General features: G+C 40.5%; 3 protein-coding genes and 2 long non-coding RNA genes across 9 annotated transcripts; 2 read left to right on the top strand and 3 right to left on the bottom strand.

Annotated features, from left to right (window-relative positions):
* Positions 1–8729: 8729 nt before the first annotated feature.
* Positions 8730–14108, top strand: LOC131308124 (cation/H(+) antiporter 15). The gene is made up of 4 exons (XM_058334946.1): positions 8730–9267; positions 10218–11213; positions 11484–12146; positions 13324–14108. The coding sequence occupies exons 1-4, from the start codon at positions 9052–9054 to the stop codon at positions 13939–13941; spliced, it is 2493 nt and encodes an 830-aa protein (XP_058190929.1). The 5' UTR covers positions 8730–9051; the 3' UTR covers positions 13942–14108.
* A 37402-nt stretch (positions 14109–51510) lies between these two features.
* LOC131308123 (uncharacterized) lies at positions 51511–99207 on the bottom strand. 4 transcript variants are annotated; one of them, XM_058334941.1, is made up of 12 exons: positions 98813–99207; positions 85757–85875; positions 85428–85534; positions 85203–85290; positions 58159–59191; positions 58035–58089; positions 57835–57916; positions 57585–57665; positions 54683–54787; positions 54531–54580; positions 52065–52179; positions 51511–51784 (listed from the first exon to the last, which is right to left on the bottom strand). In XM_058334941.1, exons 1-12 carry the CDS (start codon positions 98949–98951, stop codon positions 51701–51703), a joined length of 2058 nt encoding a protein of 685 aa, XP_058190924.1. In that variant the 5' UTR covers positions 98952–99207; the 3' UTR covers positions 51511–51700. The 4 variants fall into 4 exon arrangements, with proteins under 4 accessions (XP_058190924.1, XP_058190925.1, XP_058190926.1 ...); XM_058334942.1 differs by lacking the exon at positions 57585–57665 and having other exon boundaries at positions 98813–99163; XM_058334943.1 differs by lacking the exon at positions 85757–85875 and having other exon boundaries at positions 98813–99159.
* Positions 99208–99767: 560 nt separating this feature from the next.
* On the bottom strand, positions 99768–104723 carry LOC131308122 (uncharacterized). 2 transcript variants are annotated; one of them, XM_058334938.1, is made up of 3 exons: positions 101611–104723; positions 100706–101509; positions 99768–100626 (listed from the first exon to the last, which is right to left on the bottom strand). In XM_058334938.1, the coding sequence occupies exons 1-3, from the start codon at positions 101665–101667 to the stop codon at positions 100435–100437; spliced, it is 1053 nt and encodes a 350-aa protein (XP_058190921.1). In that variant the 5' UTR covers positions 101668–104723; the 3' UTR covers positions 99768–100434. The 2 variants fall into 2 exon arrangements, with proteins under 2 accessions (XP_058190921.1, XP_058190922.1); XM_058334939.1 differs by having other exon boundaries at positions 100706–104723.
* Positions 104724–105883: 1160 nt separating this feature from the next.
* Positions 105884–106792, bottom strand: LOC131308121 (uncharacterized). The gene is made up of 3 exons (XR_009194319.1): positions 106286–106792; positions 106125–106196; positions 105884–106001 (listed from the first exon to the last, which is right to left on the bottom strand). It is a non-coding gene; the product is annotated as an uncharacterized LOC131308121 (long non-coding RNA).
* A 367-nt stretch (positions 106793–107159) lies between these two features.
* On the top strand, positions 107160–108740 carry LOC131308120 (uncharacterized). The gene is made up of 2 exons (XR_009194318.1): positions 107160–108176; positions 108522–108740. It is a non-coding gene; the product is annotated as an uncharacterized LOC131308120 (long non-coding RNA).
* Positions 108741–144179: the final 35439 nt, after the last annotated feature.

Below are 144179 nucleotides of genomic sequence, written 5' to 3'. Positions count from 1 at the left end.
TAATGTATCAAGAGATAGCGCCTATTTTTTTCTCTTCAGAGCCAAAAGGCGTCACACCAACAGATAATCAAACACATTCATAATGCAAGCAACATGTAGTAGTGAAGACAAAAATCAAGTATTAGATCAATAGACCAATGCAAAACCAAATAACCACAACAACCATAAAGACATGAAAGCGAATCAAATGTGCGGGCCAAAGAGGCCCAGGGAAATGTCTAGATAAGACTAAACAGTGGGGTGCTCAAGTATACAATTCAACTGTGCGTGCCAAGATGCCAATGCAACTGCCTAAACTACACATCAAGCAACCATGTGATTGTGGTGACATGCAAACAAGTGTTTTGAGACATCTTAACTTTCGCGTACTCAAGCTATTGCTTCTCCTACACCATAAGATGGCAACAAACTCTATACTAGCCAAATGGCTATGACAAAGAAGATGATGAGATCCAAGAGATTTGAAAATTTGCAACACTCTAGCAATGCTGCTAACACACTATATGGCCAAGGGACCTTCTAGCTACACTCCTCATAAAATGGGAAACCCATGTTATCTTCGTGAAAATTTGAAAAATAAGTAATTGTGCTTATATTGTTGTGTCAAAAATGCTTAGGATAAAATCAATTTTGAAAATTTCTCCTTGAGGATTTCAAAACCACATCATTTTACCTACATGATTCACATTCAAACCACTCAGTTGTCAAGAGACGCAAAACTGTTCCACGAACTTATGGCCCTAGCGAGTTTACTGCTTTAAGGTGAATTGACAACTTTGAGTTGGATTGATAAATGAGCACTACGCGCCTCATAGGAGATTATGTGCTTCTAAAAAGGGGAATGCAGTTGTGCCCCTTTGCTTCATACCACCTTTCCTTGTCCATACCTTCCAATTGGTTATGCCCCTAGTATCTAGGACCTTGTTGCTAATTTGCGTTCTTCAATCCGAGAGGACTTTATTATGGACCATATTGTAGGTTAGGGTGTTGGCTTAAGAAATAAAGGGATATAATAGCTCAAACCTACTTTCTACTCATGCTTGCGTTCCAAAAGCAAGCATCCATCTAATCGCTCTATTTTGTATGAGAGGGAGATGTTTCTTCAAAATGCCCCCTGTTTTTTGATTGGAAGCGATGATGTTTTTCTTTTCTTCTTTCAAAACCCCCTTGTGTGACGGGATGCTTACTTTCCATTTTGTAGTCATCTCTCATAGCATTTTTATCTACCCCAGTGGGGGGATGGCTGTCTAGTAGGCTTTATTTGAAAGAAACTATTCAGAGGCTCAATGTGGCTAGCAAGGGATAAGTGTTTACATAGAGAAATGATGGCCTTTCTTCATTTTGAATCACGTAACAGAGCAACTAGAATCCTAACCAAGAGATTAAGAGGCTTTGATGTTTTACCAAGTGGTTCTTCAAAATTGAGGACAAGTCTTGAGACTCAAAGTGGGTGCATGGAAGCATGGCTAAATTTCATCATTTTTTTTATGCTCTAACTTTTGCCTAGACCGCCTTTGAGGGATTTCAATCTAGCGAGCTCATTTTTTTTCCTTTCTATCTTCAACAACATGTTTCACCTATGAGTGGCTCCATGAGAGCACACAAATGTTTTCAACTCCCCCTCAACTCAACATGAATGACATGGGTCATAACTCATTCTTTGCATTTGACAACTTGAGTGATTTATGATGTGTTTCAAGCAATATCATGAGATCACTTTGAAACCCTTGAGGATTGTTTTCAACACTTAATGTTATCATGAGTATTCTATGGCAGCAAATTAGCACAAGAGAAAACATTTTCAAAAATGTGGCCGACACTAAGGTGCCTACGTATCTCTAAAGAGAATCAGGTCATTCGTAGTTCATGTCTAAGGAGATTCATATTCCGGGAGAGATTCCCATTTCATGTTGAGTGCAAAGAGTTGGTTCAAAACCATGATGAATAAAATGACTTTAATTTCAAGAGAAAATAAACTCAAGACTTAAATTCCTAAAATGAGAACAAACTCGAGACTACCCTAGAAAGAAGCAAATAAGGGCCAAAAGAAAGGCCCAAAGATTAGCTAATTGAAACTCATAAAAAAAACTGACTCAAAACACATGACAGAAGTTGGCTGCCGCTTCTCGATCATCTAGCTTGGTTGGATCAACTATCCCTTGATCGATGAGATCCTGGACTGCATTCTTGAGAGCCTCACATTGTTCAATGGAATGACCAATCACTTGGTGATACTTGCAATACTCCTCACCCTTCTGTGCAAGATTACTAGAAAATTTTGGTTGCAATGGTTTCAGATCGCCTGCTGCTTCTAAGATGTGGAACACATCTTCTAACTTCATTCCAAGAGGAACAAATTCCCTCTTACGCTTGTGATGAGATCTCACCATATTAATACCAATATCATTGTTGGTATTTGTGCTTGTTTCTACCTTGTGGTTGACTTCTCCATTGTCGAGTAATCATTGATAAAGGCCGTCTTCAACTTGCAAGCTAGTAGCATAGAGGCACTTAAAAGTAGAAATTGCTTGAGAATACATGTGCCTCAGGAACTGTGGCTGTAAATTTTTTACTACCATTCTGACTTGGTCTTCTTTTGAGGGAAGAGTTTTTATCTGTGCGGCTTTCTTTCTCCACCTAGTAAGAAAATTGGCAAAGCTCTCATTTGGCTTTTGTTTGAGCATCTCCAAATCTCGAGTGGTTACCTCAATTTGGACATTATAGGCATATTGATTGATGAAAGCATTGGCAATTTCTTACCACCCCTTGTGCTTGGTGAAGTCCAAAGTGAGAAACTAGTCGAGAGCACTGCCTGTGAGAGTCCTTTGAAAAAGTTGGGCAATGAGTTCATCATTCAGGCCCATAGGTTTCAAGGTGTTGATGATATGGTGGACATGGCTGGTTGGATTGCCGGTGCCATTGAACTTCTCAATATCAGGCATCTTGAACTTATCTGGCAATTTGCATTTGGGAAAAGGCAGAGTCCATCAAAATCAAGGATTTGATCTCCTCGTGAGCGCCAAGGCAGCTTTGATGTCCTTGACTTGTTGAGCAAGCTCATGATTTTCCATTATGATCATGGCGCTATCAACTTCTGAGGGAAAGGGCTTCTGAGATATCGGCGGCCACAACTGTCATAGCTAAGTCCAAACGTAAATCTGAGAGAAGCAAAAGCCTAATTACATTCATGTTGAGACATCCCAAATCAAGTGATTGTGCAGTGTGTACCAACGCCTATTGCCCCCTAATATGATGACCCATGTACCATGTATGCAACCAAGTGATTGATCAAAGTACTAGTACTATGAAGTGATGTGATCCGGTTGTAATGCGATACAGCAAACAATCATGCGATAATTATGCAATCAAGTGATCATATATACAATGTACCATGCAAGATAAAAGATTGATGAAACCCCCACTTTTTCTTTTTTCTTTATAAGAACAAAGAAAGACAGAAATTTATGAAAACCTAAAGAATAAGGAAAGATTTTTTTCTTTTGAAAAGATCCTAGCAAAGATTAAAAGAGAAAGAAATAAAAAGAAAGATTCTTCTTCTTCTTCTTTTTTTTTTTTTGAAAGGATCCTAGCAAGAAAGAAAGAAATAAAACCTAGAGAAAAAAGAAGACTTTTGTTTTTTTGTTTTTTCAGAACTCCTAATAGTATAGGACTGTGGCAACCTTTCACAAGTCAAAACTTATCTCAAAGAGAGACAGAGTTATGCATGGACTATTCTTTATCTCAAGAGAGATAGACTTCATCACAAACTCTTAATAAAATGGGCATGAATTCATCTTCTACAGCAATTAAAAATCTATGGAGTGATAATCATTGAATCAAACAAGAGTTTGAGATATAATGCAACACATAGTCCTAACCTGCTTGGGATTTCCTATCCTAGTTTGGAAAGAGTTCTATGGCTTTCTACAATAAGGTTTCGGGTAGTCTCAAAGGGTGCTCCGTTAGGAGTTTGCTGGAACCCCTAACATAGCCCGTGACATGCCCAGGATATTAGGTGAACTCAACGTGGGTTGCCCACTTGATGCATATGAAAAAGAATTAAATAAAGCAAAGATTAATTCCATGTTGAACTTTCTGGTTAGGGTTCTTAAATCCCCAGCGGAGTCGCCAAAAACTATAGACACCTCCCAAATGGGGTATCGCCATACAGATTGATCACGCTTGTTTGGTTCCACTTCATAAACTAAGATCGTGGATATTCCCATGGCTAGGAACATCGCCACACGATAACGGTTATCATCAAAATAGAGTCGCCTCCTAGTTTATTAAAACTAGGAAAAATAGATAGAGATTCCGGGTACGAGAGCCAAGAGTACAATAAGGGGAAGGTGTTAGGTACCCATCTTTGCCCAGTCGTGAGACTGACCCATAATCGTTCGACATACAATGTATATTTGCTTTATTTAATTCTAACACATAATCTGGTTTTTAGCCTTTAACAGTTGATAAGGTGAGCCAGTATGATAATTGAAAGCATGCATCAGAATAAGCAGAAAACAAATATGTCCCAGCAAATAGATCCCTCGGCCGGTGAATTGATGTCACGGCCGAGGAATCCCACTGGATCAATGTATCGGCCGAAGGATTGATTCCACAGCCGATGTTCTTCCTCACACCAGAACAAAGAGTTAATCAGGAATTAAAATAATACGATTAAAGTATAAAAACAGAAGATGAATCAAACCATAGGCCCCTGGGCCTCACCACCTTGATCCCTCAGTGCTTGATTGCTTAGGATTGAGGGTGATTGACTGATCTTCTTCTCGAAACCCTAGGATTAGGGTTTGTACTTCAGGGTTTGATTGCTTGGGATGCAGCTGCTCACAAAGGTTTAGGGCTTTTGTAGTGAGGATATGAGAGATAATTTCTACAGAGCTTGGAGCTATGAGATGGAGGAATTGAATGTTAATTTTGGAACCCTAAAGCCTCTTTATATTGGCATGGGATGACTCACTCCGGCCAATCAAATGGCGTAAATCAATAAGGTAGTATAGGGTTAGAAGATCTCTACTCGAATCTCTTTTCGTAACCCTGAAGAATCGAAAAAAGGCTACTAGGGTTTTGGTGCGTTGATCAAACGACTGACAGAACACTCCAGAGTTCTGGAAAAAGACGATCTGGCAGTCGAGGAATGGATCTAGCGGCTGAGGAATGGATTTGGCGGCCGAGGAATAGATCTGGCGGCCGAGGAATGGATCTGGTGGCCGAAGAATGGATCTTACGGCTGATAGATGTATTTTCCTAGGATGCTGTATTTCTGTCTGAAAGGTTGTTTGGTTTTGAATCGGGTCCTCTAAGTGGCTAAAAGTATTCACCAAAAGTCTATGGGTTTATGAGAAGTCAATCAGCAATCACTCTATCCATTCATCATCAGGATGGTCCCCAATGTGGGACTTGAAATAATTGTTAGGCCAAATTGGGGTGTCTATACCCTCCACCTAAGTCAGTCTAGATTGTACAAAGGCAGATATAAAAATTAAAGGAGCTTAGAGGGTTTCTCCGTAGAGAGAGTCTCCTACCTCAATAGGTAGAATCCTATTAGGATTAGGTCGCTTGGACTTAGAGGTGTGGATTAGTTTGGAACCTATGGAGTCCAATAGTTGTACCTCTCCTGGTTTCCTTAGGAATTTGGATTCCCATCCCATGGCATTTGGAGTGTTTGGAGTTATCCCATTGGAGATTGGGGCGGTGTAGGAGAGTCTTGACACGCCTAGGAATCCTAATTGGAATGTATATCCTGCGATACATAGTAATTGGGTGTAGCTGAGTGCTTTTAGTCTGAGTAGACCAGTTATTCGAGTTGGTTATTGACCGAGCTGAGCAGGTCTGGTCAGTGGTTGATTTTATACTTATCAATGAGTCTATGTATTTTTTCCTCCAACTCTCGGTTGGATGATTTTTGTTGTATTTTTCTTTCTTTTGGCAGCTAACCATCTTTGTGCTTTCTGCCTCCCCTCAATGTATCCTTGTCGAATTTTAATACAAGTTTGTTTCTCCGTTCAAAAAAAAAAAAGTATCGATAGATTGTTTCTTGATTAAGACTCCTCCAAGAAATGTTTCAAAACCTATATTTTTTTCTGCCTATCCATTAATTTAGCACGCCCTAATTACTTTTAATTTGACACGAGACAGAAGAATGAGACAAAATTGAAGAATATCCACCACCCCACTTCCAATGGAGAAACAATATGTACGTACTGTTTAAATTATACAGTTTAGCATCATATACATTACATATACGTAAGATATTAATGAAGATAATAGAACATGTGTTCGAATATAACAACTAACTATGGCTGTTTGCGGTTCGGTTTTGGACGGATTGGTTCGGTTCCTAGGCGGATTTGCATCCGCCAAATTGTTGTAATCTCCATCCGCAACCGTCCGTGAGTGTTTCATGGTTCGGTCGGTTTGGTTTGCGGTTTAGGTGGTTCGGCTTGGTCGGTTTGGGCAGATTTGAAATAGCCTAAAAGCTTCCAAAACTTTGTATCTGTAAAAATGTTACATTAGTCAAGTAACTTTTTTTTTAAATAAAGCAACGTTCATATCTGCTCTAAAAAGCTCTTTGAAACTCAAAAATCAGAGAGCAAAACACACACATTCATACTTACCTCATCCATCACCCGTCCGTAAGCATTGTTTGATCGGATCGGTTTGGATGTGGTTTGGGCGGATTTAAGCCTGTAATTTATTTTTTATAAATATCAAAAATTTAAAAAGTATAGTTGTACATTAAAACATCATACCACTCCGTATTGCCCCAAGACTAGCCAATAATTTTTCATATTGACATAAAATTGAAATTTCTATGTCAATAACAAACAGAATGGTATATGGAGTACTGTCGAATTAACCAGTACTATTTTGGTGGGGTTAATAGTTTATTGTGAAGGGCTTAACTCTTTCTCACATTTTTTTATTTTTTACTTTGGGCGGATTGGGCGTTTTGAGCTGATTGGGCGGATTCAATCCGCATCCGATCCGCTCGCGGCAGATTGTTGTTTTTTCCATCCGCATCCATCCGTCACTACAAGAAAAATTGCATTGGGTGACGAATGAATATCGTCACAAATTGCTTGTTTTTTGTCACAAATAATATAGGTGACGAAAAAAAATTTGTCGACTAAAGGTTGTCGAGGATTCCTATCTGGTGACGAAATCTATTTTTCGTCACCTATAGTGTCTTTTGATGACAAAATATTTCGTCATCAAAAAGTGAATAATTTGTGACGAAAGTTTTTTCCTCACTTATTGTGTTTTTTGACGACGAAATTTTTTGTCATAATTTATTCCTTTTGGCAACGAAAAAATTCGTCACTGATGAGTCTCATCGGTGACGAAAATTTTCGTTGCAAAAGACATTTTCATATGGGAAAAAAATCCTTCTTTCTTACTCTTGCTGGGTTTCGAACCCGAGTCTCTTGAGTTTTTTGCACAAGTTCTAACCAACTGCACCACACACACTTTTCAATAAATATTTGAAATATCTAATATATAACATATATGTTTAACATAAAAATATATTTCAAATGTAATTTTGAACCTTTAAACATTAAAATTAGTAATTTTGATAAACATGAAAGTTGTAGGCAATTGAGTTATTGTTCAAACCCAATTTGAATTATCTCAATCGGAGTTTTTAGTAAAGAGTTATGTTCGAAATACATTTAGTGACAAAGCGCAATACATAAATTTCGTCACGAAAGGTACCCATTTGATGACGAAATATATTTTTCGTCGCTGAAAGCGTTAAAATGGTGACGAAATTATTTTTTGTCACCAAAGTTAAGCATTTGGTGACAAAAAAAATATTTCGTTACTAAATTGGTCTCATTTAGCGACGAAATATTTTTTTTTGTCACCAAATGATTATCTTTGGCGACAAAAAATAATTTCGTCACCTTTTTTTAAGCTTTTGGTGACGAAAAATGTATTTCGTCTCCAAATGGGTACTTTTGGTGACGAAAATATTTTTTTCGTCGCTAAACAGGTATAATTGGTGACAAAATTATTTCGTAACGGAAGTTGTCAAAACGATGACGAATTTATTTTTTCGTCGCCAAATATACTCATTTAGTAACAAAATTAAATTTCGTCGCCACTTTTTCGTCACCAATTTTCATTTTTCTTGTAGTGCGTCACATACCTCGATTTGTTCGTGGACGGATCGATTTGGGCGGATTGGTCGGTTTCGGCAGTTCGGTTGATCCACTTGGCACTGGGCAGCCCTAATTAACACCACATGTCCAATATATGATGAGAAAGATTCGATTATATATTCCTAATCAACATCACTTATCTGTGTGAATTTATATATTTATTTTTGATAGTGCAGGGTGTCCCAGGCCCAGCTTATGTACACCTCAGACTAATCCCTATAGCTCCTCCCAAAGCTATTTCACACGCTTAAAACCTGAGACCTTGGGATAGACAACACCTAAGTCCCAGGGCAAAACCACTTGACCAACCCCTTGTGGTTTGTGTGCGTAAATTATCAAAGAATGGCAATGCAACTCGTCTTAATTATGACCCAGCCGTACGAATTTAGCTCCTATTTTAGATCATGTTAACTAGCAGGGTTTTTTTCGTAATCAGAGAAACTAGTACCAGCTTTTATGTGGTGCTTAACTACTTGTTACCAAAAATAGAAATCATTCTTTGGTTATGCATAGACCACAGAAGAAAGAACGCACCCAGATGGGTCGGAGAACCACCTAAACTAAACTAAACTAACCAAACTCCCTCTTCCCCCTCCTCCATTCCAGATTAACCAAGAAAAATAATACAATTACACTAACTGAAAATAAACTAAAAAGATGACCCGCAAAAATCATTATCCTGCTAATCAACATTTCTCCCCTTTCGCTTCTGCAATTTTGCTGGCAAGTAAAGCAACAGTTTGCTTCTTCTCAATCCCCCTCTAGTGATGGTATCATTGGTGATGGTTGTGGAGGTGGCCAACGAAGTCTAGTTATATAACAAGAGGTGGTTCCGTTGGTGGGGTTGTAGTTGAGTCGCAGTGGTGGAAAAATGGATCAGGTTACGGTGGCGAACAAATCAGATAGTTCAGTAGTGTGTTATGCACCGACGATGATAACAACAAATGGGATATGGCAGGGTGACAATCCTCTCAACTATTCCCTACCTTTGTTCATCTTGCAATTGACATTGGTGGTCGTCACCACTCGTATGCTCGTTTTTATTTTGAAACCCCTCCGCCAGCCTCGTGTTATCGCTGAAATCCTAGTAAGTTTTTCCCGTTTCGTTTTTTCCCCCTTTCTCCTCGTGCAATTGACAATGCCAAATGGCCATTCCAATGCCCTTAAAACTGTGAGTATGAAATGACGGATCATGTCAGATGAGAAAACCTACAGATCAAGAAAAAATGAAATGAAATTTTCTCGTAGAAAGAAGCCAGTATGAAGCATCCATCATAAGATCAGTCTATCATTAACTAGTCGTACGTAGTTAGAATATAAAACCTGATTACAAAATTTGGCCAAAAGAAATTGTGGAAAATTTAGGAAGGTAATGACTATAGAAAGGCAAACAATCAAAACTTTTGACATTTGAAGGCTAGCCCGAGTGCAACGATAAGGTTCCCTTGGTGTGACTTGGTAGTTGGTAGTCATGGGCTTCAGCCACGAAAAAGCTAGCCTCTCCAACTGGGGTTAAGGCTACATATATAATACCCTTCCCCAGACCCTGCATTAACCAGAGCCTCGTAAAATTGGTAGCCCTCTTCTGATAATTATATTTTCGAAGTACGTACCACATATGGTGCCAATATCACAAACTTTTGGGAACCTAGATACTAATTTATGTAGAGGTTTTGAAGTGAGAAAAAATAAGAATGATAAATTGTACCGGGACACAAGCTGATCTAGGTTGAATTACGAATTCCTAGTCCCAAACTAGGGATAATTAAATAGGTTTTTCTCAACGATATGATAGGCGTAATGCCACCTGGTGCTTTTTCTCACCTCATTTTTATTTCTTCATTACTAGACCCAATATGGTTCGATGTCGTTTCATAAACAGGCAAGAGCTAAGAATAGAAAATTTTAGTTTTTGATTCACTAAACGATATTCTTTGATGAATCCCCATGATCAAATGGAGTGTCCATGCAAATAATAATATGTGTTTTTTTTGCAAATAATCATTCAACTAAAAACTCATTGTGGTTTTCTCACAGGGTGGTGTGATTTTAGGCCCCTCTGTACTGGGCCAAAGCAAAGCTTTTGCAAACACCATTTTCCCTCTAAGAAGTGTCATGGTCCTAGAAACAATGGCAAACGTTGGCCTCCTATATTTCCTTTTCCTGGTCGGAGTAGAAATGGACCTTGCCGTAATCCGCCGAATTGGCAAAAAAGCCCTGGCCATGGCTGTTGCTGGCATGATCCTTCCTTTCATCATTGGAGTCTCCTTCTCCTTCATCTTGCATCCAAAACACCAAGGTGGAAGCCAAGGCACTTTCATCCTCTTCCTCGGCGTTGCCCTATCCGTCACTGCATTCCCGGTGCTTGCCCGCATCTTAGCCGAGCTCAAGCTCCTCAGCTCCGAACTAGGCCGGATTGCCATGTCATCAGCCCTAATAAATGATGTGTGCGCTTGGATTCTCTTGGCCTTCGCCATTGCCTTAGCAGAAAATGACACCACTACCCTTGCTTCCCTCTGGGTCATCCTCTCTAGTATCGCTTTCGTCGTTTTCTGCATTTTCATCATCCGCCCACTTGTCTCCTGGATGATAAAACGGACCCCAGAAGGGGAAGCGATCAGTGAATTCTATATTTGTCTGATTCTTACTGGGGTAATGATTGCTGGGTTTGTTACGGATGCAATAGGGACACATTCTGTTTTTGGGGCTTTTGTGTTCGGTCTAGTTATCCCTAATGGGCCGCTTGGTGTCACTCTCATTGAGAAGCTTGAGGACTTTGTGTCCGGGCTTTTGCTGCCTCTGTTTTTTGCCATGAGTGGGCTAAAGACCAATATATTGGCAATCACAGGTGCTATGACATGGATATCCTTAATAATTGTCATTGTCCTTGCCTGTGCTGGCAAAGTTGCTGGGACTCTCCTCGTGGCTTTATATTATCAGATGCCGTTTTATGAAGGAGTTACACTAGGTTTATTAATGAATACCAAAGGACTTGTTGAGATGATTGTGCTTAACGTCGGTAAAGACCAAAAGGTATGCTCTTTCTTCTTATCCTCTCCAAAAGGGAAACAATAGATATTAAGTTTTCAAAATTAACGCTCAGAATGCAGTGCTAGTTAGTACTCAATTCACGCGATCACACTCAAAGGTAAATGCATTGCTCTCACACTGCATTATGAAACTACTGGTGGGGTTGACAATATACTTCACATAGTGGGTTGTTCAATCATCTAGTGGAGAGAAGCTCAATCTAAACTTGTTTGTGAGTGACATTTCTTCCCTCTTGTGTATAACACTGTACAGGTGCTAGATGACAAGTCATTCGCAATAATGGTAATTGTCGCTGTGGTCATGACTGCAATCATCACCCCAATCGTGACTACAATTTACAAACCAGCTCGCAGATTTGTTCCCTACAACCGCCGCTCAATCCAGCGATCCAAACCCGATGCAGAACTTCGAGTTCTGGTCTGCATCCACACCCCTCGAAACGTCCCCACAATTATTAACCTCCTTGAAGCCTCCCACCCCACCAAGAAATCCCCTATTTGTATATACATCCTCCACCTCGTCGAGCTCACGGGCCGGGCCTCCGCCATGCTTATTGTCCACAGCACAAGAAAGTCTGGCCGTCCTGCCCTGAACCGGACCCAAGCCCAGTCCGACCATATAATCAACGCTTTTGAGAATTTCGAGCAGCATGTGGCTTGTGTATCTGTTCAACCCCTCACTGCCATCTCTCCTTACTCCACCATGCACGAAGATATTTGCAGTGTGGCCGAGGACAAACGAGTGGCATTCATTATCATACCTTTTCACAAACAACAAACGGTTGATGGAGGAATGGAAGCAACAAACCCAGCATTTCGAACCATAAACCAGAATGCATTGGCTAATGCTCCTTGCTCTGTAGGGATTTTGGTCGATAGAGGACTAAACGGGTCAACTCGGTTGGCTACCAATCAGGTTTTCTTTCATTCTTTCTCTTTGGTAATTGAGCACATAGTAACTGAAAAGTAAAAAAAATGTATTGAACAAGCTATTCATGACAAAGACATGTCAGCCTAAAAGAAAACTCTAACTATGGGGTTGTCAATCAAGATTATCTCACCTCTCCTAAGCCTCTGGTTTGGCTACTAGGTTCACCTGACCTACACAGGGAACACATTACTACAGGTCAATCTCGCCGATCAACCACCAAAATGACCCTCCAACGAGCAAGTCAGAATATGTAGAAAGAGAAGGAAAGTACTAGAGTTTTGGGTGGAGAAGAGTGTGTCCCACGTTAGGGTTCCATCCTTTCCTTTATATAGAGCAACTTGCGCTCCTCCCCAAGTTTACTCATGTGCCTAGCACGCTTCGGTAACTGCCTCAGCCCACGTCACACCTAACGTCATAGATAAGATAGTTATCTATTATGAGCACCAGTTGACACCCATATGAGTCCTTAATTATCCTGCTCCACATCCACTTTAGGTGACGTGATATCCGTCACTCTAGATTAGGCAATAACGAGCACATGGGTTAGCAGGAATGGAGAGGATGGCCGAGCCATCGTGTCCGAACAACATGGTCAAACCACAAAAAGGAGGTCAATCTTAGTATGAGTTGGCCGAACCATAATGTTCAAACCATAGAGAGACATCAACCTCAATATGAGTTGGCCGAACCATAATATCCGAACCATACAGAGGAGCGTCGACCTTAGTATGAATTAGTCGAACCATAATGTCCGAACCAAAGAGAGTGTCAATCCTTAGAATGAGTTGGCCATTCGAATCTGCATGTTTGAACTCCATTTGTGCCGAACGGAGCCCGACCAAACCTACCAACCCAGTCAATGCCTCGATCAGATCAGACAAAATCGAGGGGTTTAACCCAGCCTTGAGCTAAATGTAGTGATCGTTGGCCGCACTAGCATATTCGGCCCACTACACTAACAACCCAAAGAGGCTAGAGACAAACACACCACTCAATGCAAACTGAAGAGGAGAAGAAAACACATCATCTTCTTCTTAGACAAGGTTTAAGGCAAGATCTTTTAGGCATGATGCAGAGGCTAACAACTCTCTCTCTCTCTCTCTTAAATTTATGACTTTTGTTTTCTCAATGAGCTCCTTCTTATTTGCCCATTGCAAATCAGGTGTCGCACCACGTTGGAGTTTTATTCTTTGGGGGCCCTGACGACAGGGAGGCATTATCGTATGCGTGGCGGATGTCCCAGCATCCCGGCATTAATCTCACCGTAATGAGGTTTGTTCCCGGCGATGACGCAATTGTGGAGCCCAACAGTGAACCCAATGACCCAAGGATACTAACAGTGGTGACAGACAGTGATAGAGAGAAACAATTAGATGAAGATTACGTTAACGAATTTAGGGTAAGAACAGTGAACGATGATTCAGTTATGTACACACAGAAGGTAGTGAATAACGGAGAGGACACGGTGGCGGCCATACGGTCTATTGGCACCGGACACGATTTATTCATAGTCGGGAGAGGTCAAGGGATGATATCTCCGCTCACGGCAGGGTTGACAGACTGGAGTGAGTGCCCCGAATTGGGGGCAATTGGGGATTTGCTGGCATCGGCAGATTTTGCGGCCACCGTGTCGGTTTTGGTGGTGCAACAATATGTTGGGATGGGGCCGATCGGGGATGGGCTAGGAATGCCAGACAGCCCAACCGAGTACAACAATTTTAGCGTCCAGGTGAACCAACGGACGCCACAACCGAGGGGGCAGATAGTGTTCAACCCATAACCTGAAAGTGCATTTGGAGAGCGACATTGGTGATAACATGTTTCATTGATGGTCTAAAAGAAGGTCAAACAGAAAACAACTGGGATTTGTTAATGGCTATTTTCTGTGTAGCCAGATGTTACGTACATTTTTTTTATTTTTATTTTATGCTTTGGAATATTATAAAAACTAAACAGAAACGAGTTTGCGCAACATAAGTGCAAGCATAAGAGATTACAGTTTCAGCAAATAAAGAACTTTTCTTTTTTAACAAATGTGAAAAGTGTTAGTAATTTATTTAAATCAATGGATATTTGTAATCTTAACGTGGGAAGATTAATAAGTAATTAATAACATGGAGCTCGAAATATAATTGAGATAAGGACGGGAGTCAATTACAATTCTGTAGTGAGTTGAATTGTAATTTGTGTGATAAGAAATAGAATCCTAGTGGAATTAAGATTTCTTATTTACACAAGGAGCCCAAATTTATTTCTTCTTAGGTCCCTGCCCTAACCCTATAAATATACCGCTTCATTCTCTAGGTCGATGACATATTTTTGAGAGATCAAAAAAGTGTGCTGTGAGAGAGAACAACAATCACGTAGGGTTTTCACAAACAGGTACGTGATTCGAGGTATAAGGGAATATGACAGAAGATCGTAAGGTACGGTCGAGCAGTAATCGTGGCATACAGCAAGATGTCCTGTAACAAGTTCAGTCAGCGTTCGTGACGCGAGAGTTGTGGTAAAACCCTAATTCCGCCTTGTAGGATTTTTTGCAATTTTTGTTATCTAATATGTACGCTTTATTAATGGGTCCTGGGAATCGTTTCCCAATAGTGGTATGCAGGCTGTAATCACACGTATGGATTAAATAAGCCATGTTGTCCGTAGGTTATAGAAGGTAGAACATAGAACTGTGCTAACCATTATTTTATAGCGTTCTTACCCAGCTATTATGGTCACATGATTTTTTGTTCATTTTGTATGATTGGATTCCACGATAATTTTTTCGTGGTTATTGTTATTTGTTGGGTACCACAATTATTTTTCGTTATTGTAATAATTAACGTAGCATGTGTTATTTATTGGGTGCCATAATTATTTTTTGTGGTTGTAATAATAACGTAGTATGTGAATTCCAATGGAGGTATAAGATCAATATATGTATGGTTCTTCGATTGTAATAGCATTTGACAGTTATTCGGAGATCGAAAATGATAGATACAGAAGATACAAGTTGTTTGGCTCGCAACAGATTTTTTTCAGATTCGTAGAGTCTGATTGCAGGGCTATTTCGACCCAGTAAACAATGGAATTAGTAAATCTGTTCTTCATGAAAGTTGTAGATAATTGAATTTCGAATCCAAACCAATTTGAATCACTGTAATCGGAGGTTAGATGAGGAAGATATGGCCAAAATACTGAAGGTTGTGCAGTTTACGCGGGAATATATCAAATCCGAATTTTCTTGCTGAAGCACAGTTGGATTTTGGTTTCCTTGATTGATTAAAAGTATCTAAGCCTTCCACACAAGTATGGCTGAAGGAGTTTAAGTTATGAAAGGATTCCTTATTGCTTAAGGATTTTCAAGCTATGGAAAGATTGCTTCTCATTTAAGGATTTCAAGTTATGGAAGATTTCCTTGTTCTTCAAGGATTGCATCTTTGACCATAATAGCTGGATTCTTTTATCCTGTGTTTTCTTATTAATTGTATTTCCATATTGTTTGCATATGTGATGGTTTATCATATTAGGACAACATGGTAATATTTGGCCTTTGACCTAGATCACATTTTTTGCAAACTCGAAAATTTGATAACCCTCACAAATTTTTAAATAACTAAGTGGGAGAGGGAATTTATTTTGGATAAATCCCATGGTCTCCATTCCTAGTTTGTAGATGATATAATTAATTTTGTGTGCTGGTTTCAAAACCTTCCTCCCTATTGGACAAAATTAATTGTGGCATCATCGGTACAAACTTTCTAAAGGGATAGCTCTAAGATAATTGTTGTGTGGGTCACTTCTCCATCTGATATGGTTCATAACGGAACAATAGGTCTAAAAGCTAGGTAATGGTATACACTTAGCTAAATAATAATATCCTCTCTATCTAAGTCACTGTTATTATTTATAGGACCGAAACAATATTGGCTATTTAATTTTGTTTGGCATAGTATAGTGTCTAGATAGTAAAATTAAAAGGTTGTATCTATCTACACAAATGATGAAGAATAGACGACCTTCCCATTGAGGCATGCTCTTCACTATGTGTAGGGTTGCCAATGTTTTTCTTTTAACATGTGGTTGAGGGAACCAATATTAAAATAAAATTCAAGTTTTATTGCCCTTCATAATTGTTATGTGATTCTCAGATTCAAAAATGGATTCTTTCAATTATTCTCAATGCAAATAAATTTACTGGAAAGGATTATACTAACTGAAAAAAGAATTTGGATATTGTGTTAACTGCTGAAGGGCACAAATTTGTATTGTCTAAGGTGTGCCCTCATAGACCTGATGAGAATGCTACATAACAGAAAGCAAAATTTTATAAAAATTGGTGAGTATCACCCATGTTAAAGGGACCCTGATTAGGGATCATGTTCTGAAGATGATAGTTCTTCTTAATGAACTAGAGATCCTTGGAGCTAAAATTAATGGAGAAACCCAGATCAATTTCGTTCTTAACTCACTGAAGTTTGAGAGTTTTAAGTAGTTTCACCTGAATTATTCTATGAATAAAATGCATTTAATTTTGGCAAAATTTCTTAAGGAACTACATGTAGTTGAGGGTCTTGTGGGTGTGAAAAAACCATCTGTATTAGTGGCAGAAAAGGATTCTACTTCTAAGTCGAAATGCAAGAAGAAGCAGAACAAGTCTTAGAAGAAGGTTGTGGAGCCAGTTAGAGCACTTCAAGGTGGAGTGAAAAAGTCTAAGGACAAGTGTTTTCACTGCAAGCAGCAAGAACACTAGAAGAAGGAATGTCTATTCTATCTCAATAAAGTGAATAATCAATATAGATCTTTTCGCTAGTTGTTGAATCATGTTTAGTGGTGTTATCTACCAGTACCTGGTGTGTAGATACGGGAGCCACTAATTATGTTTGCAATTTGTTGCATGGGTTCTAGGAAACTAGAAGACTTAGTGATGGAGAGATTTATCTGCACATGGGTAATGCTACAAGAGCGGCAGCAATTGTAGTAGGAAATGTTATTTTAAATTTTAGTAATGTAGGGGGCCGAAATATCCGAAGGATCACAAGGTCCAGAAAGGGGGAATGAAGGTTCACACGCTGTTTGACCCGCCATCTAAGCTATCTCAGTTCACCTGTAAATAAGTTTGGGCTTCGGCCAAATAAGCCAATATTTATCCGAAGGATAGACGGAACCACGAGTACTTCACCGAACGTCATAAGCTGTATCCGAACATACGACACTTGAGTTTGCTCGGGGGTCTCACCAAACGCAGGGGTAAGAACATCCACTTGTTCAGATAAGTTTTTTTTCGGTAAGGACACCAAACGCTCGGATAATTTCGTATGGCGGAAGTGGGTCCCGCCGAGCACAGACGATTGTGGAACCTTCCATAAATATCTACTGATAAGTAAGCTGTCTTTTCTGATATTCGAAGTGACATCTCTGAACGATGTGACCTCTCTGACATCAACCCATGTGGCTCTGAAAGACTTGGGAAGTGGTGTTCATTAAATGGCCCTGCTACAAGGCGCCAACTGAGCAGAACGTAACACGTGGAAAGTATGACCAACTTGCTCAGCACTCCATCCCCTTTGCCTATAAATAGAGGAGCAACACCACTAAGAAGGGGACTCTGGATTCGGGAACAACAGCATTCTTCTTTCCACCAGCATATTTTTCACTAAACTTCTTCTTCTTCTCTTCTCCACTCACTGACTAGTTCGTCGGAGCTTCTTCCCGAAGGAACAACCCCTTCCGGTTCTGCAGGTACATCAAGACCGGCGTTAGCTCTCACCGCTTCACACACGAAGATAGCTACACAGGAAGGTTCACGAAGAAATCACGCCCCCACAATTGGCGACTCTGCTGGGGAGCAGAATAATCTCTTGGGGTGTTCTTTGTGTTCTTCGTGTTCTTAACCAGTTAAGGTCCAAACAAGATCTTCAAATCAAATTCAGTCTGCTCCTCGTGTTTGAGTTGAACAAATGGCCCAACGCCTCTCACCTCCGGGACCGGAGAATTTCACTCTGGGGCTCGAAGGTTATGGATCTATCAACCTCAAACCCCATCAAGCGGCTAGGACGATTCCATCCGTGGCCCGCCAACTCTCTTTTCCACCTACCGAGTTGGATATCGCCTTGGCCGAACAAAAACGTTAGGCAGCGGTTATTACCATGCTGCAACAACGGCTAGAGGAGCGAGACGGAGGGGTGACTGTAACCCCTGCACACGAGCATCCAGCCGAGCCCAGCCGACCGAAGAAATCCTGCAAACGGGGCAGACCGTCTCGCCTAGCCCAAACAGCCGAACTCGTCGTTCCCGAGCGACGGACTGTCTTTGAGCGTCTTGACCAAGGCGCTCCACGACCTCGGCTGATGAGCATTATTCGTGCTGAGAGTACTCGATCCTCGGCCACGGGCTCAACAGCTGGAACTAACAGAAGAGGCGCGTCCGCCCGAACGCAATATCATTCCGAACGACAAATGAGTCCAAGAAGTGGGAAGAGGCCCGTGGATTTAAACGATCCACCTCGGCACGCACGCAGCAGCAGCAACCGGGAATATTCGGTTCGATCGAGACACGATTCCGAACGCCACGACGGGAGGCACTCGGCAAACTCTAGCAGTCGCCTCCGATCCGAAAGCCGAGGAAACCGTTCGGAGCACGATAATACGATTATCCTGTACGATCAGTTCACAGGCTTGCCGACCATGTATCAACCCGTCGACCCCGCTCTTCAGCCTCGGCATGCTCCTTTGACAGGCTCGAAAGGAGAGGCGCGTGCACCTCCGGTCTTAGCCATTCGGCAACCGAAGGAGAACGAGGAGCATCATCAGCACCATCGGCGGGAGAGAAGAAAGGCTCCAGAGCCGCATACTGTCACTCCTCTCCCTATTGTCCCGCTGATCCCAGCTGAAGATAATTCAAAGCTCGGGAAGGCAAAGGCTTCCCCCTTCGTGGATGCTATTCAACAGGAGCGGCCACCAAACAGGTTCGTCATGCCGAAGCTGAAACGCTACGAGGCGAAGGAGGACGCAGTCGTGTTCGTTTGTCGCTTCAGACAAACCATGAGCCTCCATAACTTCTCTGACACCCTTATGTGCAAGATCTTCCCGCTCACTCTCAGCGAGCCAATTATGCTGTGGTACAATCAATTAAAACCTAAATCAATTTCTTGCTTCAACGAGCTAGAATTAGAGTTTAGCAAACGCTTTATCACCAGTAACATACAACCGAAGACACTATCGATGCTGGTGAACATGCGGAGAGCGGCAGGAGAGACTCTACGGCTATATATCGAGCGTTATTGGAAAGTCTATAATCTCATCCCCGACTGTGATCAGGGCGTCGCGGCTGAATCTTTTATGAACGGGTTGGATCCAACCTCGGCAATGTTCTGTGATCTCTCACGTAATCCGCCAAAAACAATGGGAGAGCTCATGGCCATAATCGAGAAGGATTGCATCCACGAAGAAGCCATGGCCGAGCGGAATACTTCAAAGGTTCCCGAACCTACCAAGACAACAGGGGCGAAGAAACAAGTATCAAACGTTCGCCAGGGGCAAGGAGGCCAGGGCGGCTCAGGCCAAGCAACCAACAAGCCGAGCAACAAGGGTCGACCTCCGCAGCACCCACAGCCGCAGTCATGGCCACAAACGAAGAGGGAGCCACGGCCAGACAAGTACATTACCGAGCATACTGTATTCACCGAACCTATCTATAAACTCCTCAACATCATCGGCAAATTGCCATTCTTTGTTTGGCCAACGGTACTCTTGGGCACCGTCGGTAGCGGACCAGGGATGTGCACGTACCACAAGGAGCGCGGCCACTACACCACACAATGCCCGCCTTTCAAACGGTATCTAGAAGAGCTTACAGCGGCTGGGCACCTGAATCAGTGGATCGACGTTCGGCGAAATCCACTTCCACCACCTCCCCCTCTTATCGGCAATCTTGTAAGCGTTATACAAGGATTGGTTTCCGAAGGAAGGGCGGCCGAGCTTCGCTCAGAAATTGACAGAGCCGTCTCCATTTTATCCATTTGCAACATTGGCGCTTCGGGCAAGCGAAAGTGGGAGGATCAGAGCCTCGACTGTGCTATGACCTTTTCATCCGACGACTTGAAAGGTGTTCAAGTCCCTCATATGGACGCCCTCGTCGTTACTATTGCTATTGAAAAATCAACCGTACAACGAGTATTGATAGACCAAGGAAGCTCGGCGGACGTGATGTTTTGCTCAACATTCCTGAGCCTCGAATTATCTCCCGCTCAGCTTCGGACAGCATCAACTCCCCTTGTTAGCTTCACTGGAGCCCCGGTTTGGCCGCTCGGCTTGATCATTCTTCCTGTGCGGGCGGGATCACGTGTTCTCCAAATTGAATTCGTGGTGGTCGCTTCTCCAAGTCCATACAACGTCATACTCGGCCGAACCTGGTTGCATGAAATGAAGGCAGTCGCTTCTACCTATCACCAGGTGGTTAAATTTATTGGATGGAATGGGCGTCAGGAGAGCCTACGAGGAGACCAAATCCAATCGAAGAAATGCTACATCAGCACTGTAACGAACAAACAGAGCTGTATGGAAGTACAATGCGTGGCCGCCACTCCCACTCCAATGATTGAGGATATTGGAGTGCCAGCCGAACAAAGGTCAGCTGAGGAGCTAATACATTTTTCCATTCCTGGGGGCGAAGGAAGATACTTTTTGATTGGGAGTTCATTGAGCGTAGCCGAGCGTGAGGAGATGTATGACTTTTTGATACGAAACATAGAAGTTTTTGCTTGGACTCCACAAGACATGCCAGGCGTGGACCCATCGTTCGCAATGCATTCATTAAATGTCGATCCGAATAGGCGGCCGGTGGTGCAAAAAGTCCGACGCTCATCAGCCGCTCATACCAAAGCTGTAATAGCCGAAGTGAATCAACTGTTGGAAGCTGGCGTCATTCGGGAAGTGCTATATCCCACCTGGCTTGCCAATCCAGTGGTTGTCCCGAAGAAAAATGGGAAATTAAGGTCATTGGCCATTGGCCAAAACATCAGACAAGCCAAACTTTTCCACCTGGCTGATGTATCAAAGTGCTGCACAGACTCTGATGGAAAAATGGGAAGTGCTATATCCCACCTGGCTTGCCAATTCAATTGGAAATTGTGCTTCGCTGCACAGAATTTCTGAGTTTGGAGGTGATTTTGACTAAGTTCCTTTATTGTGAAAAATCTTGGAAAAATCAGGGATAAACTTTGATATGTTTCTATGATATCTGCAAAATTTCAGACCATGTGGTGGTATAGTCTAGTGTTGGCGGATTTTACAAGTTTGTGTGTTCTGCTGAATTTCGTATTTGCTGCATTGACACGAGAAAAACAGGCATATCTCCTAGCACGTGTATCGGATTTGCGAACCTGTTTTTGATTTGGAAACTAGACTCATAAATTTTTCAAAACATGTAGGGTTTGTACCTTAAAATTTCGTAGGTAAACACAGCTTTTGGTTGGAAGTTGGCTGATCTGCAGAAACTGCAGATTTGTGTTTCTAATTGTGCATCTTCGGACGGTCATAACTTTGTCATTCAAAATCTATTTAGGACAAACTTTATATCAATATTGGTGTACTGGAAGTCTAGTTTCTAATGGTGATGGTTTTATGACCCAAATCTGATCCTATAAAATGCTACAATCATTTAAAGACCAGCTGGTTATAGGATGCCTTGTCATTTTGGGAGTTTTGTTGTGTTTGAACTTCATGTGTGTTTTGGTTTATTTCTAGGTCTATGAGATGGACATACTTGGATTCTTTGGGCATTGTTTAGTTCCTTATAAGCTTTATATTTTTGTGTTGCTCGTTCGTTGAACTCATTACTAATACGATTAAGCGTGTAGCTAGGTAACGAGCTGAGTAATCGGGAGGTGCCAAAACCGTGATTTGGCATACTTCGGTTGACTCACAGGTGAGTGTGTTTGATATCTTATATCTTCAATAAGATGTTAACATGTTGGTTGTGTATCATGCTATGGTTGGTTTAGTTATTGATGTGCATGATTGGTGTATGTTGATTGTACCCGTATAAGGTTTGTGGAGTGAGTCACACCTTGTCGTCGGCTGTGCCATTCTATTTACGGTGAATGGGAGCTTGGTGTGCGTGACACAATACCTTGGGTACATGGGATGTGGCAGACGTGTCACTGCATGTGTTGTGAATATAAATTGTGGATATTTAGTTAGTTGTTTATGTTGAGTTTTATTGGATATATTCTATATCTCACACACTCCTAGTCTTCTTTTAGATTGCCAGATGGCAGGGGTTCGTAGGATGGTCCACTACCGATCAGCGTTTTGGGGTTGGCTTTAAGGTTGTTGTTTGTGTCAGTGGTAGTGAATCGTCTTGTACATATTATCGACTCGTTTTGTAGCAAGGATGTATTACACTTTAGTATGCCAAGTATGTAATGGTATGGGTTTGATGTCGACTCTTTTGTTAATATTAATGTTAAGTCTTCCGCTAGTTTATTCTGAGTTAATTACTATTGTTAAGTTGTTGTTTGGTTGGTGATTTGGGAATGTCACGTGGCCGCGCCGACTCGGGCCCACTATGGGTGTCGTTTTGCGGGGCGGGGTGTGACATCAATGGAAAGTGAAATGATTAAAGGGTTGGCTTTTGAAAGTGACTTGTCAATGCAAAAGAATGAATAAGGCTTCCAAGTAGCCTTTTTTTAGGGTGATATACATGCATATATGTATATATGTACATGTATGTCAAGGTTACTTGTAGGAAGGAGAAAGGAAGTAATGATGGATTATGGGCTACTTGATGTGACAATACATAATCATGGTTGTTTGGAATAACAAACTTGGTTTTAGACGAGTCTATGGTAGTACTATTTCTAGACAATAGGAAGTCTTATTTCTATTACTCAAAGGATAAAAATTCCCCTACAAATTATTATTCAATGGGTAAAGAGGTAATGATGAGAAAAGATATACTTGGAAGAAGTAATGATGGGAAATAAAGTCTTGAAATGACTAGTGATGAAAGTGCTATGATTTCCTAGTCTAGAGTTGAAGAAGTTCAATTATGGTGTAGAAAGGTTCACAAGGTTCAAGGGTTAGGAGAATGTAACTAGGTTTAAAGGGTACTTAAGTTTCTCTAACTAATCGGTTAGGAACTAATTGTACTTGCCAAGTAAGATTTCTAGCTAAGAAATATAATTTAAAGATATTATTTAACTTGCTAGGAAAATATACAAGTGCTTCTACAATCATACTTGTCTTTAGAAAAATGACTAAATTGTCCGGGACGAAAAGATATAATTTTATAAGTCTCAAATATAATTATGACGGATTATTAGAAATTAAAAAGGAATTTTAAAAGGCAAATCCAAGTAAATAAAATAAAAATTCAAATATTTAACGAAATTTTTATTTACCAAAAATCAGGGTGTTACATGAACCCTACAACTACAATGAGGAACTGGAAGATAAAGATGAGAAATTTTGGCAAAAAGCTGTGAAATCTGCATTCCTTAATAGAAATCTGGATGAACGCATCCACATAATGAAACCAGATAGATTCATAGCAAAGGGTCAAGAGCATATGTTTTGCAAGCTTAAGGAGTCTATTCATGGACTCAAGCAAGCATCTAGATCTTGGAACATCTATTTTGATCAAGCAATTAAGTTTTTTTTTTGGTTTTGATCAATGTTCGAATGAGTCATGTGTTTACAAGAAGCGCAACGGAAAAGTGGTGGTGTTCCTGGTACTATATGTAGATGATATTTTGCTAATCAAAAATGATGTGGGAATGTTGTCTTCGGTAAAGGTGTGACTATCTAGCCAGTTCGATATGAAGGATTTGGGAGAAGCCGATCACATCCTTGAGATTAAGCTTATATGAGATCACAAGTATAGGATGTTGGGTTTATCATAAGCTACTTATATCGATGAGATCTGTAATACCTGCCCCGGATATTTTGATATTTCAATTACTTTTAATTGAACTGTGTGTTTTGGGGGTTTAAATTGTAAACAATAGAACTTGTGAGGGTCCTTTGTGTGATTTGTGATTGGAACGTAAGCTAGCAATTGGTCTTGCTTGCACACAATAATATTTCTATAGGTTTACAAATATTTCTCCCCATTCTTATCCCTTGTGTGTAGAGAGAGAGAGAGAGAGAGAGAGTGTAGTGACCCGTCCCAAATATCAATTTATTTTATTTAATGTGGCTGCGTGTAACTATATTTAGTAAGTAATGCATGGATTTTTTTTATATAGACATGCATATACGTGTGTATGTGTGTTTGGTTGATCGGGTATGAGTTGTGTGCTATGGACCGAGTGCGTGGGACCCATATGTGATGGAGTTTTTTTTTTTCCTTATATAAGCTTTTAGAGTTAACTATTATTAAATATTAGCGTATGGGCATTAGTGTAATGACTCAAAACATTATAGAAGATGGAGCAATAGTTTAATTCTTGAAAGGGGCCATAGTGCAATTTTGCACTTTAAAAGGCTGAAGTCAGCAGAGAACTCTCGGGAGTTCTTTGTTTTCCATTTTTTTCCCCTTTCCCCATTCTCTCTCTTCCATTCTCTTAACTCCATACAAGCCCTCATTGTTCAACTCAAAAATTGAAGGCCAAGACTCGCAAATCTCGCAAAAAGGCAAGAAGGAAACGTGATCTACAGACAAAGGGCTACGCATCTATCCGAACAAAATCTCAATCGGTCAAAATTCGAGATTCTTGCATTTTGGGGATTTCTCTTTGAGGTAGGATTTATGTTAACAATAATTCTAGTACCACATACACTTACACACCCAAATACGCACCCACACTCACATGAGTGGTGGATCCGACAAGCCCTAATTTATATGTTTGGAATTGTGTGCTATACATGATTTTTGTGAGGGATTTTGTTGTTATTCATTGTTAGGGTTGATATTTTACTGCTTTTGGCATACTTGGTCTTCATTAGTAATGGGTTCACCTTCTAAGTGATCAAAATTAAAAAATTTTAAGTGATACTAGAACAAGAGCTAGTTTATGCACTCCATGTGTTCGAGGAAATGGAAGTAACTTATATGGGCATAAGTCTATACTAAGTATACTTGTCTCTTTGCATTTAGTAAACTAGTGAAAGAAATTTCGTGATATATGGCTTGGGATACTTGTTGAATACATGTACGTAACAAATGTTTTTATTGTTGAGACTTCATTGAATTTTTGTTCTACATTCATTCATTTGATGAATTTGGGTAAGTTATTCAAGGAAATTTGGTTGATTTTAGTTGATTTGGGCTTTAAGACCAAGTATTTGAGATATTTTGGAATATAATAGTAGTGATTTTGAGTTGGGTCACCGGGGAACTTGGGTCAATTGTGATGCTATCGGTGAAAGTCCGTAAACCTACTTGGGCCAATTGTGATGCTGTCGGTGAAAGTCCGTAAACCTACTTGGGTCAATTATGACGCCGTCGGTAAAAGTCCGTAAACCCACGTGGGATAGTTTGCTTCATCCTTCTAGTTAATAGCCCGTTAAGTGCATGTGCTGGAGACGTCTAGCACGGTTGGTTGGTGATTACATCGGTGAGCAACTCATAATATTATGTCTCGGTGTTGAGTAAATTTGATATTCAATTTGGTTGGCTATTCTATCATGAGCTTTGTTATTTTCCGTATCGACGTTTGTGGGTAATTTCCTTTATTCGGGACTTGATTTGAGTTCGTGGTTTAATAGCATTCTTTTGAGCATTTGAAGGGAAGGGAAAATTGGAAACACTTAATATAATGCATAGATTATTTTTGTTGTGTTGGCTTGACTTTGAATTGAGATTTTATAACTTCATTGTAAATATTGAAGGAGAAGAAAGCATGAAAAACTTTTCGATACTTATAGATAAAAGAGTATATTTTGTGTATCAAGCTTTGCATGTTCATATCTTTTCATTTAGCGTATTTCCTGCACGAGCTGTGGCTCATGTTGTTGCAACCCAAATTTTTCAGGTTTAGAGATGGATCTGAAGGCTTAAGAATCATGTATATGTTCGAGTTCTTTTTTTTTAAGAACTTAATAAGATACTTGTACATATTTGTTTGTAAGGAGGCATGAGGCATGTAAACTTTGATTTATTTTGGGGATGTAAAATTGTAGATTGAGAGAACGGGGCTTGGATGTGTATGAAAAAATAGTGTATTTTGGAGTTTATTTGTAATAAAAGGTGGGTCGTGAGAGAGAGAGAGATAGAAGAGGAGAAAAACACTGATCTGCTGTCCACGAAACTATTCAAGGTACTTAGAGATCTTGAAAATTTTTGTAATTTTTACTGGATGTTTATTTATGTGATACATGGAGACCCGTATCATCTGCCGAGTCAGGCGGTAGCTATGATACTTCTTCCGAGATGTCAGATGGTGGTCAATGCCCCCTCTCTCTCTAGGGCCGGTCAAGTTAGAGCTCGCCGGAGGCAAGCTCGTCCTCCTTGACAAACCCTTGCTCTAGCCTCCAAACCATATTCCTCAGGTCCCGAGCGAGGTACCTAGGCCCTGCTCCCGGCCTAGAATGGTGTATAGAGTCGCCTTTAGGTATTCCGGAGTCTTCAAAGTGTTAAGTAGGAGGTGAGGTACTCAGAGGTGACCTCACTCCTCCATGGGTGGAGAGTTCCTGGAGGAGGCCTTGCTTCTCCGGAGGAAGCTTGCTTCGGCGGAGGCAAGGTTCATGGAGGAAGTCTCCTCCTGGGCAGAACGTATAACTTGTGGAGGAAGCTTCACTTTGGCGGAGGCAAGGTTTGTGGAGGAAACCTTGCTCTGCCAGAGATGAGTATCATGGAGGAAGCCTTGCTTTTCCCGGAGGTGAGGATAGTTGAGGAAGGCTTGCTCCTCCTAGGAGTTAGTATTGTGGAGAAGGCCTTGCTCCTCCTGGAGGCGGATCTTATGGAGGAGGTCTGCTCCTCCTGGAGGTGGGTCTTCTGGAGGAGGCCTACTCCTCCCGGAGGTGGATCTTGTGGAGGAGGCCTGGCTCCTCCTGGAGGTGACTATTGTGGAGGAGGCCTTGCTCCTCCCGGAGGTGGTCACCGGCGGGGTTCTTGGAGAAGGTGCATCCGGTTGTGGGATATATTGTATACCCACATTAATGTCCCCTTGCATGCATATACTCATGTCACGAGGCGAGTGTGTGCAGGCATAATCAAACCATGGAAGGAACCTTGATCCTCCCAGGATGGGTCGCCGGAAGAGCTTATGGAGGATGTGCGTCCGGATGTGAGGTGTATTGTATACCCTCATTAATGTCCCCTTGCGCGCATATACTCATATCACGAGGTGAGTGTGTGCGGGCAATAATGTCCCCTTGTATTGTTGTAGACACCCCAATCTGGACCTCGAAGGTTTTTTGAACGCCCCAATGATGAAATAAAGGAAACAATACCTTTGAGAGCTTGAATAAAGGACTTCCTTAACTCAAAAGCTCAGACAAACCAAAAGCCCAAAAAAACCAAAAACCTAGATAAGCCTAAAATGCCCTAGACTGGACCTAGAATACCGCACGGAACACTTCTACACCGCGTGGCGTAATAAAACTTATTACGCCGCACGAGGTCATAAGGTTAACCGCACGACATTTTAGGGAAAAGTTCCGACTGGCTTAGTAAGTTGTCGGCCACGCCCATTTGAGCCACAACTACAAAATGACTTAGCTGAAAAAGTACTTCTAGCTCGCCTAGAAAACACCTCCCCCATTTGAATTCAAAATCCTTGGCTCTTGCCTATAAATACACTCCTCCACTCAATAGAAAAGGGGCTGAATTTCCAATCTCTCTCTCTCTCTCTCTCTCTCTCTCTCTCTCTCTCTCTCTCTCTCTCTCATCTTGCCCATACACCCATTCCTCACTTCCAAGTCTTGTGAATGTTGTCCTAAAAAGACATTCTCTAAGCATTTTCCTTCTAAAAATGCGCCATTTTTTTCCTCACCATCAAAGTTAGTCCTTTACTCACTTTGAGACCTTACCTACCAAAACACCCAACAACCACTGTCACCCATACTCATCCTTCCTCACCCGATCTTGTCCACACTCATCCACTACCATCCGTCCTCATTCAAGCTCAAGATCAAAGGTAAAAACCAAGTTTCCTTGGGCTAGGCCCTGTCCTGGCCCTGAGGGGACTTTTTCTATAGTCAGGCTTAACTCCTTTGGGTTAAAGACTGACTTAAAAACTGTTTTCAAAAACTAAAACAGCCATTGTACTAGGCAAACCATGTCGCATGGCGTAGTATACTTAGAAGCGCGGTCTTTTATTAGTTACTGTTTATTTGTTTAAGCTGTCTGGATCATGGCTGTTCCTCATCAAGTTTGCTTGTGTCGCTGAGATACTGTCACCAGTACTTTCAGAATAGGACTATATCTACAAGCCATGTTTCGTTTCTAAAACGAGGTTTTCTTGATCACCCCAAGTGATTGAATGCACCGAAAGTTGTTTTATCTCCATGGCTTGAAGAAATGATGTTGTTCCCAGGATGGGTTAGTAGTTGTGAATCTTTTGATATCTTTAAGGAACGCCGCACGAGATGTATAATATACCAGGCGTTGTTCTGGGTACTGATGACAGTCTGATAGCAGAGCAGATAAACCGCACGGTATAACATAAGGCCGTGCGCGGCATTATGGTAAACCGTACAGTAATGGTCCTGATCTGAACAGTTCGTTGATTAGTTGTTTTATTTCATAGTATCATACTCTTATCATTTCTGCACAGATAACACCAGGTGCACATTAACGTGATATATCTTCCCATGCCCCTTCCCCCCTTACTTGTTTAATAAAGAGTTCCATTTTCCAAAAGATGTACGATTTTTTTTTCTCCTTTTTTTAAAATGTTTAGTAGAGAGCAGTTTCGCTGGGCGAGTGGTGTGCTTTTTCAACAAAACCTTCTCCGTTCGTAACGTGGCTCCCGAACCCAAAATCTCAACGTTTTCGTTAGACCAAAAGCCTTTTCTTTTCAAAACAAACTCTCGGTTTCTCGGATCATCCATCTCAAAAATCCGGGTGGCGACTCTCGAGTGTGCCGGCCGAGGAGCCCACAGTGGCGACTCTATTGGGGATATATATTATTCGAAACTTTGGAACTTACTTTTTTTTTTCAAAGAATTGAATAATTTTGTGAGGCAAGCTTGAAAGACATTTTCAAAGGGAATTTTCAATATCTTTTGGAATGTGAAACTCTTTTATCCTGCATACTCTGCACCGCACAAGCCTCGCTAGTGTGTTCTGGCAATCTTGCCCATTCACCGGTGATAAGCTCCCCGGGATACCTAGCAACCCTCGACCGTGATGAGCCATCGTACTGCTCGACCATTGACTTGTAATACACTTGACAATGGGAAGTACATTTTGGCTCTAGTCTAGGGAACCCTACTGAGACCAAAACCGGCCTTTGCACTCGTATATAACCATAGAACCTTCCCAATTAAGACAGGAACCCGCGTTTAGGACTTATGTGATATATCCTGTTTATGTGCACCTCTTTTCTGTACATTCATATCATTCATGCATCATTGCATCCTACAGGCTAGAGCATAGGGTTCCCTTAGTATTCTTCGTCTCCTCCCGATCAGTCTAGGAGACTCTAAATCCATGGAGTTTGAGATACCTTTGGTGTTTGTCGTGCCCAAATGGCTCCCTTGATCTAGGGCTAACCTTAAGTGTGTACGTATCTGGATTCCGGTAGTCATATTGCTTTGCCTTGGATGGTCAAGGTAAGGAGATTGGCTGTGGTTCCGAAGCATTCAAAATTTAACCTGCCTGACAGCACCTACCCGGATTATCGAAAATCTTCTGTACGAACACCTTAAGTGAGGTCTGGATCACGATAGGTCTTAGGTTTAGTCTCTAGAAGGCACGCAGAAGGCAGGATGAGCATCCAAGATTAGTTGTGAGTTGATCCTTTTTGCTTTATTGCCAGCCCTAAAACATTGGTCGCCTGTGAGAAGAAACTGTACCCAATTGGTTTCATCTGCGCCAAAGACTGGTTCGCATAGACACCCTGGAAGGCACTCAGTTATTTGTGGTTTAGGTAGTACAAGAAGGACAACCGTCAGCAGAAACATCACGATAACCATTAGCAGAAATCTCGCCTAAAAATCCCTTACCAATGGCTGATCAAGAAAATGGGGTAGAAGAGCTCTGTAGGGAGGTATACCCGAACAGGTCCAAGAAACGCCCGAGCACAGTGTGAAGAAAAGGTCAACGCGCTATGGGCCAGTGACATGAGAAGTCAATGGTCCAGAGAGGTTGTACGATTCTCAGTGCAGTGACATGAGAAGTCATTGGTCCAAGTAGTCTGTTCGGCGGCGAGAAAGCCGAACAGGAGGAGAACTCCTAAAGAAAGGAATGGTCCAAATAATTGATAAAGGACCAGTTACATGAGAAGTGGCTGGTCCAGGCTGTCTGCTCGGCTATGAGGTGGCTGAACAAGGAGAGAAGTCCTATCAGATGTTGAAGTAGAGGGAACACTCTGGAAGAGTCCAGAAACAGTGGTCTTCCATTAAAACGTGAGATCCCGAGAATGTAGGATCTGGGAAAGATACCCAACGGGAATGGGATGTTCAGCTAGATATGGAAAAGAGTCCTAAAAGGACTAAGGTAGCAAACTGATAAAGGAAACGAGAATCCTTGATATCCTAGGTTTCCTTTACGAGATAGGAATCCTAGGGCGACAGGGATGCTTGGGCAGCAAGCATCTATGAATTTATAAATACGAGGTAAACTTTGAGGAAAAAGGTACGCAATACATTGCATTATTCGATATTTACCTACTGATAATTAGGGTTCCTTTAGTATGAAATACTAACAAAGGCATCGGAGGGCCTTTGCCACGAGAGGCAAAGGTGCATTCACTCCTTGTCTGTTTTGCAGGTCAAGGGTTTCGTTGACGAACTAGGGTTCCGGTCAAGAGGCACGAGAAGCCGTTACAATCTAGTGCTGATCAAAACACTACTTGAATTTGTCCACCTACAATTGGCGCCGTCTGTGGGAAACGAAAGAGTTCCCTTTTGAAAAACGACCATGGTGGAAGTAGATCCAGCAACACCACACGACCCAAAGGATGTGCTAGATGGAGGAAGGGATAAATCACCACCTGGGGCTCCGAGAAAGCCCGAAGGTGGACACAGGAGGACCACGAGTAAGGGTCACCCCCTTACCATCCACGATAACTCCAAAAATAGAGAGGGAAAGATGGCTTCAAGATCCATGAGAAGGAGTAAATCCCATCGAAGGGATGAATCGGCCGCATACTCCAGGAGTGTGCACCGGAGCGAAGACGTGGTGGGGTTGATGTCTTCATTTTTCTTAAAGAGAAGAGAAATGAAGAAATCTGGATTTTTTCAAAGTCGGTTGGAGCATTTGGTAAGGAATTGGGAATGAGATTCAGCACAAGAAGTTTGGATTATGGCTTCTTTGATGGAGGAGAAATTTTCTATGGAAAGGAGATTTGGTTGGGTTGTCCAGGTTAACAGGTAGTTTTTGTATTTCAAACCTTTTTTGAGCCAGGAGACTTTGCTGAGATTTTGGAGAATATCAAAACCTTATAATAAATCTTTTCCTGGGAGATCAGAACCATAAACTTGATGTTTTATGGTGTATCTTGGAAAAAGTAGGATGGTAATAGGCTTACTAATCAGAGTGATAACAAAAGTTTCTCCATTAGCTACTATAAAGGGTCTACAACATGATTGCCAGTAGGACCTAGGGAGGATTGCTTGGTTGAGAATGGAGGCTGCTGCACCAGCATCAAAGAAAGCAATGACTGGTATGGATTTCTCATATTTTCCAAGCAAGATTTTAACCTTGGCTAAGGATTGAGTTATCATGACATTTGAGAACTCAAATGTTTGGATTTCATAGAAGAATGAGTCAGAATCATCAAAAGAGTCATCTGATTCTGATGAATCATCTGAATTAGAAAAGGTGAATGCTAGGACTGCTTTAGTTGTTGCTTCATAATGAATCTCCAGATCTTTTCTTTTGAATGAACAACACTTCATGCTGAGATATTCTTCTCGAACAAACTCTTTTGTGTTGTTATGGTCGCCAAGAAACTCAGTATGCAGGACTGAGATGAACTGATCAAGGGTTGACAATTGTTTAAGTTGTAGTTGTCGGTACTCAACAAGAGCCAAGTACCATTGACGAAGACGGCCAAGGAATTTTGTTGTACACTTAGTAATGACAATACTCAGTGTAGCGTTTGGGGAAAGCATAGCAGCAGTGCACCAAGCATGAATCTCATAAAGCTTATCCAGCCATTTTGATGGGGAAATGTTATCAAAGGAGAAACTTTGGGTATGGATATTAGAATGTGACAAGGAATCAAAGGTTCAGATTTCTGGAGGTGGAGGTGTATCAAACTCAGGACCTTCTTCAATAATAGGATCTTCAACATGTTCTTCAGGAAGATCTGGGCTCATCATGAAAACATGAGGAATTGAAATAGAGTGAGTAGATTCAGAATCCGAATCAAACTCAATGGTTGGTTCAGGTGAGGGGGTTTCTGGTATAGTGGCTAAGGTATGTAGGATAGTGGAAATTGGACTTTTGGAAGAGTTAGAAGTTGACTGAACCATTAACTGAGGTGACTTTGAATTTGGATCAGCTGGTTTAGAAGGAGTGGAGGTAGTAGGAATAGAGGTAGAGGTAGATGTAGTTGGTGGAGACGAAACTATTGGAGGTTGGATAGGCTTTATCTGGGGCTTTGGGAAAGGAAGTTTTGGAGGAGATGGTCTTTTTGGTGGAGGAAGGAAAGTTGATGAGCTTCCAAAGATGGAGCTTGACTCACCAAATTCTGAGGTAGGGTTTATAGGTAAAGGTTGAGACATTTGAGGATACCCAAACAAACTTTGTTGTGAGGAAGATGTAAACATGTCAAATGGGCTTTTTTGCTAAGAATACTGTTGAGCTTGAAGTGAATGAAGCTGATTTTTTAGATGCTTCATTTCAGCATCCTTTTGGTAAAAAGCTGCTGAAAAATACTTGGTTAGCGTATGCCATCTGGAGAAGTTCCTGATGAACATTTTGAATTTTCTGTTGAGAATCTCTGATAAGAAGTTCTAAAGAGGATAACTTCTTATGAACAACATTCTCCAAATTTTGCTGAGAGTTAGCAATTCTCTGAAGAATTTTGTTTTGAGCCAAAGAGCTTGCTGACTGCCAATTTATTGCTGCTTTTGATGCTGACACTGCTTTGGTGCTACCATCAGGGAGAATGGTAGTAGGGTCTGGAATTTTATGACGGTGGGTCGTTCTTGCTTGAGAACTATGAAATTCCAAAGGAGGGAAATCTGCTTCAGTCCAGGAAGGAGATGAGGTGAACATAAAACATCCACTTGGTTGACTCGAAGAACCATCATCAGATGGAGGTTGAGGAGGAGGTGGAGATTTACAAGTTGTGGGAGGTGACGAAGGACATATGGGACATGGTTCTTCAAAGTCTTCTTCATCCTCTAGAAGACTGTCTTCTAGACACTCATCACAGTCACAGGCATCAAAATAACAATGACCTGTTTCTGGATTTTTGAAATAGAAGACTGGAAGGCCACTGGGTTGGAAATATTTAATTGGAGGGCTAGGTCAAGAACCATCTACAAACATGTCAATTCTCGAGGGAAAAATGACAGGATGGGCGGAGGATGAGGCAGAGACTTCTTTTGGAAATGAAATCTCCACTGTACCATCAGGTTTTGGAATGAAAGTTGGATTTGAGGATGGAACTGGTATGGGCTTTTGTTGGTTTTTCTCATAAGATGTAACCCAAGACTCTGGGAGAAGCTTGAGAAGCTTAGGGCGAGAAATCTAACGTGAAACATGGACACAAGAAGTTTGGTGAGGTGCGTTGACAGTTAGGAAAAGGGCTTCATCTGTGGATGAGGGTAATGACATGTCAAAGGCATGGTTTTGAAGGCGATATGCCATTTAGTAGTGAAGCGTTGCTGCATATGTGGTGGAAATTTGGGAGGCACCACTAATTTGAACTTGCACTTTCAAGGCTGATAGCAGATGAGGATCTGCTAGTGGCATGTTGAAATTGGGATAAAAGGTAAAGATCACAGTTCCAGCATTTAAGGTAGTTTGGACAATAGCAATACATGCGTGCTGGTACTGTAAAAACCTGGTGTCTACCAGAGCAAGTCTGGAAGTAACAGGTAAACCTTTTCTGCCATGGAAAGTGACAACCAATCTCATTGCTCCAAAGTGAAGATGGGTAAATCTTTGTTGTTGGCAAAGGCGAGGCAAATCAACCGGGATTTCCAGGGGCAAAAGTTGTTCAGCTTCTGTAGCTGCTATGAAACATTGATCAAACTTGAAGGCTTATACATATTCTTTTACAGAGGTTGGACGTTTTATGGAGAAGAGTTGGGTGACAATCTTTTTACAAAGGTTTGTAGTCTGACAAAAGCATTATATGGGTTTAGGAAAGGAAGATCAGTAAGGGAAACCTTACTATCATCAGGAAGGTATTCAAACTCATACAAGTACTCAAGATTAGAAGAAGAAGAAGAGGTTGAGGAATTTCTGCTGGTGGATGATCGTGAAGGAATTAAAGAGGAGGTAGCAGAGGAATTGGTGAAAAACAAGTAATTCATTTTTTATGGATAAAAGTCTGGGTTCTTCGTTTCCTCATACAACAAATCTTTTCTTTTTCAATGTAAAATCTTTTAACTAATTTTGATTAATAAAATTCTGTATACTATGGTAGATAAACCGAGACACACCGCTCAAAAGCCAAAAGTCTCAAGGTACTTTTAACCCACTGATACAAAATTCTTTAATCAAAATAGTTAATGAAGTTTCTGATGTGGAGGATCTTTTAAAGGGCAACCACAGAGGATACAATTCAATTTTTCTTTTTAGAAAAGATTTGAAGTAATTTTGAAAAAGAAGTTCCCAGAAGGAGTTTAGGCTGGAATGAACAACATTGGCTCTGATACCAAATTTGCAGACACGAAGTGGGTACAAACACAAAGAAGGTTAGAATCAAAGAGAGTGAAATTTGCAGACACGAAGTGGGTACAAACACAAAGTAGGTTAGGATCAAAGAGAGTGAATACAAGACACAAGATATATTAGGGAAACACTGACTTGAACTAACTTGGTGATTACAGAAGTAAGGCCTTCCTTTTATAGACGTAAAGAAGGAGTAGTGACCTCATACAAACAGTATATACCAAGTTTGCAGACACGAAGTGGGTACAAACACAAAGTAGGTTAAGATCTAAGAAAGTGAATACAAGACACAAAGAGAGTGAATACAAGACATAGGATATATTATTGCAAATTCTGGTTTTCATTCACTTGTTCTTTACAATAGGCAGAACCCTCCTTTTATAGGCGTAAGGAGGGGGATACAAACACGAGTGCTTACTTCATTGCTTATGCACTACTACGTACAACACATAATTGAAGTTTACTGTGCACATGTCTACATCAGTACTTTACACTTAGACTTTACTACCTTATGCATTTATGATTCTCCTAATTTGCAGACACGAAGTGGGTACAAACACAAAGCAGGTTAGGATCTAAGAGAGTGAATACAAGACACAGGATATATTATTGCCAATACTGATTTTCATTCACTTGTTCTTTAGAATAGGCAGAACCCTCCTTTTATAGGCGTAAGGAGGGGGATACAAACACAAGTGCTTACTTCATTGCTTACGCACTACTACGTACAACACATAATTGAAGTTTACTGTGCACATGTCTACATCAGTACTTTACACTTAGACTTTACTACCTTATGCATTTATGCATGTCTAGATCAGTACTGTTTAAAGATGTAAATTATTGGTGTGTACTATTTGTACTGATAATTGGTGTGTGATGTAATATAATGACTAGTCATATCATTCCTTTCTGGAAGGGGTGAATTAGGAGAATCATAAATGCATAAGGTAGTAAAGTCTAGGTGTAAAGTACTGATGTAGACATGTGCACAGTAAACTTCAATTATGTGTTGTACATAGTAGTGCATAAGCAATGAAGTAAGCACTCGTGTTTGTATCCCCCTCATTACGTCTATAAAAGGAGGGTTCTGCCTATTGTAAATACCAAGTGAAGGAAAACCAGTATTTGCAATAATATATCCTGTGTCTTGTATTCACTCTCTTAGTGTCTTGTATTCATTCTCTTAGATCCTAACCTAATTTGTGTTTGTACCCTCTTCGTGTCTGCAAATTTGGTATCAGAACCAATGTTGTTCATTCTAGCGTAAACCCTTCTTTTGGGAACTTCTTTTCCAAAATTACTTCAAATCTTTTCTAAAAAGAAAAATTGAAGCGTGTGCTCTGTGATTGTCTTTAAAGGATCCTCCACATCAGAAACTTCATTAACTATTTTGATTAAAAAATTTTTTGTATCAGTGGGTTAAAAGTACCTTGAGACTTTTGGCTTTTGAGCGGTGTATCTCGATTTATCTACCCTGGTATACAGAATTTTACTAATCAAAATTTGTTAAAAGATTTTACATTGAAAAAGAAAAGATTTGTTGTATTAGGAAACGAAGAACCCAGATTTTTATCCTTAAAAAATGAATCACTTGTTTTCCACCTATTCCTCTACTACCTCCTCTTTAGTTCCTTCAAGATCATGTACCAGTAGAAATTCCTTGTAGACACCCCAATCTGGGCTTCCAGATTAGTTTACTTACGGTTTTTGATTCCCTGATGATGAAATGGATCAAGAACACCCTGGGAATGATAGCGTGTTTGAGCTTTGAGTGTTTGCAAAACCCTTGAACCTAACCTAGCCTAAGCCACTTCAAAAAAACCAAAAACTCTACTGATGCGCGCCAGGGCGCAACCATCCCGCGCCGGGGTGCACCATCGCGCGCCCGACTCACTCCATCGTGCGACAGAGCGCCAAGGCGCACCATCGTGCGACAGACTGACTCCGTCGCGCGACGGTCCAACCTACCACCAACCTTTCTGAAGGAGGACAGTTGGCCACCAATGCAACTTCAGCCAGCCTCGTGGAGTGGCTGAACTCCTCTCCTGGCACCAACCAGATTCACCACTCCTCCCTATAAATACCCCATTTGTTCATCCATTTAAAGGGTTCAAAAAATTTGAAGAAGGGTTACACACACCATCCTTCATTCTCACACCTCATCCAAGAACATAGCTTGTTCTTCCCCATTTTCTCACACTCAACAATCCTCTAAAACCCCAATCAACTTCAAACATCAAAAGCTCAAATACTCTTTCAAACCCAAAACAGAAGGTATAGCTTACCTTTGTTCTGTTTTCTGTTCCGATCCCTAAGGGGGGCTGGCAGGGCCAAGGCTAGTAATCAATACCAGTCCTGGTCCTAAAGCTGGCAAGGTTTCAAAACCGTTGTGGTATGAACCAGCGCACGACGGACCCACTCACGCGCGCGACTGTCCTAGTCTGTGCTCGCTGGTCCGCGTGGGGATTGGTTCCTACTGTTTTGTGCTTTATTATGTTATAGATCACTGTTAAGCATGTTAAAAGCCAGTTTACTGCTTTCCTTTGTTAGAAACTGCTAGTATGTAGTTGATTTGTATTTCTGTTGTTTTGGGGTACCCTTGGGATCATTCTGGACCTGTCCCAGAACCCAAAAATGTGTAAACCAAGCACTGGTCTGGTTGCGCCAGGGCGCACCATCGCGCGCCAGACTAGCTCTATCGCGCGACAGAGCGCCAGGGCGCACCATCGCGCGACAAACTGCCTCCATCGTGTGACAGAGCGCCAGGGCGCATCCTCGCGCGCCGGACTGGCTCTATCGCGCGATAGTATGCCTCTGACCAGTGAGTGGCCTTGCACGGGTAGCTTAGTTTTAGACCATTATTTTGTCCCCGCACTGTTTATGGGGTGTTTTATTAATTTGTAGGGCTTTACAACCTTTAAACTGTATATTATGCTGCCTATAAACTGCGTGATTTGTCCTGGGTGTGCACTGGTCCTTCCAGAGCCCAGATGGTTTGAGAATAAGAGCTGTGGGTTTGAGCTCACCGGCGCGCGCGTGTCTTGGAGTTGTGCGCGCAGGAATAAACAGCATGCAGTGACTTATTCAGTGCATACTGGTTTCTTCCTACGCACGTCACTCCAAAACAGGGGCCTCCCAATTTGTTTAAACTCCCACAGCAGTCTGTTCTCATCCTATACTAACTGCTCATCCATGCTATCATTCACATCTTACAAACATGTTACAGTTTTAAATCTCCGATTAACTATTCCCCTGCCTTAATTGGCTAAAAATTGATTAATCAAACAGAATCGCAAACAAACATCTTTCGCAAATGCCTAAGTAGAGACCGATCTCCGGATTGGGTGAGAGGGGTGCCATAAAACCCTTTCCCTCTCGTAACCTGGCTCCCGAACCCAGATATGGTTATGACGGACTGGTTCCTTCACTTTTTCAAAATCAAAACAGCGCGACAAGTGCTTTGAAATACGGTTCCTTGGGTGTCGGACCTTCAAACCCGAGTGGTGACTCTGTATTTTCGCGAGCGCTTGACGTCCAGCTAAAAAGCGCTCTCGCGAACCGGCATTTTTCTCTCCTTGGGAAGGGAACGGAATCCTTTTCCCAAAAAGAAGAAAAGGGCACGCATGCCCACATTCCTCAACCTCTTCTTGTTCTAATCTTGAGTACTTGTATGAGTTTGAATATCTTCCTGATAACAGTAAGGTTCCCCTTACTGATCTCCCTTTCCTAAACCCATATAATGCTTTTGTCAGACCACAAACCTCTGTAAAAAAGACTGTTACCCAACTCTTCTCCACAAAACGTCCAACTTCTGTAAAAGAATATGTACAAGCCTTTAAGTTTGATCAATGCTTCATAGCAGCTACAGAAGCTGAACAACTTTTACCCCTGGAAATCCCGGTTGATTTGCCTCGCCTTTGGCAACAACAAGGATTTACCCATCTTCACTTTGGAGCAATCAAACTTGCTGTCACTTTCCATGGCAGAAAAGGTTTACCTGTTACTTCCAGACTTGCTCTAGTAGACACCAGGTTTCTACAGTACCAGCACGCATGTATTGCTACTATCCAAACCACGTTAAATGCTGGAGCTGTGATCTTTACCTTTTACCCCAATTTCAACATGCCAATAGCAGATATTGATTTGCTATCAGCCTTGAAAGTGCAAGTTCAAATTGGTGGTGCTTTCCAAATTTCCACCACATATGCAGCAACCCTTTACTACCAAATGGCCTATCGCCTTCAAAACCATGCCTTTGACATGTCATTACCCTCATCCACAGATGAAGCCCTTTTCCTAACTGTCAACGCACCTCACCAAGCTTCTTGTGTCTATGTTCCACGACAGATTTCCCGTCCTGAACTTCTCAAGCTTCTCCCAGAGTCTTGGGTTACAGGTTATGAGAAAATCCAACAAAAGCCCATCCCAGTTCAATCCTCAAATCCAACTTTCATCCCAAAACATGATGGTACGGTGGAGATTTCATTCCCAAAAGAAGTCTCTGCCTCATCCTCCACCCATCCTATCATTTTTCCCTCGAGAATTGACATGTTTGTAGATGGTTCTCGACCTGGCCCTCCAATTAAATATTTTCAACCCAGTGGCCTTCCAGTCTTCTACTTCAAAAATTCAGAAATAGGTCATTATTATTTTGATGCCTGTGACTGTGATGAGTGTCTAGAAGAAAGTCTTCTAGAGGATGAAGAAGACTTTGAAGAACCATGTCCCATATGTCCTCCGTCACCTCCCATTCCTTGTAAATCTCCACCTCCTCCTCAACCTCCATCTGATGATGGCTCTTCGAGTCAACCAAGTGGGTGTTTTATGTTCACCTCATCTCCTTCTTGGACTGAAGTAGATTTCCCTCCTATAGAATTTCATAGTTCTCAAGAAAGAACTACCCACCGTCATAAAATTCCAGACCCTACTACCATTCTCCCTGATGATAGCACAAAAGTAGCGTCAGCAACAGAAGCAGCAATAAATTGGCTGTCCGCAAATTATCTGGCTCAAAACAAAATTCTTCAGAGATATGCTAACTCTCAGCAAAATTTGAAGAATGTTGTTCATAAGAAGTTATCCTCTTTAGAACTTCTTATTAGAGATTTGCAACAGAAAATTCAAAATGTTCATTAGGAATTTCTCTAGATGGCATATGCTAACCAAGCATTTTCAACAGCTTTTTACCAAAAGGATGCTGAAATGAAGCATCTAAAAAATTAGTTTCATTCACTTCAAGCTCAGTAGTATTCTCAGAAAAAAAAAACCCATTTGACATGTTTACATTTTCCTCTCAACAAAGTTTGTTTGGGTATCCTCAAATGTCTCAACCTTTACCTATAAACCCTACCTCAGAATTTGGTGAGTCAAGCTCCATCTTTGGAAGCTCATCAACTTTCCTTCCTCCACCAAAAAGACCATCTCCACCAAAATTTCCTTTCCCAAAGCCCCAGATAAAGCCTATCCAACCTCGAACAGTTCCGTCTCCACCAACTACCTCAACCTCAACCTCAATTCCTACTACCTCCACTCCTTCTAAACCAACTGATCCAAATTTAAAGTCACCTTAGTTAATGGTTCAGTCAACTTTTAACCCTTCCAAAAATCCAATTTCCACTCTCCTACATACCTTAGTCACTATACCAGAAATCCCCTCACCTGAACCAACCATTGAGTTTGATTTGGATTCTGAATCTACTCACTCTACTCCAATTCCTCATGTTTTCATGATGAACCCAAACATTCCTGAAGAACATGTTGAAGATCCTATTATTGAAGAAGGTCTTGAGTTTGATACACCTCCACCTCCAGAAATCTCAACCTTTGATTCCTTCTCACATTCTAACATCCATACCCAAGGTTCACTACAAGAAAAATGAAAATTGGTGACGAAAAAGTGGCGACGAAATTTAATTTCGTCACTAAATGAGTATATTTGGCGACGAAAAAATAAATTCGTCATTGTTTTAACAACTTCAATGACAAAATAATTTCGTCATCAATTATACTTGTTTAGCGACGAAAAAAATATTTTCGTCACCAAAGGGTACCTATTTGGTGACAAAATACATTTTTCGTCACCAAAAGCTTTAAAAAGGTGACGAAATTATTTTTCATCACCAAATGAGACCAATTTAGTAATGAAATATTTTTTTCGTCACCAAATGCTTAAATTTGGTGACAAAAAATAATTTCGTCACCATTTTAACGCTTACAGTGACGAAAAATATATTTCGTCGTTAAATGGGTACCTTTCGTGACGAAATTTATGAATTACGCTTTGTCACTAAATATATTTCGGGCACAACTCTTTACTAAAAACTCCGATTGAAATAATTCAAATTGGGTTTGAACAATAACTCAATTGCCTACAACTTTCATGTTTATCAAAATTGCTAATTTTAATGTTTAAAGGTTCAAAATTATATTCGAAATATATTTTCATGTTAAACATATATGTTATATATTAGATATTTCAAATATTTATTGAAAAGTGCGTGTGGTGCAGTTGGTCAGGGTTTATGCGAAAAACTTAAGAGACTCAGGTTCGAAACCCAGTAGGAGCAAGAAAGAAGGATTTATTTTCCCATATGAAAACGTCTTTTGCAACGAAAAATTTCGTCACTGATTTCTTATATTGGTCACCGATGTGACCCATCGGTGACGAATTTTTTTGTCATCAAACAGCACAATAAGCGAGGGAAAAAATTTCGTCACCAATTATTCACTTTTTGGTGATGAAATATTTCGTCATCAAAAGACACTATAGGTGACAAAAAATAGATTTCGTCACCAGGTAGGAATCCTCGACAACCTTTAGTCGATAAATTTTTTTTCGTCACCTATATTATTTGCGACAAAAAACATTCAATTTGTGACGATTTTCATTCGTCGCCCAATGTAATTTTTCTTGTAGTGGTTTCTCCTTTGATAACATTCCCCCAGCAAAATGGGTGGATAAGCTTTATGAGATTCATGCTTGGTGCACTGCTGCTATGCTTTCCCCAAATGCTACATTGAGTATTGTTATTACTATGTGTACAACAAAATTCCTTGGCCGTCTTCGTCAATGGTACTTGGCTCTTGGTGAATACCAATAGTTGCAGCTTAAACAATTGCCAACCCTTGCTCAATTCATCTCAGTTCTGCATACTGAGTTTCTTGGCGACCACAACAACACAAAAGAGTTTGTTCGAGAAGAATATCTCAGCATGAAGTACTGTTCATTCAAAAGGAAAGATCTCGAGACTCATTATGACCGTATGTCTCAGAGATTTTTGTTCTCAACGGCATGGATGATGTCAACCTCAAGCAAGCCTTTTTCAATTCCCTTCCTGAACCATTGGGAAATGAGACAACAAGGTTACTTCAAACAAAAGGATTGACGCTGAATGCAACATCTCTTGGCGGTATTTACAAGCACTCTTTGATTGCCTTGGAAAAATTGTGCAATCACTAGAAATTCCTCAGAACTCTTGAAGAACAGGAAAAACTTCTTGGCAAAGCATGTGACGGACCAGACCTCTCTATAAAGTGCAAAGACAAGAAGTGCACTTGCCGTCCTTCATACCGGAAGTCCAAACACTTTCAGAAATGGAAGTTCCAATCTCCTGGCAAGTTTCAAAAGTTTTCAAAATCTGGCAGGTTCTCAAGCCGGAAAAAATGGAAATTTTTCAAGAAGAAAAAGTTCAGAGGGCAGCGAAAGTCTGATCGCTGCTACATATGCAGAAAGAAAGGGCACTATGCAAAATAGTGTCCAAATAAAGCAGCAAGGGACAAAATGGTGAGCTCTTTGGCTCTCATTGATGATGATCTAGAGGATGCTGATGTCGAATCTCTGTTCTCTATTGATGATGAAGCAACAGCAGAAGCAATCCTCGCATTTACCTTTGATGATTTAGATGATTCTGACTCATTCTCTTATGAAATCCAAAAAATTGGGTTCTCTAACATCATGCTAGCTCAACCCTTAGCCAAGGTCAAAATCTTGCTTGGAAAATATGAGAAACCCATACCAGTCATCGCTTTCTTTGATACAAGTGCAGCAGCCTCCATTCTCAACCCAGCAATCCTCCCCAGGTCCTACTGGCAATCATGTTTTAGACCTTTTACAGCAGCCAATGGAGAAACTTTTGTTATCACTCTGATCAGTAAGCCTATTACCATCCAACTTTTCCTAGGATACACCATAAAACACCAAGTCTATGGTTCTGATCTCCCAGGAAAAGATTTATTGTTAGGCTTTGATATCCTCCAAAATCTCAGCAAAGTCTCCTGGCTCAAAAAAGGCTTGAAATACAAAAGCTACCTGTTACCTTGGACCACCCAACCAAATCTCCTTTCCATAGAAAATTTCTCCTCCATCAAAGAAGCCATAATCCAAACTTCTTGTGTTGAATCCCATTCCCAATTCTTCACCAAATGCTCCAATCCACTTTGGAAAAATCCAGATTTCTTCATTTCTCTTCCCTTTTAGAAAAATGAAGACATCAACCCCACCAAAGCAACCCATCATGAAATGAATCCAGAACATTACCAGCTTGCTCTCCAAGAGCTCCAGCAACTCCAATCAGAATGTTTGATTAAGCCCACAACCTCTTAGTGGGCATGTGAAGTATTTTATGTGAACAAAAGGACAGAGCAGATAAGAGGAAAGCTTCGCCTGGTTATCAACTACCAGCCTCTTAATCATTTCCTGCAGGATTACAAGTTCCCTCTTCCTCGGAGAAGTGTTCTTTTTGCAAACTTGCCTAAAGCTCAAATTTTCTCAAAGTTTAACTTGAAAGCAAGTTTTGGCAGCTTGGCATCCATCCAGATGATCATCCTAAAACTGGTTTTTGCATTCCAGATCACCACTTCCAATGGTCAGTCATACCTTTTGGATTAAAAACAGCCCCATCTTTGTTTCAAAAGGCCATGATTTGGGTATTTGCTCCTATTCTATCCTTAGCCATCGTCTACATTGATGATATCCTACTCTTTTCCCCAGATATTGAGTCTCATGCTGTATTACTACAAGCCTTCCATTCCCTGGTCCAAGCCCATGGCATCATGCTCTCAAAGAAAAAAATGTTTCTTGCTCAACCAGAAATTGATTTTTTAGAGATGCATATCTCTAAAGATCAATATGCCCTCCAACCTCATATAGCCTCCCAACTTGACCATTTTCCAGATGAAAATCTCACAGTCAAACAAGTTCAACAGTTTCTTAGAATTGTTAACTATATGGCTGATTTCATTCCCAACCTTGCCCAATACCGAACTCCTCTCTCAGCTCTACTAAAGAAAACCCCTCCTCCTTGGTCAGCTCTTTGTACCAAAGATGTAAAAGACCTCAAAGTCATAGCCAAAACTCTTCCTCCATTAACCATACCTTCAGATGGGAAAAGAGTCCTTCAGACAGATGCCTCTGATCTATATTGGGGAGCAGTTCTTTTGGAAGAAAATCCAGATCAAAAGCGCAGAATTTGTGGATACAAGAGTGGTGCTGTAACAACTCCGATTTTTAGTAAATAAAAATTTCGTTGTTTATTCAAATTCTTAAATTTCTCTTGGATGGCTTATTGATTTTCTTGTTAACTCTGTTAATCTGTCATACTTAGATTATATCTCTTGGCTAGTATAGTTAACTTCTAACTAATTAGTTAGAGAAACCTAACTACCAAACCATTTAGTTACCTTTTAACCATTACCCATTGGACGACAAAAGTTAAGGAAACTTTTATCCATTGGACAATAGGATTTTCATTAAAATATCTAAGTTAGATTTGTTAGGTACATATATACAATTATATATATCCTCATGATTAAAAGGACATGTAGTCTTTCAAGGTCTTATTTAAGTATTATTTTTATCCATTGGTCAATAACCGTTAGGGAAATTATTACCTCTTGGATAATAGGGTTAATCTTTCCAATAAGTACAAGGGTTGTTTAATTAATCATTTCCTAGATTTCCCATGTGATGATATACTTATATATATATATATATATATATATATATATATATATATATATACAGTCCTTTTTAGGTCCGAACCTCTTATGGTCTGGACCGTCCGGACCTCCCATTTTTTGATCGAATTTTGATGATCCAAGCCGCTCAAAGTGATCAGAACGAGATTTTAAGGGTACTCGCAAGAAGTCAGCAAAAAAAATGATCGGGAAGGGCTTGATCCGAACAATTTTTTATTGAACGGTTTAGTAAAAAACTGCTCGGATCAAGCCCTTCCCGATCATTTTTTTTGCTGATTTCTCGCGAGTACCCTTAAAATCACGTTCTGAACACATTGAGCGGCTCGGATCATTCCAAATCGATCAGGAAAGGGAAAATCTGGACAGTAAGAAAATCAGGGTGAGTGGACCTGAAAATTACTCTATATATATATATATATATATATATATATGTGTGTGTGTGTGTGTGTGTGTGTGTGTGTGTGTGTACTTTATAAATTATTTTCCTAAGATATCCTAAGTACAAAATCTAATATTTTAATGGAACATGTGCCTATTTGATTATTTTAATAGAGAATTTTGATCTTATAATTTTTTTATGGGATTTGAAAATCTACCTAGATTGCATGGTACTTATTTATACATATATATATATATATATATATATATATATATATATATATATATATATATATGTACTTGGATTTATATATATTTATTTGTATACTTATAATATTACAAAGTACACATGTGTTTATTTGTATTGTTTAAAAGAAAATCTTGACTTGTAAATCTAGTAGATCTCATAGTACCAATGTACTTATATTTTATACTTAGTCTTTCTCATATATATATTACTTTGTACGAGAGAGAGAGAGAGAGAGCCGAGAGGAGAGACGGAGAGAGAGGCTGAGCGAGAGAAAGGAGAGAGAGAGGAGGAGAGAGGAAGAGAGGGAGATTTGGTTGTACTTTGCCTTGATCTTCCATAATCTTCTTATATCCTTTTAATCTAGGGTTATTTACTTCTTCCAAACAAAATCTATCTTCCAATGTCCTTTGATGTCCTTTAATCATAAAATCTTTGTACAACCCTCCACCAATCTTTCTATAATCCTATTCAAAGTACCAAAATCTAGCCTTGCATGCCTAGAACTAGGTAGGAGTTGTACAAGCAAGCCATAACCTAACCCATCAAGCTTTCAATTAAGCTTGAAAGGTGAAAGAGATCAAATATATATATATATATATATAGAGAGAGAGAGAGAGAGAGAGAGAGAGAGAGAGAGAGAGAGGGCCAGCCTTGGAGAGAGAGAGGGAGTCCAATTTTGGCTATAAATAGGACCCTCCTCATGCCATTCAACTCACACCTTCACCTAGCAACTTCGCTCTCTAGAAAAGTTTGTGTTCTTCCTTTGTTCTTGATTGTTCTTCCTTGTTTCTTGAAGTTCTTGAGAGCTACCACCAAACCACCTCCAAAGACCACCTCTAGATCTTTAAAGTAGCCTAGTTTAGTTAGCAAAGTTGTTTCTACGAAGAGAAAATCCATCTCTCTTCCTTTCGAAGCAAACCGTAGCCGTTACGCCGCCGATTCACAAAACCGACGACCTATTCTCAAAAGTCAAAACCGACCAACCGCCAAGAAGAAAGGTAGAATCCCTAGACCACTTATTCTACGTATAGTATAGAATCATATGTTGAAAAGTAGAATGTCCGTAAGTTCAAAGTACAATTTTCTTAATCGTTTTCGTTAAAGTAGATAAGGTTATGACGTTTGAAATGCATGATAGTTAACAAACTTATTTTCGCTAAATGGAAGTTTGAGCATGTTGGAATAATCAACTTTTAAATTCGAATAAACATGTTGTTTAGAATTTTCCATAGAGTAGGATAGAACGGTTTTTGAAAGACTGGAATATAATCGCTTGAAAGGAAGTATTCGGAATTTGATCTTTAAAAAGGGTTATGAGCATGCTTACGTAAATTGCTTGCATTACTTGTGGTAAAATATTGAGTTGGATGATTTTGTTAGTTTAGTTCCAAGTTTTAAATGAATGATTTATGATTACATGTGAAGTCCTACCGCGGAGTCAATGCATGAGAACGAGACACGAAAATCGAGAAAGTTAGAAACATGGCACCTAGGGTGTGGTTTATGAAAATGGCGTGTTTTTGAAAAATGAAATGTTTTGGAAACCGCAATGTGGCCGGACGTGGTAGCCCATTATGTGGTGTGTGTTTTGTGTGCCAATGGGAACCCGGGACGACAGAACCATTGTGAGGATACTCGGGAACCCGGAACGGCGGAACCGAGGTTGGGTGTGTGGCTTGATTATCCGCGGAGAGGAGCCAATGCAAAGTGTGCCAATGGGAACCCGTGGTGGAACCATTGTGAGGATACTCGGGAGACCGGAACGGCTGAACCAAGGTTGGGTGTGTTAAAAATGGGTTTTTAAAATATGGGTTATGAAATGAGGAAAACGAGACACGGTTTACGAGATGTCGCGTAGGAAAAACTCACAAATCTTGGACACCAACGTTGATTGATTTTCGAATGCGGATGTGTCATTGTTAGTTAATTTGGTTAGATAAGCCTGCACTATGTGGAAATTGTTGATTTTATAATGTATTGTTTGTAAGTTAAGGGTTAGAGGGTTTGGGTTATTCTATTGAGCGTTGTAGCTCACGGTGTTGCCTTTTTGGTGACCCTGACATATTATATTGGTGGCGACGCCGGTATAATATGTCAGACCTCATAGATGAACAGGGTGAACTCTACACCTTGGAAGCCTTTGGAGCCGAAGAGCTAGCCCGGATGAAGGAAGAAGCGGAGCAGTAGTTAGGAACCCTAGTTCCCTCCTTGTTTGTCTAAAAGTACTCTTGTAAGACTTTGTGATGTAATAATGAGCCAAACTCACTTGTTTTTGTAATAAAAAGTCTTATTAACGTACCCAGAAAATGGGGGCATTACAGGTGCTTTCTCTCCAGCAGAACTTCATTACCACTCTACTTATAAAGAAATTCTGGCAATTAAAAGGAGCATTGAAAATTTTGAATTTCATCTAATCGGTCATCATTTTCTAATTGAGACAGATATGATGAGTTTCCCCAGCATGCTCAAGTTCAAACAGAAGCACCTTCCAAAGGCACAGTTACTCAAATAGGCAAATTGGTTTTCCAATTGGAGTTTTGATGCTGTTCACATAAAAGGAAAAACAAATGTCCTTCCTAATTTTCTGTCAAGGCTTAAAAAAGAAATCAACCAATTTTAAAAAACAAAACCACAATCCTTTGTTCCTGATTGTTTTTCAATGATTTCCTATTTCCACCCAGTTAATCTTCCTGTCCACCTTTAGTGTCAAATTCTAGAGTTAACCCTTTTTTCCAGGTGTGTCCAAATGTGTCAAAACCTTCAACATCTCTGTATTTTCAAGTATGGTCTTGATGAAGATCCCATAAAAGGTTTACCTTTCCATCCTGTCTATCCCTTTCTCACCCAGTTTGAAGTGTTTTACCACAATGTCTTTTATTTTAAAAATGAAGCTTATCTCCTCTTATGGTATTTAATCGATGTGTATACTATAAGTGTCTGTTTTAATAAATCAGCAGTCTTGGTTTATCTGGCTCATGCGGCGTTCAGTCAGGTCCATCCTCCAGAAGATTTCTTTTTGAAATTTCTCTTGCTCTTCGAAAGCATATCTTTCTGGCTACAGAAAATTAGACAAATCCCCAACAGTGCAGGCGGAGATTTTCAATTTGCTTTTTGGACAAGTCGCAACAACAGGAGTCATCCCAATCCAGCTGGTTCTATCACTTGGCAGAAGGAGTATCACACTATATTTCTCTCTGCATATCCAGAATCTCAAAACATCAAGAACGATAGTGGAAATTATCTTGTCATGACTCAAACACTGTGTTCACTCAATGGATTGACACCTGCAGAAGTTCCCTCATCTCTCCTCCATTATGAATCTGCAAATTGGAAATTCAATGATACTTATCCTGAAAAATGGCGCCAAAATATCCGCTATCTTTTGGAACAGTATTACTTGACTGACAGAACTGAAGACTATTCTGGAAGCAGTGGTTCAGATAATCCAGAGTGACAACCAAATGCTCATGCCACCTGTTTCTCTTCCCATTTCCAGATGGTGGTGAAATTATTGGTGTGTACTGTTTAAAGATGTAAATTATTGGTGGGTACTATTTTGTACTGATAATTGGTGTGTGATGTAATAAAATGACTAGTCATATCACTCCTTTTCGGAAGGGGTGAATTAGGAGAATCATAAATGCATAAGGTAGTAAAGTCTAAGTGTAAAGTACTTATGTAAACATGTGCACAGTAAACTTCAATTATGTGTTATACGTAGTAGTGCATAAGCAATGAAGTAAGCACTCGTGTTTGTATCCCCCTCCTTACGCCTATAAAAGGAGGGTTCTGCCTATTGTAAAGAACAAGTGAATGAAAACCAGTATTTGCAATAATATATCATGTATCTTGTATTCACTCTCTTAGTGTCTTGTATTTACTCTCTTAGATCCGAACCTACTTTGTGTTTGTACCCACTTCGTGTCTGCAAACTTAAACATATAATTGGTACACTGCTTACATTATCATGTACCAATTATACTCGTTACATTTACCTGCCACATTTATTACACATACATTTATTACACATGACTTTTACTATTATGTACAGCATACATCTGCCATACTACCATATTCATCACCTATTAACAGTGCATAGACTTTAATATACATGCACAACATTTACTACCCATACTTGACTTTCCTGCTACTACTTTTTCAAAACACAGTACACAACAATAAACACTAATAATTTCACCACCTTCTGAAAAGGATGATATGAGCACTACACATACACCACACAGTTGGCTTGAGCACATTGTTGTCAGTCCGGATTATCTGAACCACTGGTTCCAGAATAGTCTTCAGTTCTATCAGTCAAGTAATACTGTTCCAAAAGATAGTGGATATTTTGGCGCCATTCTTCCGGATAAGTATCATTGAATTTCCAATTTGCAAATTCATAATGGATGAGAGATGAGGGAACTTCTGCAGGTGTCAATCCATTGAGTGAATACAATGTTTGAGTCATAACAAGATAATTTCCATCGTCATTCTGGATGTTCTGAGACTCTAGATATGCAGAGAGAAATATAGTGTGATACTCCTTCTGTCAAGTGATAGAACCATCTGGATTGGGATGACTCCTGTTGTTGCGACTTGTCCAAAAAGCAAATTGAAGATCTCCGCGTGCACTGTTGGGGATTTGTCTGATCTTCTGTTGCCAGTAGGATATGCTTCCAAAGAGCAAGAGAAATTTCAAAAAGAAATCTTCTGAAGGATGGACCTGATTGAACGCCGCATGAGCCAGATAAACTAAGACTGCTGATTTATTAAAACAGACACTTATGGTATACACATCGACTAAATACCATAAGAGGAGAGAGACTTCTTTTTTGAAATAAAAGACATTGTGGTAAGACACTTCAAACAGGGTGAGGAAGGGATAGACAGGATGGAAAGGTAGACCTTTTATGGGACCTTCATCAAGACCATACTTGAAAATACAGAGATGTTGAAGGTTTTGACACATTTGGACACACCTGGAAAGAAGGGTTAATTCTAGAATTTGACACTGAAGGTGGACAGGAAGATTAACTGGGTGGAAACAGGAAATCATTGGAAAACAACTAGGAACAAAGGAATGTGGTTTTGTTTTTGAAAATTGGTTGATTTCTTTTTTGAGCCTTGACAGAAAATCAGGAAGGACATTTGTTTTTCCTTTTACGTGACTTTTACTACTACGTACAACATACATATGCCATACTACCATATTCATCACCTGTTAACAGTGCATAGACTTTAATATACATGCACAGCATTTACTACCCATACTTTATTATGATTGTGACTTTGACTTCGAGTTCTACTCCGACTCAGGCCCTCAAGAAAACCTGAACTATTATAGCTTCACTCCTAGTGCAAGAGGGTTACCCTGTGGCGAATATCCCTACGGGCCAGAATACACAACTGAGGAGAAGGAGTGTGGAAAGAGTCAAATACATATGGGCCCTTCGAATTGCTTGCACTACTACTTTGGAGATGGGAGTGGATGAAGTATTCTTGGAATTTGACTGCCTAGAGCTGGTTAAAGGAGTTACAGATACAAAATTTGCTTGCCCATGGGAGATTTGCACCAAATGGGCTAAGTCCAAGAGATGGTCCTTTATGTGGTGTGGTAGAGAGAAAAACAAAGTTACTCATTGGCTAGCTACTAATTCTCTAAGTAGGAATTTTGTTTCTCAATCAAGTTGTATTCCACCTGAAGTAGAAGTTTTGATGACTATCATGCACTTAATGAGTGAAAATAATGCCCCGTATTAGAATTAGAGTTCCAAAAGAAGCATGTTTGAGTAAATTCATGACATTGCAGAGCCTACGATGTTGTAGCGTACACTACATTTACAGATTGAAAACAGTTGTATCCATATTGACCTTTAGTGCGGAGAATGGGTCAGCACAGGAGGTAAAGCGATTACGACAAATCAACAACATTTACAGTACCACCTTCCAATACATGCCACCTACTTGCAAAATTTTACATAACAATACACTTCTCTCTTGATGACTTTGATTCCTGCCTGGAGGACAACGACGAGCCCCTTCCCCTGCCACTTGGCACCTGACCAAATCGATTGTCTTGTTAGAGCATGTTTTGATTTCACTGGTATAAATACGAAAAACTTGTGCAATTCGACCGTACAATGCAAAAATATTTTCCCTTGTTTTTTTGCTCAGTACAAATCAGAAGCAAGAAAACCAACAAATAGTTTCTCCGTGAAGCTAGAAAAAACAAAAAGCTTTGGTAAGCTCTTGAATAGTTTCAACGTCACAACATTAAACAAGTCATTACATTAAAGAAAATATAAAAAAAGTTTTAAAGCACAAAATTAAAATCTCACCTCGGGTCCCGTGACCAGCCTTGAACTGCCAGTAACGGTTGGTTGCTGCACATTACGTGGTGGCTGTTGTTCAAACTCTTGTTGCTGAAGAGCAATTGCCAATTGCAGGTCAGAACTGTTGAGATAAAGCAAGCAAGCACAACAATAAACCAGAAGCACATAAGATCGCCGTGGGTTAATAAATGATACTTATAACAAGACTGTACAAGAAGTTCTCTAGTTGATATGAATATTATATATGTTCGACGACTAGAAGTTCAAACTCATTCCATTCAACCATTCTTAATAAATTAGCTGGAAAAAAAGTTTACTCTAAAAATGTACTTGTGTACTGCGATGGTGTAACACAACATTATCCAACATGCCAACTTAAAGGATATCAAAATGCATACAAATTAGTTACCACAGGATGTCTATGATGTACTCTTCATTATATTCTGGGAAAATTTTAAAAAAACCTCTGAACTTTCAGAAACTTTACAAAAAAAACCAAGACTTTAACTAATGACAGAAAGACACCTGAACTTAACATTCAGTTAACAAAAAAGCCCCTGCCATCCAATTCCGTCAAATGGAGTTAACGGAAGGCGTAAACCTCCCCCTTTTTTTAAACTTTTTACTTTTAAAAATTACTTTTAGCTCTTTTTTTTTTTAGTAGTAAATAAATAGGCAATAAAATTCTTTTTTTTCTTACTATTTATCAAAATTCACTTTAACCTCATTTTTTACAATTTACTAAAATAACTTTAACCCTCCCTTTTTTTTTGACCCCTTCTCCTACACACCTTCTTTTTTTTTTCTTTTTCTCTTTTTTTTTCAGAAATTCAACCCCACAACCAATTTCGTAAATAGTTAAAAAAAGGGTAAATTGAGTAGGAGGACATACTATAAGGGTTTTTGCCATGATAAGGATATAAATATTTTCCTCTAAAGTTTAAAGGACATTCTGTCCAAGATTTACAAATAACCCCTTCCAAAGTTGACCGGCGTTGACCAAGGTTGACCGGCGTTGACCGGCGTTGACCGACATTGACTGGCGTTGACCGGCGTTGACCAAGGTTGACCGGTGTTGAAAGTGCCTAAAACTCTAGGGTACCCTATGAAAGTGCCTAAAATCTTAGGGTACCTTATATATGAAAGTGCCTAAAACCCTAAGGTACCCTATGAAAAGTGCCTAAACCGCTAAAACCTTATAATAGGAAAATGAACCCTAAAACCCTATAAAAGTGCCTAAAACCCTAGGGTATCATATGAAAGTGCTTAAAATTTTAGGATACTCTATATATGAAAGTGCCTAAAACCCTAGGGTACCTTATGAAAGTGCCTAAACCACTAAAACCCTATAATAGAAAAATGAACCCTAAAACCCTATAAAAGTGCCTAAAACCTTAAGGTACCCTATGAAAGTGCCTAAAATCCTAGGGTACCCTATGAAAGTGCAACAAGATCGAAAAACACGAAAAAATATATATTTTGTGTTAGCCAAACAAGGCCCTTGTCTCATTTAAGATCATTTAAATTAAAAAAGACATTTTTTGTGTTAGCCAAACAAGGCCCTTGTCTCATTAAAGGCAATTTGGTCTTTTCACGGACCTTAAACTCTAAAATATTTTCATTAATGGACTTTACATATCACTGAAACTTAAGCAGGACTAAATCTAATTTGGGACCTCTTCTTTTGGACTTTAGACCAATTTGCTGTTAAAAAAAATGGTGTGAAAGTAATTTTTAAAAAATAATAAAAAAAAAATTTATTGCATATTTATTCATTACTAAAAAGAAAGTTAAAAGTAATTTTTCAAATTAAAAAAATAAAATGAAGGTTAAAAAAAGGGAGTGATTTTTACACTCTCCTTTTTAATAGCAACTCTTTTTTTTGTCTTTTAGTATTGAAAGTGTATGAATTTTTTTTGCTAAAAGAAAAAAAAGGGAGTTGTGAAAATCATCTCCCCAAAAAAAAGTAATTTCAAAATTCTGAAATTGGGGCTAGGACTTTGGCGGCTAATTGTGGGATTGATTGGTGGTGTAGGGTCAAATTTCTGGAAAAAAGAAAAAAAAAAAGGGGGAGAGAGGAAAAGGTAAAATTTGAAAGTAAAAAAAAGGGGTTATTTTTGTAAATAGAAAAAAACGGGGTTAAAATAATTTTTGACAAATAGTAGGGAAAAAAAGAATTTTATTGTATATTTATTTATTACTTAAAAAAGTTAAAAGTAATTTTTTAAAGTAAAAAGTAAAAAAAGAAGGAAGGTTAACACTTCCCTCCATCCATTACAAATTGACAGAATTGGATGGCGGAGGCTTTTTTGTTAATGGAATGGTAAGTTCAGGTGTCTTTTTGTCATTAGTTAAAGTCCAGATGTTTTTTGTAATATTCTTGAAAGTTCAGGGGCTTTTTTGAAATTTTCCCTTATATTCTTGTATAATCTTGGAAACATTACATATGAGAGAAGTCGAGAGGATAATTACTTGAAACTTGAATTCTCATTTGCGGAAATGTCAATGCTGGCAAGATAGTCCTGAAGCACATAAACTGGAATTAGTTCTATGCCAGATTCCACCAAGCAAACAACTGACAAATTTCCAAAGAAAAAAGAAGGTAATAAAGGAGGTCTACACACAGCAGTACTGGCCATGGCATTTTGCGGATCCCACGTTGTGTTGGCATGACTTTCTACCTTGAATTCTTTAAAATCACCAGTCATAAACAATGTATCCCCGTTGACCTGATAATAATAAGTAAAAAAAGCCAGGAAAAAGAACTTAATTTCAAGCTGACAATGAAAAGTGTAGAACCAAATTATCATCTTCACAAGGTTTTCAAACTGCCGTATTGTAGTTACAGAAGTTAGCGGGGAAAAAACGAGTAAAGTACCAAAAAAATGGTTTGTCAGAAAAGTTCATCCGGAAAGTTAAGAACTATCAGAGTTTCACCCCAATTTAGGACACTAAAAGGTCATTTCAACCTCAGTCATACATCAAACAGTTGCTGTAAGCCAAGTAGTTGCAGGAAACGCCTAAGTTGAAGGCTCTCCTGCTTGAGAAATGCGATTCCTCGCTTCTGACTCGGAAACGCAACAGGAAAGCGTTCCTCTTGAGACAGGAGCCTAAGGGAGATGGGAGCAGGTCGAAGATGAAGAGAGAAGATCAACTGTGAAACTCAGATCTGCCATTATCGTTTCTTCTTATTCCCCTGTTTTCTTCTATTTCGCAGAGAGAGACAGAGAGGGGCGGGGGGAGGAAGGAAGTGGAACACGAACAGATGGAAGAGGGAGGGAGGTGGGATGCCCTATGCACTTGAGAGAGAGAGAGTATAGAAGTAGACGTTAAAAAACAATAGGGAGGGAAAGCTGAACGCATTAAAGACAGCCTTTGACTTTTCAACTGCCAATGTTTTAGTAGTCTTAAATTCTCTGAATATTTTAAGTGAACTATAAATGACCAAAAGATGGAAGGGGAAGTTTTTTTTTTTTTTTTTTATCCGCATGGAAGGGGAAGTTGAATCCACGTATTCTACTGTCCTCTAGTGATCGAAAAAAATTCAAAATAAAAATTTTTAATGTTGGTTCCACACATTAATGTTTCCAAGTTAACCACAATTTTAATTTTGTTTATTTCATGCTTTAAAAGTACATAACATATATAGAAATAAGTAAATATATATATATACACACACACACACACACACCAGCCTTCACATAAGGGTGCCCTTAGCTTGTTAAAATGCGGACCTCCAATTTTCCGATCAAATTTTGATGATCCGAGCTATTCAATGTGTTTAAAACATCATTTAAAGGGTCCCCGCGAGAAAACGGCAAAAAATATGACCGGGAAAGGCTTGATTTGAGCAATTTTTTATTGAACCATTCATTCGCGGTCATGTTTTTTGCTAATTTCTCACGAGAACGCTTAAAATCATGCTCTGATCACGTTGAACGGCTCGAATCATCGAAATTTGACCAAAAAATGGGAGGTCCACATTTTGCTTAATAAGGTTGCCCTTTTAGGAAGGGGACTATAAAAGGGATCCTATAAGAGTTCTCGTGAGAAATCAGTAAAATGTGGAACTCCCCTTTCCTGATCAAATTTCGATAATCTGAACCACTCAATGTGTTCAGATTATGATTTTAAGAGTCTTCACGAGAAATCAGCAAAAAAAAAGTCTGGGATGTGCTTCATCCGAGCAGTTTTTATTGAAGCACTTTCCGGTCTTTTTTTGCTGATTTCGCGTGAGGACCTTTAAAATCACGTTCTGATCATATTGAACGACCAAAATTTGATCGAAAAAGGGGAGGTTAGCATTTTTTTAAATTAAGGGATCCCTTATAGGGAGTTTCCTTCTCTTAAGGACCACCTTAACTTAATAGAATAAGGACCTCCCTTTTTTCGATAGAATTTCAATGATCCAAGCTGCTCAATGTGTTTAGAACGTGATTTTAAGGGTACCTGCAAAAAATCAGCAAAAAAAAAAATGACCAGAAAGGCTTCATCCGAGCAGTTTTTGTTTGCTTTTTATTGAACGATTCAAATAAAAACTGCTCCGATGAAGCCCTTCCCGGTCAATTTTTTTACTGATTCCTCGCGAGTACTCTTAAAATCACGTTCTGAACACATTGAGCAGCTCGGATCATCGAATGAGCAATGGGAGAAATGGAGAGGTCCTTATTTTAACTAAAATAAGGACCTCTTCATTTGATCCGGACTGTATAATTATATATATACACACACACACACACACACACCAAGCTTCCACTAAGGGTGTCCTTAACTTGCTAAAATGTAGACCTCCCCTTTCCCGATCAAATTTTGAATCCGAACCGTTCAATGTGTTCAGAACGTGATTTTAAGGGTTCCCACGAGAAATCAGCAAAAAATATGACTGAGAAGTGCTTCATCTGAGCAATTTTTGGGAGGTCCACATTTAATAAGTTAAGGACGCCCTTAGTACAAGGGGAATTGGTCGGGAAAGGGACGTCCTTACCGTAATACGGTAAGGGCGCCCTTATAAGAAGTTTTGTGTATATATATATATATAGTCCGGATCAAGTCCACACCCCATCCCGTCCACACCTCCCCTTTTCCGATCAAATTTCGATGATCCGAGCCGCTCAATGTAATCAGAACGTGATTTTAAGGGTACCTGCGAGAAATTGGCAAAAAAAAAATGATCGAAAAGGGTTTCATCCAAACAGTTTTTGTTTGTATTTTATTGAACAGTTCAATAAAAAAACTGCTCAAATCAAGCACTTCCCGGTGTTTTTTTTTTGCCGATTTCTAGCGGGTACCTTTAAAATCACGTTATGAACACATTGAGCGGCTCGGATCATCGAAATTCGATCGGAAAAGAGGAGGTGCGGACGGAAAGGGGTGTGGATAGGAACCGGACTGTATATATATATACACGCTCCCAACCTTAGGAGCTTCTAGGTACCTCCACTACCCCACCCCTGCCCCTGCTTCGTGCATCGTGCAACTATGCCAACACTAACATCCTAATAAAAATGTTCACTCAAAAGAATGTACCTCATTTAACTTTTCCCATACCAAATCAGGCTGATTTAAGTAACCTTGGTCAGTAGCCAAAATATACAATTCACCATCAAACTGCATAAAAGATAACATAAGGCAATATCCAAGAAAATATCACTGAGAGAAACAATAATATGATGGTTTGATTAGCATTAATGGTCAAGTTACTGAAACATGAAAGGAGAAACAGAAAAATATATAGGACAAAAAAAAAAAAAAAAAGAACTACTTGCCAGTAACTGACCTTAAACATGGTGCTGAAGTGATTATTGCGGAAAAAGACACAAAGTTCACGCTCTTTCAGACCATCTTGTAAGGAAAACAGGCTGCACGAAATAAGGAATCGTAATAGAACAAAAAGAACTCCTTCCACTTAAAGAAGCATAATAAAGATTGAAACATAAATCTCAGAAATTCTACAGTGAAACCAAAAAACTGGCATACCCATAAATGGTCAGCTGACTGGCATTGTTTTTCAGAAAGTTCCTGATCAGTTCCCCTACATAAAAAGGAAAGTCAACAAACACGTGGAAGTTCTAAAGAATATATCATATATTTACCTACTTACCTTGTCTTGGAGAAATTTCATCCTTGCAACTTGCATCACCACCATCTCCAGCACTTTTGTCCACTTGTTCTGCAAGAACCACCTCGCCTTCATACACAGGCTCTCGGTCTTCAATAAGTGATGTTCCTGATTCCAATATACATTCCTCTCCTTCATAAATAGGCTCACTGCCATCAGCACTCGAGGTAAAAGGATCAGGTACATCTATATGTTGCCTTCTACCATTGGAAGAATCTAAATATGCACCAGGTTTAGAAATTTCTGCCATGTCACCACCATGTTTATTATTTTCTGGCTCATGCATATCAGATGAGGAAGTCAACTGCTTCTCAACTTCATATTCCGTAGTTCTAGATTCATGCATTTTGTTTCCACATGCCGACGAAGGATCTCGTGCAAAAGAATCAGACAGCGAAATCTCATTCTGGACCGATATATCAAAACTGCATTCATCAACTACATCTTTACATTTCACAAACTTTCCAGTTTCTTCAGAAGTTGATTGATCAGTGTGGTTATGAGTTTTCGAACAAGCAGCTTCCTCTGGAACTGCTTCATGAGCTATCACCTCATTACTGCAATTACTCAAGGCACTGCAGTCGTGGGATGATGAAAAATTCTGCAAACTTTTATTGTCTCTTCTGTCCCCTTCTAATGTTTCTTCAAGAACTTCAAGTTCAGACTTCTTCAGATATGCAATTTCATTTGAAATTAACGACATATTTTGTACATCAATGCACAATTCAGCCCCGGACAATTTCAAGACTCTAAGCAGCTCTGCTTCTTCCTCCATATCTCCTTTTCTTTCTTTATCATGATTAGATACAGCATGAGGAGAGTCATCAAAAGATCTACCTCTTGAAAGGCAAGGAGACGGAACTCGTAGAGTAGCAGTTGTTGCAGCAGCAAAATCAATGACATCTCCCTCAGAATTCTTTTTCTGTTCACCCTCCAAATTTGTTTCAAGGGCAACAAGCTCCCCCATGAGAGTATTGTAGGACTTCGATCCAATTGCGTTTGCAGTATCATAGTCCTGTTACAGATGGGGGGGAAAATAACGAGAAGAAATAGCAGAAATTGATCACTGAAAAGCCACAATAAGTTTTTTGTATATGCTAAGGAGTGACTCAAAACAAACAGGTCAAGTGGCTCTCCAGAAGAAAAGGACCACTCAAAAGCCAGAGGTTAAATTACTAAATCTACTCTACTAATACCCCATGCTTACTTTGTTGATGTAGGACAAGAAGTGATCTTAGGGTTTCAATGGGGTAACAAAGAAGTAGGGTTTTGGAGCTATGATTAGGCAATGTTTCAGTTTTATTGTATGTTGTTTAGTGCTGTGAACAGTAAACTTTTGACTTCTAAAATATCAAATCTAAACCCAAATAAGCGATAATGAAACTACAAAAAAGAAGTAACTTGACACACAAGACGAGCCATAGGCAACCCCTACGGCCCATGGTGGGGTCGCCCATGGTTAGGAGTTCTGAAATTACAGAAATACCCCTGAATTATAAATATGATCAGCAACACACTTAACCTATAGAAAGCATAAACAATACTCCATTAGAACTACAGACATCCCTATACATTAATCCAGTTGTTCCGAATGGAGTTTCGTTTGAAACTAAGCAATTTCCAAATGTGAATGCTTCCTTAATCTTGTTCTTTCTTGCCCCCCTTTATGGACTGCATTTGATGCAGTGCATATCCAATGGGTAGTTTGGCAGTTTCAAAAGATCCAATGTTTTGGGTTGATGTGTATTTCATTGGCTGGAATATTTAAGGTTGTGACTTTTCATGAGCCTCGTGACTTTTCATTTAGGGAAGTTTGACCACATATTCAATGTAGGCAACCATTAGAAAACATATTCATCCTACCCAGCCATCTAGGTAGGAATACTCTTACGAAGGCATTGATAGGTTATGCTTTGTTGACCACTGGGACGATGCATGGTCATTTGTATTTAACACATGTCATGGAGTCTATATAAATTAATGTAATATCAAAGAGCTTGAATTACGATCGAATGGATAATAATTTACAAGAGCTTAAAAAGCTTTGAAGATTGTGAGATGCAATTCTCTTCTTTGGTGTGATGCTAAAATGCCTTCGGTGTGATGCCTTCCGTAACCTAGGTGAGAGCCCTAGATTTATCTTTCTTAAAACCCTTCTTATTCTCTTTTCTCTTTCACTATTCACGTTCACTCTTCACAGCCCCAAAACAGCTATTGTTTTTGTGTTTTGATCATCCTCCACACTATTCCAAATCTGTCCTACATGAGCATCATTCTCCCCCAGTTGGAGAAAACTTACCCTCGAGTTTTTAAGTACAGAAGTATAAGAATCCAAAAGCCTTGCCATCGCATCCATGACTTCAGATGGATATCTTCATGTTGACGCAGCCTTCTCTTCCTCGATGGAGGTAGTCACAAGGATAGTGAAATCTTTCCAATTGCAAAGTTAAACTTCTCCGAGATGACAAAATCAACCAGATGAAACACATCCTTGAATTGGTTCAAGTCTTGGGCTGTAAAAATTCTCCCATTCACTCCAATATAATTTTCATTTGCATTGCCCTGCTCATGCTGGATTCGAATGCTCCCACTCATATCGATAATCATAGATCCCATATTTTGACCCTTTTCCTTAAACCAAAATGTTATTGTTAGAAGTGTTTATTAGAGAGAGTGGGTTTGTCCCACATCGTCTATCTTATGTATGTGTAACTCTCCAGAGTAATATAAATAAAGGTATATGTGTAAGGGTTCATTAACACCTTATACACTTTTTCTCATCTCTAATAACATGGTATCAGAGCTAGGTATTGGGTGGCCTCACCTCTCATGGAAAAGTCTCTGTCGTCTCTGTCGCCCGAGTCAGTCAGTCAACTCCTGGTCAGCCACCTCCACGTGCATCCAGACTGCACGTGATGGGGAGTGTTAGACTTGTCCCACATCACTCATCTAAGCCACCCAAGCTTGGTTAATAAATTCTAGAGGCTACTCCACTTATTGCCAATTGGTTTTAGGTTGGAACCCTCTAAGAAATCTAACATGGTATCAGAGATTTTGCACTCATTGTTAGGGACAAATCATACGGTGGAGTTCTGTTATAATCTTCACGGCTGCTATCTCTCAGGATACTGAACAGTTTACTCAATCCTTTGCCGATAGTGTGGCTATTTTAGCTGAGGAGTACCAGCATTTTTTGTCATTTCAGGTTGCGACAGGATCCTCTACTGCTACACTCGCTCAGATCGGTTCATCTATTACTTGTGTTGCCTCATCTTCTTCCTCTCCTTTGGTTATTGACTCAGGAGCCACAGATCATTTGACTGGTACATCTGCTTTATTTGATCGACAACCGGTTGGTAGAACATTTCATGTTACCTTAGCTGATTGTTCTACCACTGCTGTTATTGGTTTCGGTTCAGTTCCTATCACTTCTTAGTTTACTTCATCATCTGTATTACATGTTCCTCGTTTCCTGTTTAATCTTATGTCTGTGAGCCGTCTTACAAAATCTTTAAATTGTTCCGTCACATTTCTTCCTCATGGCTGTGTTTTTCAGGATCTCAAGACGGGGAGGAAGATTGGTGGGGGCATTGAGCGAGGTAGCCTATACTACTTGACTATTCCTCAGCCTGTAGCTCTTCAGACGTCAGAGTCTCCATACTAACAGCACTGTCGTCTTGGTCATCCCTCTCTTCAGAGTTTGAAGCACCTTGTGCCCTCCTGTCGTTCATTCAGACATTTGGGGGCCTATTCATGTGCCCAGTATTTCTGGTTTTCAGTATTATGTTATTTTTGTGGATGATTTTTCTCGTCTTACATATCTTTATCTAATGAAAGAGCGGTCTGAATTGAAATCTGTTTATAAAACTTTTTACATGGAAGTCAAAAATCAATTTGATACTTGTGTTAAGATATTTTGTTCCGATAATGCCCGTGAATATTTTCACCATCTTCTTTCTCAGTTTTTTGATGATCATGGCATTATTCACCAATCGTCGTGCTCTCGGACTCCACAACAAAATGGAGTTGCTGAGCGCAAGATTCGGCACTTGTTTGAGGTTATGCGTGCCTTATTATTTCAAATGCAAGTTCCTAAGTCATATTGGAGTGACGCCGTTCTCACTGCATGTTATCTAATTAACCGTATGCCCTCTACAGTCTTAGGTGGTCTGGTTCCCCATACGGTCTTGTTTCCCGGTCGGCCTCTCCACTCTTTACCCCTCGGGTTTTTGGGTGCACCTGTTATGTTCATGCTCTTGATCCTGATACGAGTAAACTTGATCCTCGGTCTTTTAAGTGTATCTTTTTGGGATACTCACACGCCCAGAAAGGCTATCGATGTTACTCTCCTACTTTATGTCGTCACTTTGTCTGTGCTGATGTCACGTTCAATGAGTCATTGCCATATTACTCAGACCCTGTTACTACCAATGATCTTCTTACACTCGAGTCTGTGTTACCTATGGTTGTTCCTACTGGCACTGTTCCACCCCAACCTTTGCCGGTATATGTTCGTCTTTTCCCAGCATCAGCACCGCCTCAGCCTCTATCACAAACCCCACCTCAGGCACCACCTCCGCCTATAGAACCATTACAGTCTGCCGAACTCTCTATGCCCGCGCCTCTGTCTTCTCCCCCGTCGCCGGATCCACCTGCTCCTCGATATCCGACTCGTGAGAATTGTCGTCCCCCAGCAAAATATGATTTTTCTAATCTCTCGAGCACTTCTCATCCTATTTCTCAGTTTCTCTCTTATACTCATCTCTCTTCATCCCTTCGTGCTTTCACTACTACTGTTTCCTCCATTTTTGTTCCTAAAACTGTTCAGGAGGCATTATCTCGGTTTGAGTGGCGGACAGCTATGGCGGATGAAATGTCTGCTCTTCATACTAATGGCACATGGGAGTTGGTTACTCTTCCTACTCGGAAATCTACTGTTGGTTGTCGTTAGGTCTATACTGTCAAGTATCTTTCTGATGGCACTGTTGAGCGTCACAAAGCTCGCCTGGTTGCTAAAGGCTACACCCAGACTTACGGTGTTGATTATTCTGAAACGTTCTCTCCTGTTTGGCTCTGTGCGGATTCTTATTTCTCTTACTGCCACTCTTGGTTGGCCGTTATATCAGCTTGATGTCAAAAATACCTTTCTCCATGGCGATCTCTAGGAGGAAGTCTATATGGAGCAACCACCTGGGTTTGTTGCTCAGGGGAAGCATCATAAGATATGTCATCTTCGCAAGGCACTTTATGGACTTGAGCAATCTCTTCGAGCGTGGTTTGGCAAGTTTAGTGAGGCTATTTTGAGATTTGGCATGCATCGAAGTCAATCAGATCATTCTGTGTTTTCCCTTATGTCGGCTCGAGGGAAAGTATTGCTCATTGTCTATGTAGATGACATTATTATTAGTGGAGATGATCAGAAAGGGATTGGTGAGTTGAAACAGTTCTTAGATAGTTAGTTTCACACTAGAGACTTGGGTAAGCTACGATACTTCTTGGGTATTGAGGTAGCAAGGTCCAAGGATGGGATAAGTCTGTCCCAGAGGAAATATGTGTTGGATATTCTAGAGGAGACAGGTTTGCTAGGAGCCAAACCTGTGGAGACTCTAATGGATCCTAATGTCAAACTTTGCGTTTATCAGGGGAAGGAATTTCTTCATCCAGACCAATATCATCGCTTGGTTGGTAAGTTGAATTATCTTACCAATACACGTCCTAATATCTCGTTTGCGGTTAGTATGGTGAGTCAGTTTATGTCTGCTTCTCATCTTCCACACTGGGAAGCTTGCATTCGTATTGTGAAGTATCCTAAGGCTCATCCTGAACGTGGCTTATTTTACCGTTTCAATGGTCATTTGCATGTTGAGGCGTTTACTAGTGCAAATTGGGCAGGGTCACCTTTTGACAGACGTTCAACAACTTGTTACTGTACATTTGTTGGTGGCAACTTATTTACTTGAAAAAGTAAGAAACAGACTGTTGTTGCAATGCAAGGTCTAGTGCAGAAGCAGAGTATCGTGCCATGGCTCATACTACATGTGAGGTTGTATGGTTGAGATCATTTCTTGAGGAGCTGGGATTTCGGGTGCAGTTACCCATTCTTATGTATTGTGACAGTCAGGCGGCAATATATATCGCTTCGAACCCTGTGTTTCATGAGAGAACCATTCATATTGAGGTAGGTAGATTGTCATATCGTTCGAGAGAAGGTTGATGGTGGTGTGTTGGCTATGCCTTTTGTGTCCACAGGTGCTCAGATAGCAGATGTTTTTTCCAAATCACTATTTAAACCTCGTTAAGAATTTTTATGTAACAAGCTGGGATTTTGTGATATCTATTCTCCAGCTTGAGGGGGAGTGTTATAAGTGTTTATTAGAGAGAGTGGGTTTGTCCCACATCGTCTATCTTATGTATGTGTAACTCTCCAAAGTAATATAAATAAAGGTATATGTGTAAGGGTTCATTAACATCTTATATGCTTTTCCTCATCTCTAATAACAGTTGTCATGCAATGCACTCTTCCCGTCTTGATCAGAATCTGGAGCTGATATTGCTATGGGCCCTTTACACACATTCATTTTTGTATGATATGTGCAAGGGTTAAGCAGTTGAGACTCAAGTATAAGATATGTGTCATGCTTCTTGTTATGCTTACATGGGGGCTCCTTAGATGGCTTTGCTGGCACCACACCGGTGGCAACTTTTCAACCTCCAAAGACTCAACTTGGCAGGCCACATATAATGATTTATCGTCCGTTAAAGAGAGATCATATTCTGGAGTCTGGATGAGCAGCTGGTTTTTCTAATCCATTGTTCTTCTCAGCATAAAAGCTGACATGTTCTGTGGTTTCAACTTGTTTGGAGCCTGTAGTATTAGTGAGAGGGTATTTCAGTCATTTTATGTATGTGTACTCTCGCAGTATATAATAACACTTGGGTATTGCTGCCGGCGCCGTACGTTGTTGACACATCAGCAGATCTTCATCGTCGTACTCTGAAATTGCGGAAATACCCTCTCACTAATACTATTCTTGCAATTGTAACTTTGATTGTGGCAATTTTATCATCAAGAATAACTTCTGGTTTTGATGCCCACTTGTTGTGCATGCTCAGCAATATTTTGCGGCTGTTGATGCAATTCTCTGATTGCAGCAGGCTTAGCACCAACTTTATATCCAGCATTATTAAGGCTCAATCCTTCCACTAATCTACTTTGAGTGTTAAGTGTCGCAAGTCCTTGCATGCACTCTCCGTACATATTATTATCATGCCTTGAATCAACAAAATTGTCTCCTTAATCTGATAGGCATCTACTTCTCTTGAAGCTTAGCTTTCATTGTTTGCCATCTGCTTATTGGTGGTAACTCCAATCTTCGTATATATCTTTCAACACCATCATTGTGCCAAACCAACAACTTTCATCGTAGCGAATCTGACTCTTCGATCATCCGTCATGTCAAAGCAATCAAAAAAATTCTCAAATGAAGAAAACCAGTCATTGAACACCATAGGATCATCCCTCCCTTCAAAATCCAGAAATTATTTCCTTTGGGGGTATGACATAGTATCGTGAATAGGATATCCCACTTTTGAGAACATAGTGGCGAAACCTTCTGCTCTAATACCAAATTGATGTAGGACAGTAAGGGATTTTAGGGTTTCAATGGGGTAGCAAAGTAGGGTTTTGGAGCTATTATTAGGTAACGTTCCAGTTCTATTTGATATTGTTTAGGGCTGCAAACAGTAACTTCGTGAACACTAACAGGACTGTTCTTATGCAGAAAATTCAAAGAAAAACTGATGTAGTATGTAGTAAGGGCACTTATGTCATTTGTGTTCTTAGTAGTAATGGGTCTATATATATGTGGTGGAGTCCCTCATTTAGTAGTTTTTATCATTTTGAAGAATATATTATCATGAGCTAGTCTCTTTTGTATCCCTTTTGGGAGTTTCTCTCTCTAAGTTAATTTATGTGTATTTTGGTTTGCATCAAAAACTAAAGAGAAGAAAGCTCTAGGATCACTCCTAGGGTTTAGGCATCACACAATCCATAAAGAGGCTTCACAAAATCTTAAATTTCTTGAGGCATAACATCCTAATATATGGACTAGAGGACTTTCTAAATGAAACTACCAAATAAGTAACTTGACCCACAAGACGACCCATGGGCGACCCCTACGGCCCATGGTTAGGAGTCATGAAATTACAAAAACACCCCTGAATTATGAATATGATCAGCAGCTTACTTAAACTATAGTAAGCATAAACAAGACTATATTAGAGCTAGCAGCATACCTAACCTATAATAAGAATAAACAAGACTATTAGAACCAGAGAGTAACAACTTTCAAGGAATTAACTTGTTCTTCTTGCCCCTTTATGGATTGCATCATTTATCCGAATCAAAGTAACAACTTCAAGGAATTAAACATGTTCAAAAAGCTTTGAGAGATACATAAAAAGAATACCATAAATCAATCATAACTCGATGATAAAAAAAAAAATTCATAACCCAGTGTATGTAAATGGATAAATACAACTACAACATCGATCTCTCCCTCCATTTTTTTATTGAGAAACAATGAAACATGACCAGATGCCCACCACAGGCTGCCACGGCAGCCAAAGCACATACGAGCCTCCTCATAACTAAATAATTGTAGTCGCTAAAATTATTCTAAGATGTAGAGGGTCAAAATAGACAAATCTGCTATGGTCCTCAACAAGATTCTATTAGAAATAATAGGGTTGGACGGGTAAAACACAAATTTTCAACTGGTCATTTGGGTGCAGGTCAAATTTCTCTTACCCCACCCAACTCGCCATAATTACATATTAGGATACTATCGTTCCAATGCTGAGGTACATCATGTGCACCCTATTAACCTCACCTAATTATAAGAAAAACCAAATCTACCCTAGGAAGCTTAGCCACTGGCGCAAAAAAAAAATATAGAACATTTTGCTATATTTTTTAATAGATTATTACTAATTTTGTGCTACAATGTAAAGATGTTTAAGTATTTGCCTCTAGATTTAGAAGAATTATTTTATGAGCTAATATTAAACAAGTTATGAATAATAAGAGGTTCGGGGAAAAAAGAAAGCTCAAATTGTAAAGTTATACTTAACCCGCCTGATAAGAACTGAATATTAATATGTTGGCCCTCTAAACTACATTTGTTTGTCATTTATCTTCGTTAATTGATATTTATTTTATCTTTTTGTGTTTATAGGTTGTTCGAGCTCACTGTCCGATATTTTGGATAAAAATTGAAAGTTTAAAGAAGTTTGGGGTTAAAGTGCAAAGAGTTTAAAGTGGAATTGTTGATTGGTTATTACTTAAAGTTGCATGGACCTTTTAAGTGATAAAGGCATTAAATCCCTCCCTATCAATGTTTTGAAAACCGAACCGGTGAGCGAACCGGGAAAGGGACCTGGCGGATAGGTCACTGGTTCAACCGCGGTTGAACCGGAATCGAACCGTGACGTCATAAATATATATTTTTTAAATGTAAAAAAAATTAACTAATTAGAATGAGGATATAAAAATAGATGTATCCTTTATTCTCTGGAATGAGAAGAGGAGGAATTGACGTAGATGAATTCTGGAGAATCTGGACACTTTTGTTCAATCCCACATCGGTGGGTTTTCAAACTATGGGCAGCTCCTTCCCCTATAAAAGGTTTCATATTGCTAAAAATTGGACAATTCAGCTGGCCATGTGCTTGCCTAGCATGCTCACGCACTTAAGTACGGCTTAGAAAGTCTTTATACAGTTGAAAAGTTTTTCGATCCGGGTCGTTCGACCTAGTCCCAGTTCGTCCGGTTCAGAAGTTTAACCGGTATTGTCGAACGGTTTTGCCTTTAAAGACCGGTTTTGGGTAAGAGCCGGACCGGAGGAAGGGCCGGTTGCTAGTTCAACCGGCCAGTTTGGTCTGATTTTTAAAACATTGCTCCCTATATAAGACCAATTATGCTACTGATTTCAGGAGGCCTGAAAAACGTGGAATTGGTTTCAACGTGAAGTCGTAAATGGCATCTTTAGGACGCGGGAACGTTCACGTGCGGCATTAGAGTGACGAAAAGATTAAATACAATTGAGTTGTTCTTCGACAAGGGAGTACAAATCGACATCATCGGGTTCTCTCCTTTTCATGGGCAACTAATCTTCTCTCTTAGGGTGTAGATGAAACCCTAACCAAGTAACTATGTCTTTGTAATTGATTTCGGATTTCGATTACCGAAACGATGGTTGTATAACGTTGAGACTTGTTTTTATGATTCCCTCTTATTCTTCCAAGCTAGTATTATGTGATTGTTTTCTATGATTGCAAATACGTAGTTATGCAACAATATTCTCGTGCACGAAATTGAGAATTAGATTAATCTATGCCTAGGAAAGACGAGTTGTGCCTATGTTATAGATTATGTCCGGATTTCAATCACATGCAATTTTCTTGGCGATATCGTTAGGGTTGTAGCTTCTAGCGAATCATTGTTGTTTTGGTAATCGGTTTCTTAAATTAATATCATCGCTTGGTTACGAAGTTAGGGTGGATTCGAAAACCTAAGACCTTTTCCATATTTGAATTCACCATCTTTCATACTTTTAATTATTTTATATTTAGATATACTTAGTTAATCAAACTTCAATCACTTTTTATTGAATGAAATAAAGAATTGATTTTCAAAATACAATAACTTAGCCTTTTGATCCCTGTGGTATGATACCAGGACTTAACCGATGCTCTATCTGAATTTGAGGTTTTCGCTTAGTTTTACTTATTTATTTTTGGTGTGAAAAACGACCTACCACTGCCCAACCTACAGAGTCAAAACTGCCAAAAACCCGGCTTACCCACCGATTTTGAAGGTTGGTGGTTTGGTTGCAGGTTAAAAAAATTGGCAACAGATTGGTTGAAAGTTACACCTTTAACCCGCCCAACCTTGACCCATACACATTCCTATCACGCAGCTTGTTTTACCTTAATTTTGGTCGAAAACGTTTTTGTCTTGCTTCACCTTGATTTGGGTAAAATTTTCACCAGTTTGACAGAAGGTGGAAAGGAATAACTCAGCCCACTCTAGGAAGGGGGAGCAGTGTCAATGATCTCACTCATTCATTATATCCCATGGAAAACACAATTCCACACTTCTACGCATTTCTAAACTTGAGGCAAATAATTCCATTTTCTGATGTGGGTACTAAAACCCACAACAAGATAGTGGACTTGAAACATGGAGAATGTGGAAAGAGAAACAATAAAGTAACTAACCAAGAAGTGAACTTAGTGTGAATAATCTAAATTATTTTAGTAATTACAAAAATTCTTATTGTTTGCTTAACTGCTCCGTAAGTGTTTCACAATCACAACACAAACCCAGTCTAGTTCATATGAAATGTAAGGGTTTTAAGCCCAGCTCACTAGCCGGGAATTTCACATTTCATTGAAACCCTTGAACTAAGCCTTTGCGACCAATTAGTACTGTTAGAATAGTTTAGTCTTTGTCCCACACCGATTAGTTATGCAATAAGTCACAGGATAATAGAAATAAAGTTCTCTTATGTGTTAAGATTAAGATTAATTAACACCCTATACACTTTCTCTCTCTCTAATAACATGGTATTAGAGCGTCACCTCTATCTACCACCATAATCGTTGACATCCATCATCACCGAAACCATAACTTGTCACTTAACATCACCGAAACCCTAACCCAGCATCCTAGCGCTATCACCAAAAACCCTAACGCACCATTACTGAAATCCTAACCCTATTTGACCACCAAAACACTCCAACTCAGTGATCTTCGTCCTTACCCAACTCATGTTAGACACTGACAGCCACCGAAACCTCCATCCTAGCCCTTGTCTGCAGCCGAAACCCCAGAATCCATGCTCAAAACTCCATTTCGAGATCTGGAAATCCAAAAACGCAGCTTGATAATCCAGTTCGGGGTTCCAAAACCCTAAAACGCAGATTGAAACTCTTGTTTGAAGTTCGAAAATCCTTTTTCGAGGTCGGAAACCCTTCTGCTTGTGGTTGCCGACCCTCATTCTACCTTCATCATCATAAGTGGTTCAATCAACCCGATTGGGTCTCAGTGTGTGCTATTGATCTGATGTGGTAAGACATGTCTTCATTTTGTGTTGTATTTGGACCTATTACTGCTCCATTATGTCTCGTGTCTCTTGTTCTGCTGAGTTTGTCGATTATTACTTCTACTGTGCGGGTGTTCCCGTTGTGGACTTCTGTTAGCTGGTAGGTTGGGTTGTTAGTAGTGTTTGGTTTGACCGTTCATGACTGTTGGTGTTGATCGCTGTTGACTCAATTGGTTGATCTGGTTGCGTACTAGTTATTTATTAGTTAAATTTGTTGGTTCTAATTGGTTGTTGCCTCTCCATTGTTTGGTAAAATGTCTATAAAGAAGTCTGATTCTGATTTGGGTTCTAGTTCTACTATTACTAGTAATGTGGCTCGTTCTTCTCGGTTTCAAGAGAGGCCGTCTATTACCTCCACCCAATTAAGTGGTAAGAATTATGCCATTTGGGCTAAAGCAGTCAAGGTTTTTTATTTGGGTGAAACACAGCATCATTATTTGACTGATAACAACCCCCCGCGACAGCTGCCATATATTCGACATGGGTAGCTGAGGATGCCCGGATTCGATCTGAATTATGGAATAGTATGGAAGAACATATTGTTAGCACATTGGTTTTCCTACATATGGCCAAACAAGTATGGACACAAGCTCAGGAGATGTATTCTGGTGTTAACAATCTTCGTCGCTCATGTGATCTTTATCGGTCCTTCTTTTCTATCTCATAGGGTGATTTGTTTTTGGAGTCTTATTATGCTAAGTTCAATGGTATCTGTGAAGAGCTTAATATTTGTGAGCCGATTTCCTCTGATGTTCAGGTTATGCGGTGCCAGCGTGAGCGTATGCAGGTAGCTTGGTTTATATTTGGTGTATCGTCCACCTATTGTTTCGTTAGTCATCAGCAGTGTTCTAAAAGGCGGGATTAATCGCCCATTATTCGGCAATTAATCGGAATTTTGCCCTCTCCGATGAGATTAATGCCTTGGTGGATCGATTTGGCGCTCGAGAGGTTAATCGGCAATCGTCGGCGATTAATCGGTCGGCGGTTAATCGGCAATTAGTCGATTAATCGTTAAAAGGAAATCAATCGGTTAAAAGGAGATTAATAGGGGTAAAATCAGTATTTTTGGAAAATGAAGGGGGGTAACTGTTATATTTCATACCAGTTTAAAGGGGCTTCGGCTACACGTTCAGCCTTTAGGACTCATTGCAATCGATCGATCGACCGATCTTGGACTTCGAGTGAACTCGCTGCCGACTGTGAAGTCGCCGCCGTCTGCCATCGCCGTCGCACTGCTGTAATCTCTCTCTCTCTCGATCCCTCTCTCTCGATCGTATGATCTCTCTCACAGTTTCTCTCTCTTTCTCTCTCTCTCTCTCTCTCTCTCTCGTAATTTCTGTTTGTATTTTGAAAGTCCATGACTCCATGTGCATGGTATATATGGCCACGTCTGTACTCTGGACACTGTGGACAGTGGCCACAGTGGAGTAATTTTTTTTTTTTTAATCTTAAAACAAAGTGTAGTATTGAGTATTGACTGTATTGTTTGGTGTATTGTTAATCTTAAAACAAAGTGTAGTAATTTTTTTTAATCTACCCGTCTGGACTCTGGACATTGTATTGACTGTATTTTTTTTTTTTTTTTGTGTTACTGGTGTAGTTTATACTGATATAAAATGTCAATGAATCCCACTCATATTCCATCTTCGGAGGCCTTTAATTCTGCGCCGCTATTGAGAAGAAATTCAATTGATGTTGGATGGGATTATGGAGTTATTGTGGATCCTAGCAATAAGGACCGCCTACAATGCCTTTTGTGTGGGAATCAGTATACTGGAGGGGTTAGTAGGATGAAAAGACACATAGCTCAAATTAGGGGAGATGTTGCCTCATGCAATAGGGCAAGCAAGGAAGACATATTAAAGTGTAAGAAGCCAATTGATGATAATGCAGCTAAGAAGAAAAACAAGAAGAAAGCAGCCATGGAAATTAGGGAGGAAGTGAATATAGTAGGTGATGAATCCGAAGGTGATGAGATTGAAAATGTGGCAGTGGGATCAAAGAAGAGGCCCTATGTTCTTGGTCCCATGGATAGATATACAAATATCAATCCCGATTCTTCTGACACGAGTGGATTTAAGAAGATGAGACAACCAAACATAAATGATAGCTTTTGGAAGGAGAAGGGTCATAAAGTGAGTCAATACTTGGCTCGATGGGTGTACGAACCGGCATTCCATTTCATGCCATAGACAATGATAGCTTCAAACGTTTTGTTGAAGTGGTTGGTCTATTTGGCCTGGGATACCAACCTCCAAGCCGATACCAACTAAGGGAACCATTGTTGAAGGAGGAGGTGGAGAGAACCAAAACATTACTCGAAAAGCAAGAAGAAGAGTGGGCTTTGACAGGTTGCTCTATCATGACCAATGCTTGGACCGATCGAAAAAGGAGAAGCATTATGAACTTGTGCGTTAATTGTAAGCAAGGGACTTGTTTTCTTTCTTCAAAGGAAGATTCGGAGGCGTCACACACAGGGGTCTATATCTTTGACTATGTTGACAAGTTCATTGAAGATGTTGGGGCACAAAATGTAGTTCAAGTAGTGACGGACAATGCATCCAACAATGTGGCCGCGGCGGATTTGCTAAAGATCAAGAGGCCTAACATATTTTGGACCTCATGTGGCACCCACACAATTAACCTCATGCTTAAAGGAGTTGGTAAGCAATCCAAGTTTAAAGCAACTATTGATAAGGCCAAAGCGTTCACTATATTTGTTTATGCTCATCATAATACATTGGCGATGATGAGAAAATATACGAAGAAGAGAGACATAGTGAGGCCGGGTGTTACTCGATTTGCTACATCATTCTTGACTTTACAAAGTTTGATGGAAAAGAAACAAGAATTGCGAGCAATGTTTAGTAGCAATGCATGGGGTGAGAGTAAATGGGCTAAGAGCCCAAAGGGAAAAACGGCATATGCTACCGTGATGAGTCAGGCATTTTGGAATGGCGTAACCTTATGCTTGAAAGTGTTTGGTCCGTTGGTGATGGTTCTTCGACTTGTTGATGGGGATCAAAAGCCCTCAATGGGCTTTGTGTATGGAGAGCTCACAACAGCAAAAGAAGAGATCAAAGCGGCATACAAGCAAGTTGAGACTAACTACCGGCCAATACTAGATGTCATTGATGGGAAAGCTAAGGGTCGGCTAGATAGTGCATTGCATTTGACAGCTTACTTTTTGAATCCTTTTTACTTCAACAATTCTACCATTCAAGATGATCCTATCATTATGGATGGGGTTCTTACTTGTGTTGAAGCTTTCTTTCCCGATGATGTCAATGTTCAAGATGAAGTCATCAATAGAGAGTTGTTGAAGTATAAGAACAAAGAAGGTGGATTTGGAAGACCATTAGCCGCAATAGGATGTGCGACGAACAATGACTCTTATGATCCGGGTAAATAAGTAGTTACTTTCCTTCTTAGTATTATTCTTTTTGCTAAGTTACTTAGTACTATTTTTTTGTGTGCTTTCTTTCATGACTAATTGGATGGTGGTCTAACTATGGCAATCATACACCCAATTTGAAAAGAATGGCCACTCGAATTCTCTCTTTGACTTCAAGTTCATCGGGGTGTGAGAGAAATTGAAGCACTTTTGAGGGAGTAAGTACATACACTCTCTCTTTCTTTGTATAGATACATACAAAGAAAAGGAATAGACTAGATGCGACAAGGTTGAACAATCTAGTCTATGTCCAATTCAATGCCAAACTCATCAACAATAAAAGAAATGGGAAGGATGCATTACGTACTAAAGAATCAACAAATGCACAAGGATGGCTGGTTGAAGGTGGTGACGAGGCAGTTGACCCGGTTTCGGGACTTACATGGGAGGTAATTGGGGAAGCTACGAGAGCGGATGAAGTCCTTCAACCTAGAAGGACTACCAGAAATATTGGAGTACGAGAACTACATGGTGAAGATTTTGTGTCAGAGGATGATACCGAAGAGGAGGTAGATGAGGATTTTGAGTGTGAGTCCGATGGAGACGAAGTTATGCATGGATATGGAGAAGAAGAGGATGAGTAATTGACTAATAGTTTCGTACTTGATTTCATTTGGTTTGAACGTTGAAGTTTGTAATTGACTAGTAATTTTCCGTACTTGTTTTCATTTGGTTTGAACGTTGAAGTTTGTAATTGACTAGTAATTTTCCGTACTTTGTTTTATTTGGTTTGAACTATGAATATTGAACTTCTATGTCTATATTTGAAATGTAGAGAAGTGTTAACATTGAGTATCTGATAGCCAAAGAGAACTAAGAAATTTTTTGGGAGAGAAGATATATCACATCAACTATAAAAATTGTGATTATTAATGGTAGGGACTCTAGGGAGGTTGTAGAATATTTATAATAAAAAAAAACCGACTAATTGCTAAAAGGCGATTAATGGCCGATTAATAGGTCTCGAAGCTTGAAGGTGGTCGGCTGCCCGCCTAGCGCCGAGCGCTTTTTAGAACATTGGTCATTAGGTTCTTGGGTTCTCGAGATCTACTTTCTCTCAGTGTTTAGTCGCCTTCGTCAGTCTTTTGTATTTGTGTCTGCGCCATCTCCTGAGCATTAGCTTTCATTGTTTCTGGTGTTTCTGGTACCTCATTCAGCCGTGGCCGCGGTCGCGGCTATGATTCTAGGTTTAGTGGTCATGGTCATGGCCATGATTTAGGGTCTAGTGGTCATGGTTTTGGCCGTAGTTTTGGTGGTCGTGACTCTGACTTTGGTGCTCGTGGGGGTCACACGTAAGAGGGAGGTGGCCGTGGTCGCGGCCGTGGTTCCGAATTGTGTACTCATTGTGGGGGCAGAAATCATATGGTGGAGACTTGTGATCTTCACGATTTTCCCAAGGCTCATCAGGTTGCTACTTTTGAGAATGTTGAGCCACTTCCTCATACTATCGACACTGAGTTGACTATTCCTGCCGAGGAGTATCAGCACCTAGTGTCAAATCAGACTTCACCTTCCACTGTTACAGACAGGTCCCTTCGTTGCTTGTGTTGCATCTTCTAGTTCTTCCAATCCTTGGATTATTAATTCGGGTGCTTCTACTATCTTTTCTAGTTGTCAGCCTATTGGTAAACCGTCTCGCGTTACCTTACCCGACGGGTCAACCATTGAGATTAATGGTTTGGGTTCTGTTTTTGTCACTTCCTCTCTTACTTTGGATTCTATCTTACATGTTCCTCGTTTTCAATTTAATCTTATGTCTGTTAGAAAACATACGAAGTCCTTAAAATGCTACGTCACATTTTTCCTTCATGGTTGTGTGTTTCAGGATCTAAAGACGGGGAGAAAGATTGGTGGGGGTACTGAACGTGGAGGTCTATATTACCCTGCCGATGACATTCCTCGTAAGTCATCGGTGACACCATATCAACATCATTGTCGTTTGGGTCATCAATCTCTTCAGAATTTGAAACGACTGGTGCCATCATGTAGCCATGTTAAGGTTATGCAATATGAAGTCTGTAAGTTTAGTAAACACCGTCGAGTGTCCTTTTATCCTAGGTTGAGCGTCGTGTTTCGCGTCCTTTTGAGTTAGTACGTTTGGACATTTGGGGTCCCATCCATGCTCCCAATGTTTCTGATTTTCAATATTATGTTATTTTTGTTGATGATTTCTCTCGTGTTACATATCTTTATCTTATGAAAGAACGATCAAAGTTGTCTTTCTATCTTTAAGTCATTTTATATAGAAATAAAGATTCAATTTAATACTTGCATTCGTATATTTCGTTCAGATAATGTGCGTGAATATTTTAAAAATGCTCTTTCTTGAACATGGAATAATTCATCAATTTACTTGCGCTCGGACTCCACAACAAAATAGAGTTGTCGAACGCCAAATCCGGCATTTATCAGTAGTAATGCGGGCCATGTTAATTCAAATGCAGGTCCCTAAGTCTTATTGGAGTGATGTTGTGAGCTTGTTATTTGATCAATCGTATGCCATCCACCGTGCTTGGTGGTCAGATACCTCATGGTTTTATTTCCTAATCATCCTCTCCATTCCTTAACCCGTAAGGTGTTTGGGTGCACGGGCTATGTTCATGTACTGGATCCTGGTCGGGAAAAAATTGATCCCGGATCAATCTAGTGTGTATTTCTTGGATATTCGCACACTCAGAAAGGGTATAAGTGTTATTCACCCTCTCTTCGTCGTCACTTCGTGTGTGCTGAAGTCACGTTTAATGAGTCATTACCCTACTTCTCGGGTACAAACACTCCTGAGGCTGAGTCTATACTTCCTATCGTTGTTCCTTCTGTTCCTCAACCCTTGCAGGTGTATGTTCGTTGGCAGCAAGTATTAACAGTCCCATCAGTATTAGCCACCACGCCTCCTTCGTCCCAAGATCCGGTTGCATCTCCACCTCCACATCACCCGGTCTTCCTACAGCTCTCCGTAAAGGTACTCATGCTTGCACTACTCATCTCACTTATCACTACGTCTCTTATGATCACTTATCTCCTTCTCTTTGAGCTTTCACTTCGTCAGTTTCCTCTATACATGTACCTAATACTTTACAGAAGGCCCTTTCTTTGTCTGAGTGGCAGACAACAATGGAGGCAAGATGTCTGCTCTCCGTGAAAATGGCACTTGGGAGTTGGTTCCTCTTCCGCCAAGAAAGTCTACTATTGGATGCCGGTGGGTATTTACAGTCAAGTATAATCCAAATGGCACAGTCAAACGGTACAAGGCATGCCTTGTTGCCAAAGGCTATACCCAAACGTATGGAGTTGATTATGCGAAGACTTTTTCCCTGGTGGCCAAAATTACCTTTGATTGGATTCTTATTTCTGTGGCCGCCAACCTTGGCTGGCCCTTGTTTCAATTGGATGTTCTATGGCCGCCAACCTTGGTAGGCCATTGTTTCAATTGGATGTCAAGAATGCCTTTCTACACGGCGATCTACTCAATGAGATGTATATAGAGCAACCTCCTGGGTTTGTTGCTCAAGGGAGCATTCTCAAATGTGTCAGCTTTGCAAAGCCCCCTATGGTCTTAAGCAATCACCTCGAGCTTGGTTTGGCAGGTTTAGTGATGTTGTATTGCAGTTTGGTATGCATCGCTCTCATTCGGATCATTCTGTCTTCTCTATTCAATCAGATCGAAGGAAAATAGTGTTGATTGTGTATGTGGATGATATCATAATCACTACATGAAAGTATACTATGCTCGACCACAATATTTGCGATAGGGATTTTCTAGTATTTGCCACGGAAAAAAATCCCATGGCAACAAAAAGTTTAATTGCGACGGGATATATCCTGTGGCAAATAAGTGACCAAAAACTACGTCGTTCACTACGTCATCTACCAATAGCCAAAATTTCCCTCTTTTTCCCCCCCTCTCCCACGCACAACACACACAACAATTTGCCCTAGCTCTTGTGCACTGTAGCTCTGGTATCTCCGCCTCGCTCGTCGATTCCTCTCTCCTGTGGTGTCTCTCTCTCTCTGTGTTTGTTTCTCGACAATTCATCTTCTCTCACTCTCTCTCAAGTAAGATCTCTCATTGTTTCAATTTCTCAATGTCTTCCTCTTTTGCTCACTACCTCCAATTGTTGGTTGTGTCTAGGTGAGCCCTAACTCAGCAAAAAGCTCTTAATTTGCAATCTCACCAAAGTTGAGCATGAAAGCTGCTCCTGTTCACGTTCTCTCTGCCGATCTTCTTGGTCACATGACTGGACCATTCTCTGGTTAAGGTTTGATTCTGAATTTTTTTCGATTCTCGTTCTTAATCCTAAATTCCATGTGTAAATTGATAAATATCATGGCCTAGAAAATTGGGAACGTCGATTGAGTCATACATAGGTTGATGTTGATGTCATTAGGTATGAGGGAAAGTGGAATCTTACCTAGGTTCTCTTGACACTGGCTACACACAAAACCATAGAAACACCTATTGGTTCGCTTCTGTCTTTTGTTTCCTCTATCCATCTACAACTGATATCAATGGGAATAGATTTCTAGAGTACTCCTAAAATCAACCACTCACTTCTTTATGACTTACAATTGTTCGATAAAATGTGTAAATGAACAATTTTTTGCATTCAAACATAAAGAAAAGAGAGCTACTATGAGTTTTTAGTTGCTTCATCGGTGTGTACTTTTTGTTTCATATTATAGGTTCTTCTAACATTGTCTAATCTCTGTGAGATAAAGTTCAGATGACAAGGGACACAACTTATGAAACCATTGTCAGCAAATAATTTTGTAAATTATTTACTTCGTAAATTTCTTGGATCTGGTCAAATATTGTGAATATTTGTTGTCTATGGCTACAAGGTGTTTGACAAAAAGTCTCATATCCTGACCACAAATTCTTGATTGGTTATCGCTATTTCTTATTCTAGCAATTTTTAGAACATTGCACATGATGTGACTGCTGCTTTTGCAAGCTTTTCATTAATTGTGGTCATCTCCTAAGAGATTGCTGTCTGGATTTTGGCAGGTTGGAGTTCTTATTGGCAAGTAGGGGGAAGCCAGGGCTGCTAAACGAACCAAACAGCTCGAGCTCGGCTTGAGCTCCGCTCGACTTTTGGCTTTTTCAAACTCGTTTATTAGAAATATAAGCCAGGCTCAATCATGTTTTTTCATTTGTTTATTAATTCAAGCCAAGCTTGAGCATATAGGTGTTTGGCTCAATAAGCTCGTGAACAAAATGGTCATTCCATAAATACTAAAAATATAGCGGTAGATTAATAAATATTCTAAAATATGAGATATAAATCTGCCTTTCACAGTTTTACAATACTATTGCATTCAAATAGGAATCATTGATCTGGGATCATTTTGTTCGTCAAAAAAAAAAAAAATATATATATATATATAGGAATCATTGAAGAAGCCTTATCATTATTTATCTTTTTATTATGAATCATAGAACTTAGTTAGGAGGCAATTAAGAGTTTGTTTTCTTTATTTTGCTTAAGATGAAAAACCTTGTTCGGTTGTGGGTTTGGACAATTTTTGGGTTTGGTTTTTAGATAATGAGTGAGGAGAGAAAATAAGGTAATAATTGGGGATAGAGGTAATGAGTGGAGAGAGATAGAGAGAAATGAGATTAATGATTGGATATAGGGATAATGAGTGGAGAGAGTAATGATTGAAAATATAGGTAATGAGTGGATTTGGATTTGGAAAATATTTTCCAAACCCACAACCGAACAAGGGCTTAAGACAAGTTTGATTTTGAGGGTATATAATTAATTTGATGAATATGGTAGCTAGTAATTGAATTTTATGTTTATAAGCCAGCCAAGCTTATCACGAACACAAAATTTCAAGCTCGAGCCAAGCTTGAACAATTAGTCTCAAAAAGTTCTCAAGCTCAAGCCAAGCTTGAAAACATGTAACAAAGAGTCAAGCCAAGCTTGAACAATGTTGTGCTTGGCTTGTTTGGCTCAATTAGCACCCCTAGGGGAAACTATACGGTTTTTGCAAATTAATTTATGTGCCAAGATTAAGATCACAAGGGATGCAAATGTTGATCCTAATTCTACCACCAGGCCTGCAGAACTTATAGGAACTTTAGAAAATATAAACAAGGCTGAGAACCTGAAAAAGGATGTTCTAGCTGAGGTTCCAAACCACTATTTCGTTTGTGTTCTTAATTGCTCTTACTCCATAACTAGCAATTGCTGACTATGAACTATTTCTTGTAGTGTTGTTCAGTTACAACCCCTTGAAATGCTAGGATTGGTCAAATGGTTACCATTGATGGGTCTCCACCCACCAAATATGAGCCCCAAATGGTTGAATCGTCCCCCATATGGAAATGTATGGCTATCTTGTTCAAAGGTTTGAATCCTGTACTTTATTTGTCTTTTCCATTTTTCTATTACCTGAATTCTAAAATTGATTAGAGCATTTTCCACCTATATTAGAATACTAAGACATCTACTAGGTATTTACTTGTTCATTTAAAAATGACTTGATTTTGAGCCAAGAGTATAATATTTGAGTATGAAACAACTTAATAGTACCTAACTTGAGGTTATGATGGCATTGACGCTAACATTAGAGCTGACTACATGCTCTAGTTTTTGCGGAGAACATTGGTCCCTCAAATGTATCCTAGGTTTATCTAAGGATTCTTTTAATCTTAAATTAATTTAGCACGTTATGGTTCGTATAATTAGCTGCCTGAAGAGTGACTACTTGGATGTGCCTTCCTCCTTGGGTTGAAATTAGATAATTATCAACTACTGAAGTCAATTTGAAGTTTGTGATGCTCTAATTTTGTTTAGCGTTTACTATAAATAATAAAACTTGTTCGTACTTCTTACCTATGGAGACTTCTATAGATCCAAACGTCAAACTTTGTGTTGATCAGAGGGAGATATTTCCTCATGCAGACCATTATTGTCATTTGGTAGACAAGTTGAATTATCTCACCGATACACGGCCTCATATCTCGTTTTACGGTATGGTAAGTCAGTACATGTCAGCTCCTCATCTTCCCCATTGGAAAGCTTGTCTTTGTATCGTGAAGTATCTTAAGGCTCATCCTGGACGTGATCTATTTTATTGTTGAAATGGTCATTTGCGTGTAGAAGCCTTTCCCGATGCTGATTGGGTAGGATCGCCATCTGATAGATGGTCAACAACTGGGTACTGTAATTTTGTCAATGGCAATCTAGTTACTTGGAATGGAAGAGCAAGAAACAAACTATTGTTGCATGGTCTAGTGCTGAAGCAGAATCGTGCAGAGCTTTGCTCGAGGAGTTGGGGTTTGGCGTGCAGTTACCCATCCCTATGTATTGTGAATAATCAGGCAGCAATACATATCGCTTTGAATCCGGTGTTTCATGAGAGAACCAAAGATATTGAAGTAGATTGTCATGGTGGTGTGTTGGCTACTCCTTTTGCGTCTATAGGAGCTCAGTTGGCAGATATCTTTACCAAACCATTGTTTAAACCATGTTAAGAGTTTTTATGTAACAAGTTATGATTCATTGATATTTATTCTTTAGCTTGAGGGGGAGTGTTAGAATAGTTTAGTCTTTGTCCCACATCGGTTAGTTATGTAATAAGTCACTGGATAATATAAATAAAGTTCTTATGTGTTAGGGTTAATTAACACCATATACATACTTCCAATTCAAGCTCTGTATTCTCAAAAAAAATTAAACAAAGAAGCTATTTTTTATGGGGAAAAAAATTAAGCATTTACAACTTGACGGTTTTGAAAATGACATTATTGACCTAATCTTTTGGCTTTTAATAATGATTATAACATTTAATTTCTTTTAGTGGACATTACATTTCACAAGAAAAATCACAAAAAGCAAATGGTAATTCAAGTAAATACCTATAGGACCAAAACTGCAACGACCCTTTTCTCCAAACATATGCAATATTCACAGATGGTCCATGCTCCTAGAGAATCTAACGGTCGATATAACTGACCATAAGAATTGAGATATAACTACGAATATGAAACTGGCCATGTAGTCTCATCTAACTGCACTAGAACTGCAGTTCTTCAATAATTATACATAGAAGAGGTAGCTTAGTTGCACATTGCAGGGGCAGGAGCCGGATGGGGGCGGAGGATCATAGAAGCCTCTTGTTTGGGCGCACCGGGGGCAAAGTTGTAAAAATTGCCAAGCGCTAATCAAGCGGTCGGCCACCTTCCAGCGGTTAACGGATTAATCGATGCATATTAATTAGTAATCAGCGATTAATCGTTAGTCGGACCTAATCGGATTGGTGCAGATTAATTCCTCGTTTTAGAACACTGTCGGGGGAGAGTATAAGACAATTCGTAAAAATACAAATATGAAATTCAAAAAAATAAGGGCAAAGTATAGATTACCTCCCTATGGTTAAGGCCTTTGGCGCATCACCTCCCTGACATTTTGAAATGACCAATTCACCTCCTCGTGGTTTCGAACTAAAATGCAATGCTAACTCCGTGAACGGCAGATCTTAAAATGACTAGCATACCCCTCTCCCTTCTCTTTTAATGTAGCTAACTTGAAAATTTAATCACTTTCTAAATATTCCAAAAACGTATTACTTGACAATAATTGATTTTTGCTTTTCTTTTCTCCATTCTCATGTTTTACAACATGAAACTTTTAGTTAGACAATCGGTTCTTATTTTTTACTCTGTGGATAAATTAAGTTAGAAAATTATTCTTCAAACTAAAATGCAAACTAACCTCAATTTCTTCCATCTCATGCCATTACCTACTGTCCAAAACCTAAAATTTCCAATTAATATTACACTTTTTTTTTACCCCCAAATCAACCATAGAAAACCCATAATCATATCTGGACCAAATCAGAGAACCCTAAAAAAAATTCAGGAAATTGAGAGCTTGAACACCGAATGTGACGACAAAGGTTGTATATATCAAATTCTTACCTCCATCGGTTCTTTGATCTGGCCACCGCCGATTAATCAGCGAGGGTGTCACTGATCGCAGATTGAAGAGAGAGAGAGAGAGAGAGAGTTTTTGTTCTAGGTTTGGAGTTTTGGTTCTAGGTTTGGAGAGAGAGGAGGGAAATTTGGGTCTTTGGGTTGGGTAATGGTCATGTATGAGTATATATCTAACTGTATACATAACTATGAGACCTGCTTTGTTCTTTTTATTACAAAAACTATTTGCAATTTATTTATAAAAAAAAATCCTGATTCTGGGTTTGTAGAAGTTAGATTGTGATTCTTGGTTTGTGTTCGATTTGTTTGATTGGTGTTAATTGGAGGTTTGAAAGTGGTAGAGGCTAAGATTAGGGTTGATGGTGGGCGTTGATTTATATTATTTGGGGAAGATGAAGAATACGGGTATTGTTGTCTTCTCACATGAAAGTTCAACTTTATTTAATCTGTTTTTTCATTCCAACTCTCAAAATTGGTATGTGAGTTTGGAAGGAAAACATAACAGTGGCACATTAGTCCGAAACCATGACGAGGTGAATTGGTCATTTCGAAATGTTAGGGAGGTGATGCGCCAAAAGCCAAAATCATAGGGAAATAATCTATACTTTGCCCAAAAACTAATGTCATACTTAATCCGTGTCAACTGCAAATATTGTTTAAGCGAATGTAAGTAAATATTCATGTTTATACTAAGTACTTGAGCAAGTTTGAGTTAATATTTGGTAAATTATATTTTGCCCCCTCTAACTATCACCCGGTTACACTATGCCCCCTCTAAATTTTTTTTTTGTTTGCAATTAACAGTGGACGGCATTAATGGTGCAAGCGAAATCCCACTTATACCCCGCGGCATATACGATGGAGGTGCAATTGGGACGACATAGTCAACCCTAAATCTCAATGTACTTCCTTCTCAACCAAAACTACCCGCCGCATAGTCTTTCACAAATCAAGAAGAAGAAGAAGAAGTGCTTATTCCTTTACATATTCACCTTCAACATCAAATTACAAACATAAATACATACACACATGTATGGAGAAAGAGGGGGGGGAATCTACGAAGTCCTCTTTTGCGGCACCTACACCACCAACACCAGCTACAAAGTCCTCGTCTGTGTCAAAGAAATGAAACTATTCTCCTAACTTGTCGCCGTCACATGAGGAAGCTTGATGTGGTGAACGGCAGCGGATATGGCGGTGGGAGAAGGAGCCGAACCATGGCTTAAGGAGATGCCGATCAGCAGATCTATTGGTTGAGGTGGTTGTGAGGGCTCCAGCAATGATGCGGGAAACGATTGCAAGGAAAGCTTGATGCGGTGAACAGCAGCGGCGACGATGCGGGAAGCAGTGGCGAGGAAAGCTCTGGCATCGTCACTACAGCTCTTGAAGAGGATGGTTTGTTGTGGGTCTGGGTGATGTGCTAATTGGGATCGCAGTTGTCAATTCAACCGGCCAACCCATCTACGGCCTTCCCCAACGCCACCGCCACCGCCACCGCGACCTCCCCCACACCGACTACCTCTACTACATCATCACCCGGATTCAGCTCCGTCTACCTCCCCACTGTCTCAGCACTGTCACTCGAGCGAAAGAGTGATGGAAGAGAGATCCGTTCTTTACTAATTACTAGGGCTTTTCATCCAAAAAGGTCAAATGAGGGCAAAATAGTCCCATATTTGAGTTCAGTCACTGTGTCACCAAGTTCCATCCAAAACAGTAACAGATTGCAAACGGCAGGCCTTAGGTGCAAATCGATTCATAGATAAAGGGGGTTAAGTGTTGGATTCAAAAGTTTAATGGGGGCAAAGTGTGTCGGGGTGATAGTTTGAGGGGGTTTATTATAATTTCCTCTTAATATTTTTCTAGTATCTTATCATTACTTCATATGATTTCTTGCTTGGTATCTTTTACTTTGTTTCTTAAGGGTACTGCTAAGAGGTTCCATCCTAGTTTTGTGAGGATTCATTTCCCAATGGGAGCGAGTTTCCAAGGAGAATCTGACATGAGAACACGGGAGCAAGGTTCTTAGGTGGATTCGCCACCCCAATAGGACGTTCCTACTTCCTATAAGTAAGAGGGGAGTACATAGAAACTAAGAACTCTAATTCACATCAACTAGAGCATCGACCATCAAGGACTCTGGCGCAGTTTACCATAGTTTTCTTCTTAGGCATGGATAGGACCAAAGGTAACAAGCTTTATAAACACAGTGTTATAGAACTTAGTGAGGCTATGCGCTTAAAAGTCTAGTGGGCAAGTCCTTATGAGGCATGAGGCCAAATAGAGAGAAACACAATATTAAACACACAAAATCAAATCCACTTAAGTGAGAAGAGAAGGTAACAAGTCGACCCCCTTCATCCCAAAATATTTGAAGAAAAACAAAATTAAGAGACAAAAAGTTCTTTGTATGTGAAGGATATGATCTAACTTGGCGTTTTTGAGTACCGAAGGAACATACCTGGGGATCAACTATCCAACCATGATATAGTGGAATATCCAAAAGATCAAATATGGCACACTCAGGAGTAAACTCAAAATCATGAATCCTGCAAAAAATTTCAAGTGTTGTGATCACAAATAGTAATAGAAATGGACGAGGTTAAACGCTACATCAAAACTATTATTGGACTGTAAATTGCAAGATGATGGATGGCCACTACCGAATTTTTTTTGGAAATTTAACCTCAAAAATTTTATGTTTACGTCAATTCCAGTAGCAAGGCGAGGAAGCAAATCAATTGCATCAGCGATGTTCTGCTGTTGGTTTTGAGCGTACTCAGCATCTTTGCTCTGTACCCCAATTAAAAAGAGTCAAAATTCACACAAAACAATGAAGAGAGCATTTTTTTTTTCGGTGCGTTTCTCAACAGACATGAGACACAGAAAACACAATATTGTAAACGAACAAAAGAAAAAAACAAGCAACTTGCCTCAAATTGTAGCATTTTCTTTTCCATAGTATGAACCTAATAACCAAACAGCACTTAAATTTACGAAAGAACAGAGGATTACATTCACATTACTGTTCGAATCTATTAGCCGCTCCGCAACAAGTGAGAGCAACTTCTCCTGCGACACCTCTGTAATGTCTGGACTTAAACTCAAGTTGTTCTTTAATAGGAGAACATTACCTATCCAAGAAGGTACATCTTGATCATCAAAACATAGCACTAGCATCAAAACATAATCAGGAAAATTCAAAGGAAGAAAGGAAACCTTAACCATCAATACTTACAATAAAATCAACTCATAAACATTCAATACTTAAAAAATACTTGAAAAGAAACATATAATCCATCATTAACATGTTTTCTAATCTTCAAATTCAAGTCAAGGAAACTATGACACTCTATCACACAGCTAACCGTTTGATGCAGTCACTTTTACTATGTCATTACCATTATAGTAGGTATCCTTATCCTCATAGTGTAGTATGTAATAGGGCTACTATTGTATTTATGTTTAGTGCTTTAAGTGTTTGTGCCTAGCTAGCCATATATATTGGCCTAGGTTTTCTTTCCTTGGTAGTTTTATCATTTTCAAAAGATAGAATATCTAAAGGCAGACTCTTTCGTATCCCTTTTGGGAGTTTCTCTCTCTCTACATTTCTCAAAGGATATTTTAGGTTGCATTATTTGGTATCAGAACATCTAGGCTCAGATCCTAACCACTCATCCCACCAGAAACCTCACCGGAAACCCAAATCTCACAGGAAAACTCGCCGGAACCATAAAACCTTGCCAGAGCCCCAATCCACTCAAAATTCATGAATCTACCTGTCCCAAGACCCCAAATCTCGATTTCAACCCTTAAAACCCACAGATTGACCATTTTTGGAGCTGATTTTCCCATTTCGAATAACAAACCCATTTCGAAGCTCAATCTCAACTTTTCCAGCCATTTCGGCGCTCGAGAAGCCCCGATCTACCTACTTCACATTTGACCCACCCATTTCGCCACTCTAGAGACCTGCAAAGTACAAGTTCAGTACTCGGATCAGGTCGCCGGTACTCGAATCAAGTGTTCTGACCATTTTCAGCACTCGAAACTGTATCCTAGACCTTTCGATCTACTTTTTCGGCACTCAAACAAGTGTTATAGGTTCAATTTCATTTAGGTTTTTCTTGTTCGTTGCTATTTGCTTTGGTTTCTTGTGATTTGTTGTGGGTTTGTCACTATTTGGGATTGTTTGTGTTGATTGCTCACGATTCGTGGTGGTTTGGAGTCCCGAGTTGACTGGGTGTTTATTATTTGGGGTTGATTTTGGTATTGTAATGGCTCATAGAGGTAGAGGTAGAGGATTGCAGTGAATAATGGCAAAGAGAATGAGCATGGCAACCAAAACCATGAGAGGTGTTGAACGAATTTCTCAATGTTTATTCTTCTCCCATTGGAGGTCAATTTATAATACAAGGTACCTATCAACTAAGGAAACAAAATCTTGAAATAAGGAAATACACATAATCAAATATACAGATTCCTAAACTAGCTACCTAAATTATTTTCCTTCCTAATTTAAATATCGAAAAATCTATGAGTACCGACCATTGGGGGAGAGAAAACGTACCGACGGCCGCCGGCGGGCCGTCTCCGGCCACCGGACGGCCGATCCGAGCCGTTCAAAAATTCTAAAAAATAAAACCGAGGGGGTCTACGCGGGAATCAAGGGCATCCGAGGTGTTTAGGGTGCTTGATCAAAGCACCCTTTTTTCGTGTATATATGTACACACACATATATACACGAAAAAAGGGTGCTTTGATCAAGCACCCTAAACACCTCGGATGCCCTTGATTCCCGCGTTGACCCCCTCGGTTTTATTTTTTAGAATTTTTGAACGGCTCGGATCGACCGTCCGGTGGCCGGAGACGGCCCGCCGGCGGCCGTCGGTACGTTTTCCCTCCCCGTGGTCGGTACATATAGCAACACTCTTTAAATATATATAGCCAACACTCCCCCTCAAGTTGGAGAGTATATATCATGTACACCCAGCTTGCAACATATAGAATCAATGGTAGCTTTGGGAAGAGCTTTGGTGAAAATATTTGCGAGTTGAGACCCCGAAGGAACGAAAGTAGTAATCTCCTTAGACTCCACTTTTGATCGAATGAAGTGACAGTCAACCTCGATGTGTTTAGTTCGCTCATGAAATACTGGGTTGTTAGCTATATGAATAGCAGCCTGATTATCGCAATAGAGAGGAGTAGGATCGTGTACTGGAATCCCGAATTCACGTATAAGAGTGCGTAGCCAAGTGAGTTCACATGTTGTTTGCGCCATAGCTCAATACTCAGCCTCAGCACTAGAACGAGCAACAACTGACTGCTTTTTACTTTTCCAAGTAACGAGGTTACCACCAATAAAAGTACAAAAGCTAGTGGTGGATCAACGGTCTGCAGGAGAGCCTGCCCAATCAGCTTCGGTATATCCCTCGATGCGAAGATGACCAAATGATCGATAAAGAAGTCCACGTCCTGGAGCATTTTTAAGATACTTCAGGATACGAATGGCTGCCTCCATATGAGGAAGACGAGGATGAGTCTTGACTAACCACACTGAATGCATAGGAAATATCAGGTCGAGTAATCGTAAGGTAGATAAGTCTATTTACCCAAAAAAAGGTAGATAAGTCTACCTATAAGTCTCCGATAAGCTTCAGGATCATCAATCAACTCACCATCGTTAGGAAGTAACTTTAAATTAGTATCCATAGGAGTGGTGATAGGTTTGGAACCAAGATATCTTGTATCTCTCAAAAGATCAAGAGTGTACTTCCTTTGAGACAAACTGATGCCTACTTTGGATCGAGCAACCTCAATACCAAGAAAGTACCGAAGCTTGCCCAGATCTTTAGTAAGAAAACTAGAGCAGTGGTGACGAATCAAGCTTTGAATTCCAATACTATCACTGCCAGTGATGACAATATCATCCACATAAACGACCAGAATCACAATCCCACGATCGGTCCTTTTAAAGAACACAGAGTGATCAGCCTTACTTCAAATCATGCCATGAGCAACAACAAAATTGCTGAACTTATCAAATCAAGCACGAGGAGACTGTTTGAGGCCATATATAGTTTTACGAAGTTGACAAACACTCTCCCCCTTGGACTCAAACCCGGGCGGTTGAGCCATATAAACAGTCTCAGACAAATCCCCATGCAAAAACGCATTCTTGACATCCAGTTGATGAAGCGGCCAATCAAGATTAGCAGCGAGAGATATAATAACACGAATAGAGTTGAGTTTGGCCACCGGAGAGAATGTCTTGGTATAATCAATGCCATAGGTCTGAGTAAAACCTTTGGCCACGAGGCAAGCTTTAAGATGATCAACGGTGCCATCGGGATTATGTTTGACAGTAAAAACCCATCGGCAACCAACAATATGAGCCCCAGAAGGCTGGGAAACCAAATCCCAAGTATGATTCAAATCCAGAGCACGCATCTCTTCTTGCATTGCCGAATGCCAACCAGGATGAGGAAGAGCTTCCTGATACGATTTGGGAATACTAACAGAATAGAGTGATACAGAAAAAGCGTGAAACAAGGAGGATAAACGATTATATGAAACAAAGTGAGAAATAGGATAAGATGTACAAGTACACGTACCCTTTCGCACTGCAATGGGTAGGTCAAGAGAAGAAACTGAAGGTGGATCTATAGACGGCGGAGGAAGCGGTGGGGGAGAATGAGGAGAATCCACTGGCAAATAGCCGGAGGGCGGCGAACATAGACATGGGTAACCGGGGGTCTAGCAATATCAGGAAGTACCGGAGTATTGATTAAGGGATCCTGTAAGTGAGTGCTCTCTTGAGAATAATAGGGAACCGTCTCAAAAAAAGGTGACATCGGCACTAACAAAATGCTTACGTAGTGTAGGACTATAACACCTATATCCCTTTTGTGTTCATGAGTAACCAAGAAAGATACATTTATGAGAGCGAGGATCAGGATGCAAGTTGTGAACAAATGCAACACAGCCAAAAAAATTTGGGGGAAGAGGAAAGGGATTCTTATCAGGAAACATGACTTGAAAAGGGGATTTACCCCGTAAAACACGAATCGGCATTCTATTTAAAAGGTACCCAGCAGTAAGAATTGCATCTCCCCAAAAATATTTTGGCACATGCATGTGGATCATGAGAGCACGAGCAATGGCCAAGACAGGACCATTTTTTCATTCAGCAATACCATTTTGTTGTGGGGTACTGAAACACAGTAAAGATTTGCGATCGAGCTGTAAGTACATAAATCCAAGTTAAACGATAAAAATCATCAATAAAAGTAACAAAATACCAAGAGCCACATAAACCAATGATCCGAGAGGGTCCCCAAATATCAGAGTGAACAAGAGCAAAAGGGTGCAAACTAGGTGAATCAGTGCGAGGAGAAAAAGTAACTCTCTGATGTTTACAAAGTTCACAAGTTTCACAATTAAAAGTAGAAAAATCAGGTAAAGATGGAATTAAAGATCTAAGGTTAACAAATGACGGGTGCCCTAGACGACAATGCCACCGATATGGTGTTGTGGTAGAATGAAGAGCAAATGGATCCGAGGAACTAGACGACTGGAAGTAGTAAAGGCCATTCTTCTCATATCCCCCACCAATCATCCTCTACGTCTTGAGATCCTGAAATTCACAATGAGAGGAATAGAAGGTTACTTGAACATTGGGAATTGTGGGTGAGTTTTTGAATGGATAGTAAGTTAAAAGGAAAGCCGGGTAAATATAAAACGAAAGTAAAAGTGAGACCAGAAGTACGATATGTGCCGATGCCATGCACTTGAGTTTTTGTTCCATTAGCAACAGTAACATAGGAAGGAGCAGAAGGAGAAATAACATCAGATAAGAGGGACAAATTACCAGTCATATGGTCAGTGGCTCCAGAATCGAGAACCCAAGGTGCATGGGAGGAGGAATGAAGACATGTGTTACCTGAATAGACAACATTGGCAGTGGAGGAAGAAGATGCAGGTGCTCGTTGGATCATAGAATCATACTCAGATTTAGAAATAGTGATCTGATCTGAAGGAACAGACTCAGATGGCTCCCCCTCAACCATAGCTTGATTAGCCCATGCAGGTTTGCCATGAAGTTTCCAACAGAAATCAACAATATGATTAGTGCGATTACAGTGAGTGCACTTCTTAGTACCGCGACCACCGCGACGGCCACCACGGTCAGAAGAACCAGTATGACCGCGGTTATAACTCACAGAGTTCCCAGAGGATGGGATATAGCGAGCACTAAGAGCAGCAAGAGCAGAGCGAGGAGCACTCTCTAGAGTAGAATGATGAGTGGCTGCCCTACGAACACGAGCAAAGGCTTCACCAATAGAAGGAATATCCTGGCCAGATAAAATATTGGAGCTAACTGGAGCAAGATCTGATTTGAGACCAGAGAGAAACTTAGCAACCTGAAACTCATTCCTGTATTTTTGCTGAGTCGCCAGATCTATGGTTAAGGGTTGATAGATGTTTAACTCATCCCACATACCTTTCAATTTTGAAAAATATTCCTCCACCGGGCCTTCTCCTTGTTGAAGGGAGAAAATGTTCTGATAAATCTGATAAATACGAGAGAGATTCTGATCAGAGGAATATAATATACGAATAGTATCCCAAATGGCTTTGGAAGTCTCTAAGCAAGCCACATTATTAAAAATATCAGGTTTAATAAAGTCATAATATGGGCATCGTGTGTGCCCCAAGTGGGATCAGAAGATGGTGGACTATAATAAAAGAGGTCTCCTCACTCGCGCGGAGAGAAACAGATACAACCCGAGACCATGGGAGATAGTTGGATCCATTTAGTTTAATAGTAGTGAGAGTCCGATTATAAAAATTCTGCCGAATAGCATCTGATGATCCTCCTGATTTATCCTTGTTTTCCTTGTTTTTATCACCCATGATGTAAAAAGGAAGACAACCAAAGATAAATAGGATTAAAGATACCTCCAAGGTGTAGAATCAGAGAGATGGGGTTTCGAACAGCCTCAAATATTCTGACCCAGTAAGTTTCAGATGCAAACAGAGAGCAGTAGCTGCAAACGAATCACAGATCTACATCAAAAACTGATCTCCGGAGTTGCTACAGTCCTGCAAGTGTCCGGTGAAGGAGGAAGAAGCTCTGGCGAGGGTCGTTGGAGGTAGAGGAGGCTCTGGCAAGGTCATCGAATGTTGTCGGAGATGGAGAGATACAGTAACAGCGAGAGAGACAGCGACTGCGAGAGACAATGAGTGAGAGATACCCCAACAGTGGCTAGGGTTCTGTTTAGGGTTGGAACAAAATTAGATTCAGAGAAACGAAAGAAAGGTACGAGGGTTTCTGCTTTCTAGTATGAGAGAGACGAGAAAAAGAAAAAGAAAAATATTAGGGTTTCTTAACCCGCTCTGATACCATGTTGAACGAATTTCTCAATGTTTATTCTTCTCCCATTGGAGGTCAATTTATAATACAAGCTACCTATCAACTAAGGAAACAAAATCTTGAAATAAGGAAATACACATAATCAAATACACAGATTCCTAAACTAGCTACCTAAATTATTTTCCTTCGTAATTTAAATATATACAGCCAACAAGAGGGAAGAGTTGAGACAAGAAAATGCTACCCTAAGGGCGATGATACAACACTTGCAAGTGTTCAGCAAGGGTTGTGGAGAGTCCGAGGACTCTTTAAGTCACTTTGACAACTCGTTTGGTGATCCAAATTAGCGCACGCCACCTCCCGCTCACTTTCCTTACAAGTGGGAGAACAACATCAAGATTAAACTTCTCAAGTTCAATGGAAGTCTTAACTTGGTTGAATTTGTAGTTGAATACCGTTGAAAGAGTGTTTGATTATGGCGAAGTTAGTAGCTATCCGTCTCAAAGGAAGGGCTCCACTAGGTGGGAGGAGTTGCAGCTTAAAAGGAGAAGATTAGAGAATGGGAGAAAAAGAATAAGAAACTCAATGAGTAATTCTTGCCTTGCAACCATACGCAAAACCTCTTCAAGAGCTTGCACAACCTCAAACAAAATGGAAGTGTTGATGAGTATACGAAGGCCTTCCATCAACTAGTTGCTAGAGTTGAGTTGAATTAAAGTGAATCAAATGGTTTCGAGGTACATTAGTGGGTGTACCCACAAGCCAAGAGGTCCTTGACCTACAACCCTTGTGGATGGTGTCAAAAGCTTATAATCAGGCCTTGGTGGCCGAAAGGCAAGAAAAGAGGAAGTTCATGAGATCCGAGCAGCAATATCAAAGAGGTTCCAAGTTCGGGCAGCCCTTCTACTCCTATTCTAAAGTAGTTCTTCTTCTAGTGGTGGCCAAGGTGGTCCTCCCGGATTTGATGATCAAAATCGTGGGGATAAAGCTTCAGCCCCTGCTCAAAATCTGCCCCAATTCGGTGTTTTGGGGGCTCAAAACCAACCCCAAAGTGGGGGATTCAAATGCTTAAGTTTGGGGAGCCGAGGCATAAGTCTTCGGATTGTCAAAAGTCATCCATAAGTCATAACAAAGCACTTTGTAGTGAGAAGTGAAGAAAAATTACAATGATGTTCCGGTGTATGATGAAGTCGCATGCAAAGCGATTGGTGGGGACTTTGAAGAGAAAGTGGGCCTTCAACTCATGATCAAGAAGACTCCTTACACCTCAGCAAGATAGTGATGAAGATTCGTTGCACACTAACAAATTCTACACTACTTGCCACATAGGAGGACATGTTAGCAATATGATCATTGATAGTGGAGTTGTGAAAATATGGTATCTCAAGAGGTGGTTGACAAGCTTCAACTCGAAGAGGAGGCGCATCCCCATCCTTATGCTCTTTCTTGGTTCAAAAAGGAAAACGAAATCAAGGTGAACAAGAGGTGTTTGGTGCCTTCTCCATCCGGTAAAAGTTCTTTGATGAAGCTTGGTGTGATGTGGTACCTATGTATGCTTGTCATATCTTACTTGGCAGTCCGTGACAATATAACCGCGATACTCTTCATAATGGGAAGAGCAATACCTACACCGTGCATAAGGATGAGCAACAAGTTACTTTGTTACCTATGAAGGAGAAGGCAACAACAAAATCTCATTGCCCTAACTTCTTCGCTTCTAAGGAATTTCTCAAGTGTTGAATCCGTTGGTGTTGTAGTGTTGATTCCAACAATGAATTTGGGTGTGTCGGATGTCCCGAAACCATCACCAAGCTCTTGAAGGAGGATGATATTGTGTTTTCTCAAGAGTTGACAACGAAGGAAGAATTTGGGCATGACTTTGAAGATCTCCCTATCTATGACGAGTATCTTGATGATGTTAAGGAATAAGAAGGGCTTGAAGCTGTTAAGCAAGTGGTACAAGAAAGCCATGGAAGTTTTAAGGTTGTGGAAAATCCACAAACCCTTGAAGACCTTGCAGAGCCAAAAGGTGAGGATTGTTTGACGTTATGCCTTCCACGTTGCCCCCGATGCATGATATACAAGTTTGTGGTGAATTTGTGACTAAACTAGGCTTCACGGGACAATTTGAAGATCCCTTACGAGTGGTCCTCACTCAAGAAAGTCTAGGGTACGGTGTGTCTCGTCTTTGAATCTTTAAATGGTGAAGGGTCAAGGAATTTTTGGGATGACGTGTCGGAAAATACTTTGATGTAGCTTTACCTCATTGAAGACATGCCAAGTGGACGTGCACAAAAACAAGCTCATGTTTAAGATTGGATGTGAAATAAGGGTCATGTTGTGTTGAACAAGTACTCCCTAACTTGAGGACAGGTTCTTTTTAGTCGGGGCGTCCTGATGCCGTCACTTTTATTTTGTCGTTAGCATTATAGTAGGTATCCTTAGTCTCATGTAGTACGTAATACGGGTACTATTGTCTTTATGTTCTTTAGTGCTTTAAGTGTTTGTACCTAGCTAACCATATATTAGCCTAGGTTTTCTTTCCTTGGTAGTCTTGTCATTTTCCACAAATAGAATATCAAGAGCTAGACTCTTTTGTATCCCTTTTGGGATTTATCTCCTACATTTCTCAATGGATATTTTGGGTTGTTGTGGGTATACGATACATCTCACATCCGGATGCGCATCCTCCATAAGCTCTTCCGGCGACCCATCCTGGGAGGAACAAGGTTCCTCCATAGTCTGATTATGCCCGCACACACTCGCCTCGTGACATGAGTGTATGAGCGCAAGGGGACAATAATGTGCGTATACGATACACCCCACAACCGGATGCACCTTCTCCAAGAACCCCGCCGATGACCACCTCCGGGAGGAGCAAGGCCTCTTCCACAATAGTCATCTCTAGGAGGAGCAAGCCTCATCCACAAGATCTACCTCCAGGAGGAGCAAGCCTCCTCCACAATATCCACCTGCAGGAGGAGCAAGCCTCCTCCACAATATCCACCTGCAAGAGGAGCAAGGCCTCCTCCACAAGATCCACCTCCAGGAGGAGCAGGCCTCCTCCACAATATCCACCTCTAGGAGGAGCAGGCCTCCTCCACAAGATCCACCTCCAGGAGGAGCAAGGCCTCCCCCACAAAGTTCACCTCCAAGAGGAGCAAGGCCCCCTCAACAATGCTCACCTCTAGGAGGAGCAAAGCCTCCTCCACAATACTAACTCCCAGGAGCAAGCCTTCCTCCACGATCCTCACCTCCGGGAGAAGCAAGGCTTCCTCCACGAACCTTGCCTCCGCCAAAGTGAAAATTACTCCACAAATTATACATTCCGCCCAAGAGGAGACTTCCTCCAAAAACTATGTCTTCGAAGGAGCAATACCTCCTCCACGAACCTTGCCTCCGCCAAAGCAAGCTTCCTCCACAAACTCCGCCTCCGGAGAAGCAAGGCCTCCTCCAGGAACTCCTCACCGATGGAGGGGTGAGGTCACCTCCGGGTACCTCACCTCCTACTTAACACTTTGAAGACTCCGAAATATCTAAAGGCGACTCTATACACCATCCTAGGCCGGGAGCAGGGCCTAAGTACCTCGCTTGGGACCTAAGGAGGAACGTGGTTTGGAGGCTAGAGTAAGGGGTTTGTCAAGGAGGACAAGCTTGCCTCTGGCGAGCTCTAATTTGACCGGTCCTAAAGAGAGAGGAGGCATTGACCGCTATCTGACATCTCAGAAGAAGTATCATACCTACCGCCTGGCGCCTCGGAGCCCGTATCATACCTCGCCTAACTTGGCAGATGATACGGGTCAGTGATTTTAAAAGCGCACGAAGCGCGCGCTATAGCGCGAGGCGCAGCGCAGCACAAGGTTTGCGCTTCGGAACTGTGGGCTATAGCACAGAACACAAAAGCGCAAGAAAGGCGCTGAGGCGCACGCCTTTTGCTCTGGGGTAAAAATTGATCTCACGTTCGTGATGCACTGAATAATTTCTTCCTTTAAATCAATGGGAGCCCTATTCAATCGACAAACCAGATCGAGCAACAGCCTCTTCAATGATTCAGAGTCTCGAGCAACGAGGAGTAGCAGCTTCTTCTTCTCTGGTCTCCCTCTCCATCTCCGATCGTCTTCTCCAGTCTCCAGGTAACAGCTACTACTACTTCTTCCTCCTCCTCCTCCTCCTCCTCTCACCGTCCCACGTCTGTTGCTTCTTCTCTTCTTTTTCTTCCTCCTCCTCCTCCTCCTCCTCCTCTCACCTTCTTCTTCCTCCTTTTCTTTCTATTTTCACCGACTGTCCAAAACGGCAGGACCCTCCTTTTTTTTGTTTTTCTTTTTTTCCAGTCACAACCCCCTTTTCTTTTTCTTTTTCTTTTTCTTTTTCTTTTTTTCCAGCAACAGGACCCCCTTTTCTTTTTCTAGTCACGCTCACCTGCTTTTTTTTTTTTTTTCGTTTCCAGCTCTGTTTGAAGTATTTGTGCAGTTTGTCATATTTATTTGTACTTGTTATTTTTAGATGACATCTGAAAATTTTAACAAAAAGGACCCTGGTTGGAAGTATTACGAAAAGGTTGATCCACTCAATAATAATGCCTATGCATGCCTCCAGATTTAATTGCCTTTAATCCTTTTGTTATGTCTCTAAGGCTAAACATTATTATGTTAGCTTTTCATGGATGATATGTTATGTTTGGTGTTTGGTACTTTCGTTTAACCATTAACATGTTATGTTTTATGACATTTGAAAGTTTTACAAGTGTTTGTTTGTATTGAAAACTAGTTCTAATAAAATTTACCTCGTTGTGAAGAATTTTTTTTCTTGCGCTTCGCGTCAATAAAGCGTGCGCCGCACCTTGCACTAAAGCCCCAAGGGACCGTTGCGCCTCGATGCGCCTTTCGCCATTTAAAACACTGATACGGGTCTCCATGTATCACCGAAATAGCCTCTATTGGTTCCTTGATTACAAGCTCCAAGGCCTGACTTAGGACTAAAGAGGAGAGTATGACAACCTCCACTCTGCCCACCAATGGGGAGGAGTCTCACACCAGGCTCTCTCTCATCTCCAAGGCTCGTATATAAGAAGCATTCAACAAGCATTCAAGACATCTATCTACTATCTACCCTCTAGTTAAGACACATACTCTCCACTGCCATCCCTCTCTCTCTCTAAGTCCGTCCCGAGCTCTCTCCTCCTCCACCTCCACCTCCACCTCCACCTCCACCTCCGGTGGTCTCGAGCACCATTGTAGCAACCGCCATATACCCGGAGGGCGACCTCAGGTACTCTTCCCACTCCTACATCCCATAGTTGCATTAACATTGGATTACGAAACCTAAATCCTTTAACCACAAAAAACAGCTCCCAACTCTTGCAATAAAAATCAAGAACGAAGATCCATTAGAATTCTCAATTTCACATAGTTCAGTACTTACAGCGTAATCACTTTGAATTTTGGGTCATAAACAATAATTGTAACCATTTTTGCTTTACTATAAGCAAAATAATCCCATTAAGAAGCATTGATATGATTGGCAATGTGTCAACACCAAAAAAAAATGCAATAAACACACAAGTGACCTAATCAATTTAAAGGAAAGAGGAATTACATCATCACTAAAAATTCCAGTCAAACCAACTCGTGAACATTCAGCAAAACAAAAATATTCCTAATCAGCCACAAGGCAACATTACACTGTTTTGGAAGTCAATTGTGGAATTACGAAACCTAAATTCAGCCGTTTAATATTATAATTCAGTACTAATTTACGGGCCACATAATCCTTCGAAAATTAGATTATTCCAACTACCGTTTCTTCATTATGAAACCCTAACCATCTATCTTACTGCCAAACCATGCCAGAGACATTCAACATGGCAAAAAAACACATATTTCATCGTTACAAAATCTCTCTCCTTCCACATTTATAGACTGAGAAATGTATTCTTCAACACTTTATAGCAAAGTTCAAACTCTTATTCTGAAAATCAAGAACAATAAAGACCTAGAATTCTCAATTCACGCAATTCATCAGTCACTGCATCATCTTTCAGATTGACTTTCGAATCGCAGAGACACAACCATTTAAATGACTATTTCTTGATAAATGAATTTAAAAGGTAAAAAACAATCCAATAAGAAACGTTGACATGATTGCAAGACACTATTATGCTGATTCTGAACAAATATTCATAAATATATAATGGAACTAAGAAAAGCTTAACCATCAAAACTTACTATCTAATCAATTCACAAGCATTCAATACGGAATGGACCCACGTGCGCGCACACACAAAGGAAAACACATAATCCATCATAATGGTGAGCTGTCTTATTCATTCGTAGATTAACGAAAACATTCCAGTGCACTAACTGTTAGATTAAAGGAAACCTAAGTCCTTCAAAATCGCAACATACTTGTAGTGCTATACTGAGATCAAGAACAAGAAAGACCTAGACTTCTGATTGCACAGTGCTCATACCACACGGCATATAATCATTCATATTGGAATCAACATGAAGAATAGAAAAGACGAATAATTAACTACTTCCGGTAAAGACGAATAATTAACTACTTCCATGAGACACAGCATATGATAATCTTTGAAATTGAATCAGGAATCATGGACGATCAATCCAATTGGTGAAAAGGAATACTTAGAAAAGGAGACAGAAAACCCTAGAAGAAATAGAGAGGGATTCATTTACATATAGCGAGGAGAGGGCAGGGGCCATTGTCGTTCTGAAGGATGATTGGCGTGGTGCGTCCTAAGAATTGTATCACCTTGGTTTTATGTAGCATTTCCTTGCCCGATTCGTCTCTTCGCTCTTCGGAATACGCCGCCATAAAACTCAACTTTCTTTCTGCGTCAACTAACTCCAATTTTACGAAACAGGGATGGGATATATCCGTATCCGAAGAACACACACAGACGAAAGAGTCTAGTGAAATAAAATAAAATAAAATAAAATAAAATCTAAAGAGAGAGAGTTGCACGAAACACAGCGGTGACGAGGAAATTTTATGCAGAATGTATACGCGGGCGAGAGAAGAGTGTTTTTTTTTTTTTTGGGAACAGTGGCGAGAGAAGAGGATTCAGGGCACGGTAAATAATTTAGGAAAGGAGGCCAATATAATAGTAGTCTTCAGTAGAAATTCTTTTTGGAGTCGTTGAGCCATAAGGTCAAAATATGTTTTTGTAAACACTCGGTATTTTTAATAAATAATAAATTTTCAAAAAAAAATATTATTTTGCTCATCACCCAAATTTATGTCATCACCCAAATTTTGTTCATCTTTCGTTTTAATGTGAAAACTTATTTATGTCATCACCCAAATTTTATTCCGTAATCGTTTGTGTGCGCGCTCGTCCGACAAGTAATTTTTTTTCTTAGTGCACGTAAGTGTTGCACCGGAGCATTTTCTTTCAACCCAACATTTCCCCAATTGCTTTTCTTTTTTTGGGCAGAACATAGTTGGTGAAACCAATTCCCCATTTTCCTCCCTAATTCCCTCGTATTTAGACAACACATAAGTGTCCGTAGGCTAATACCCTTAGGCTAGTCCAAACCCATCTTTTATACCCCATTTCATTTATTCACTAGTATATGCCCGTGTCTGAAGGCACGGCGCAACACGTTTTGATCATACGCTTGGCGATAGGGGAGAGAGTGAGGGAAAGGATTGTGCTAGTCCTGTAATGATTTGATCATATTGTTACCTAGGGAAAGGGATGTGCTTGTCCTGTAGTGATCTAATCAAAAAATACCATTCAAACGAAAGATGAACAAAGTCGACAACAATTAAACTCCCAATGATAATACTTTTTAAGATACATATGTTATCCTAGTAAAGCTTTTAAAAAGTGTTAACTTCACTTTGCCGTGTCCCCAGCATTTCTCTTGGTAATGGATACCTCATGTGGCGTGTCCAGACATATCTCCACGTGTTCTTGTCGTGTCGCATGTCCTCGCAGTGTCGAACCACAAAGTCTATCCAAAAATTAATTATGCTACACAAAAAAAGGGGCATAAAGAATTAATTCACTCTCCCCTATTTTTACTCTATCAAACATGCATTTTAAAAAATACAAAGTGAGCATCTTTGAAAGACAAATAACAAAAGTAATAGCTCGCCAAAATTTTCATCCTTAGATTTGTGTTAGGGCCATTTAGAACTCAAAAATTCCAAACACCCCAGCTTGCAGCTTATACTATAAAGAGCAACTACCCTCTGATGTGTGGTACTTAGTGGAATGACATTAATGGCTCAGACTTCAGAATCATGATAGATGCAGAAAAATCAAAATCGAAAACCCATACATACATATTTAGAATAAAAAAAGCAACATAAACTCCAAAGTCCAATAATAGAAGCTTAGTTGAAATTTAGTGGTTGCCATATACTGCTGATGTTGGTGATGGTGCCCTCTACCAAGCTTTGAAGTTACCTCTTTACAATGACATCGAAGTAATGTATTCATGTTAATCCTCCTCAACTCCATTGCATTTTCAAACGAATCCTATATAAGTAAACTTAAATAATAAATTCATTTGAAAAGTTACCAACTGAAATAGAGAAATTTATTTTGAACAACGTACCCTCATCCGAAGTAGTGATTTTGCTACTACATAGTTTATAACAACACTTTGGGATAAACAATATTTTGTCGTGGAATCCAATTCAACTTTGGAAAGAAGGACGCTGATACGATCAAAAGATGTGCATCTAGATAACGCCACATATAGTTGACCATGACTAAACACTGCGGTACGCAAATCAACTCCTACAAATTTCACAGATTGTCCTTGTGATTTATTGATAGTCAAAGCATATGCCAATCGTATAGGGAATTGGCGTCTCGTTGTTCGAAAAGGGAATTCTGAAGACGATGGGATCAAGGTTATTCTCGGTATGAAGGCCAAATTGCTGAACTTTTCTCCGGATAAAATCAGAGCCTCAATAATTCGAGAAGCACACCTTACAACCATCAATCTAGTGCCATTACAAAGTCCGTCCTTAGGAGCAATATTTCTCAACGACATGATTGGACATCCAACTTTCAGCTCCACTTTGAAAGGTGGAAGACCAGGAGGATCCAATGAGTTTAAAAACTCATTGGGATAGCAGTTAGTAATTGTCCGATCAATTTCGTCTTCTTCACATATTCTATCTGCCGCTAAATAAGTGAACACTTCTCCTGGAAAAATATTCAATGCAGCAATATTGATATAACTAACATCCTCATTCCGAGTAGACAAAATCGTTCGTTCAGTTAAGAATTTAGGAGTCGATGTACCTGCAACATGTAGCTGTGGATATACTATAGATAGCAATTCATTTAGATCTTGGCATTTCTGTATTGTAGGAGGAAGTTTTATGGTTTCTTGGGGGTTAGTTCCGATCTGAAATAGAATAGTAAATAATCAAAATCACATGGATCAAATGCTTCATAATTTAAATGAATCAATTAAAAAGAATACAATTAGAAGGCTAGAAGCACTACCTCTATTAGGAATTTGGCAAAATTTGCATTTCCTTGGTCTGCTTGGTCCAAGCACATGTTCACATCCAAAGTCAGGACATTTATTTCTTTCCACAGTACAGAGTGCCTCAACGAAGCACTAACAATTTGCTCACGGACTCCTTTAGTTATAACCGGAAGGATTTGTCAAAAATCACCCCCAAGCACAACAGTGATACCCCCAAATGGCTTTTCACAATTACAGATATCTTGGAGTGTTCGATCAACTGCCTCAACACAGTGCTTGTGCTGCATCGGGACTTCGTCCCAGATTATGAGCTTAGTCTGTCTAAACAACTCTGCCTAGATTGATTGTTTGGAAAATACACAAATAGAATTTTCCATCACGTCCAATGGAATGCAAAATGTCAAATGTGCAGTACGACCTCCTACCAATAACAATGATGCAATTCCAGAAGAAGCAACTGTCACAACAATATGCCCAAGGCTACGGCATTTCAACGCAATTGTATTGTATAAAAATGTCTTTCCAGTTCCAGCCCCACCACTCACAAAGAAGATCCTTCCTCTATTTTGAAGGACTGAAGAAGTGATTGCATCATAGGCCTTGCACTTTGCACTGTTAAGCCGATTGATATCCATTTGTACGTCAACCTGTTGAGCTTCAATTTGGAGGTGTTGATGTTCCAAAACCAACCTATTACCAACTACTGCACTCCAATTTCTAGTCGGTTGTGGCATTAGCGGAAAATCACTTAAGGTTCTGCCCGATTCTTGAAGCATTTGATCCAGAAGATACAAACCGTAATCTTCGATTTGAGCATCACTTGGGTTAGGAGTTGGAAAGCATGTATGAATCTTGTGAGCAATGTCATCACATATATGCACTGCGAACTATTTCCACAACTCATACGGTTGTATAGGAGAGCATTGTGTGAGAATGATACTAAACAACCTCCGTAATTGATTTTCTGTTTTCATAATTGCAGCCGCTTGAAGGCATTGAACCCATTCTTCATCGTCTTCTAGGAGTCCTCTTGCTACACATGCTGATTTAAATGTATCATGTAAGACGTCGTTGAATGCGCGTAAATCCTCAAAGGATTTTGGACCTTTCACAACAGTTAAAAGCAAACGCATGTAAAATCTTTCACCACAATTTGGGCTAGCGAAGTACATTCTACCAATCGCAAATCCTGATATCCTTGGTGTCCATCTCTTATTTGACTTATCCCAAAAAAAAAATTGAGGAAATTCCTGATAAGTATATTTTTCTGTGTTTGGACTAGCAGTGTACCACTCAAAAAAGCCAGTTAGTGTCGATTTTTTGAGGGAAGCTCTAGCTCGAATCTGCTCCAATGTGTCTTCAGGATTAAATGCACACCGGTGCATCCCAAGTAGATGAAGAGCTAATCGCACCACAGCCGGCACCTCTTCATGTAAATGATGACCAAATATACGTCAAGCAGCTTCTAGTGGTCCAATATACCTTGCATCTAGATATTGTTGGATCTCATTTATCGATCCTAACACCATTGTTGTGCAATCATAACCTTTGTAGATATATTTGTGAATATACTTCACACATCGCATTCTAGCACAAACTTCAACATTGATATGACAATTCAATCGTCTTGACAGATAGGTGTTGTAAGGTACGACATCTCTGTTATCCACAGGCTGCCCCCTCACGGTGTGAACTTTATCACTTCAGTGACGTCGATAGACGGGATATCCATCTTGGTCCATAGTTGTTGATTCTACAAAATCTCGAGGGTATCTCTTACTGCTTTTACCATCAACCATACATGGTGATTGAGGATTTCTTGCACCACATGGTCCATGCACCATACAACATTTGACAGTCTCAAAAAGTTCAGGATCATCTTGTGGTTCAGGAAATTCGGCTGAGACTAAGTTGTCTACTTGAGCACATGTCCGGATCTTATCTGGTCCTTGAAGAAATAAAAGTACGTGCATATGAGGTAGGCCATGTTTCTGGAATTCAATTGTAAAAACATGGGCAACTTTTTTACCAAAAACATTGTTGTGTTTTATTCTCTTTCATTAAAGCCTTTCTTTTCAATTCGAAAACACGAGCCACTAAATCAGGACGATCAATAGCTTTCTGATGTGGTAATAAACTCGCAGTGATTTCAAGCCATTTGGGATTTGCAGTTATAGTGAGGAAAATATCAGGATGATGGTTGTAGCGAGTTATTGCCCTTGAATCTTGAAATTTTCAAACATATGCCTCGACTCCTAGTAAATGAAGATGGCAAAACAACCCTTCGACTGATTTGATCAGGTCCTACGTCATCTATACCGACATCTGTCATATCCTGATAAAGTCCAGTGCGCAATTTTTCTTGATTCAACTTATGGAATGCAAGTCTATTTTGCTCCGTGGCAGCCCAAGCATCTACCAAAAATTCTTGAAATAATTTTCCTGCTCGCAAAATTGTTGAGTACTCTGTGAAACGCTCGAATGAATGATAACTATAAAATTGCATTTAGGTATGCCGATTATTGGAAGGCTGCTTATTTTGAACGTCCCACTGTTTCAACTCAAGCTCCCATCCAAGCTCACCATGTGGGAATAACAGAACATAATGCAATGGCAAGTAAGCTGGGTGACATTCATTGATTCGCATTAACCCATTATCTCCTCTTAGATGTAGAATAATGTCTCTCATTCCACTAACCTCAGTTCCATCTCCAGGTATTACCACTGCAATCTCATCTGATGTTGGCAGATTATACCTTCGCCGATCCTTTGATGAGCTGTAGTGAAGGTGGGCAGGCAAATTTTGTTCCGTTGAGGCTAATTGATTTAAAACTACATAAGCATGGCAAAACTTATAGACAAATGCATTAACTTGTAACAAACTATCTTGAATAGTTTGAAGAACATCTCGCCTTAATTGAGGATTTTGATGGGTGCGAACTTCCACAGCTGAGTTAGGGTCATAAATGTAAAGTTGAGCATATGATGCATGCTCTCCTGGAACTGGTAGTAGTGATCCTGTTCGATGTCTCAATTCTCCATGAATAGTGAACGATGTAGGCCCCCTTCCACTGAGAACTCTTGTGTCCAATGTAGCACTAAGACTCGTGAAAGCATTGGCTGCATTAGACTCGTGAAAGCATTGGCTACATTATACTCTCGAGTATGAGTCTGAAACGATTTTGATTGGTCATCATTTCCATTGTACAATGCTTGAAGTGGTGGAGGGGGTGTAATTAGCAAAGGTAGCCTAACCTTCCCTTGTAAACAACACGTCCCAAAAAGAGGATTTTTCTTAGACGACCTAGTCAATTTTTCATCCATCCAATGTCATGCTTTGCAATTAGGGCACAATACATTCATTTTGCCAAGGAAATGTCAACATGGACTTATTGGACACTGAGCATTGACCCTTGAAGGGAAACACTCCATACCATTCTCACTACATGCATCCTCTTGAAACAATTCACTTGTAGGAGTAGGCCTCAAGTATTAAAAACATAATTTTTTTTAAGTGTAACAGATTAAGAGAATTAAGTTAAATAGATTATACAATCAGTCTTTTTAGTACCTGTGTGGAGCATAAAAGATGCTTAGTACAGAGGTGGGACAAATCAAAGGTTGTGTAACCCTTGGAGGAACACCCTCCACATCATCATTAGCACATGCATTTATTGGACACTGAGCATTGACCCTTGAAGGGAAACCCTCCATACCATCCTCACTACATTCATCCTCTTGAAACAATTCACTTGTAGGAGTAGGCCTAAAGTATTAAAGAACATAAATGATTGCTAAGTGGTAAAGATTAAGAGATTTAAGTTAGTACAAATATTATGCTTAGTACCTTTGTGGACTGTAAGATGTGCTTGGTACAGAGGTAGGACAAATAGAAGTGTGTGTAACCAATTGCCGTTTTGATGCCAAAGGATTGACATTGGTTTGATTTGTTAGTTGTTCCAAGCAAGAATAGGGGTGGCGACATGGTGTTAGAGGAGGAAAATATACAGGTTCTAATGGTTGAATAAACTACTCTCTTTCTCGTTGCAATTGTTGTCCTCTTTCACGTGGCGATGCAGACATTAGTCTTTCATTTCTTTCCCGATCTCGTCGTGCACGTTGGGCCAGTGCAACTTTCGATGGTACATTATTGTTGGGTACCTAAAAAGTTTAGGAGATATGCAAACCTATTTTTCATTGTTTGCTCGGATAAAAAAAGTTCAGAAGTACCAAAAAAAAAAAATGTCTCTGAAGTACCTAGAAAAAAAGAATAACTATCAGAGGTCATATCGTTGGACGTAAATTTTCTTTTCCATTCCCTACAGTGGTTAATTTTTTTCTTTCCCTTATCCGCGACTGTTCCTTTTTGTTTTTCCATAGCCATTGCTTCATCCTTTCGTTTATCCTTTCCGACAATAAAGAGTAAATCAGTACCAAACTTTTAATGTATAAACCAAAAGCTTTTAGCAATAAAGAGTAAAATCAATGCCAAACTTTTAATGCAGAAACTAAGAGCTTGTACTATTACCTCACGCAAGCGCATAATGTCCTACTCATCGCGGATAACAACACCAGTATTTCTTTCTCGAAGAACTTGAACCTATATGTGCAAAGTCAATAGGAAGGGAAAAATTGTTTAGGTAAGAGGTTGTAGATTATAAAAAAAAGAATAACTTTAATAGGTCATACCACTGGACATGAATTTTCTTTTCCCTTCCCTACGGTGGTTAGCTTTTTCTTTTCATTGTCCGCAACAATTCCCTTTTTTTTCCCTTAGCCATTGCTTCAGCTGTTGTTTAAAAAAATCTGTATAAACTACCAATCCAAATAATCAAGATCCAAAAACTAAAGCCTGGAAAACTTCATAGGCCATGTCTAGGCAATTAGAGTTTATCAAACCCCCAAACAAAGGCCGTATCATCTGTGTTATATCAGATATCTTTCCTTGTGAGTTAATAGCTGCTGCTGTAGCAGGTATACCCATGTTATTCTGAGTCACTATATGTGCAAAGTTTAGCACTTGTGGTGCTAAGTTTCAATTCACATGACACAATTTTATGTCATTGTTTTCTGCAGCAATCTTCACATTGTTAATGACTGCATTACAATACCATAGATTGTTCTCACTTTATCTTATTACTCAAGATTGTTCTCACTTTCTGCTCCTTGATGGCTGGTGTTTTATTCTTATAGTGAGAACAATCTATGGTATTGTAACATCCTTTTATCTTTGAGGTGCTTTAAAGTTATACTTTAGTAACTTAAAGGGGCAAAGTGCATTTTTTTTAAAAGTATTGTGCATGTGTGTGAGTCATAAAAGAAAAATAAAAAAAACAAAAACAAAAGAAAGAACAAACCCATCAGGAGGTTTTCAACGTTAGAGAGAGAGAGAGAGCATCGGTGGAGGGAGAAGACGGAGAAGAAAAGGGAATTAGGATTAGAACTTGAATTGAAGACCTTATTTGGTAATTCATGCTTTCCTATACTTAAATCAATGATTTTATTGTTCAATTTCATACTTGGCATATTGCTAGCTCTGAATTGAAGCCATGAGAGAGGTTTTTGAGGTTGGAATTGGGTTTAATTTCAGAAAATTCGTGGTATATTATGAATATGCATAACTGTGTTGAACCAAGTTGAAACTGTTCTGTTTTTGATGAATTTATTCAAGGTACCTAGAAATCTTCTAAATTCTTGAAAAAAATCCTGAATGTTTATCTGTGAGTGTATTTTATCTTGTTAAATTTTCAGAAAATAACACAAAGTGGTTTGGCCTACAAAATTCGTGGACTGAACTGGTGTCAGATTCGCGTCTGGGCAGGCAGCCCAGACACATGTGGGAAAAACGGGCATAACTTCTTGCTCGGGTATCGGTTTTACACACCGTTTCTTGATTCTGAAACTAGAATTACATACCTTTCTGAACATGTAAGGTTTGTGCCTTAGTTACTTCTAGGAAAACTCAGTTTCGGTTCTGAAGTTAATGGTTTGTTAACTCTGGAAATCTGGGCAGGTTTTGGAGCTATGTTATTCATCAATGTTGTCATAGTTAAATGTACTTACTAGCTATGGGTTCTCATGAGTCTTAAACACTGATCAATTGGTGATGTTTTGGTATTAGAATTAATGGAAAAGAGTGAGTATGTGATTTTTAATGAGCATTCGATCACAGGCTGTTCTGCAGAAACTGCAGAGTTGTGTTTCTAAGTGTGCATCTTTGGACGGTCATAACTTTGTCATCCGAAATCTATTTGGGACAAACTTTATATCGATATTGGTGTACTGAAATTCTACTTTCTAATGGTGGTGGTTTCATGACCCAACTTTAATCCTATAAAATGCTACAGTCTTTTAAAGACAGGCTGGTTGTAGGATGTCTTGTTATTTTGGGAGTGTTGTTGTGTTTGAACTTCATGTGTGTTATTCTTTGGCCATTGTTTAGCTCCTTATGAGCTTATTATTCTTGTGTTGATCGTTCGTTGAACTTATTACTAATACGGTTAAGCGTGTGGTTAGGTAACGAGCTGAGTAATCGGGAGGTGCCAAAACCGTAAGCTGGCACACTTCGGTCGACTCACAGGTGAGTGTGTTTGATATCTTATATCTTCAATAAGATGTTAACATGTTGGTTGTGCATCATGCTATGGTTGATTTAGTTACTGGCATGCATGATTGGTGTATGTTAATTGTACCCGTATAAGGTTTGTGGAGTGAGTCACACCTTGTCGTGGGCCGTGCCGTTCTATTTACGGTGAATGGGAGCTTGGTGTGCGGGACACAATACCTTGGGTACATGGGATGTGGCAGACGTGTCACTGAATGTGTTGTGAACATAAATTGTAGTTGTTCAGTTAGTTGTTTATGTTGAGTTTTATTAGATTTATTCTATATCTTACACACTCCTGGTTTTCTTTTGGATTGCCAGATAGCAGGGGTTCGTAGGATGGTCCACTACCGGTCGGCGTTTTGGGGTTGGCTTTAAGGTTGTTGTTTGTGTCGGTGGTGGTGAATCGTCTTGTACATATTATCAACTCGTTTTGTAAAGGATGTTTTGCACTTTAGTTTGCCAAGTATGTAAAGTTATGGGTATAATGTCGACTCTTTTAATAATATTAATGTTAAGTCTTCCGCTGGTTTATTTTGAGTTAATATCTCTTGTTAAGTGATTGTTTAGTTAGCGTTTGGGAATACCACGTGGCCGCGCCGACTCGGCCCACAATGGGTGTCGTTTTGCGGGGCGGGGCGTGACAAGTATTTTATACATGTGTATTTTATGCTGGTGCTTGGGCATGGTATTCTACTATTGTATGAAGATAAAAAAAAAACAAAAAAAAGAGGGAGGGGGGGGGGGGTTTGAAATAATTCTGACACGTCCGGATTAAGTTTCATCATTAATTTGTGGTTTCTTCATTTCTCTCTCTCAAGCTAGAACCAAAATTAACAAAGGGATTTTACCCTTTTCCCATCTGCCAGGGGTAGTCGAGTGTCTCTCACCATCTAATGGTAGAAATTGATCTTCAACAAATAACTTCTAATGGTCAGTTTTATAGAAAAGTAATGACAACATCTTATCTGGTGAGAAAAATAAATTAAAAAGAAGATTTCAAATTAAGGAAAAACCTACCTCAAATTTTCAAATCGATAACTATATTCATCTTTAATGAACCCATGTCCTGTTCGTGGCATTCCAAACAATTGCAGTCTTATAAAGGTACGGCCAGTTATGTTAAACTCAATCCCTTCTGCTAAACTATACTGCGATCCTAATTGAAGCATTCCATCGAACACGTGGAAGACACTAAAGCAATTTTTTTTTAAAGCCAAATTTGGATCCCAATTTTCCAATTGTAGTTGGAAATTTTATCAAATACTTGGAAAGCAATTGAGGGAAGAATAAGGAAATTATGTGCAACTTTACAGTAAAGAGGGTAAACAGATTTTTATTAGGATCAAAGTAACGTCAAAAAATAGGGAAGATTATTAGGGCAAAAATGAGTGGTTTACCTGTTTCAATCGTGGACAGCGTCCTTGGTGGTCGTTGGGTTGGGTGGTGGTGGAAATGGCGTTAACAACAGGAGAGAGAGAGAGAGAGAGAGAGAGAGAGAGAGTGAGAGAGAGAGAGAGAGGAAACACGATGGAGAGAGGAAGCACGATGGGGAAGAGAAAAATCGCTGGGTAGCAGACGTGGGAAATATGTTGGAATCAATAATTCAATCCAATGACTGTAACCTATTCTAATTTCGATCCAACGGCTGGAGAAGTGCTCATGTTTGTATGAGTAGATAAAAATCTGCTCTGTTTTATAATATAGATTTTGTTTCCCAGCCAACAGCACACGATAGAGAGAGAGAGAGAGAGGAGAAGGACGACCCAGCCACCTTCACTCCATTTCCTTCACCACTGTAGCTCCTCTACCACCATATCACCATCCTCACCAACTGGATAACACCACCACCTCCTTCCTCCACATCACAGCTGAGCACCACCACTCCACCATCACCATATCATATCCATCAACCAGGTTCATCCCACCGTCACCACCGAGTTTCGATCGAGCTCCAACCAGCCACTGAATCACTCCGTAACCGTTCGCTGGACAAAAGGTAGTTCGAAACTCACCTCCCTACATATATATCGTGTCTGTAATAACTTTTGTGTTTCGGTATGATTTTATTCGGCCCCGACGACGTGGTTTGGGTTTGGTCGAAAGCCACCATTTTCTTTTTAATATGACAGCCACTATTTTATTTTTGAAACTTTAGTTAAATAATTATGTTTTGGCCCTTGAGTTTGAATAGCTTTTAAAACCACCCTAGAGAATATGAAATAATATTATAAGTCCCTAAGTTAAATAGTTTTGGTCCGATGTTAGTTTATTTGCATGAAAAATTTTATGGCATGATAAATTTTATCACATGAGTAGTTTTATCGCATGATTGGTTATTATCGTAAAATTAATTATTGTTAGCCTGTTAGCATGTTCGTAAAAATGTTAAATTGTGTGAAATATTGTTGTACTGATAGATTGGCCAAATAGGTTTCCAGGTTGGTTGCGATGTGCAGACTTAACATATTAGACGTGAAATTAGGATTAATGGAAAAGAAAATAATTTGAGAGGCTGTGATTCTGATTCTGGGCAATCCAGTTTTGGAACCCATAGAGAAGTTTGGTTTGGATGATTGGTGGCTGTTTTGGTGGAATTGTTTGGTTTTCGAAACCTTGGGTATGGCATGGTGGTGATCGACTCTCGGATGTTGGGACAGGACATAAAGGTGGTATTGTGCTTGTGTCACAAATCGCGACAGAGTGTGCTCGTGTGCGCGCCCGGGAAGTTTTATCCGAACTTATGGTCGCGAATGGGATACTTAAGTACACAACTTAGGTATATTTCATCCGGGTCTGGAAAAGGGGAGTCGGACCACACCAGTGCCTTATGCTGAAGATTAAGGGTAGGAACGGATCTGTGGATAAAATCCAAGATTTCACATAGGTTGAAGAATAGTAATGAAATGATTAATTATTCTCTTTTTATGTTATTATCAATGCGTTTCAATTATATATCATGTTGCTTGTAAGTTATGGGTTTCGGGTGGGTTTTGGCTACTGAACGTCATCGCTCACGGTACTATGTTGCCCTTGTAACTCGAACGCCAGGTACTGAAGATGGAACGGAAGTGTCGTTCGAGCAGATCGACTTCAATCCTACTATGGACGGAGGCAAAGAACCTTGGTTGCCGTATGTTTAGTGCTCTGACAGAGATTTGGTTAATGTAGACACCTCAATTTGGCCTAACAATTATTTCAAGTCCCACCTTGGGGACCATCCCCATGATGAATGGATATAATGATTGCTGATTGATTTCTCGTAAACTCGTGGACTTTTGATGAGTACTTTTAGCCACTTAGAGGACCCAATTCAGAGCCAAATAGTCTTTTCAGACAGAAATACAACATCCTAGGAAATACATCTATCGACTGCAAGATTGATCTCACGGCCTCCACTTCCTTTCTTCACCCGTGAAACATGGTGTTTGAAAATCTCCCTGAGAGATCGATTCCTCGCTCACGAGAACCATTCCTCGACCACTAGATTCCAAATTCTGAAATGTTCTGTCAATCGTTTGATCCGATGCTCAAAACCCTAGCAGCCATTTTTCGATTCTTTCAGGCTACGTAAAGAGATTACCATGCAGAGTTAGGGTTGCTCTACACTTCCAATTTGAACCGTGTATCGTGATTTGTTGGAGTGGGTCATTCAATGCTTGTATAAAGGAGCTTTAGGGTTCCGAAATTATAATGACAATTCACCCTCTCTAATCATAATACTCTATAGAAATACTCTCTTACACCTCATCTCCAAAAGCCCTAAAATCCCGAAGGTAGCCGCACTCCAAGCAATCAAACACTGAAGTACAAACCCTAACCCTAGGGTTTCTGAGAAAGAAGTCAGTCAATCACCCTCAATCCAAAGCAATCAAGCAACTGAGGGATCAAGGTGGTAAGACCCAGGGGCCTATGGTTTGAATCATTTTCTGTTTCTGTACTTTAATCGTAGTGTTTTGATTTCCTGATTAACTGTTCGTTCTGGTGTGAGGAAGAACATCGGCTAGGATATTGTTCCCATGGCCGGTACATTAATCCAGAAGGATCCATCTGTAGTGACATCAATTCACCGACCGTGGGATCCATTCTCTGGGATAGTCTGTTGATTTCCTGCTTATTTCTTTGCATGCTTTCATTGTTGTATTGACTCACCATTAACTGTTTAAAGGACTAAAATCAATTTATGTGTTTAGGATTAAATAAAGCAAGCATTAACCCTATGTCGAATGATTATGGGCCGGTCTCACGACTAGGCAAAGAGGGGTGCCTAACACCTTTCCCTTATTGTACTTTTGGCTCCCGTATCCAGAATGTCTATCTATTTTTCATAGTTTCATAAACTAGGTGGCAACTCTATTTTGATGATGACCACTATCGTGTGGTGATGCTCCTAGCCATGGGAATGTCCACAATCTTGGTCTATGAAGTGGAATCCAATCAAAGATCACCATCTGTATGGCGATGGCCCGTTTGGGAGGTGTCTACAGTTTTTGGTGACTCTACTAGAGACTTGAGAGCCTTAACCAGAAAGTTCAACCATAAGTGTAGAGACCCGTATTTTCTTTAATTTTTGAAAAAATGATTATTAAATGTCTAATTGGGAAAGTATGGCATAATTGGTGATTAATTAGATTGGGGCTTGAAGAGAAAGAATAGAGAGTTGAGGGAGTGTAGGTGTGATAAAAAGATATATGAGTATATATAGGGGTGTGTGAGGAGTAGGAGATCATTTATCTCCATTCCTCTCTCTCATCCGTCTCTCTCCCTCTCTCCCGGCCGATCTCTCTCTCCTCTCTCCTCTCACTCAAAACTCCACTCAATCTCACGAAATCTTCAAGAACCAACCTCCTTCCGGCCCTCCATTCACGTTATTGAGCTCGAAGATCCTTGGGTCGAGCTTGAATCAAAGTTTTGAGGTTCAAAGAGGCTAGGGCTCGTTCAAATCGCTTGAATCTCAGCCATTGTTGCGAGGTAGGGACTTCTTTACCCTTCTTATGTGTTTATATGTTGATTTGTTGTAGAATCAAGCCTTGGATCGTTGGATTTTTGTTGTTGTGTTTACCCTTGAAATTCTACAGAATCGTTGCTCGAAACACTGCTATATCGATACTACAAAGTTATCTTTCAGGACAGTTAATGTTGTATCGATACGACTTTGGTGCTTATCGATACCAGGAGCTTAAGTCCAATTTTGCTCCTGCTGCTTCTCCGTCGATTGTTTTGACTCCCGATCACTTCTAAACCCTTTTGGACACCTCCTAACCTACCTCAAGCATGTCTAATTGACTTCTTTTGATTATTCGATGCTATCCTTGTTCCATTGGTCTTCCGTTAGTGAGGAACGAATAAGAAATTACTTAGTTAAAACGTCGTTTAAGTGCATACTATTGATTGTTGGTATTTGTGATTGTTCATGGCGCATTTGTGATAAAATTGGCATATTGTATGATGTTTCATCTATGAATGTGATTATGGGGGAGCCTTAATTTGCATGTTGTATGAGAAAGTAGTTGATTGGGTCGGAAGTTGGTTAGGGAGTCTCGTAACGCAAGGGGTGGTAATGCGGAGACTTAGACGGGTTTCGTAACAAAAGGGGTGGTAATACCGTAACCTGAGTTGTTAAGGATCACCGTGACACAATGTAACACCCCGAATTTTGGGTACGTTAAATAAAATATTTTATTGAAATAAAAGCTGAGTCCGGCTCTTTTATTACATCAAAAACATAAAAGGAGTACTTTTATTACAAACGGAAGGAAACTAAGGCTCCTAACTACAGCTCCGCTTGTTCTTCCATCACAGCTAGCTCCTCTGCTCCGAAGGCTTCCAAGGTGTAAAGTTCACCCTGTTCATCTATGAAGTCTGACATATTATACCGGTGTCGCCACCAATATAATAGGCCAGGGTCACCAAAAAGGCAACACCGTGAGCCATAACGCTCAATAGAACTATCCAAACCCTCTAACCCTTAACTTATGGATGAAAGATCATAACAACAATTCTACTTTAGATCATGCATATAGTTCAAACAAGTATTCAAATCCACAATCCTTACTTGACTAACGTTGTGTTCATTACTTAGACCCATCGTAGACCATGTTTTTACTTCACTTTCCTTTTTACCCAAAAACTCCTTTTTAACTCACCCAACCTCGGTTCCGCCGCGCCGGTTTCCCGAGTATCCTCACAATGGTTCCGCCGCGCCGGGTTCCCATTGGCACACAACCGCATTGGCTCCGTACCGCGGATAACCAAGCACACACCCAACCTCGGTTCCGCCGCGCCGGTTTCCCGAGTATCCTCACAATGGTTCCGCCGCGCCGGGTTCCCATTGGCATACACACACATAACTCACATAATGCACCTAAAACTGGTCATTATGTAGTTTCCAAAATATTTCCTCCCTCGGATACACATTTTTATCTTTGTTAACACACCCTAGGTGCCATGTCTCTACTATCTTGTTTCTCGTGTCACGTTTATCATGCATAGACTCCGTGGTGTAGGACTTTCCACATAAACAAGCATTTATAAATTTCCAAAATGAATACAACAATATTATCCAACTCTTGATCACATAACATGCTTGAATAATAACAACATCATGCATCTCATACATTCTTAAACAAAGATAACCTTATCTACATAATCTTAATGATCAAAGTTACTTTCAAATGAACTTATTTTAGGGTTATGATACAAAACTACGTTATACTTAGGAATAGAGATAAGGAATTTCTACCGGGATGGAAGTTAAGGAAATCCTACCTTGTTTCTTGGCGGTAGTAGTCGGCTAAGAAGATTCGGTCGTCGATTTTGGATTTCGGCGGCGTAACGGCGTCGATTTTGCTTCGAAAGGAGAAGAGTTGTACTTTCTTTTCCTAGAAACAACTTTCTAACTAACTAAGCTACTTTAAAAGATCTAACGGTGGTTTTGGGAGGTGGTTTGGTGGTTTCTCTCAAGAATACTCAAGAACACAAGAAAACTAGAACTTGGAAAGCAAGAACTTTTGGAATTTCTAGAGAGAAGTTGGAGCAATGGTTGAAGGTGTGAGTTTAAGCTTGGAATGAGCTTCTATTTATAGGCAAGGGCTTCTCCTCTCCCTCTCTCAACCGAATCTCTCTCTCTCTCTCTCTCTACATCTTTGATTTCTTTCACTTGTCAAGCTTGATTGAAAGCTTGATGGGTGAAGTTAAGGCTTGGTTGGAAGATCAATGGCTAAATGGTAGGCTTGCATGGCTACTTTGGTCCTTGGATTTGATCTTTGGAAGATATGTTGGAAAGGGGGAGACATGGGTACAAGATTCATGGTTTAAACAATTGGAATTGGTACAAAGGAGGACAATGGTGGTAGATATGGAAGATATACATCTTCCAAGTTTGAAAAGATGAAGAATCACCAAGTACAAGTCCCATCTTTCTTCTTCTTCCTTCTTTCTTCCTTCTCTCTCTCTCCCTCTCTCTCTTTCTCTCTCTCGGCCTCTCTCTCTCTCCTCTCTCACGGCTCTCTCTCTCTCCTCTCTCTCTCTCTCATGTCCTAGCTATATATATATGTATAAGTATGTACAAACATGTAAGAATACAAATAAACAATAGGTACTTTTGTACAAAAGGGCAATTTAGTCTTTAAGGGTCAAGATTCACCCTTTAAACCAATACAAAAGGTATCGTACTTAATTAATAAAATAATGTACTTTTGTACTCCCGGGAATCTTAACAAAATATTAGTTTAATGGGATAAGTACCTTGTTTGAAAGATGAGCCTATTACCCAATGGTTAATAGAATCCCTAACGGTTATTATCCAAGGGATAATAAGGTACGGGTACTTTAAATACAAAACTAAGTTTTTGGAAAAGACTACATGTCCTTTTTGAAAATACACATGTGATATATATATATGTACTTACCAAATAAAATAAAGAAAAGGCTTTTGTCCGATGGGTAAAGATTACCCTAATGGTTATTGTCCAATGGTCCAAAGTTACTTGGGTACTTTTATTAGAAAAAATAATCAAAAGTACTTTTCAAATGTCATTTCTTTAAAAGATCAAAGTACTTGTTCAAATCTTTCAAAATCCTTTTAATATAAAGAAATGGGTTTCTATTATCCAATGGATAATAGTTCCCCTAACATTTATCGTCCAATGGATAAAGAATAAAACTAAAACAATAAAAGAAAAACAATTAAACCATTTCTAGTCTAGGGTTCAAAAGGTTCAAAAGGTTCAAGAGGTTCAAGATGGGCAAAACGGTCCATCTTTGGTTAGGGAAAGTAACTAGGTGACTTCCTAGTTTGGTTACTCCATCAAGCCGGTTAGAAGCTAACTAGGCTTGCTAAGTCGGACTTAATAGTCAAGAAACGCTCTTTGAGGGCTAAAGTGCAATTAGGGTTTCTAGTCGAGAAATACGATGATAAGGCGATCGATTGCTTAAATACAAACCACAAGGAAATCAAATAAGAAAATCAACGAGCAATTAAGAGAAATTAAGGAATTTCAAATAACAACGAGATTTTTATTGAACGAAAAATCGGAGTTGTTACACACAAGGGGTGGTAACACGGTAATTCTCGTGGTGTTATACGGTAACGCAAGGGGTGGAAATACCGAAGGTGGGAATTTGGGTTAGCAAGCTAACTTGAGATTGTTGAGTGCATAAATCATGTGAAATGTGTGACTATGTGTGATAATGGCATGTGTTTGAATGATTGAAAAGAATGTCGATACACCAATGAGTCAATTGTTATCTCCTGCTTGAATTACGTCTCCTTGTCCTCTCGTTTTGCACTTATCATCATATTTACATATAAGATTGGTAAAGATTTCCTACTGGGCTACTGTAACTCAACCTAATCTTTCTTTTCAGGACAAAATGCCAGACAATCGATTGTATGCATTCGTGTGCTTGGACATGAAGACTTTTGGGGAACTAACTTTGCTTTAGTTACTTAAACATATTGTAATGACCTTCTTTTGGTAAAGATGAGTTTGTAACTAATTGTTCTTGAATTCCTTTTGACTAAAATGTTTGTAATATTCTAAACAAACTCATACTTGTAATTAAGTTGATTTGGGCCGTGGTGCCAAAGTTGTGTAATTTTAACTTTTGGGGACTTGCTCGTAAAGTTAAACAGTTGGGAACGCTAGCTTTTGGGTATTATTTATGTTATGCGAGGATCTTTTATCAAATTGGATTATTTATTTATGTTGAAAATCTAGGGCGTGACAATAAGATTAATGCTTGCTCTATTTAATCCTTGTATCATGTGCATCGAGCGAGCAACCTTGTTGAGTTCACCTAATACCCCGGCATGTCACGGGCTGTGTTAGGGGTTTCAACAAACTCCATAGTCACTTGTACCTAGTGCTATATCAAAGAAGGGATCACCTGATTGCCGCCTATGATGGGCTGGTGAAAGGATTGGTGCCCTTTGACAATGGAGCACCCTTGAGACTACCCAAACCTACATGTGTTAGAAAGCCATAGAACCTATCAAAATAGGGCAGGAACCTGCAGGTTAGGAACCTACTTGCATTTGTTGGTAAAGTTCTTGCTCACACCCATTGTATATATGTATGTTGTAAAGTTGTTTTGCAGGATAGCTTTAGGGGCTTTTGAAATCAAGAAAAATGGGTAAGCTAACCAATCTAACTAAAGGAAAAAATTTCAAGTAAAAATGGTTGCGTCACTATTCATATTCGATTCGCACTTTCAAATTGTTACCAAGCTGTGTGGCCCACTCAATCTCTCTATCGAGATTTTTGACCCTTCTAAGTACATCACCCCAACGGATCAACCAAAGCCTGAGGTGGTTATCTCTAAAGATAATCACATCATGTTCGCAAGAACAGTCAACGATAAGAGGTGGAAGAAATAATTGAAGAAGAAGAACTTCGCAGGGTCCCAATCTACTTTTATGACCCTTATGCACCTACCGATGACTACTGGCCAATAGACGAAGTGGATAACCTCGAAGGGCAAAGGAAGAAGAATCCGCTGACAATGATCCACTAGACGAAGTATCACTCAACCTACTATTTGATGAGGATGTCACCAACGATGAAATAAGGGTGATCCACCCCATCATGGATAGGTTTGGCAATTGGTGGGGATTTGTTGGCGCACAGAAAGTTGACAATAGTGATGAAGAAGAGATCGAAGCTCAACTAAAGGAAGCAACGGCAATGGCAAACCAAATGGCCCTTCAAGATTTGCATGGTGATAGTAATGAAAGTGCAAATCAAGATGACAGTGAAGTGCTGATGATCAACCTTGGTGAGGAAAAAGATTGCTCTGAGCTGATTGTGGATGCTGCAGAAGGGACTTACCTGAATTGGACCTAGAACAAACTCTAAAATACAAAATAAAAAATGCTGACTCATTCGATCTTAGTTCCGATTCTGAGTCAACCTAGTCCGAGTCTAATTTTTCGTCTTTTCAAACTACTAAGTCTAGTGAGGAAGGCCCGGTCAAAACGCCAAAGCATAGGATCTATTTTGAATTTGACTATAAAATGTCTTTTGACGATTTTATGAATGAGAAGGAAGATTTAGAGTATTTCACTTTGCCTATGATTAACTGCGTGGGTTCTGATAATCCAATTTTTGAGCAAGAAATTCCAAAAGAAATTCTAGAATTCATCGAGAGAGAAGAAGAGAGGCACGCCAAACCTTTTTCTAAGAAAATAATCACAGCAAACATAGGCTCTGAAAATGAGCCTAAATTGGTTAAGATTGGTGCAACACTATCTTCTCAAGAAATTGAAAAACTAACCCTTTTGTTAAAAGAATATAAAGATGTTTTTGCCTAGTCTTACGAGGACATGCCTGGAATAGACCCCGAAATTGTTCAGCATAAAATTTCTCTTTATCCCGATGCAAAACCTGTTAAACAAAAGCTAAGACGTATGCGCCCCGAATGCATCTTAAAGATAAAAGAAGAGATCACTAAACAAATCAACGCTGGTTTTCTTATAGTCACTGAGTATCTGCAATGGGTAGCCAACATCGTTTCAGTACCAAAGAAGATTGGGGTAATCAGGGTCTGTGTTGATTTTTGAGATCTCAACAAGGCCAGTCCAAAGGACGACTTTCCATTGCCTCACATAGATGAATTAGTGGACAACACTGCAGGACATGCTTTGCTATCTTTCATGGATGGGTTTTTTGGGTATAATCAAATACTAATGTCTCCTGAGGATAGGGAGAAAACCACCTTCACCACACCGTGGGGAATTTACTGCTATCGAGTGATGCCGTTTGGGTTGAAGAACGCTGGGGCTGCTTACCAAAGGATGGCTACAACACTACTGCATGACATGATGCACAAAGAGGTAGAGGTGTACGTTGATGATATGATAGTTAAGTCAAGGGAAAGGGAAGGATATTATGAAGTGTTCCGAAATTTCTTTGAGAGGATTAGGAAATTTAAGTTACGTCTTAATCCTCAAAAATGCACTTTTCAAGTAATTGCCTAAAAAATGCTGGGATTCCTTATCACTCAAAGAGGAATCAAACTGGACCCTTCTAAGATACAAGCTATCATGGAGATACTACCGCCAAAGACGGAAAAGGAGGTAAGAAGCTTTCTAGGAAAATTACAATTCATTAGCAGGTTCATTTCCAAACTCACAGCCACTTGCGAACCTCTCTTCAAACTTTTGAAAAAAGACACAGATTTTGAGCGGAATCAAGACTGTCAACGAGCGTTCGAAGCAGTCAAGGAGTATCTTCAAAACCTGCTTGTATTGTCACCACCCATCCCTGGAAAACCATTAATTCTATATCTCTCAGTAACAAAGACGTCCATGGGATGCATGCAGGCATAAGAAAACGATGCTAAAGTAGAGTGTGCCATATACTACCTCAGCAAAAAGATGATGGATTACGAGACAAAATATACCCCTCTAGAGAAGACATGTTGGGGGCTAGTATGGGCCACAAAGAAACTAAGGCATTACCTATTAGCACATTCGGTAGTTCTGGTTTCTCGATTAAACCCAATCAAATATCTTTTTGAGAAACCAACACTTATTGGAAAATAGGCTAGATGGTTATTGCTATTAGCAGAGTTTGATCTCAAGTACTTGACAAGGAAATCAGTAAAAGGAAGGGCAGTGGCAGAGTTTTTGGCACATCACCCCGTGACAGAGGCCGAGGCAGAAGACTTCATGTTCCTGGACAAAGACATCTTATTTCTCGTAGACGACATCTGGCAGCTTTACTTTGATGGAGCATCAACCAATTTGGGTATGGCATAGGTGTATTACTAGTTTCCCAAATGACTCTCATATCCCTATGTCATACAAACTAAGGTTTGAGGTCACCGACAACCAAGCTGAGTACGAAGCTTGCATTACTAGAATGGAGGCAACACTGGAACTAGGGGCAAAAAGGATAAAGGTCATTGGAGATTCAAACTTAGTGGTGTCCTAAGCAAGGGGAGAATGGAAGGTTAAAGAGGACACGTTAAAACTATACCACTCTGTGTTGGAAGCTCTAATTCCACAATTTGACTCTGTTATCTTCATGCACACTCCACGAATGAGTAATAGGTTCGCAGATGCATTGGCAACATCAGCCTCTATGGTCAAAATACCCTTAGGGTTCACGATGCGGCCACTAATGATCAAGCAAAAGGTTAAGCTAGCCTGTGAGTGTACTTTCACCGAGGAAAACGATGGGAAGCCATGGTATGAGGACATGAAGAAGTTCCTGGAAAAAGGAAAGTATCCCCCCGAAGCCACCTCAAAGGATGAAATGGCTCTGTGGAAGTTTGCCGCCTGATTTGTGGTTTATGGTGGAGCACGATATTGAAAAGCACATCTGGGTCCCAATCAACTCTGTGTCACAATAGAGGAAAGTCAAAAGGTAATGGAGGAAATATACAAGGGGATTTGTGAGCCGCACATGAATGGGGCAACAATGGCAAAGAAGATCCTACGTCAAGGATACTACCGGACTACAATGGAGGCCGACTGTGCTAGCTATGTTCGCCGATGCTACAAAAGCCAAACTCACACCGATCGCTTGCGTATTCCTCCAACAGAATTATATAGCATGACATCCCCTTGGCCATTTTTCCACCTGGGGAATAAATGTCATTGGGAGTATAAATCCAAAAGGGAAATACAAGCATTAGTTTGTCTTGGTGGCCATTGATTACTTCACCAAGTGGGTGGAAGTAGCCTCTTGTGCTACCCTCAAAGCCACTCATGTGGCCAAGTTTATTCGCACCAATATCATCTATCGATATGGTGTACCTCACGAGTTCATCCGTGACAATGGATCGCATTTCAAAGGGGCAACAAAGAAGCTTTTTGCTGAGTTTGGGATATAAAATCATCGATCATCTACCTATCGGCCTCAGACCAATGGAGCGGTTGAGGCTACAAACAAAAACATTAAGCAAATTCTGAGGAAGACTATTGACACCTACACGGATTGGCCATAAATGCTACCTTTAGCACTATAGGGATGTCGAACGGCTGAAAAGACTTCAACTGGGGCCACTCCCTTTTCTCTAGTTTATGGTATGGAAGTTGTTTTGCCGGTCGAACTGGAACTACCATCGCTAAGGATTTTGGCTGAAACTGAAATGATTGAAGAGGATTGGGTTCAAAACCGCTACGCTGAGTTGGCATTACTAGATGAAAGAAGGCTGAGAGCGTTATACCATGTGCAAGGATATCAATGCCGCATTGCGAGAGCATTCAACAAAAAGGTGAAGCCAAGAGACATCAAGGCGGGAGATTATGGTGCTCAAAGCAATCCGTCATCACATTTCAGACCCAAGGGGCAAGTTTAGGCCAAACTGGGGAGGACCCTACTTTGTCAAGCGCATACTATCTGGAGGAGCAGCATACATTGCAGATTTGGATGGGATGAAATTTGCAACACCAGTCAACATCGACAAGCTGAGGAAGTATTACTCTTGAGAGATGCTCATTGGGCTGAAAACCACAAGGGTGGGCAGACTCAAGCAAAAATTAGAGCAGCCTGCTAGTCGAAAACCCACAAAGGCAGCTTAGGCAAAAACTAAGGCATAAATAAAGAGCTCGCTAGACTGAAGACCCGCAAGGGTAGTTTAGGCAAAACTAAGAGCATAAAATGAGAGGAAAATACCCGAGTGAACCCTATCTAATCTGTATAAAAAAAAAAAACAAATCTTTTTGGAACTACGTTTATGGCCTGATTCCTTCCATGGGATACGTAGGCAGTCTCTAGATTAAGATTCGGCCACTACTACTTCCAAATTTTTGGTCTATCCTAAGCATACTCACTATCAAACCATGGCAAAGGCATTTTTAATAAAGCATTCGGTGTTTTATTATTTCTAAGGAAAAAGGAAAGGCAAGCTTAAACAATTCTTGATCTGTGAAAGCTAGAATCAAACATGGAAAAGAACATCTTTCAAAACATAAGCAAAGTGTCGATCTATAGGTCTTCCTCCTCTTTGCACTGTTGTCTTCCAAAAAGTCTTTTTCCAACCAATGTTTGTATGAACTTGTGGGCACACGCCCCAAAATTTTCAATTTTCGTCTTAAAAATTGGGTGTGCCCTTTTTGGGAAGCGCGGCGAAACGCTTACAATTTAGAGTCGCCACTCGGGTTTTAGCTGTGAAACACCCAAGGAACCGAACTTGAAACGCTTGCTAAGTTGTTTGATTTTGAAAAGGTGTAGACCGGTCCGTCATCACCTTCGATATCTGAGGTTCGGGAGCTAGGTTACGAGAGGGGAAGGGTTTTATGGCACCCCTCTCGCCCGATCCGAAAATTGGTCTCTACTCAGGGATTTTGTAAAACATTTGCATTTTTCTCTCATTAATCATTTTTTAGCCAGTTAGGGCGGGGGAGCAGTTAAAGGGGATTAAAACTCGTTACAAGTTGCATTTATGTGACAAAAGATGATGTATATTTGATCTAAACAGGTATAATAGATTGAGAACAAGCACCTGTGAGCATTTTTAAACAAACTAGAGCACGTTGTCCAAAAATGAAGCACGCAAAGGGAGACTATATGCACTGGTAGGGCCACTGCATATAGGGACTACTTACGTGCGCCATCGGTGTACTGGCGTGTGCCGGTATATCTAAACTCACAGCTCTTTTTCTCAATCCTCTGGGCTCTGGAAGGACCAGTGCACACCTAGGACAAACCACACAATTAATATAGCAGAATAAATACAGTTACAGGCATCAGAGATGGCTTTAGAGCAGTAAAATAAACAGAACGCCCCATAAACAGTGTGGGGTACATAAACGGAGGCCAAGATTCCATTGTCATGCAAGGGCCAGCCACTGGATCCATTGAAACTGTCATATGCCTGTCCAAAGACCTCGTACGCCAGTTACACTATGTGGTCAGTGCTTGGCTTTACATGATCTGGGTTCTGGAACACGATTAGATGGAAGAAAACAGAAAGATCGATGATCAATGATCCCCACGCCAGTGATGCACATACAACCATTACTGGCGTACGGCTTGGTAGTACTGGCGTGCGCCATTGCTCATTTCATACGGCTGTTAATATTTTGCCAGCTTGGGGCCAAGATTGGTATTGATTACCAACCTGGACCTCACTAGCTCCCCTCAGGGCTCAGAACAGAAAGGATCACAAAGGTGGTATACCTTTGGTTTGAGTTGACAATGGGTTTAAGCTTGGAACTTAAGGCTTGATGGGTGGATGGTGAATGTTTAAGAGTGAGGGATGAGGGAAGGACTCTCTTGCTTGCTCTTCCGAAAGGGTGGAGAAAAGAAAGCAAGAAAGCCAAGAGGGAGAGAAAGAAACTTAGAGAGTCTTAACGTGTGTAACCTCTTGCAAATGAATGCAAAGGGGTGCATTTATAGCCAAAGGGGTGACTGAGAGAGGAGTAATCAGTTAGGTTAGGGGGCTGGTTGAGTTAGGAAGGGAGCCTCCCATGCATTAAATGCATGGGACTAGGTGATGGGAGATGTAGAAGAGAAGGGGGAACGCCTCTGCAGAGTATAATCATCAGGGGACTGTAGACTACGTCAGGGTGGCCACAAAAGTCCCGAGCACGTGGTTGAATAGTGATGTTTGACCGACTTTTGATTGGCGTACGTCGATATTGTACCTGCGTGCGCCGCTGGCAATTGAGTCAACACCCGATGACTGACACGTGGCAGTTGACCGGCGCTTGCCAGCACAATACTGGCGTAAGCAATTATGGTTTTGCTGAGGCCATTTGGTTCTGGCTTGAAGGGTCTTGGACAAGGCTCGACATAGGTTTGAATGAGGTTCAGAACACTTCAAGCTCAAACACACCATTATCCTCGGAGTGTTCTTGACCGTAATCATCATTGGGGAATCAAAATCAGTAAGTAAACTGGTCTGGACAGTCCAAAATAGGGTGTCTACAAAACTAGATAGCTTGTCAGCAAAGTCCTCAACAACATGTGCAACACTCGATTTGGCCATAGACGAAGCACATTGCGACGGAGGTTGGCATCATGAGCCTTAGAAGTAGGATACTCAGGGTCGCCCATCACTTTAGTTTGATTGGCCCTAAATTATCTTTAAAATTGAGCAGGAAAATAGAAGGTGACTTGAGTAGTACCGATCACCGCAACACCAAAATGGTTCATGGTACTTGCAGTCATGTTCTCAATGCCATATCAAGGGCAAACCCATTGAATCCGATCGCCCTTGCGAGTCTCCATCCATACTTTCCAAGCAGCCTCGGTTGGAAATTGTCTGATCACATGTCGCTCCATGCAGTGGTCTGAGCTATAAGGGAGCCGCTCTGGCACATCCCATATCCTTAGTTTTTCAAATAACCACACCTACAGGAAATAAGGGAAAAAAGTGAGCCAAAAGAACATGTAAGTCAAAACAAAAGAGAGATGAGAGGAAAGATAATCAGGAAAATAAATAAACAAGTAAAGAGTGAACCTGTAGTAACAAAGGACTGCTTGAAAACTAGGTTGTTGGATTATCCTTCACTGCATTAAGACCCATCAAGGTCTCTGCCAACACCAAACCAGCAAAGCACACACGTTTACCAATCTGTTGAGCAAAATCAAGCAGCATGGAGTCAGCATGACTAGAGGAGGGGCCTAGCAAGTAGTAGTGGAGAAGATAGACGCATAAGGCATGAAAATACGATTTTTGTCGAGGAACTTGACGGTGAGCTTCGGTTGTACCAAAGCGCTGAATAAGCTGTAGGGTTTCCAATCTTCCGTTCACCATAAAGAACCTAATCTCGTGTTTTTGAACTTGGAGCAAGGCCTTTAAAAAGTCACCATGATTGAACAAGGGGTTAGGGACAATGAGACCGGCCTTCTCTATCCAAATGACCCATAATAGCTACAAATTCTTCAAAGGTGGGGCACAATTCTTCCCTTCTGAATCAAAAAACATGAAGAATAGGATCCCATAAGCTGGTGGCTACATGTAGGAAACCAAAGTTCATAGGAATCCGGTAGAGGGAGAAGAGGAAGTCCATACCAAAGGACTTGAAGTGTAGACGGTCTAAGCCATTGAAAGAATCCATCCAATGATCAAGAATCAGCTGTGCCATGTGTTAAGAGTGGTTACTGACAAACTATAGAGTTCGTAGATCGTGTACTTATAGGCTAGGTTGAGTCCCATTTTCAATCAAAATCAGATTCTAAAATCACGTCAGTTAAGTCAATCTCTCGGCCGATACATCGATGAAGTGGTTGTGGGATCTATTCCCTGGCCCGTGAAAATCAGGATTAACTCAGATCGGCCCTCAAAAAAGGGAATCGATTTCTCGGCCGCCTAATCGATTGATCGACCGCCAGAACGACTCATTTATCGGGAAATTCCATGGTTTTGTTCAGTTTATTGAATTGCAAATTTCATGCCAAAACAATACAGAGCAACATACACAATCTGATATCAAAGCAAAAGATTTTCATATAATCAAAAGCTTTTTACATCACAAGGTGGATCATCCCACATTTCCTAAACAAACTATACATAAGTTTTCTGTTGGACTAACCCATGCAAGAAGAGAAACATAAAAAAATAGGGAAAGAAGAAAGGGGCATGCCGAATCCTCTGGTGGTCCGAACATCAGAGCCCAGCTGCAAAAAAAGAGGAGAACACCCCTGGGGTGGCGTATACCAGAGAAGCACCACGGTGCACAATAATCATCATATGGCTCAAAAGGATCACCACATGGCCCAGAAAAATCATCATATCGCGTGCAAGCGTCACCCCAGAAGTTCCAAGTCACGGAAGCAAGCCCCCCATGTAAGGGTCCTTAATCAAATTTCAAGACAAGACCAAATCAGCGCAGTCTCCCTCCACGCTTGCCAGCCACATTAGTGCACCACCAGTGACTTAGGCCTGATGAGGATGAGGGAAGAGGACGGAGGCAGAGATGACGAGTGGAGTCCTCAGCGGCAGAGGAAAATGGAGAAAAAGAAAAGGAAAAATATGAAATGAAACACCAATTTGGGCCTTTAAATAAGAGCTCTGACTTTTGGCATTCTCACAGCCGATGTTTCGATCCTTCGACCACGACATCGATCCCTCGGCCGCTTAATCAATCTGCTGGCCCAAAGATCAATCTCTGACAACAACCTCGGATCTTGCCTAGTGCATCAATCAAGCAAATATGAAGTTCTGGGTCCACGACCAACATAAACAATAACAGGAGATGATTAAAGCAAGCCTTGGGGGCATTCCCAAGCATGTGGAATCTCAAGCACCAGTATTAAATCCACTCCAGGATTGTTCGAGCTCTCTCCATAGCAATTACTTGACCATAGAAGGTTATGGATTCCGAGCCCTTGCTCATAAATCCTTGGTACCTAATTCAGGCTCTACGCCCTTGTCACTGTACTCCGGAAGTACGACAAACATCACGTCCTATGCTCACTACCATCAAGCACCTCAGCGACTCTACGCCCATAAATTCACTACTCAGTAACTCTACTATTCAGCAGCTCTACTATTCAACAGCTCTACTATTCAACAGCTCTGTGCTTACCATCACCATGCTCACCAATTCAGCAGCTCCGTGCTCACTACCATCAAGCTACTCGGTGGCTCTATGCCCATAAACTCATTACTCAGCGGCTCTACGCCCACTACTTAGTGGTTCCACGCCTACTGCTCAGCAGCTGTAAGCCCATTACTCAGCAGCTCCATGCTCACTGTCTTAACAGCTCTACGCCTACTACTCAACGGCTCCATGCTGTCATTCTTAATCGGCCCCATGCTGTAATATCCAACAAGACATCATCTGTTCTCAAGCTCCATGCTTGAATACTCAAAGTTCAAAACTTTGAATGCTCAAAGCTCTTCGAATGCCCAACCACTGTGTACTGGATGCTCAAGTTCCACACATGAATGCTCAAGCTCTACGCTTGAATGCCAACCACTGCGTACTGGATACTCGAACTCCATGTTCGAATGCTTAGGTTTATACTTTAAACGCTCAGGCTCTACACTCTAAATGCCCAACCACTATGTACTGGATGCTCAAAGATTGTACTGTGAATGCTCGAATTTTACCCTCTAAATGCTTGAGTTCTACGCTCTGAAGGCTCAAGTCCAGAACTTGAAAGAAGCTTTACACTTGAAACAACACACATGCATGGGCCCGTGCACATATTGCATCCATTGTCATCATCGAGTCTGCATCATCAATATCATATCTAACCATCATCATACATATTCTACGCTTTGTATCTGTCTCTCTCATGAAACAGGTCATTCCTGTCGGCTCTACGCCTCGGTTTTATTGATCGGTCCGGTGCCTCGATCTATGGCTCTATGCCAAAATTTGTGGAAGATGGAAAAACTCAAGGCTCTTGCCTTATGATTGATACCGGCTTCGCGCCTCGGTTTTATCACTTCAAGCTCCAAGCTCTAACCCATAGGCTCTTGCCTTATGACTGTAACTGGCTCCGCGCCTTGGTTTTGTCACTTCAAGCTCTACGCTTCCCTGGCTCCATGCCGCCCTATCTCAAAATCGGCGTCTGATTGTCTCTAGAAGATGATTTGGATTAGACCCCAAAATTACATCAATTCCATCAAGCTCATTTTCAAGGATAGGCTACCCAACCGAGCTGCCCTCAGTTAAAGTAAGGATGATCATGAAAAGCAATCGACTCTCCCGCTGTGTACTGATCTACCCCAAAATACTGAGGATGCTCTCTGCAAAATTTCCCCGGCAACCTCGTGCTCCTTTAACTACTCTCCGCCAAAATCCTGGCATGGCCCAGGTATGTTGCACTACAGCTTTTAAAGCCTGAAGGTACGTCTTCTGTTCTTAACCCTCTGAACTTTTATTTTTCTTTTATTGCCCCAAACTACGATTGGTCTGAATTTCCCTTATGGAATACATAGGCAGCCTCCTGGCCCTACCATAACTCAAACCCTTTTCAAAAACCCTTAGAATAGTGGTTCAACCAAATTGAGTTGTTTTATGGCTTTGACTCTTACTTGACATGTCTCGCGATCCGTCTAAGTTCAGTCAAAGAGGGGCATCTGTAGACACCCCAATTTGGCCTAACGATTATTTCAAGTCCCATCTTGGGGACCATCCCAATGATGAATGGATATAGTGATTGCTAATTGACTTCTCGTAAACTCGTGGACTTTTAGTGAGTACTTTTAGCCACTTAGAGGACCCAATTCAGAGCCAAATAGCCTTTCAGACAGAAATACATCATCCTAGGAAAATAAATTTGTCGGCCGCAAGATTGATCTCACGGCCTCCACTTCCTTTCTTCACCCATGAAACAAGGTGTTTGAAAATCTCCCTGAGAGATCGATTCCTCACCCGCGAGAACCATTCCTCGGCTGCCAGATCCTTCCCTTGGCCACCAGATCGTCCTTTTTCCAAATTCTGGAATGTTCTGTCAACCGTTTGATCCGATGCACAAAACCCAAGCAGCCATTTTTCTATTCTTTCGGGCAACGTAAAGAGATTACCATGCAGAGTTAGAGCTGCCCTACACTTCCAATTTGAACTGTGTATCATGATTGGTTAGAGTGAGTCATCCGGTGCCTATATAAAGGGCCCTTAGGGTTCCAAAATTATAATGACAATTCACCATCTCAAATCATAATACTTTGCAGAAATACTCTCTTACACTTCCTCTCCAAAAGCCCTAAAATCTCAAAGGTAGCCGCACTCCAAGCAATCAAACCCTGAAGTACAAACCCTAACCCTAGGGTTTCTGAGAAAGAAGTCAGTCAATCACCCTCAATCCAAAGCAATCAAGCAATTAAGTGATCAAGGTGGTAAGGCCCAAGGGCCTATGGTTTGAATCATTTTCTGTTTCCGTACTTCAATTGTAGTGTTTTGATTTCCTGATTAACTGTTCGTTCTAGTGTGAGGAAGAACATCGGCTGGGACATCGTTCCCACGGCCGGTACATTAATCCAGAAGGATCCCTTGGCCGTGGCATCAATTCACCAGTCGTGGGATTCATTCTCTGGGGCAGCCTATTGATTTCCTGCTTATTTCTTTGCATGCTTTCATTGCTGTATTGGCTCACCATTAACTGTTTAAAGGACTAAAATCAATTTATGTGTTTAGGATTAAATAAAGCAAACATTAACCCTATGTCGAATGATTATGGGCCAGTCTCATGACTGGGCAAAGAGAGGTGCCTAATACCTTCCCTTTATTGTACTTTTGGCTCTCGTATCCAGAATCTCTATATGTTTTTCCTAGTTTTATAAACTAGGTGGTGACTCTATTTTGATGATGACCGCTATCGTGTGGTGATGTTCCTAGCCATAGGAATGTCCACGATCTTGGTCTATGAAGTGGAATCCAATCAAAGATCACCATCTGTATGGCGATGCCCCGTTTGGCAGATGTCTATAGTCAACTTATTTTGAAAGCTTAAACGTTTAAATTTGGGAAATGTGATATTTTGGTTCTTTTGAAACTTTAAACTTAATTCGATATGGTTGTAATAGTATGACGTAGGCTTTTGGAATGACTGACGCAGTAATTCGTATTAATTTTTTGAGAAAATTGTCTTTTAATATTTACTTAACATTTCTGAAATTCGGGGCGTTACAAGTTGGTATTAGAGCCTAGGTTTATCGATAATCTCAAGGATGTGAGTAATAGGTAGAAGTAAATTCGTGGATATTTAGTATTGGTAGCTAAGCATACCATATATTCACTATCATCACATTCTTTCAAATTATCAATTTCTTAGAATATTCTATTAATGAAACTTAAATTTTAAAATGTAGGATGACAAGCAATTCATCAACATCAAAGTCAAAAGCAGACGACCTGAGCTTTGACACCTACGGACCATGGAGGCAGAGAGGACGTCAGATCATCTCTCGAGATGAGCGTCAGCTTAGGGGAACGGTCAAATGGCAAGCATAGGAAAGCATAAAATGGGACATCAAGAAGGTGTACAAGGACTCCCCGAACTGCTCTCCGGAGAAACAGAAGCGACTGGTGGATTACCCCTTCAAGAACCATATCTTGAAGCACAAGGAAGGTCTGAAGATCCTTGCCAACGATGGGTAGTACGAATGCCTGAGGACAGAGTCTCTAGCTCAGCCTTACGTGTCTTACAGACCACCATCACCAGAGAGCGCCCGTTCCCACTTCTCAGGACAGCCCGTTGCTTAGCCTCCAACCTCGCCTTCAAATAAGGTTGAGAAAAACCCCAAGCGTAGGGCTAGGTCGTCGATAGCATAATAATCGAAAAGTCCGGGATCGTACCCATAGAGAATCGAATATAGCTTAATCGGATTGTAGGTTTTATATGGTGGTTTCGGCGTTTAAGACGGCCAACTTGGTTTTCCTTTAAACGGTGGAAAAGATAGCGAAAAAGACTAGAAATGAACTTTATGAACTAAAAGAGGTAAGTCTAGGGATCATCCTTCCCTTGACAAAGGCCGCTACCGGATCTCAAAATAACTCAAGCGAGAGTCACGACCGCGTGCTCACGCCCGGAAGATTTAGCTTTAACGATTACGTTTATTAAAAGATGTGATTAAACGGAACTAAACCAACCTATTTTTGCTAATGTATCTAACACGTAGGAGGCCACGAGCCCTTGGTATGCTGCTTGCCAAGACCGCTTGAGTAAACTTCATATCAAGGAGTTAACACCCCTCGCTTAGACCAAAATGGCTAGGTTAATGAAATTCCGAAAATCATGATTTTATGCCCGAGGGTTCGAGAACCAAATAACACCCTAAGTCTTTAGGAAAGATTAGCCCGAGACTTAGCCAAGAAACTACTCACACATATTGAAAAGGCTAGAAATTATACTAGGAAATGAAAACATGATTAACCGATAAAAATGAAAATAAACTTGATATTAGTAAGAATCTAGTCCGTACAAACAACTTTAATAAACGGGAAATTAACAAACGAGAAAGACTTACAAGTGTTCTTGAAAGATTTAACTAAGAAAGCTTGGAAGACATTAATGGAGAAAGACTAACCTAAACTAACTACCACTTTTTTTAAGTGAGAGAGAGAGGAGTATTTATACAAAAAGACTCTCTCTCCTCCAAAATATCCAGAAACACACCAAAAATAAAAAGTTGCCACTTATGGAAAGTTAAAAGCTGTCAAAAAGTAAGTCGGTAAGCCTCCTGTATCGATACTCCAATACCGTATCGATACTGAGTTGTTGCTTGAATTCCAAAATTCCCCGTAGAGGAACCGTATCGATACGCAGATAACCGTATCGATACGCTGAAGCCTTCAAAACTCTCTGTTTCAATGAAGTATCGATACTCCAGAATCCGTATCGATACGTTGAAGGTTGGATTTATGACTACCTTCTGTTTTGAAACCGTATTGATACTCCAAAATCCGTATCGATACGGTTCTGCTTCCTAGTAGATCAAGTCCCTTGTGCCCCGATTTGACACCCGACGGCCCATGGCACGCTCCGGACACTCCCGAACTCGGATTTAAGTGTTCTTCAGACCGTTAGAAAGCTTGTCAAGTCTCCTTTCTAACCCAAGTGGTTTGGTTCAAAAGTAATTTATACATAAAAATTTATGACAATTCTACCCTCAGCTGGTCGGAAGATGAGTAGCTTTGGTAAAATCCTCACTTCTCCTTCAATTCCCTTGACCCTTGGGCGACCCGAGCAACCTCCAAACCATCTCTTCATGACTCTTCGGGCACCACAACGTGGTGGCACGTGGCCTTGAGTACTTGGTTGCACCCGGAGCATTCATTGGCATTCAAACGCGCCTTATTTATACGAATTACCTGAAACATACAAAAACTTACCTTACGTGCAATATCGCTATAAAAGCTAAATAACACAAGTTAAAACCACATAAAACGGGACTAGTCGCACCAGATATCTACAATATTGGGTGCTCATCACCCGTGCCGCCGACCTACATAGAGATTTTGTCACTCTGAGGACGAGAAGGACCTAGAGGAGCCGCCATTAGACTAGGGTGGTAGTTGTTACGTTTTGACAGGACCTTGGATGATTAGTACTAGGATGGGAAGGGTCGCTGTACTTTTGTACCACTCTTTTGTTCTTGGTAGTGGTGCTAGTAGTAGGATTTATTATAGTACTCTTTTGATTATGGTAGTAGTGCTAGTAGTAGGTTTCTCTTTCTGTACTGATGTGATGGAATTGTAGTATCAAGATGTATGCTAGCACCTTTTTGATTATCAGTGGTATGATGTTTCAGTTTAGTATAGTTTATTTCTTGTCTTAATTGAAATTTTATGCAAAAAAGGTCAACACAACTAGAAACCCCTTTTTGACTTTCGAAATCAACTAATGTAGATGGCAGGGACACAAAATGGTAACAACAACTAGAATAACAACCTAGGTGGGAATAACAACAATGTGGACACAAATCAGAACGTCACGGCCGCCCTGGCGAACGTGACCCAGATACTGCAAAATCCTACCTCAGCATCACCACAATCGAGGTGGAAAGACAAGTTATCAAGATGGCTAGCGAGCCTCATGCTTGAGGAAGAGGACCACATGGAGTTGGGGCTACCGCGAATCGTTTATGAGTATGTAGATGTATTCCCTGACAAGTTGCTTGGACTGCCGCCGCAAAGAGAGTTGGATTTTACCAACAAGTTACAATCAAGGACTACGCCTATCTCCATGGCACCGTTTCGCATGGCAATGCCGGAACTTTGAGAACTAAAGGTTCAATTCCAAGAGTTATTAGAGTAGGCGTTTATTCGACCGAGTACATCACCTTGGGGGGCACCAGCCCTATTCGTCAAGAAGAAAGAAGGAACTCTTTAACTCTGTATTGACCAACTCAATCGAGTCATGATCAAGAACCGCTACTCTCTTTCAAGAATAGACAATTTGTTCGATCAATTGAGAGGATCGACTTGTTTCTCAAAGATTGATTTATGATCAGGATATCACCGATTGCGTGTTAGAGATAGTGACATCGACAAGACTGCGTTCAGGACTCGCTATGGACATTACGAGTTTGTTGTGATGCCGTTTGGACTGACCAACGCGCCTGTTGTATTTATGTGCTTGATGAATAAGATCTTCATGCCGTACCTCGACCAATTTGTAGTGGTCTTCATCGATGACATCTTGGTATGTTCGCCGTTGGAGCAAGACCATGAGGAGCACTTAAGGATAGTTTTGCAAGTGTTAAAGGAGAACCAGTTGTATGCTAAGGCAAGTAAATGTGAATTTTGGATGAAAGAAGTGAAATTTCTTGGTCACGTTGTGTGTCGGAGAAAGGAATTTCTTTGGACGGAAGTAAAGTGGAAGCAGTCATGGATTGGAAGCGACCAAAAACGGTATTCGAGATCCAAAGTTTCCTTAGGCTAGCCAGATACTACAGGTGGTTCATTTAGGACTTTTCCACGCTAGCCAAGCCGATGACTAGACTGACGTAGAAGGGTGTCAAGTTCGACTGGAATGAGGCTTACTAAAAGTCATTTCCAGAGCTCAAAAGAAAGTTGACTAGCGCACCCATATTGATTGTACCAGAAAGGAACATGGGTTATGCAGTGTATTGCAATGCTTCTAAAGAAGGTCTGGGTTGCGTACTGATGCAAAACGGGAAGGTTATTGCCTACGGATCGCGACAACTGAAACCGCACGAGAAGAACTACCGACGCATGATTTGGAACTCACCGCAGTTGTTTATGCTCTCAAGTCTTGGCGTCACTACCTCTATGGGGAATAATTTGAGGTTTTCACAGATCATAAGAGCCTTAAGTACTAATTCACTCAGAAGTAACTCAACTTGAGGCAGAGAAGATGGATGGAATACTTGGAGGATTATGATTTCACATTGTCTTACCACCCAGGCTGTAGAGACCCGTAAATTACTATAATTTTGGAAATCGTTTAATGCGTGGAAGAATCATATTATTAATAAAGTTGTACGTTTATTTGTGGGGGTGTATGGATATATGTCTACCGTTGTGTATCTGACATTCGGAGAATAGTTGAACTTTGAGCTTCGGTGTTGAAATGATGTGTGGAAGTGTTTGTAGCAATCGGGGTTTGATTCGATGAGCATTGGCAAAAATTTTGAATCTGTCCTTAGTGTACCGATATAGTTTTTCCCAGTACAGTTACACCTTGACCAGAAACTGTGCAAAGCTGAATCTTCTGGGTACCTGTACCGGTACTGTCATTTCCCGGTACCAGTACACTCTGCAAAATTTTTGAATTTTTAGCACGAGATTTAGACCACTATAAATACACCATTTTACCATTTTTCACACCCAAACCCACGAAATAACCTTAGAAACACCCCCTTTCACCCACCCCACTCCAATCTCACTCAAACCTCTTGATTTATACCTTAAATCTTCAAGATCCAAGGGTTTTCTTCCTCAAACTCACTTAAATCTCACGTTTGGTGGACAAAGGGTAAGTTTTATGTTCTTACTCTCTCTCCTTGACCTAGCTCTACCACGTTTTTCCCTCTCTCCTCTTAATCACTTATTGATCCATGTTTGTTTATCATGTTTTTGGGTTATATGCTCTCTAGATCTTGTAGCAAAGCTTGGGTGGAGCTTGTTTTTGGTGGATTCTAGCTCAAATCACTTGATAGACTTAGGGTTTTGCTCAAAACCCACATAGGTAGGGATTTCTCTGTTCCACTACATGTTTTGTCGTGATTAAGTGTGATTTCGGTGTTTGTTTGCTATATATATATGGTCGAATGGAATACTTATGGTTTGATGATTGCATATCCTTTTGAAAAAGGTATAGTGGTCTTGATTGTTTTTAACCATGAGTTATTTGTGATATATTTGGTAATGTCAGTGTGTGTGTGTGGAATCAGTTGATGGCATTGGTATTGATTGTGACGATGGTGTGGTTGTTGTTGTGAAGTGATTGTGGGGTTTATTGTGACGCAAGGGGTAGAAACATAAAATCGCAAGGGGTGGAGTCTATTGTGACGCAAGAGGTGGGAACACAAAATCGCAAGGGTTGGAAATTCGTGGGAAGAAGTGTGTGTGTGTATGTGTGTGAGAATGCTATGATACTTGCAAAAGGGTGTTGGCTTGCTTCATTTGGATTGGCCGTTTAACTTGATTCACTGTATTCACGCTTACCCTCTCATTACATATGGATTTTGTAGAGAATTTCCTACTGGGCTAGTGTAGCTCGACAAAATCCTTCTTTTCAGATCTTAATGCCGGGCAATAGATTGCATGCTATGGTGTGCTTGGACACGAAGATTTTTGGAAGCTAATTTGATTTAGTTACTCACTCATCTTTGTAATAGACTTACTTTTGGTTAAATATGGCTTTGTAACTAATTTACTTTTGAAATATCTTTTGACTTAAGTTTGCAATGTTATAAACACTTTGTAATTGTAATGAAGTTAATTTGGGCCGTAATGCCAAGGTTGTAATTAACTAAAAACAGGGACTCGTTTGTAAGTTGAATAGGTGGGAAACCATTTTGGGAATTATTTACCTTATGTGAGGATCTTTTATTGAAATGGTTGATTTATTTATGTTAAAAATCGAGGGCGTGACAAATTGGTATCAGAGCATCTAGGTTTTAATACTTTAAGACTGTGGAGAGACTTCTAGTCTCATGGGTTCAAAATGTCAAGCCTTTTCCCATACCATATGTGTGCTTGTGTGCATTGACATTACATGGCTTATGTGGCATTGCATTTCAATATAGTAGAGTGGCGTAGATTTGTTTTGACCCGTGTTGGAATAGTTGGAGGCTTCGACCTCATGAAATGATGTTGTTATTGATGAACCTTTCTTTTCTTACAACTTGTAGTAAGATGCCTCCGAGAACGCGTGCTAGAGTAGGTGAGGGCGAAAGTTGTGGTGGTCGTGGTCATGGCTGCGGCCGTGGCCGTGGTCCTGGCCGAGAGGCGCCAGTGGAGGATAAGGTTAGCCAGCTAGGGGAAAATCCGAATGGGAATCTGGGGGAAGGGGCCGGACGTGGTCGAGGAGAGGAAGTACCGATCGTTCAAAATCCCTTTGCTAGGGATTTCGTTGCGGCTCTTGCGGCCGTGAACCTTTTAAACCTAGCTCCTAGGGAAGGTGCAGATAGTTGCGCCTTGTCGGCAATGAGGGAATTCAGTCGTAGGAATCCACCAACGTTCGATGGGTCGAGCAGTGATCCTCTTGTAGCCGATCATTGGCTAGCTCAAATTCAAAAGCTTTTCAAGGCTCTTGGGATTATGGAGGATGACTTGCGAGTCAACATTGTCGCCGTTCAGCTTACTATGGAAGCGAATCAGTGGTGGGAGTCAGTGTTAGAATCGAGAAAGGATGCGAGGACGGTGGCAAGGACCATGGCTCAAGCGAATGAGCCGGATGTAGAAAACTTAACTTGGGCCGAGTTCGAAGTGCTCTTTGAGGAGCAATATTTTTCGGAAACTAGTTGAAACCAATTGAGAGATGAGTTCGAGAAGTTGGAACAAGGGAATATGACTATGTCGAAGTATGCTTTAAAGTTCCAATCTTTGTCCCGTTTCGCGCCGGAATTGGTGGCAACTGAGGAAAGGAAATGTATGCGGTTCGAAAGGGGCTTGCACGACACCGTAAAGAAGTTCATTGTGGCACAACACAAGGAGTATTGAGACTCCTAAAGAGGCACCACTAAATCCTAAGGCTTGGGAACTGAAGCAACCAGTAGGGGGTGTGAGCTCTTATTCGAGGAGTTTTGGCAGTCAGGGCAGGAAGAGGCAACGAGATCAATTTGCGGCTTTACAGGGTCCGTCAAACTTTAGACCTCCATCTTCTTCGTCGCTTGGGACTCGGGGAGTTTTTAATAGGCCTCTGATTATGTGTCATGAGTGTGGTCAAGCAGGGCACATTTGTGCTCAGTGTCCGTGGCCATTTGGTACATGTTTTACTTGTGGGAAAGTTGGTCATTTTGCGAGGAATTGTCCACTGAGGGAAGAGGCACGAAGTGAGTCTGGTTTGGTGCAACAGCCAAGGGGTGGTCAAAGTTTTGGTCGGCAATTATTTTGGGGTACTCAGAGGCAACAACAGCCTCATTTTGGTCAGACCACTTCAGCTCAAGGATCTCAGGTTGAGAGAGGAGCGAGTTCATCAACGCCTACTTAGGGTTTTGGTCATCGGGGTGGGCACATTCAGAATCAGACTACGCAGGGAAGGGCTTTTGCTATCACTTCTGCTATTCCGCCTCCACCACCTCCTGTTACTTCTCAGGCCTCGAAAGCTTCGATTGTGAGGGGTACATTTCTACTATTTAACTCATTTGCTAGAGTACCCTTTGATTCTGGAGCATCGCATTCATTTATTGCTACATCTTTTACTAGTGCTTTGGAATTGGAAGTTGAGAGTATCAGTCCTCCATTGTTCTTTGAGACACCTATAGGAGGTAGATCGCCGTTAGACCGTATTTGCCGTGATTGTGAACTTATCATTTGAGATTGTCGTTTTACCTTTGATTTCATTGTGTTGAACATGTCGGGGTTAGATCTTATATTGGGGATGGATTGGTTGTCTACGTTTCACGCTGCCATAGATTGCTACAAACGTCGGGTCCGTATTTGTCAACCGTGAGGTGTTTGTTTTGAGTTCTTCGGGGAGCGTTGGGAACCGTTAGAACCGTATTTGTGTGGGTCTTGGGAGCAAGAGTCGGTATATGCCTTATTAGCAAGTTTGGCCTTAGATGAGGATGTATCCACATGTGGGGAGTTTCCTCTTGTCGTTCGTGACTTTCCGGACATGTTTCCGAAGGAGTTACCCGGTTTACCACCCGAGAGAGAAATTGAATTCACTATCGATTTGCTTCCTAGCACCGCTCCTATTTCTGTACCTCCTTATCGTTTTGCACCTGCCGAATTGAGGGAATTGAAGACTCAGTAGCAAGAATTGGAGAGTTTGGGATTTATCCGTTCGAGCACATCACCATGGGGAGCACCAGCCTTGTTTGCTCAAAAGCAAGATGGGTGACTTCGTCTATGTATCGATTATCGTAAGTTGAATCGTGTCACCATTAAGAATAAGTACCCAATGCCTAGAACCGACGATTTGTTTGACCAACTTCGAGGCGCAACTTGTTTCTCTAAGATTGATTTGAGGTCCAGTTACCATCAATTGAGGGTTCGGAGGGAAGACATTCCAAAAACCGCTTTTCGTACTCGATATGGCCACTACGAATTTGTTGTTGTAACGCCCCAAATTTTGAGAATGTTAAATAGACAATTTTATTGAAAATCTAAATAGAGTCTGGCTCATTATTACATCAAAATCCCCATAATTACACAAAGGGAGGGAACTAAGGTTCCTAACTACAGCTCTGCATGCTCTTCCATCCTAGCCAGCTCTTCAGCTCCAAAGGCCTCCAAGGTGTACAGCTCACCCTGTTCATCTACAAAGTCTAACACATTATACTAGCATCGCCCCCATTATAATATGTTAGGGTCACCAAAGGTAACACCATGAGCTACACGAGCTCAATAGAATAATTCATACCCACTATCCTTTAACTTACACACATTAGATCATAATACTAACGATTTCCACATAGTACATGCATATCTAACAAAACAGTTAACAATGACACATCCACATTCACTATTCAACTATCGTTGGTGTCCATGATTTTGAGTTTCTCCTACGCGTCATTTCGTAGACCGTGTCACTGGTTTTGCCTTTCATTTACCAAATCAACATTTTCAAAATCTGTTTTTACACACCCAACCTCGGTTCCGCCACTCCGGGTTCCCGAGTATCCTCACAATGGTTTCGCCACTCCTGGTTTCCATTGGCACACAAAATTTGCATTGGCTCCTCTCGGGGGATAACCAAGCCACATTACCAATGACGCTACCACGTTCGGCTCCATTGGCAATCTTCACAATGGGCTACAATGTCCGGCCACATTGCGGTTTTCACAAACATTAAATTACCTCCAATGAGACTACCACGTCCGGTCCCATGGCAACACACACCACACAATGGGCTACCAAGTCCGGCCACATTGCGGTTTTCAAAAATCCTTACACACAATGGGTTACCACGTCCGGCTACATCGCGGTTTCAAAACACGTCTTTTCATTAACCCCAACCTAGGTGTCATGTTTCTAACTTTCTTGATTTCTGTGTCTCGTTTTCATGCAAAGACTCCGCGGTAGGACTTTTCACATATATAACCATAAATCTTTCTTTGAAATCTTGAAACTAAACTAGCAAGATCGTCCACTCCATATTTCTAATCATGCTCAAATCACCACTTAAAGCATAACGCCACATGTACGGATGCCTTTGGAGTTAAAATCACTTATGCTTTAGCACACAACAAGACAAGTAATTCTAACAATTATGTATACATGCTCATAACCATCCTAAGATCAAAATACGAATACTTCTAATCAAGTTCATGTTTCAAAATCCGTTCTCTCTTCCTTCTTGGGAGGTTCAAAACAACATATGTTTTTCCAGAATATGAAGTCGATATATTCAACATACTCCCCTTCCTTTTCAAAACTTTAATAAACACCTTTCAAGTTCTCATGCATTTCAACATACAAGCATCATACAATATACTTAGAGTAAGTAAGTGGAGATATTCTATGTATACTTAGAGATAATGAGGACGGAAAAATCTACCGTTCTTCTTGGCGGTAGGGCAGCTAGGGAAGTAAGTCGGCTATCGGATGGAGTAACTTCCTACGGTAAGCTTTGGTAGCTTCAAAAGAGAAAAGGTTTCTCTCGAAACTAGATCTTTGACTAACTACTAAACTTTTTGGATCGAAAGGGTGGTCGAGTGGTGGTTTAGTGGCGGCCTATGATGAGTTTCTTGAAGAACTTAGAAAGAACTCAAGAACAAGAAAAACAAAGAACAAACTCAAGGATTCTAGAGAGAGAAGTTGAAAGGTTGGAAGGTGTGAGTTGAATAGTAAGTGAGGGGTGCTATTTATAGCAAAAACTTGGCCTTCTCTCTCTCCCCCCCATAGCCGAATTCTCTCTCTCTCTTTCCCATGGATTTTGCACCATGGTCTTGTCTAATCAAGCATGCCATGCCTTCCTCACTTGTCATTTCCATTTTTGGCCATACCTTAGGTTATCATGAAGGGTTTTTAGTCTTGTATTGTCCTAGGAGGGCTTTCTTGCAAGAAAGAACAAAGAAAAAGTCTAGAAATGGGTTGTCAAATTGTACGTAGATAGAGTGCGAAGTTGGTACAATGGGGTAGCTTGTTTGAGTGTACAAAATCACATGCACACACACACACCACTCTCTCGGCCTCTCTCTCCCTCTCTCTCTCTCTCTCTCTCTCTCTCTCTCTCTCAAGTATTAAGTACATATATATAAGTCTATATAAGTACACCAAAGACTAAGAGGTTTAGCTTACAAGGTCTAGGGAAAGAGTAAGGATTATGGGCTTTCAAGTGACATGCAACTCAATGAAAAGAAAATGGTTAAGACTAGGTTTACTTCTTTTGGAAGCAAAATAATGGCTTCCTATGGTCCAAAGATTCTTATATGACTTGTCTTGTCAAATCTAGGCTTTCATTGGCAAGACTAACTTCTATTACCCAAGGGATAAAATTTTCCCTAGTAGTTATTGTCCAATGGATAAAGGGAAATAATGATAGGTATGGTTTTGATATGCCTAATCATGAAGTATAATGATTACTTCTCTAGGTCTAAACGGTTCAAGTAGGGTTGGAAAGGTTCATAAGGTTCACCTAAGGTTAGAGAAAAGTAACTAAGTGAAATGGTAGTTAGGTTTCTCTAACTAATTGGTTGGAAACTAATCCTATTTGCCAAGTAGGATTTCTAGCCAAGAAATATAATTTAAAGATTTTATTTAACTCGTTGGGAAAATATACAAGTGCTTCTATAAGCATACTTGCCTTTAGAAAAGGACTAGATCGTCCGATGCGAAAAGATATAATTTTATAAGTCTCAAATCTAATTATGACGGATTATTAGAAATTAAAAAGGAATTTTAAAAGAAATCCAAGTAATTAAAATAAAATTCAACTATTTAACAAAATTTTTATTTACCAAAAATCAGGGTTGTTACAGTTGTTATGTCTTTTGGATTGACTAATGCACTGGCGACTTTCATGGACGTAATGAACCGCATCTTTCGTGCCTATCTTGATCATTTCGTGGTCGTTTTTGTGGATGATATCCTTATTTACTCGCCTTCGGAGGAGGAACACCAATCTCACCTTTCTATCGTTCTTGAACTCTTGAGAGAGCACCGCTTGTATGCCAAACTTAGTAAGTGTGAATTTTGGTTGTCCGAAGTCAAGTTTTTGGGCCACGTTGTGTCAAAAGATGGGGTGTCCGTTAATCCGGGGAAGACAGAGTTCGTAATGAATTGGCAGAGACCGAAGAATGTATTCGAGATTCGTAGTTTCTTTGGCTTGACCGGGTATTATCATCGTTTTATACTTGATTTTTCCCGTTTAGCGGCTTAGATGACTAAGTTGACTCGTAAGGGGACTCGTTTTGTTTGGAGTGACGCGTGTGAGAAAGCCTTTGAGGAATTGAAGAGAAGATTTACTACCGCGCTGGTTTTGGTTGTGCCCGAATGAGGAGTTGGCTACTCCGTATATTGTGATGCTTCAAAAGAGGGGTTGGGGTGCGTCTTGATACAATTGGGATGAGTGGTGGCGTATGGATCATGGCAATTGAAAACCCATGAGTGAAAGTACCCTACCCATGACTTAGAACTCGCGGCCGTCATCTTCACTTTGAAGAGTTGGCGTCATTATTTATACGGTGAGAGATTCGAAGTATTTTCTGATCACAAGAGTCTAAAGTACTTGTTTTCTCAGAAGGAACTTAACTTGTGACAAACATCGTTGGATGGAGCACCTAGAAGATTACGATTTTGAATTGCAATATCACCCGGGAAAGGCAAACATGGTTGTAGATGCATTAAGTAGAAAATCAACACACCTTGCGAGTTTAGCTATCCATGAGTGGAAAATGATGAAAGACTTGGGTTCATACGCATTGCATTGCATTTTGAGGAGGTTCGAGAAGGAGTCACCTTATGTAACTTAAACGTTCAATCAACCTTGTCAACTCGAGTAATTGAGGCCCAACAATAAAATGGAGAAGCGGGAGAGTTTCGCGCCAAATTTCTTAGCGAAAAGGCTCGAGAGGGGTGGATGATTCATGCCGATCGAGGTTTGCGATACCAAGGAAAATTGTTCGTACCAATTTCGTGTCGGGAGGAAATATTGAGAGAATTTCACCATTGACCATTAGTCGTGCATCTGGGGGGGACGAAAATGTATCATGACTTATGTAGACAATTTTGGTGGCTAGGAATGAAGAGAGATGTCATTATTTTTGTGTCTAAATGCCTTACGTGCCAACAGATCAAAACCGAACATCAACGACCCACGGGGGAGTTACAACCGTTACCAGTGGCTGAATGGAAGTGGGAGAATGTGACAAAGGATTTTGTTACCGGTTTACCGAGATCGCCGAGGGGACATGATGCCATTTGGGTGATAGTTGATTAGCTGACCAAGTCAGCGCATTTCTTACCTATTCAGGTTACGGATTCGATTGATATGCTTAGTCGTTTGTACATTGGCGAGATTATCCGTCTTCATGGAATTCCCGTTTCTATCGTGTCAGATCGAGATCCAAGATTTATCGCGTGCTTTTGGCAAAGTCTGCAGGCTGCTCTTGGCACCAATGTCTTGTTTAGCATTGCATATCATCCTCAAACGGATGGGCAATCCAAAAGGACGATCCAAATTTTAGAAGATATGCTTCGGGCTTGTGTTATGGATTTTCGGGGTAATTGGGAAGATCAACTACCATTAGTCGAATTCGCATACAACAATAGCTACCAATCTAGTATCGAGATGGCACCCTATGAAGCTTTGTATGGGAGACTGTGTCGATCACCCGTTTGTTGGACCGAGTTGGGCGAGGCTACGTTGGTTGGGCCGGAATTGATCCAAGAATCTTCTAAGAGCATGAGAGTGATTCATCAACGTCTTCTTAAAGCACAAAGGAGAACCACCGAGCAAGTCAAAGTGATTCGTCAACGGTTGTCAACCGCGCAAAGTAGTCAAAAGAGTTATGCTGACTGTCGTCGCCGACCATTATCGTTTGAAGTGGGATATCACGTGTTTCTTAAGGTGTCGCTGCGTCGGGGATTATCTTGTTTTGGGCAAAAGGGCAAGCTTTCGCCGCATTTTATCGGACCGTTTGACATTATCAAGAAGATTGGGGAAGTCGCGTACTGATTGGCCTTACCACCAAAGTTATCGGGCGTTCATAATGTGTTTTACATATCGATGTTGCGAAAATATGAACCGGATCCATCACACATTCTTGAGTGGTCCGAACTAGAGTTGGAAGCCGATGCATCTTATGGGGAGGAGCCGATACGTATCCTAGATTCGCACGAGCAAGTATTGAGGGGTAAGACCATTCCGTTAGTGTGAGTTCTTTGGAGTAATCTCGGAAAGGAAGAGTCGACATGGGAAAGGGAAGACGAAGTTAGAGAGAAGTACCCACAATTATTTCCGAATTAAATCAAAGTGAGTCTCG

The sequence above is a fragment of the Rhododendron vialii genome, chromosome 11a (genome assembly GCF_030253575.1).
Source record: "Rhododendron vialii isolate Sample 1 chromosome 11a, ASM3025357v1".
In the NCBI taxonomy this organism is placed as follows: domain Eukaryota; kingdom Viridiplantae; phylum Streptophyta; class Magnoliopsida; order Ericales; family Ericaceae; genus Rhododendron; species Rhododendron vialii.
This window is presented reverse-complemented; position numbering and strand designations above follow the sequence as displayed.

What these genes read in the sequence shown, in the direction of transcription:
- LOC131308124 (XM_058334946.1), top strand. Translation starts at nt 9,052, where the DNA reads ATGGATCAGGTTACGGTGGCGAACAAATCAGATAGTTCAGTAGTGTGT. An exon ending in GTGTTATCGCTGAAATCCTA is followed by an intron (nt 9,268 to 10,217) that starts GTAAGTTTTTCC and finishes GTTTTCTCACAG; the next exon opens with GGTGGTGTGATTTTAGGCCC. An exon ending in CTCGGTTGGCTACCAATCAG is followed by an intron (nt 12,147 to 13,323) that starts GTTTTCTTTCAT and finishes ATTGCAAATCAG; the next exon opens with GTGTCGCACCACGTTGGAGT.
- LOC131308123 (XM_058334941.1), bottom strand. Translation starts at nt 98,951, where the DNA reads ATGGCGGCGTATTCCGAAGAGCGAAGAGACGAATCGGGCAAGGAAATG. An exon ending in ATTCGAACAGTAATGTGAAT is followed by an intron (nt 85,535 to 85,756) that starts GTAATCCTCTGT and finishes ATTGGGGTACAG; the next exon opens with AGCAAAGATGCTGAGTACGC. An exon ending in AATGAGAATTCAAGTTTCAA is followed by an intron (nt 52,180 to 54,530) that starts GTAATTATCCTC and finishes TTATCTCAACAG; the next exon opens with TTCTGACCTGCAATTGGCAA.
- LOC131308122 (XM_058334938.1), bottom strand. Translation starts at nt 101,667, where the DNA reads ATGTGCTTGGACCAAGCAGACCAAGGAAATGCAAATTTTGCCAAATTC. An exon ending in TTGCCAAATTCCTAATAGAG is followed by an intron (nt 101,510 to 101,610) that starts GTAGTGCTTCTA and finishes ATTCTATTTCAG; the next exon opens with ATCGGAACTAACCCCCAAGA. An exon ending in AATCACTACTTCGGATGAGG is followed by an intron (nt 100,627 to 100,705) that starts GTACGTTGTTCA and finishes TTACTTATATAG; the next exon opens with GATTCGTTTGAAAATGCAAT.